The sequence below is a fragment of the Mustelus asterias genome, unplaced genomic scaffold (assembly GCF_964213995.1).
Source record: "Mustelus asterias unplaced genomic scaffold, sMusAst1.hap1.1 HAP1_SCAFFOLD_276, whole genome shotgun sequence".
Classification (NCBI taxonomy): Eukaryota; Metazoa; Chordata; class Chondrichthyes; order Carcharhiniformes; family Triakidae; genus Mustelus; species Mustelus asterias.
In genome coordinates this window covers 243,338-387,516 of record NW_027590241.1, presented here as the reverse complement: position 1 = coordinate 387,516, position 144,179 = coordinate 243,338, and positions in this window count along the sequence as shown.

Below are 144,179 nucleotides of genomic sequence, written 5' to 3'. Positions count from 1 at the left end.
CACGTTGGTTCAGAATGTTGTGGAGGTACACGATTGCTACCCAGGCTGGACATCGCTCAACATATTGTGCAACACGCCAAAACCAGGGGTTGTTCACCAGCCCGTACGTACTGGTTAACATAAAATACATGAAAATGTTCTTTAAACAGCTCAGCACCGTCACTGTTCCCAGAACCACAGCCGCCGATTTCTCACTGCAATATTTTCTTTTCAGCTTGGGGCAGCAAATGGCCACAAATCGATCAAAGGTGAAAGTGACAGTGAACCAGACAGAACAGTCAGTGGCTTCATAAAGCAGGACGGCATGGATATTACACAAGGGGATGGACTTCAGGAGTAAAAATTGTTCCCCATAAACTATTGCAATGTGTCTCAATATCAGGCGAAGACAACGACCAGTCGATCTCCTGGTGACATGGCCGCCATATACCAAGTGATGCATTTGGACAGACCGCAGTTCCTGCTCTTCAGCGTCATAATTGTGAGAATGTTCACAAGAAGGCAAAGAAATAAAGAATAAACTCATACAACAAGCTGGAGAATAAACCATCAATTTCACTGAGGTGCTGTTGACAAAGACACGCAAATCACACACACACACACACACACGCATGCACACACGTACAAATTCTCCGAGAGACACAGGAACAGAAACACACATACACACACAACCTCTCCGAGAGATATGGGAACGCACGCCCACACACACGAACTCTGGTAGAGACACAGGAACATGCACATACACAGACACACAAACTTTTCTAAAGACAGAGGAAAACAAAGCCCCACACACAAACTCTGCGAGAGACTCAGGAACACATACACCTTGACACAAACTCTCCTCATGACGCAAGAACAAACGCCCCACACACAAATACTTGTCGAGGCACAGGAACACAAACACACACACGCACACCTCTCTTAAGGACGCAGGAACACATGCACACATACAAACAAACAAACTCTCCTGGAGACAGAGGAACGGAACCCAAACACAAACTCTCCGAGAGACGCAGAAACACACACATAAACTCTCTGAGAGACAAAGAACATAGAACATAGCAAAACTACAGCACAAAACAGGCCGTTCGGCCCCCAAGTTGCGCCGGTCATGTCCCTGCACACCTCAGCTTATATACAGGCTTAGCTGTAGCCCTCAATCCTATTAAGTCCAATTTACTCATCCAGACGTCTCCTAAAAGACCCTATCGTGTTTGCCTCCACCACAACTGACGGCAGCCGATTCCACTCACCCACCACCCTCTGACTGAAAAACTTACCCCTGACATCTCCCCTGTACCTACTCTCCAGCACCTTCAACCTGTGTCCTCTTGTAGCAACCATTTCAGCCCTGGGAAAAAGCCTCCGAGAATCCACCCGATCGATACCTCTCAACATCTTGTACACCTCTATCAGGTCACCTCACATCCTTCGTCTTTCCAAGGAGAAAAGTCCGAGCTCCCTCAACCTATCCTCATACGGAATGCCGCCCAATCCAGGCAACATCCTTGTAAATCTTCTCTGCACCCTTTGAATAATTTGCGCATCCCTCCCGTAATGAGGCGATCGGAACTGAGCACAGTACTTTAAGTGGGGTCGGACGACGGTCTTAAAAGCTGCATCATTATCTCCCAACCCCTGTACTCAATACCTCGAATGATGAAGTTCAGCACCCCATACGCCTTCTCAACCACCTCCGCGACTTGCATGGCCGATTTAAGAGTCCTATGGACCCGGACCCCAAGGTCCTTCTGATCCTCTGCACTGCTAAGAGTCTTACCCTTCATATTGTATTCCTTCATCCCGTTTGAACTGCCAAAATAAACACTACACATTTATCCGGGTTGAAGTCCATATGCCACTTCTCCGCCCAGTCTTGCATCCGATTTATGTCAGCTGCAGCTTCTGACATCCCTCCAAGCTATCCACAACACCACCAACTTTCGTGTCGTCGGCAAACTTACCAACCCAAATCCTTCACTTCCTCAGCCAGGTCATTTATGAAAATGACAAACAGCAAGGGTCCCAGAACAGATCCCTGAGGCACTCCACTCGTGAACGAAATCCAAACAGAAAAACACCCATCAACAACCACTCTCTGCCTTCTGAGGGCAAGCCAGTTCTGGATCCAAAAGGTACCAGCCTCTTGGATCCCATGCCCTCTCACTTTCTCGAGAAGTCTCTCATGGGGGACCTTGTCGAACGGCTTCCTGAAGTCCATGTAAACCACATCTACTGCTTTTCCTTCGTCAATGTGTTTAGTCACATTTTCAAAGAACTCCACCAGGCTCGTAATGCACGATTTGCCTTTGACAAAGCCGTGCTCACTACTTTTCAGCATACCAAGCTTCTTTAAATGTTCATAAATCCTGTCCCTCAGGATCTTCTCCATCAACTTACCAACCACTGAGTTTGAACTCACCGGTCGGTAATTTCCTGGGCTATCCCTTTTCCCTTTCTTGAATATAGGAACCACATCCGCAGTCCTCCAATCCTCCGGAGCCTCTCCCGTCTCCATCGACGACGCAAAGATCATTGCCAGAGGCTCTGCAATCTCTTCCCTCGCCTCCCACAGTAATCTGGGGTACATCCAATTCGGTCCCGGCGACTTATCTATCTTGCTGCTATTCAAAATTTCGAACGCATCCTCCTTTTTACTGTCCACATACATCCCATTCGGTCCCGGCGACTTATCTATCTTGCTGCTATTCAATATTTCGAACGCATCCTCCTTTTTACTGTCCACATACTGAATCTTTTCAGACCGCTGGAATCCTGTCGTACAACCACCCAGGTATTTTTCCACCATGAATACAGAGGTAAAGTATTCATTAAACACCTCTGCTATTTCTTCCGGTTCTGTACAGACTTTCTCACCTTCACACTTTATACGTCCTATTCCTTCACATCTCATCCTTTTACTCTTCACATATTTATAGAACGCCTAAGGGATCTCCTTAATCTTATCTGCCAAGGCCTTCTCGTGTCCCCTTCTGGCTCTCCTAATTTCCTTCTTAAGTCCCTTCCTACAAGCCATATACTCTTCGAGATCCCTATCCAAGCCTCGCTCCCTGAACCTAATGTACTCGTTCCTTTTCTTTTTGATAGCTCATCTATTTTATTCACTACACTCCTGGCGTTAAAATAGACACATCTCAAACATTTGGTCTGAGCTCTCCCCTTCTCCATCACCCGTCGATTCTCCTTCTTACACTGTCTACAATCCCTCTGTACTTGCGGGCTAACCTCCTGGCTCTCAGTCACCTCATCTCGATTCCGTCCCCCCATATGACACAAACAGACAGTAACATACTCTGCTGGCGACAAAGGGAGTCAAACGTACATCCAAAGCTTCCTGGAGACAGAAGACCGCAAACCCACGCACAAAAACTCTCCGGAATGCACAAGAATACAAGCGCTCATGGGAGGAGAAGGCCTAGTTGTATTATCGCTCGGCTATTAATCCAGAAACCAAGATGGTATTCTGGGGGCCTGAGTTCTAATCCCCCCACAGCAGATGGTGGAGTTTGAATTCAATGTCAGTATCTGGAAATGGGAGTCTCCTGATCACGATGAAAACATTGCCGAATGTCAGAAAAACTCATCTGGTTCACTAATGTCCCTTTGTGCCGTCCTTAACTGGTCTAGCCTACATGTGACTCCAAAGCCACGGCAATGTGGTTGACTCTAAACTTCCCTCTGAAACTGCCGAGCAAGTCACTCAGTTGCACCAATCTTTACAATGACTCCACAAAGAAATGAAACCAGACAGACCACCTGGCTTCGGGCTAGGCACTGGAATAGACAACGGCAAAACAAACAGCTCTGCCGACCCTGGAACATCATCCTTGCTAACATCAGGGGCTAGCGCAAAAATTGGGAGAGCCGTCTCGCAGACTATTCAACCACTGCCTGACATAATCATTCTCATAGAATCATACCTTACAGATTCCATCCCCAGACACCAACTTTACCGCCCCTCGATACGTCCTGTCCCATCGGCAAGAGAGACCGAGCAGAGGTGGAGGCACAGTGGCGCCCAGTGGGGAGGGAATTGCCCTAGGAATCCTTAACATCGACTCTGGACCCCATGAAGTCTCATGCCATCAGTTAAACATGGGCAAGGAAACCGCTCACTGGTTACCAAGTACCGTCCTCCTTCGGCTGATGAATCAGTACTCCACTGTTGAACAACACTTGGAGGACGCACTGAGGGTGGCAAGCCGTAGAATTTACTCTGGGTGGGGGATTTTAATGTCTATTACCAAGAGCGGCAGCAGCACTAGTGATCGAGCTAGGCGAGTCCGAAAGGATCTTACTGCTAGACTGGGTCTGCAGCAGGTGATGAATTAACCAACAATAGGAAACACCATTCTTGACCTCATGCTTTCCAATGTGCCGGCTGCAGATGCATCTGTCCGTGACGTATCGCTAAGAGTGACAAACACAGATCTTGTAGAGAAGAATTCCCGCCTTCACATTGAGAATGACCTGTGGTGTGTTGTGTGGCGCAATCTGTTCTGAATGTTTCAGACTGCAAACAGATTTAGCAACTCAAGACTGGGCATACATGAGGCATTGTGGGCCACCAACAACGGCGGAATTGCACGCCAGCACAATTTGCAACCTCATGGCATAACCCCCACTCAGCCATTACAATCATGCCAGGGGGGTCAACAGTGGTTCAATGGACAGTGCAGGAGGGCATGCCAGGAGCAGCACCAGGCATACCTAAAAATGAGGTGTCAACCTGCTGAAGCCACTAAACAGAACTACTTGCATGCCAAATGGCAAAACAGCAAGTGATAGACAGAGCTCAGTGATCTCACAACCAACGGAGCAGATGTAAGCTCTGCAGTCCTTCCATATCCAGTCGAGAATGGTGGTGGACAACTAAGGCTCCACAAATATACCTATCCAGAATGATAAAGGAGCACAGAAATTCACTGCACATATAAGGCTGAAGTATTCACAGTAATCTTCAGCCAGAAGTGCTGATGGAATGATCCAACTCCAACTCCTTGAGTGATCCCCATGATCTCCGATGCCAGTCTCCAGCGAATTCGATTTACTACACGTGATATCAAGAAAAAATGGAAGAAACTGGATACTGAAAAGGCAATGGGCCCTGATAACATTCTGGCAATAGTACTGAAGACTTGTGCTTCAGAACTTGCCGCGCCCCTGGCCAAGTTCTTCCAGTACAGTTACAACACTGGCATCTACCCAACAATGTGGACAATTGCTCACGCATGTCCTCTACACAAAAAAGGCAGGACAAATCCAACCCGGCCACTTTCCGCCCAATCAGTCTACACTTGATCATCAGTAAAAATGATGGAAGGTGTAATCGATGGTGCTTTCAAGCCGCATCAGCTCAGCAATAACCTGCTCAGTTATGCCCAGTTGGGGTTTTGTTAGTGTCACCCAGCTCTTGACCTCATTGCAGCCTTTGCTTCAAACAAGGTAAGAATAGATGAATTCCAGTGGTGAGGTGAGACTGACAGCCCTTGGAATCAAGGTCGGCCGAGTGTGGCATCAAGGAGCCCTAGCAAATCTGGATCCAATAGGTATCAGGGGCGAAATTCTCCGATGATTTGAGTCATACCAGACACATCTGAAGATGTTTGTGGTTGTGGATTGTCAGTGAGCTCAGTTCCAAGACATTCTTCAGGAGTCCCTCATGGTAGTGCCCCAGTTCCAACAATCATCAGCTGCTTCATCAATGACCTTTCTTCCATCATAAGATAAGAAATGGGAATGTTCGCCGATGATTGCGCAATTTGAGGCACCATTCGTGACTCCTCAGATACTGAAAGAGTCCATGTTCAAATTCAACAAGATCTGGACAAGATCCAAGCTTGGGCTGACAATTGGCAAATGACATTTACGTCAAACAACTGTCAGGCAATGATCATCTCCAATAAGAGACCTCTAACAACCGCCCTTTGGCATTCAATTGAGTAACCATCACTGAATCCCCACAGTCAACATCCTTGGGGTTACCATTGACCAGGACGTCAACTGGATGCACCATATAAGTCATGATGTGGAGATGCCGGCATTGGACTCATTACAGGAAGGACGTGGAAAAGATTGAAAGGGTGCAGAGGCGATTTACAAGTAAGTGGCCAGGATGGAGTGGCATGCCTTATGAAGATAGGCTGAGGGAGCTCGGTCTTTTCTCCTTGGAGAAACGTAGGATGAGAGGAGATCTAATAGAGGTATATAAGATGTTGAGAGGCATAGATCGGGTGGACTCTCAGAGCCTATTTCCCAAGGTGGAAATGGCAGCTACGAGAGGACAGAGGTTTAAGGTGCTAGGGGGTAGGTACAGGGAAAATGTTAGAGGGAACTTTTTCACACAGAGGGTGGTGGGTGAATGGAATCGGCTGCCGTCAGTGGTGGTGGAGGCAAACTCAATAGGTTCTTTCAAGAAACTCCTGGATGAATACATGGGACTTAATAATATGAAGGGTTATAGACAGGCCGAAAAGGTGGGGATATGTTCGGCACAACTTGTGGGGCCGAAGGGCCTTTTTGTGCTGTAGATTTCTATGTTTCTATGTTTCTATGAAACACAGTAAGAGTTTTAACAACACCAGGTTAAAGTCCAACATGTTTATTTGGTAGCAAATACCATTCGCTTTCGGAGCGCTGCTCCTTCGTCAGTTGGAGTGGATATCTGCTCTCAAACAAGGCACAGAGACACAAAATCAAGTTACAGAATACTGATTAGAATGCGATTCCAACAGCCAATCAGGTCTTAAAGAGACAGATAATGTGAGTTGAAGGAGCATTCAGCACAGGTTAAAGAGATGTCTATCCACATCTACAAGGCACAAGTCAGGAGTGTGATGGAAGACTCCACATTTGCCTGGATAGGTGGGGCTCCTCAAACAACACGCCAAAAGCTTCACACCATCCAGAACAATGCAGCCCGCATGATTGCCACCACATCTACAAACATTAATTCCCTCCACCACCGACGCTCAGTAGCAGCAGTGAACACGATCCACAAGATGCACTGCAGCAATTCACCAAAGATCCTTAGACAGCACGTTCCAAACCCACGACCACTTCCATCAAGAAGGACAAGGGCAGCAGATACATGGAACGTCACCATCTGCAAGTTCCCCTCCAAGCCACTCACCATTCTAACTTGGCAATATGTCGTCGATCCTTCGCAGTCGCTGGGTCAAAATGCTGGAATTCCCTCCCTAACGGTATTGTGGGTCAACCCACAGAACATGGATTGCAGCGATTCAAAAAGGCAGCTCACCATCACCTTGTCAAGTGCAATAAACGCTGGCCTGCCATTGATGCCTATGTCGCACGAATGAAGAAAACAAAACGCACAAACTGTCCTAGCGAAACAGGACAACACTAAAACACACGCGTGCTCAAAATCTCCCAGAGACACATGGAAACAAACACATGCACACAAACTCTACTCAAGACAGAAAACCACAAACCTATACAGACAGCGCTCCTTTAGACACAGGAACACAAACTTACAGACACAAACTGTTCTTGAGAGGCAGGAATACAAAGACACACACACACACACCCTCATACACAATCTCTCCTAGAGAAACAGGAACACAAGCACACACACTCTTCGAGAGACACAGGAACACACACCCTCATACACAATCTCTCCTAGAGAAACAGGAACACAAGCACACGCACACATTCTTCATGAGGCAAAGGAACACACACAAAATCTCCTAGATACACAGCATTACAAACATACACAAACGGAAACCGACAAAGGCAAAAAAAATGAAAAATTCTCCGAGACAAATACACTGCCAGCGATTCTCCGAGCCTCCCCACTACTTTAGCAGCACAGCTGGCTGAGAGACTCAAGCGGAGGATGTCTAGCGGGCACCCCGCTGGGCGCTGTAACCTCCGTGAGTCTCTGGCAGCCGGATATCCAGTGCGGGCAGCTCCAAGGCAGAGAACGGCGTGAAGCTTCATAAATTATTTAAAGAGCGAGTATCACATACTTGAATACAAAAGCCTGAGTTCACATTACAAATGACTCAAGAACAGCTTCTTCTCTGCTGCCGTCAGATTTTTGAATGGGTCTACCTTGCATTACGTTGATCTTTCTCTGCACCCGAGCTGTGACTCTAACACTACATTCTGCATTTTCCCGTTTCCTTCTCTATGAACGGTATGCTCTGTCTGTATACCGTGCAAGAAAGAATACATTTGATTGTATGCTAATACATGTGACAATCAGAAATCAAACCAAAATCAAAAAATGTAATGAGAGGGCCCGGGACTGAAGTATCCGGGCCTTGGAGCCCCTCCGCCACGCCCACATTCCCTCCGCCCAGGCAGAAGTATTTCACTTCACGAGGATTTACTGTTGCTCCACACTTGGGCGGGTCAGTGATGCGGGTTGCAGAGCTGGCCAGCGATCCAATTTGCTTGCAGTTCTCGGTCAGCAATGCGGGCCACTGCGCATGCGTCAAACTTGGCTCGACAGATCGCTCTTCAGCACCGTGTTGCAGGCCTGTCGCTGGTGGGGCGGGGGGGTAGTTGGGGGGGGTGGGGGGTAGTTGGGGGGGCGGGCAGCTGGTGTGATGCCATACATGCGTGTGACCGTTGCAGAGTACAAAGTGTGAGAAATCCTTCTTGAAATGCCTGCCAAAAGAAACAATGCAATTTAACACAACAGTAGTTTTAATCCAAATTCCACACTTTGGGCCACATTTTACCAACTGATTTCACACGTTTTCCACCGGGAAACCTTGGTAAAGTCGGGAGTGAGGCGAGCAGCGCGATCCGCGACTGCCTCTGCGCCCATTCCCCCTTTACGAAGCGCCCAAAATGGCCGCGATCTGGACTGCGCCTGAAACGGGCGCGATGTCAATTTAAATGCATTTGCAAGCATCTAAGTTGTATAATGACTGGTCGTCCAACCATTCCAGCATTTTCACCTTTACCATAGCATTCAGCCGTCCAGATTCAGCGCAAAACAGACATGGTCCGCAGCGGTTTGTTCTGGGCGCTCATGCTTAAGAGGAGGTACGTTCAGAGCTTCCAGCGGCTCTCCAAATCAAATCGGTGGTGGGGGGTGGGGAGTGGTGGGGGGGGGGGGGCTGGGGGGAGGGGGGGGAGGCGGGCCGGTTCGTTCTCTGGACAGTTGGGGGGGGGGCGCGGGAGAATAGAGAGGCGGAACAGGTGGCTCTCTGGTGGGGGGAGAGGAGGAGGGAGAAGGGCCAGATTTTTCTCTGATGGGGGCGGGGAGGGGGAGGGCCAGAAAAATATCTGCGGGGTGGGGGGGTGGGGGAAGCAGGGGGGAACAGGGCGAATTGTTCTCTGTTGGGAGTGAGGAGGAGGGAGGTGAACCAGGAGGTTCTGTGGCGGGGGAGGAGGTGGAAGGAGGTGGGAGATGGGCAAGATTATTCTCTGGTGGGGAGGGGATAGGAGGGAGGAGGACCAGATTGTTCTCTGGCGGTGAGGGTAGGACGAGGGTCAGATTGTTCTCTGTTAGGTTGGGCGGGGGGGGCGAGGGGGGGATGGAAAGGGGGAGGAAGGCCAGATAGATCTCTGCAGAGATGGGGGAGGAGGACGGCCAGATTGTTCTCTGGTGGGGTGGATGGGGTCCGCCGCCACTCTGCGTGAGATCGGTGGGGGCCTGAGTCGAGCAGGGGATCGCAATCTGTCTGGAAAGCGGGCCGGGCGTGGCGGGCTGGGGGCGGGAGCTGCTGATTGGGTGGATAAGGGAGACTTTTATGTTGTGGGGGTGGGGCAATGTATATGGGAGCCAACAGTCCTTCCGCTTTATGCGGACCGGAGTGAAGTGGCAGGGGACCGTTTTTTCAATTTTTTCTCAGTTGGAACCGCCGATCGGAGCAGTAGTGATTCGGGCGAGATGAGCTTTCTGCAGCACGATTCAGAATCCATATTTTTTTTCAGGCAGAGTGCGTATGACAACAGATTTACAAGTCCGATCTGGAACACTCCCCGGATCACATAGAATCAAAATGGTAAACTCGGGCCCTTAGTTTTTTTTGGGAGAATCGCCCCATTCACTTATACACACAAATATTCATGCACACCTGCACACACAGAAAAACATAAACAAAAACACAACCATGTGAAGAGACACATGCAGAGACAATACTTTCTGAAGCCATACACAAATACACACACGTTCGGGCACACACACACACAAATGCAATTAATCACAAACACACAAACAGACACACGCGGGACGACACTCACACACACACACTCAGAAACAAATTCGCACCCAACGACACTCACACACATAGACTGAAAGCAAACCGTCACACAAAGGGATACAAATAGTCACAGCCGCACACAACCACACAGACCCGCAGACGGAACCACACCCAGACACATATTCACATAGCCACAAACACACACACACCTACTGAAACACACACACTAGTATAATAGCCAAGTCAGAAATTTCAAACTGATTACTGAGGTCCGGCTGGATCATAAATTTGCAATTTGAATTTGGCTAGGGTAAGCATGTGATGTTAGATGTTTCATTTCATGTATGATTCATCTGACCCGCAAGGAACTTTGATCAAACAATTTTTATTTGAAGTACAATTATCACATCGCAGGAACGTTTACCAATTACAAACAAGAAAAAAACAGCCATGATAATGTAGAAACATTAACAACATTATGAAATGTTCCAAACAAACCTTCAAAAATGCAAACCCCAGTCAAAGGTTTAACAACTAAAAAAGTATTTCCACGTGATGATGGAACTTAGTCCTTTGTTTGGAGAATTGGAACTCGGCGTTCACAGCCTTGCAACCTTCAACAGCCCTCGAGGGAGGGGTCTATTAATAACATCTATTAACGACATGGGTAGGAAGAGTAACGAGGTCATGCAACAGCAGTTTAGGGAATTAGGTATTTCTTTTCATACTTTAGGGAATTAGGTAGAAAGCTAAAAAGCAGGACCTCTCGGGCTGCGATCTCAGAATTGCGCCCTGCGTCACGTCCCAGCGAGGCGAGAAATAGGAAGACAGTGCAGCTCAACATGTGGCTAAACAGCTGGTGTAGGACGGAGGGTTTCAGAAATCTGGGCCATTGGGATATCTTCCGGTGCAGGTGGGACCTGAACAAAAAGGGCAGGTTGCATCTAAACTGGAAGGGCATAAATATTATGGCTTGGAGGTTTGCTAGTGTCACACGGGAGAATTATAACTAGATTGGCAGCGGTGTGGGAACCAAAGCAAATCTGAACTAACTGTAGGGGAACTAGACAGTCGTGTCAGAAAGACTCAGAGAAAGAGCAGGCAGGCTGTGGTTGCTAGTCAAAGGTGGTCTGGGAGACTGAAGTGCATTTCTTTCGATGCGATGGTGTAAAAGGTAAGGCCGATGAACTTAGAGCTTGGATTAGTACTTGGAACTCTGATGTTTTTGCTATTACAGAGACTTGATTAAGGGAAGTAGAGTATTGGTAGCTTAGCGTGCCAGGATACAGATGTTTCAGGCGGGGTACAGCGGGATGTAAAAGGCGTTGGGTAGTTGCACTACTGGTTAAGGAGAGTATTACAGCTGTACTGAGGGAGGACACATCAGAGGGCTCATACAGCGAGGCAATATGGGCCGAGCTTAGGTATAGGCAGGGTTTGGTCACAATGTTGGGGCTTTACTAAAAGCAGCCCAACAGCCAGCGGGAGATAGAGGAACAGATATGTTTGCAGATTTTGCACGTTTTACAGGTAACAGAGTTTTTGAACGTAACAGGGTGGGAAATTTTAACTTCGCAATATTGACTCGAACTCACTTAGTGCTCGGGGGATGAATGGAGCAGAGATCGTAGGGAGAATTCTGGAACGGATTCTTGAAGATAGTCCAACTAGGGAAGGGGCCTGAGTGTACCTGGTGTTGGGGAATGAGCCCGGCCAGGTGGTGGACATTGCAGTAGGGGAGAAGTTGGGGGAAAGTGACCGGAATTCAATCAGTTTCAAGGTTCTGATGGATAAAGATAAGAGTTGTCCACAAGTGAAAGCGCTAAAGTTTGGTAAGGCTAATTAGAACAATATTAGGCAGGAGCCGAAGAAGGTAGATTGGAGCAGATGTTTGAGTGCAAAATATCAGCTTGCACGTGGGAGGCTTTCAAGTGCAAATTCATAGGAATTCAGAGCCTTCACATTTCTGCAAGAATGAAGGGTAAGTATGGCAAGTTTCAGGAACATTGGATAACGAGAGACATTGTGAGCCAAGTCAAAGAGAAAAAAGACGCATTTGTCAAGTCTTTGAGTCTAGGAACACACGAATAAAGAGTGCCATACAAAGAAGGTAGCAAGAAATTTAAGCAAAGAATAAGGAAGGCTAAAAGGGTCACAAAATGCCAGTGGCCAGCATGATTAAGGAAACGCCCAAGGCTTTCTATACATATATAAAGAGCAAGAGGTTAGCCAGGGACAGTGTTGGCCGACTCAAGGACAGGGGAGGGAATCTATGCGTGGATGCAGTGGAAATGGGTGAGGTATTAAATGAGCACTTTCCATCAGTATTCACCAAAGAGAAGGGCTTTGTGGATGATGAGTCTGGTGAAGGGTGTGTAGATAGTTTGAGTCATGTTGAGATCAAAATGGTGGAGCTATTGGGGGTCTTGAGAAACATTACTGTAGACAATTCCCCAAGTCCTGATGGAATATTCCCCAAAGGGAGGAAATTGCTGGGCCTTGAGAGAAATCTTTGTATTGTCACTCACGACAGGTGAGGTCCCAGATGATTGGAGAATAGCCAATGCTGTTTCTTTGTTTAAGGAGAGGAGCAAAGATAATCCAGGTAATTACGGGCTGGTGAGCCTTACGTCAGTGGTGGGGAAATTATTGGAGAGTGTTTTCGAGACAGTGTTAACACTCACTTGGAAATAAGTGAGAGGCAACATGGTTTTGTGAAGGGGAGGTGATGTCTCACTAACTTGATCGTGTTGTTCGAGGATGCGATGAAGATGATTGATGAAGGTAGGCCAGTGGAAACTTTGTTAAATTAAATGAAAAAAAGGCGACCACATCCTTCTAATCACACCTGGACAATGGTTGCACATATTTAAATAGAACCCCACCTGGCTTTTGACTTAGACGCTCTGGCTCTTCCTCAACGCCTGCGTCAATAATCCCAAACTATACGTTTCCCTTTACCACCGCCTTTTTATTGGACGCACAATTTTTCATTGTTAGTTCCCGAATTTCATATGGACTCTCTTTTTCCCTTTTTTTTTGGTTTTCCCTTTCTTTTGGCGCCGTGTGGGCGGCATGGTGACACAGTGGACATGATTGATGCCTCACAGCATCAGGGATCCAGGTTCGATTCCTGGTTTTGGTGACTATCTGTCGGGAGTTTGAATATTCTAACACTGTTGCGTGGGTTTCCTCCACGTGCTCCGCTATCCTCCCACAATCCAACGATATGCAGGTAAGGAAAATTGGCTATGCTAAATAATCCCTCATACCCAAACAAGCGCCAGAGTGTGGCGACTAGAGGATTTTCACAGTAACTTCATTGCTGTGTTAATGTACGAATGTTTGTGACTAATAAGTAAGCTTTACTTTACTTTTTAGGGCTATCCTTAGCCTGCAATTTATAATCAGTTGCCATTTCCGTCGCTGTCTTCGCTGTTTTAGCCTTCTCTTCTTCCAATTGAGTTCTCACGACATCCGGAAGGGAATTTGTAAATTCCTCCAAAATAATAATTTCTCCAAAAAGCCTCAAACGTCTGGTTTATTTTCAAACCCCTGATCCACCTGTCAAAATTACTTTGTTTGATCGTTTCAAATTCTATTCATGTTTGACCAGGTTCTTATCTTAGATTCCTAGCCCGTTGTCTGTCGACTACTGGTACGAGTTAATACGCAACCACGATGGCTTTTTTCACCTGCAGCATAATTCCCAGATGTCGCTTCTGACAGTGACGTAAATACCTCACAAGCTCTACCTACTAACTTGTTTTTTCAGTCAGCAATAATGGCATGGACTGTGACCATTTCATTTGTTTAGCTACTTTCTAAAATCAAATAAAAAAGGGTTCTACATCCTTCTCAGGAAACCTTGGCGACGCTTGCACGGGTTAAAATAAATCACCACCAGGCCATTCACGACGACGCTCTTACCGTTTCTCACCATCCTCATTACTATACTGAACCTGTACTTTTCACTTTACCTCTGGAAATTTAAACGGACGTTCACTTTTTATTACCAGGGTCCGAAGTCCAGCTTTTCTCTCTTTTTTTCTCTTTCCCCGCGCTCTTTATATGTTTGTTCCAAATTGGCTATCTGCTCTCTTTCTTTCCACCTTATCTGTAATTCAAGCAGATTCATTCATTTTCCTCGCTGAAGTTCAGACGTTTCAATTGTTTTGCTTGCTGCTACTCCCATCCAATACGAATGTCTTGTGCTTAAACAAATGAGACTCTAAAGGGATGCGGGAGGAGTTGGCGAAGGCAGACTGAGAGCAACAACATTATGGTGGGACAATTGAGAAACAGTGGAGGACTATCAAAGCGATCTTTCACTGTGCTCAACAAAAGTATATACGAGTGAGAAGGAAGGACTGTAGAAAAAGAGATCATCAGCCATGGCTATCAAGGAAATAAAGGAGCTATCAAATTGAAAGAAAATGGTTACAAAGTGGCAAAGACTATTGGGAACCCAGAGGATTGGGATATCTTTAAAGGTCAGAGGAAAGCCACGAATAAAAGCTATAAGGAAAGGTAAGATGGACTATGGGACGATACTAGCTCAGAATATAAAAACAGATAGCAAACGTTTCTACAAATGTATCAAACAAAAGAGAGTGGCGAAGGTTAACATTGGTCCTTTAGAGGACGAGAAGGAGCATGTAATAACTGGAAATGACAAAATGGCTGAGGCATTGAACAAGTATTTTATGTCGGTCTTCACAGTGGAAGACACAAATAACATGCCAAAAATTGATGACAGGAATTCTATGGCAGGTGAGGGCATAGAAACTATCATTAAAACGAAAGAGGTAGTGTTGGGCAAGTTAATGGGGCGAAAGGTAGACAAGTCTCCTGGTCCTGATGGAATACAGCACAGGGTACTAAAAGAAATGGCGGGAGAAATAGCAAATGCACTACTGGTTATTCCCCAAAATTCGCTGGACTCTGGGGCGGTTCCCGCAGATTGGAAAACAGCAAATGTGACGCCACTGTATAAAAAAGGAGTAGGCAAAAGGCGGTTAACTATAGGCCGGTTATCTTAACTTCTGTAGTGGGGAAAATGCTTGAATCTATCATGAAGGAAGAAATAGCGAGACATCTGGATGTAAATTGTCCCTTCGGTTAAATGCAGCATGAGTTCATGAAGGGAAGGTCATAGATCACAGAACATAGAAAAAATACAACACAAACAGGCCCATCGGCCCACAAGTTCCGTCGATCAGGTCCCTACCCACCTAGGCTTCTATATAGGCTAACCTATAACCCTCAATCCTATTAAGTCTCATGAACTCATCCAGAAGTCTCTTGAAAGAACCTATCGAGTTTGCCTTCACCACCACTGACGGCAGCCGACTCCACTCACCCACCACCCTCTGAGTGAACAACTTCCCCCTGACATCTCCTCAGCACCTACTCCCCAGCACCTTAAATCTGTGTCCTCTCGTAGCGGCCATTTCAACCCTGGACAAAGCCTCCGAGAATCCACTCGTTCTGTACCTCTCATCATCTTGTAGACCACTATCAGTTTACCTCTTATCCTTCGTCTCTCCAAGGAGAAAAGACCGAGCTCCCTCAACCTATCCTCATTAGGCATGCCAACCAATCCAGGCAACATCCTTGTCAATCTTCTCTGCACCCTTTCAATAATTTCCACATTCCTCCTGTAATGAGGCGACCAGAACTGAGCACAGTACTCCAAGTGGGGTCTGACGAGGGTCTTATGAAGCTGCAACATTATCTCCCAACTCCTAAACTCAATCCCTCGATTGATGAAGGCCAGCACACCATAAGCCTTCTTAACGACGTCCTCTAACTGCGAGGCCGATTTAAGAGACCTATGGACCCGGGCCCCAAAGTTCTTCCGATCTTCTACACTGCTAGGAGTATTACCCTTGGTATTATATTCCTTCATCCAATTTGACCTGCCAAAATGGACCATTACACATTTATCCGGGTTTAAGTCCATCTGCCACTTCTCCGCCCAGTCTTGAATCCTATTTATGTCACGCTGAAGCTTCTGACATCCCTCCAAACTATCCACAACACCACCAACCTTCGTGTCGTCGGCAAACTTACCTACCCATCCCTCCACTTCCTCATCCAGGTTCTTTATGAAAATGACAAACAGCAAGGGTCCCAGAACAGATCCCTGGGTCACTCCACTGGTGACCGACCTCCATTGAGAAAAAGACCCATCTGCAATCACTCTCTACCTTCTGCAGGCAATTCCGTCCTGGACCCATAAGGCAACAGCCCCTTGAAACCCATGCCCTCTCTCTTTTTCGAGAAGTCCTGCAACTAGAACCTGATCGAACGCCTTGCCGGTGTCCATGTAAACCATATCTACCGCTTTTCCTTCGCCAATGTGTTTAGCCACATTTTCAAAGAACCCCTCCAGGCTCGGAAGGCACGATTTTCCTTTGACAAAGCCGTGCCCTTTGCGCATACTAAATATCTCTAAATGTTCATAAATCCTGAGCCTCAGGATATTTTCCATCAATGTACCCGCCACTGAGGTTTGACGCACCGTTCTGTAATTTCCTGGGCTACCCTATTCCCTTTCTTGAATATAGGAACCACATCCGCAATCCACCAATCCTCCAGAACCTCTTTCGTCTCCATCGACGATGCAAAGGTCATCGCCAGAGGCTCTGCAATCTCTTCCCTCGCCTCCCACAGTAACCTGGAGTACATCCTATCCGGTCCTTGATGCTATTCAAATTTGCCAATACATCCGCTTTCTTAAAGTCCACATACTCAATCCTTTCAGTTCCCCGCAATCCTGTAGTACAACCACCCAGGTATTTTTCCATCGTGAATACCGACGTAACTAATTCATTCAGCACCTCTGCTATTTCTTCTGGTTCTGTACAGACTTTCTCATCTTCACCTTTTATGGGTCCTATTCCTTCACATTTCATTCTGTTACTCTGCACATATTTATAGAACGCCTGAGGGTTCTCCTTAATCTAACCTGCCATGTCCTTCTCGTGACCCCTTCTGGCTCTCCAGATTTATTTCTTAATTCCCTTCCTACAAGCCATATACTCATTTAGATCCCTATCTGTCGTCTAGCACCCTGAACATTGTGTACACTTTCCTTTTCTTTTTGACACGGTTCAGCGCAGCTTTCGTGCACCACAGTTCCCATAACCTACCAAAACGTCCCGGTCTCATCGGAACGTTGTCATGCAGAACTCCAGACAAACATTCCTTGTAAATCTGCCACCTTACTTCGGTACTTTGCCTCGAGAATAACTCCTTCCAATTTACGCCTCTAATCTCCTGCCTGATGGCTTCATATTTCCCCTTACTCCAGATAAACACTTTCCGAGCTTGCCTGATTCTATCTCTTTCCAATGCTAGCATAAAGAAGATAGAGTTATGATCACTATCCCCAATATGCTCCCCCACTGAGAGATCCGACACCTGACCAGGCTCAATAGCCAGTACCAGATCGAGTACCGCCTCTCCTCTTGTAGGCTTATTAACATGCTGTTTCAGGAAACCCTCCTGAACACACCTAACAAACTCCTCCCCAACCATCCCCCTTACCCTCGGGATATTCCAAACAATGTTTGGGAAATTAAACTCTCCCATCACGACAACCCTGTAATTAGTACATCTCTCCAAGATTTGTTTCCCCATCTGCTCCTCAACATCCCTGTTACTGTTGGGTGGCCTTTTGAAAACACCCAGCAAACTTATCGAGCCCTTCCCGCTCTGAACTTCCACCCACAGAGACTCCGCAGACAATACCTCCACAGCGCCTACCTTCTCCTCAGCTGTCACACTATCCCTGATCAGCAGTGCCATTTCCGCCCCGCCCCCCGCCACCTCTTTTGCCTCCTTCTCTGTCCTTTCTGAAACATCTGAAACCCGGCACCTGAAGTATCCAGTCCTGTCCCTGTCCCCAAGTCTCCGTCATGGCCACCACATCACACTTCCAAGCATCGATCCACACTCTGAGCTCATCCACTGTATTCACTAAACTCCTGGCGTTAAAATTGACACACCTCAAACTTTTGGCCTGAGTTCTCCCCTCCTCCATCACCTGTCTATTCTCCCTTACCCCATCTGCGCTCCTTCTCCATTTGCGGGCTACCCTCCTCGCTCCCAGTCCCTCGTCTCGATCCGCTCCCCCCAACCTCTCTAGTTTAAAGTCTCCCCAGTAGCCTTAGCCAGACTTCCTGCCAGAATGGTGGTCGCCCTGGGATTCAAATGCCACCCGTCTATTTTGTACAGGTCACACCTGCCTCTAAAGAGGTCCCAATAATCCAGGAACCTAAATCCCTGCCCCGTGCACCAGTCCCTCAGCCACGCATTCATCCTGCACCTCTCTCCATTCCTGCTCTCACTTTCCCGTGGCACGGGGGCCGAATGGCCTCTTTCTGTACTGTAGGGTTTCTATGATTTCTATGATTTCAGTCAGCATTCCTGAGATTACTACCTTTGCTTTCCTCCTTCTCAATTGCCTACTTAACTCCCTATATTCCCTTTTCATGACCCCTTCCCTCTTCCTCCCTATGTCAGTGGTACCAATATGTACTACGACCTCTGGCTCCGGTCCCTCCCACCTCAGAATTTCTGGGACGCGACCAGAGACATCCTGCATCCCGACACCAGGGAGGCAGACTACCATTGGAGACTCCCGTCTGCCTCTGTAAAAACGTCTGTTCGACCCACTTACTGTTGAGTCCCTGATTAATAATGCCTTCCCCCTCCTTTCCTTAGCCCTCTGAGTTACAGGGCCGGACTCTGCTCCAGAGACCCGGTCACTGCTGCTTCCCCCAGTTGGGCTGTCCCCCCCAGCAGTACTCAGACATGAGTACTTATTGTGAAGGGGCACATCCACCGTGGTGCTCTCTGTCAACCGAACTTTCCCCTTCCTGGCCGTTACTCACTTGTCTGCCTCTCGGGGCCCTGGTGTGACCACCTGCTGATAGCTCCTTTCTATCACATCCTCATTTTCCCTAACCAGCCGAAGCTCCTCGAGCTTCAGTTTCCAGTTCTCTAACACGGTCCATTAGGAAGCGCAGCTCGACACACCCATCGCACATATGGACGTCTGGGAGGCCAAGAGCCTCCTGGACCTCCCACATTCTGCATTGGGAACAACAGACTGGCCTCACACTCATTATTTCCCTTCTTCCTTCAAGGCACTCAGAGAAATGTACTTAAGAATTAAACGTACCCCGCCTCGACATTTCCACCCAAGCCTTTCGAGACAAAGCTCTTTCAGCTCTCACTCTGCTCTCTGCTCACTCAAGCCCTTAGAGCCAAAGCCCTTTCAGCTCTCACTCTGCTCCCTGCTCACTCAATCCCTCCGAGCCAAAGCCCTTTCAGGTATTACTCTGCTCCCTGCTCACTCCTCTACCCACGCTCAACGCTGCCCGCTGTGTAGTGCGACCTGCTCTTCATGCTCCAATCGAACAATGAGCTCAACCCCTCCAGGCAAGGTACTATTATTTTAAACAACTCAAACTCCCAGAATCCCCTTCTGCTGTATCTTCTGACAATCCTCGGCACTATTAGCAACTCTGCCATTCTCCATGTAATCCGCAAACGTTTTAATCAGATCCCTCATATTTTCCTCCAGATGATTTATATATACGACAAACAACAGAGGTCCCAGGACTGATCCCTGAGGCACCCCACTAGATGCAGACGTCCATTCTGAAAAACACGCTCCCACCACTGATCACTGCCTTCTATAACTATTCCAGTTCTGTATCCATCTAACTTGCCCACCCCAAATACCATGTGATTTTAGATTTTCTGGCAGTCTGCCATGTGGGATCTTGTCAAACGTCTTCCGAAAGTACTTATAAACTAGATCCACAGACCTTCCCTCATCAATTAAAGAAAATAGAAAACAGAACATGGAAAAACTACAGCAGAAACAGGCCCTTCGGCCCACAAGTTGTGCCGGTCATGTCCCTACCCACCTCGGCTTATATATAGGCTTACCTATAACCCTCAATCATATTAAGTCCCATGTACTCATCCAGAAGTCTCTTAAATACCCTTTCGAGTTTGCCTCCACCACTACTGATGGCAGCGGATTCCACTCACCCACCACACTCTGATTGAAAAAAAAACTTATCACTGACATCTCCCTGTACCTACTCCCCAGCACGATAAACCTGTGTCCGCTCGTAGCAACAATTTCAGCCTCCGGGAACCGACCCGATCTATACCTTTCAACGTCTTGTACACCTCCATCAGGTCAACTCTCATCCTTCGTCTCTCCAAGGAAAACAGACCGAGCTTCCTCAACCTATCCTCATAAGGCATTCCACCCAATCCAGGCAACATCTTTGTAAATCTTCTATGCACTCTTTCAATATTTTCCACATACGTCCTGTAATGATGCGCCAACAACTGAGCACAGTACTCTAAGTGAGGTCTGAAGAGGGTCTTAAAACGCTGCAACATTATCTCCCGACTCCTACACTCAATCCCTCGATTGATGAAGGCCAGCACACCATCCGCCTTCTTAACCACCTCCTCTACCTGCGAGGCCGATTTAAGAGTCCTATGGTCCCGGACCAAAGGTCCTTCTGATCCTCCGCACTGCCAAAAGTCTTACCCTTGATATTATACTCCTTGATCCCATTTGACCTGCTCAAATGGACCACTGCACATTTACCCGTGTTGAGGTCCATCTGCAACTTCTCTGCCCAGTCTTTCATCCTATCTATGTCACGCTGCATCTTGTGACATCCCTCCAAACTATCCACAGCACCACCAACCTTCGTGTCGTCAGCAAATTTAACAACCCATCCCTCCACTTCCTCATTCAGGACATTTATGAAAATGACAAACAGATCGGGTCCCAGAACAGATCCCTCGGGTACTCCACTTATGACCGACCTCCATTCAGAAAAAGACCCATCTACAATCACTCTCTGCCTTTTGCATGCAAGCCAGTTCTGGATCCACAAGGCAACAGCCCCTTTGATCCGATGCCATCTCACTTTCTCGATAAGCCTTGCATGGGGGACCTTGTCGAACGCCTTGCTGAAGTCCATGTAAACCACATTTACCGTTTTTCCTTCGTCAATGTGTTTAGTCACATTTTCAAAGAACTCTACCAGGCTCGAAAGGCACGATTTGCCTTTGACAAAGCCGTGCTGACTACTTTTGAGCATACTAAACTTCTCTAAATGTTCATAAATCCTGTCCACTGAGGTTAGACTCACCGGTCGGTAATTTCCTGGGCTATCCCTATTCCCTTTCTTGAATACAGGAACCACATCCGAAATCCTCCAATCCTCCGGAACCTCACCCCTCTCCATCGACAACGCAAAGATTCGTCGCCAGAGGCTCTGCAGTCTCTTCCATCGCCTCCCACAGTAACCTGGGGTTCATCCCACACGGTCCAGGCGACTTATCTATCATGATGCTATTCAAAATTCCCAACACATCCTCTTTCTTAATGTCCACATACTCAATCGTTTTAGTCCGCTGCAATCCTGTAGTACAACCACCCAGGTTTTTTTTCCAACGTGAATACAGAGGTAAAGTATTCATTCAGCACCTCTGCTATTTCTTCCGGTTCTGTCCAGACTTTCTCACCTTCACACATTATAGGTCCTATTCCTTTACGTCTCATTCTTTTACTCTTCACATATTTAGCGAACGCCTTACGGTTCTCCTTAATCTTACCTGCCAAGGCCTTCTCGTGACCCCTTCTGGCTCTCCTAATGTCCTTCCTAAGTCCCTTCCTCCAAGCCGTATTCTCATTTAGATCCCTATCACGCCGAGCTTTCTGAACCTTTTGTAAGCTTTCCTTTTCTTTTTGAATCGGTTCAGCGCAGCTTTCGTGCACCACGGTTCCCACAACGTACCAAAACCTCTGTGTCTCATCGGAACGTTGTCATGCAGGACTCCAGACAAACGTTCCTTGAAGATCTGCCACCTTACTTCGGTACTTTCCCTCGAGAATACCTCCTTCGAACGTACGCCTCTAATCACCTGGCTGATGGCTTCATGTTTCCCCTTACTCCATATGAACACTTTCCGAGCTTGACTGATCATATCTCTTTCCAATGCTAGCGTAAGGGAGATAGAGTTATGATCTTGGTCAACTCTTCAAAAAACTCATTCAAATTGGTGAGACATGACCTTCCCGCACAAAATCATGTTGCCTGTCACTTACTAGTACATTTTCTTCCTAATGTTCATATATGCCCCTCAGTATCTTCTGCAAAATCTGCCCCACCTCAGGCAGAGTGGCTTATACTTTCCTGTAAGATGTCACACAACAACAGGGTAAAATCAAGCAGGTTCATTTGGTATCACAAGCTTTCGGAGCGCTGCTCCATCATCAGGTGAGTGGGGTGAGTGGAGTGGAGTCAGCTGATGAAGGTGCAGCTCTCCAAAAACTCGTGATGCCAATTAAAGCTGTAAGACTTTGACCTGGTGTTTTGGGACTTCTTACTGTGCCTTCCTCATATCAACGCCGCCATCTCCACGTCACGTTTTTTTTTTCCTGGATTACCCCTGCTTCCTTTCTTAAACAAGGGAACAACATGCTTGCCTTCATCGGTCGGGGCATTGAGTATAAAAATTGGCGGGTCATGCTGCAAACTACAGAACCTTAGTTAGGCCTCATTTCGAATACTGGGTACAATTCTGGTTGCCACACGACAAGAAGAATGTGGATATTTGGGAGAGGATGCAGAAGAGGTTTCCCAGGATGTTGCTGGTCTGGAGGCTGTTAGCCATGAGGATAATTTGGATGAACTCAGTTTGTTCTCACTGGAATGTCGGAGGTTGAGGGGGCGACCAGATAGAGATTTACAATGTTATGCGTGTCGTGGACAGAGTGGAAAGTCAGATGCTCATTCCAAGGGTAGAAAAGACTTATACTCGGGGACATGTGTTTAAGATGCGTGGGGAAATGTTTAGAGGAGATGTGTGAGGCAAAATGTTTGCACAGAGGGTGGTGAATCTCTGGAACGCACTGCCTGGGCAGGTCGTGGGAACAGCTATGATGAAGGCATCTGAGGGGCATCCCAAATACATGAATAGGATGGGAATGAAAAGATACACACTCCGTAAGTGCATACGGTTTTAGTTTTGGCAGGCACCATGATTGGTGCAGGCTTGGAGGACTGAAGTGCCTGTTCCTGTCTTGGACTGTTATTTGTCGTCTTTTCTTATGAATAGCGGAACATGCACGCAGGGCCGATGCTCCTAATTGTATGTTTCGATTGGATCATCAGGCTTCTTAATGGGTCAACTTTCACAGAACAACAATGTCTCAATCGTCAATGAGACGTGCTGGTATTTACAGTATAAGATCATAATTCTCCACCCACCCAACCTTAAGCCTGGCCTCATGCTCTGGTGAACAGGTTCAAACCCCTTGACAGGAACTGTTTGAATTCAAATTCAATTGACAAAAATGCAACTGAAAATAAATTAGTCTCACTAATGCTGACCATGAAACCGTTTTCGATTGTTGTAAAAGCCATCCTGTTCCCTCGGGTCCTTTTGTTATGGTTCAGGTTAAACACTTCAATGTACATTTTGGAGACTGCCTGAACCGTACGTTTTGCATCCTGAATTTGACCCGGATGAACATGATAAGTTTCACTTCAGGTATGATTCAACAACCGACCAGAGAGCTTTTATCGCTGGGATAGGTAGGAGATATAGGGAGGATGTCCGAGGTAGATTCTCTACTCAGAGCGTGGTTGGGGTGTGGAATGGACTGCCTGCTGTGATAGTGGAGTCAGACACTTTAGGAACATTTAAGCGGTTATTGGATAGGCACATGGAGCACACCAGGATGATAGGGAGTGGGATAGCTTGATCTTGGTTTCAGATAAAGCTCGGCACAACATCGTGGGCCGAAGGGCCTGTTCTCTGCTGTACTGTTCTATGTTCGATGTTAAGTTTGTTAAGAATAGAGTAAACATCTATAGATAGAAAATTAGCAATACCTTTTGTCAATTACAAACAAAAGCAACAGAAAGAAAACAACCAGAATGATGAATCAACACTTAATTGAATATTAAACCTGATGGAATTAAGCAGAATCATTCATCGTCAAAACCTTGTTCACTGGCTTCAAACTGCAACGATTAAAATCTCACTTGCATGGAATTGAGTTGTTTTGAGGACCGCACTTTCCTTCTGGAAGGGGAAACGTTGCCTTGAGAGAACCATGATGTGGAGATTCCGACGAAGGACTTGGGTGGGCACAGTAAGAAGTCTCAGAACACCAGGTTTAAAGGCCAACAGGATTATTTGGAATGAGGAGCTTTCAGAGCGCTGCTACTTCATCAGGTGAGTGATGAAGGAGCAACGCTCCGAAAGCTCGAGATTCCAAATAAACCTGTTGGTCTTTGAACCCCGTGTTGTCAGACATCTTACTGTGCCAGCCCCCGTATTTCACATCCCGGAAATAACTAAACCATCTGCTTCGGAGCCTTACAGAGGCCAAAGCTGAGGCCAGCCCCAAGCGAAATTCAGAACCACGAGCCTCTCAGACTGGTTGCCACACGTAACCTGAAAAATGAACCATTCACCAGTTTCTTCTGATTCCTGCCATTGCGTCACTTTAAAGAACAGTGCTGGGGAACTAACCTGCTATTTTGATAATTAACCTTGGTAAAATTGGGAAAATACTGCATTCTTCACTGTCTTCACCATTCACATTGGGTACAAAAATTACGGCAAAATACACTCTTGCCAAACAGTATGTCCCACTCTGAGTTCCCTCAATACAATTGTAATATTTTTGATTTTACAAGACACATTCCATGTGAGGGTAAAACACAAAATCCTCTCAAAGGACATTACAGAATTTCTATCCAGCATACAATCGGTTGGTACATCCCAAATCTAAACCACTCATTGAGTACTACTGAGTTTCTTGCTGAACTCTCTGCTGATATAGAACATAGAACAGTGCATCACAGGAACAGTTCCTTTGATCTGCGATGTTGTGTCGAACATGACACCAAGTTAAAGGAATCCCTTCTTCCACTCCTTGGCCCATAACCCTCTGGTCCTTGCATATTCACGTTCTCATGTAAAAGGCCCTTAAACGCACCGATCGTATCGGCCTCCTCCACCACGCCTGGCAGCATAATCCAGACACCTACCACTCTCTGTGTAAAATATCTTGCCGTTCAAGTCTCTTTAGTGGCAGGTGTGACCTGTACACACAAAACGGGTGGCACTTGAATCCCAGCGGGACCAATATCCTGGCGGGAAGGTTGGCTAAGGCTACTGGGGAGAGTTTAAACTAGATAGGTTAGGGGGAGGGGATCGAGACGAGGTGACTGGGAGCGAGGAAGTTAGTTGGCAAACAGAGAAGGGTTATAGACAGTGCAAGAGGGAGGATGGACGGGGGATAGAGAAGGGGAGAACTCAGACCAAAGGATTGAGATGTGTTTACTTTAATGCCAGGAGCATAGTGAATAAAGGGGATGAGCTCAGAGCGTGGATCGATGACTGGAAGTGTGATGTGGTGGCCAGTACTGAGACTTGGATGTCTCAGGGACAGGACTGGATACTCCAGGTGCCGGGATTCAGATGTTTCAGGAAAGAAAGTTAGGGAGGCAAAAGAGGGGGTGGAGTGGCACATCTGATCTGGGATAGTGTCAGAGCTGTAGAAAAGGTGTATGCTGTGGAGGGATAGTCTACAGATTCTCTGTGGGTGGAAGTTCGCAGTGGGAAGGGGTCGATCACTTTGCTGGGAGTTTTCTATAGGCCGCCCAATAGTGACAGGGAGGTGGAGAAGCGGACAGGGAAACAGATCCTGGAGAGATGCAATAATAGCAGAGTTGTTGTGATGGGAGACTTTAATTTCACTAACATAGATTGGAATATCCCTAGAGTAAGGGGATTTGATGGGGAAAAGTGCGTTAGGCGTGTTCAGGTGGGTTTCCTAACACTGCATGCGGACAAGCCGACAAGAGGTGAGGCTGTACTTGATCTGATACTGACCAATGAACCTGGACAGGTGACAGATCTCTCAGCAGGAGAGCATCATGGGGATAGCGATCATAACTCTATCTCCTTTATGCTTGCATTGGGAAAAGAGAGGATGAGGCAAGCTAGGAAAGCGTTTATATGGAGTAAGGGGAAATATGAAGACGTAAGGCAGCAAATTAGAGGAGTAAATTGGAAGAAGGTATTCTCGGGGAAATGTACGGAAGAGACGTGGCAGTTTTTCAAGGAATGTCTGTCTAGGGTTCTACAGGACAACGTTCCGAGCAGACAGGGCGGTGTTGGTATTTTAAAGGAACAGTGGTGTCCGAAAGCTGTGCGGGACCAAGTCGAGAGGAAATGGAAAGCGTACAAAATATTCAGAGAGCTTGGCGAACATGGGTATCTAAATGAGTATACGGCTTGCAGGAAGGGACTAAAGAAGGAAATTAGGAGAGCCAGAAGGGGTCACGAGAAGGTCTTGGCAGGTAGGATTAAGGAAAACCCGAAGGCGTTCGATAAATATGTGAAGAGTAAAAGAATGAGACGTGAAGGAAGAGGGCCTATAAAAGGTGAAGGTGGGAAAGTGTGTACGGAACCAGTTGAAATGGCAAAGATGCTTAATGAGTATTTTGCCTCGGTTTTCACAGAGGAGAAGGACCTGGGTGGTTGTACTGCGGGGCTTGCCGTGGACTGAAAAGATTGAGTCTGTGGACTTTAAAAAAAGAGGTTGTGCTGGAATCCTTGAATGGCATCAAGATAGATAAGTCGCGGGTCCGGATGGGATGTACCCCAGGTTACTGTGGGAGGCGAGGGAAGAGATTGCAGAGCCTCTGGCGATGATCGTTGCGTCTTCGATGGAGACGGGAGAGGTGCTGGAGGATTGGAGGATTGCGGATGTTGTTCCTATTTTCTTGAAGGGGAATACGGATAGCCCAGGAAATAACCGACCGGTGAGTCTAACCAGTTGTTGGTAAGCTGATGGAGAACATCCTGAGGGAAAAGATTTATGAGCATTTAGAGAGATTTAGTCTGCTCAAGAATACTCAGCATGGCTTTGTCAAAGGGAGATCGTGCCTTTCGAGCCTGGTGGAGTTCTTCAAAAATGTGACTAAACACATTGACGAAGGGAAAGCGGTAGATGTGGTTTATATGGATTGTAGCAAGGCGTTCGTTAAGGTCCCCCATGCAAGGCTTCTAGAAAAAGAGAGAGGGCATGGGATCCAAGGGGCTGCTGCCTTGTGGAAACAGAACTGGCTTGCCCAAAGGAGGCAGCGAGTGGGTATAAATGGGTCCTTTTCTAAATGGAGGTCGGTCACCAGGGGTGTGCTCCAGGGATCTGTTCTGGGATCCTTGCTGATTGTCATTTTCATAAATGACCTGGATGAGGAAGCGGAGGGAGCGGTTGGTACGTTTGCCGACGGCACGAAGGTTGTTGGGGTTGTGGATAGTCTCGAGGGATGTCAGAAGTTACAGAGGGACATAGATAGGATGCACGACTGGGCGGAGAAGTGGCAGATGGACTTCAAACCAGAAAAATGCGTGGTCGTCCATTTTGGCTGGTCAAATGGGATGACGGAGTACAATATAAATGAAAAGACTCTTAGTCCTGTCGAGGATCAAAAGGACATTGGGTTCCGCGTCGAGAAGGACTCTAAAATCGGCCCCGCAGGTGTAGGAAGTGGTTAAGAAGGCGTATGGTGTGCTGGCCGTTGATCAATCGAGGGATTGAGTTCAGGAGTCCGGGGATAATGATGCAGCTATATAAGACCCTCGTCAGACCTCACTTAGAGTACTGTGCTCAGTTCTGGTCGCCTCATTACAGGACGGATGTGGAAAAGATTGAAAGGGTGCAGAGGAGATTTACAAGGATGTTGCCTGAATTGAGTGGCATGCCTTATGAGGATAGGCTGAGGGAGCTCGGTCTTTCCTCCGAGGAGAGACGTATGATGAGAGAAGACTTAATAGAGGTCTATAAGATGTTTGAGAAGCATAGATCGGGCGGACTCTCAGAGGTTTTTTTTTCAGGGTGGAAATGGCTGCTACGAGAGGTTTAAGGTGCTGGGGGGTAAGGACAGGGGAAATGTTCGGGGGAAGTTTTTCATACAGAGGGTGGTGGGCGAGTGGAATCGGCTGTCGTCAGTGGTGGTGGAGGCAAACTCAATAGGGTACTTTAAGAGACTCCTGGATGAGTACATGGGAATTAATAGGATAGAGGGTTATAGGTAGGCCTAGAAGGTAGGGATATGTTCGGCACAACTTGTGGGGCCGAAGGGCCTGTTTTGTGCTGTAGTTGTTCTATGTTTCTATGATTCTATATGGGGCAGCTGCTGTGTTGAAGCTCGCTGCAGCAACACAGAACTGACAGATGTCTCTCTCAGACCAGGCAGCTCACTGCTGGCTGAAATTGCGCAATGCAACCGCATAGGTTTGGTATGTGGTCGGTAAACCAGCAAGCGCTGTGAGAGCTGCAAGTGATCGGGCCACTGTTGAGGGTCGTCTGCCGGTTATCGAGGTTTAACAGCTCAAAATGAAGCGCTTTGGCCCAATATATCTGAAGTGGTCCTCAAATACCTATCCAATTGGATCACATTTTCCAGCACTCATCCACAGCCTTTTATGCTCTGGCGTTTGAATTGCTGATCTAAATGCATATTGTGTTTGTTCCCGCTCCTACCATCCTTTCGGGCCGTGAGTTGCAGATCCCAGCACCCTGGGGATGGAAACAGTTTTCCTCAAATCCACACAAAAATCTGCCCTTTACATTCAATGCATGCCCCCCTGGTTAGTGATACCTCTACAAAAGGCAAAACGTTTCTTCCTATCTATGTGCCACATACTCTTGTACATATCACCCAGGTCCCTCCGACCTGAAAACATTCCCCACCCACCACTCCCCCTCCAGCCGACTCTGATCTAAGGTATAAAAACCCAGCCTAACCAGTCTCTACTCATAGCTGAAACACTCCAGCCCAGGCAACATCCTGGTGAATCTCCTCTCCACCGTCTCCAGTGCAATTACATCCTTCCTGTAGTGTGATGACCAGAGCTGCACACAGTTCTCTTGCTCTGGCCTAACCAGCATTTTATGCAATTCCATAATAACCTCCCAGCTCTTATATTCTATGCTGCGGCTGCTAAAGGCAAGTATCCTACGTGTAATCTTAACCACCTCACCTACCTGTCCTACTGCCTTCAGGGATACTCATATATGCTGCCCATATTCATTCTGGTCCTCTGTACTTCCTCACGCTCTACTGTTCATTGTGCATTTCTTTGCCCTGTTCGCCCTCCCAAAATGCCTCGCCTCGCATTTTTCAGGTTCAAATTCCATTTGCCCATTGGAACCGCCTTTCAGTTTCCTCGGCACGGTGGCACAGTGTTTAGATTCATAGAATCCTACAGTGCAGAAAGAGGCCCGTCGGCCCATCAAGTCTTCGCCAAACACAATCTCATCCAGGCCCTACCACCAAAGCCCGACATATTTTACCCGCTACGCCCTCTAACCTACGCATCTCAGGACACTGAAGGGCAATTTTAGCACGACCAATCAACCTAACCCGCACATCTTTGGACAATGGGAGGAAACCGGAGCACCGAGAGGGAACCCACGCAGACACGAGGAGAATGTGCAAACAGCACACAGACAGTGACCCGAGCCGGGATTCTAACCCAGGTCCCTGGAGCTGTGAAGCAGCAATGTTAACCACTGTGCTACCGTGTCGCCCCACTGCAGCCCCACAGCACCAGGGATGTGTGTTCGATTCCTGGCATGGGTCACTGTCGGCATGCATTTTGCACATTTTCCCCGTGTCTGCGTGGGTTTCCTCCAGGTGCCCCAGTTTCCACCCACATTCCAAAGATGTGTGGGTTAGGTGGATTGGCCAGGCTAAATAGCCCTTAGTGTCATGGAGACACGCCAGAGTAAATGATTGGGTTATGGGGACAGGGCCTGGGTGGGATTGTGGTTGTTGCAGTCTCGAAGGGCCTCCTTCTGCACTGTAGGATTCTATGATTCCGGTAATCAAAAGCATTCCTCCACAATATTTACCATACCACCATTCATTTATCATCTGCGAACTTACTGATCATACCTCACACATTGATGTGCAGACCATAAATGTGCACTAAAAACAGTAAGGGACCCAGCATCCATCCCTGTGGATCCCGACTGGACACAGGCTTGCAGTAACAAAAGCAACCTTCGAACATCACCCTCTGCCTCCTGCCACTCAGCCAATTTTGGATGTAACTAACAAATTGCGCTGGATCCATAGAACATAGAACATAGAACAGTACAGCACAGAACAGGCCCTTCGGCCCACGATGTTGCGCCGAGCTTGATCTGAAACCAGGATCATGCGATCCCACTCCCTAACATCCTGGTTTGCTCCATGTGCCTATCCAATAACCGCTTAAATATTCCTCAAGTGTCTGACTCCACTATCACTGCAGGCAGTGCATTCCACACCCCAACCACTCTCTGAGTAAAGGACCTACCTCCGACATCCTTCCTATTTCTCCCACCATGAACCCTATAGTTATGCCCCTTTGCAATAGCTCCATCCACCCGAAGAAATAGTCTTTGAACGTTCACTCTAACTATCCCCTTCATCATTTTATAGACCTCTATTAAGTCTCCCCTCAAACTCCTCCGCTCCAGAGAGAACAGCCCTAGCTCCCTCAACCTTTCCTCATAAGACCGACCCTCCAAACCAGGCAGCATCCTGGTAAATCTCCTTTTCACACTTTCCAGCTCTTCCACATCCTTCCTATAGTGAGGTGACCAGAACGGCACACAATGTTCCAAGTGTGGTCTCACCAAGGTACTGTACAGTTTCCGCATAACCCCACGGCTCTTAAACTCCAACCCCCTGTTAATAAAAGCTAACACACTATAGGCCTTCTTGACAGCTCTATCCACTTGAGTGGCAACCTTCAGATATCTGTGGATATGGACCCCAAGATCTCTCTATTTCTCCAGAGTCTTCAGTAACCTACCTTTGACCCTGTAATCCACATTTAAATTTGTCCTAACAAAATGAATCAAATCACATTCATCAGGGTTAAACTCCATCTGCCATTTTCAGCCCAGCGTTGCATCCTATCTATGTCTCTTTGCTGTCCACAACATCCATCCACCTCATCCACTGCTCCACCAACCTTAGTGTTATCAGCACATTTATTGATCCACCCTTCAGCCCCCTCCTCGAAGTCATAAATAAAAATCACAAATAGCAGAGGACCAAGCACTGATCCCTGTGGCACTCCGCTAGCAACCTGCCTCCAGTCCGAACATTTTCCATCCAGCAGCACCCTCTGTCTTCGATCAGATAGCCAGTTACCTATCCAATCGGCCAACTTACCCTCTATCCCACATCTCCTTACTTTCATCATACGCCGACCATGAGGGACCTTATCAAACGCCTTACTAAAGTCCATGTATATGACATCAACTGCCCTATCTTCAACACACTTAGTTACCTCCTCAAAAAATTCTATCAAATTTCTGAGGCACGAATTGCCCTTCATGAATCCGTGATGACTATCCTGGATTAATCCACATATTTCTAAATGGTCGTAAATCCCATCCCTAAGGACCTTTTCCATCAATTTACCAACCACCTAAGTAAGACTAACCGGCCTATAATTGCCAGGGTCATTTCTATTCACTTTTTTAAACAGAGGAACAACATTCGCCACCCTCCAGTCCTCTGGCACCACCCCCGTGGACAGCGAAGACCCAAAGATCAAAGCCAAAGGCTCTGCAATCTCATCCCTTGCCTCCCAAAGAATCCTCGGATATATTTCATTAGGCCCTGGGGACTAATCGACCTTCAGTTTATTCAAAATTGCTAGTACATCCTCCCTCCGAACATTTGCTTCCTCCAGCCTCTTAGCCTGTAAAACCTTCTCTTCCTGAAAAACATGCCCTTCTCCTTGGTGAACACTGAAGAAAAGTATTCATTCATCACCTCTCCTATCTCGACTGACTCCATACACAAGTTCCCACTATTGTCCTTGACCGGCCCTAACCTCACCCTGGTCATTTCTTTTTCCGCACAAAAGAGTAAAACGCCTTGGGGTTTTCCTTGATCCGGCCCGCGAAGGACTTCTCATGCCCCCTCCTGGCTCTCCGAAGCCCGTTTTTCAGCTCATTCCTTGCTAACTTATAACGCTCTATCGAGTCATCTGAACCTTGTTTCCTCACCCCTACATAAGCCTCCCTCTTCCTTTTTGCAAGACATTCCACCTCTTTTGTGTACCATGGTTCCCTCACTCGGCCAACCCCTCCCTGCCTGGCAGTGAAAAACCTATCAAGGACACAGAGTATTTGTTCCTTGAAAAAGTTCCACTTTTCATTCGTGCATTTCCCAGACAGTTTCGGACAATTCCGGACTACAACTTCCTTTTCCCACCCCCTGACACATTATTTTAAACACTCCTGAAGAGCCCTGGCAAATTTCCCTCCCAGAATATTGGTGCCCCTCTGGTTCAGTTGCACCCCGTCCTGTTTGTACAGGTCCCACCTTCCCCAGAATGTGTTCCAATTATCCACGTAGCTGAAACCCTCCCTCTTCCACCATCCCTGCAACCACATGTTTCACTGCACTCTCTCCCTGTTCCTCAAAACACTCTCACGTGGCACTGGCAACGTACCAGAGATGACTACATGTTTTGTCTTGGCTCTCAGCTTCTAGCCCAGCTCCCTAAATTCCTGTTTTAAATCCCCGTCACATCTCTCTCCTATGTCGTTGGTACCATTGTGTACCACGACGTGTGAATGTTCCCCCTCATCCTTAAGAATCCGGAAAACATGGTCCGAGACGTCACAGACCCTGGCATCGGGTAGGCAGCATACATAGAACATAGAAAGCCACAGCACAAACAGGCCCTTCGGCCCACAAGTTGCGCTGATCACATCCCCACCTCTAGGCCTATCTATAGCCCTCAATCCCATTAAATCCCATGTACTCATCCAGAAGTCTCTTAAAAGACCCCAAAGAGTTTGCCTCCACCACCACCGACGTCAGCCGATTCCACTCACCCACCACCCTCTGAGTGAAAAACTTACCCCTGACAGCTCCTCTGTACCTACCCCCCCCCAGCACCTTAAACCTGTGTCCTCTCGTAGCAACCATTTCAGCCCTTGGAAATAGCACCTGAGAGTCTACCCTATCCAGACCTCTCAACATCTTGTAAACCTCTATCAGGTCACCTCTCATCCTTCGTCTCTCCAGGGAGAAGAGACCAAGCTCCCTCAACCTATCCTCATAAGGCATGCCCCCCAATCCAGGCAACATCCTTGTAAATCTCCTCTGCACCCTTTCAATGGCTTCAACATCTTTCCTGTAATGAGGTGACCAGAACTGCGCGCAGTACTCCAAGTGGGGTCTAACCAGGGTCCTATAAAGCTGCAGCATTATCTCCCGACTCCTAAATTCAATCCCTCGATTAATGAAGGCTAGTACGCCGTACCCCTTCTTGACCGCATCCTCCACCTGCGAGGCCGATTTAAGAGTCCTATGGACCCGGACCCCAAGGTCCTTCTGATCCTCTACACTGCTAAGAATGGTACCCTTCATATTATACTGCTGCTTCATCCCATTGGATCTGCCAAAATGGATCACTACACACTTATCCGGGTTGAAGTCCATCTGCCACTTCTCCGCCCAGTCTTGCATTCTATCTATGTCTCGCTGCAACTTCTGACATCCCTCCAAACTATCCACAACACCACCTACCTTGGTGTCGTCAGCAAACTTACCAACCCATCCCTCCACTTCCTCATCCAGGTCATTTATGAAAATGACAAACAGCAAGGGTCCCAGAACAGATCCCTGGGGCACTCCACTGGTCACTGACCTCCATGCAGACAAAGACCCCTCCACAGCCACTCTCTGCCTTCTGCAGGCAAGCCAGTTCTGGATCCACAAGGCAACAGCCCCTTGGATCCCATGCCCTCTCACTTTCTCAAGAAGTCTTGCATGGGGGACCTTATCGAACGCATTGCTGAAGTCCATATAGACCACATCCACCGCTCTTCCTTCGTCAATGTGTTTGGTCACATTTTCAAAGAACTCAACCAGGCTCGTAAGGCACGACCTGCCCTTGACAAAGCCGTGCTGACTACTTTTGATCATACTAAACTTCTCTAGATGATCATAAATCCTGTCTCTCAGGATCCTCTCCATCAACTTACCAACCACTGAGGTTAGACTCACCGGTCGGTAATTTCCCGGGCTGTCCCTGTTCCCTTTCTTGAATATAGGGACCACATCTGCAATCCTCCAATCCTCCGGAACCTCTCCCGTCTCCATCGACGATGCAAAGATCATCGCCAAAGGCTCCGCAATCTCCTCCCTCGCCTCCCACAGTAACCTGGGGTACATCCCATCCGGTCCCGGCGACTTACCAACCTTGATGCCATTCAATAGTTCCAACACATCCTCTTTCTTTATGTCCACATGCTCGATCCTTTCTGTCCACCGCAAACCAGCAGTACAACCACCCAGATCCCTTTCCACCGTGAATACCGAGGTAAAGTATTCATTAAGCCCCTCCGCCATTTCTAACGGTTCCGCACAAACTTTTCCCCCTTCACCTTTTAAGGGTCCTATGCCTTCACATCTCATCCTTTTACTCTTGACATATTTGTAGAAAGCCTTGGGATTCTCCTCAGTCTTACCCGCCAAGGTCTTCTCATGACCCCTTCTCGCTCTCCTAATTTCCTTCTTAAGCTCCTTCCTCCATCCCGTATACTCCTCTAAATCCTTAACACCTCCTAGCTCTCTGAACCTTCTGTACGCCTCTCTTTTCTTTTTCACCAGGTTCATCACAACCTTCGTGCACCACGGTTCCCGTACCCTACCAACACCCCCCTGTCTCATCGGAACGTTGTCATGCAGAGCTCCAGCCAAACATTCCTTGAAAATCCTCCACTTTCCTTCGGTACTTTTCCCCAAGAATGCCTCCTTCCAATTTACCCGTCTAATTTCCTCCCTGATGACACTGTATTTCCCTTTACTCCAGAGAAACACTTTCCTAGCCTGCCTGATCCTATCTCTTTCCAATGCTATCGTGAAGGAGATAGAATTATGATCGCTATCCCCAAGATGCTCACCCACCGAGAGGTCCTCCACCTGTCCAGGTTCATTAGCCAGCACCAGATCAAGGTATCCGTGAGTCTCTTTTGCTGCCACAGAACCTCCTATCTATCCATCTATCTAACGACTCCCCTATAACTATTACCCTGCCGCTCTCCCCCTTACCCTCCCGATCCACAGGGACGGACTCAGTGCTGGATATCCGCTCACTGCGGCTCACCACTGACATGTCGTCCCCCTCAACTGTATCCAAAGCGGAACACTTGTTGCTCAGGGGAACGACCACTGCACTGAGTGCTTCCTCCCAGCCCCTCTGACTGTCACCCATCTATTTTCCTTTCCTGGAGTAACTATATCCATGAAGCTTCTGTCTATGGCCACCTCTGCCTCCCGAATGATCCTAAGTTCAACCCACTGGAGCAAGCTGAGAGGGGTGATTGAAAAGCAGCAGTGCTGGTAAGAGATTAATTGGATTAATTGAATTGTTTATTTATTTAATTAGTCAGCTAGTGTGTGTATTTTTTTGGCCTTTACTTTAACAGCAGTTTTTCAAGTTTAAGTGAAAACTAGAAGTGGGCAGCAAAGGAGTCTGGGAAGGGTTTTTATTTTAACTTTAAAAGTCAGTTACCTGGGTGGTTCCCCCTCAGTAGTAGTTTTTTTTTTTCTCTCGGGCCCCTAGCCCTATAAATTGGTGCAGAGGAGATACCCGATCCTCTACACTGGTAGAGGATCCCACCCTTCCATCCTCCTCTAACCTAATTATAAGTGTGGGGAAGTTTTTTGTTTTCTTTTTTTCTTGCTGGTAATGGCTTCAGGGATGGCAGTTCAGGCAGTATGCTGCATCTCCTGTGGGATGTATGTGGTGAGGAAATCCAGTAGTGTTTCAGGAGATTTTAGTTGTAAGAAGTGCATTAGATTGCAGCTTCTGGAGGAGCGTGTAAAGGAGCTGGAGGGGGAGGTAGAGGAACTCCGCATAATTCGGGAGGCGGAGGTGGAAGTTGATAGGAGTTATAGAGAAATAGTAACTCCTAGAAATGAGGCTTGGGTCAATGCCAGGAGGAGGGGTAAGAAGCAATCGGGAAGACAATCCCCTGGGGCGGTTCCCCTCCATAATAGGTTTTCGGTGCTGGAGGCTACAGTTGAGGAGGAATCAACTGAGCATAGAGAGCAGATCTCTGGGGGTGAGCCGAGTGAGAAAGCTCAGGTGGTTAGGGGCTGTAAAAGACTGGGCCTTGTGATTGGGGACTCCACAATTAAGGGGACAGATAGGAGGGTCGGAACTAAAGGTAGGGACTCAGGGTTGGTGTGTTGCCTACCAGGGGCTGGGGTCCGGGATGTGTCTGACAGGGTATTCAGGACTCTTAGGGGGGAGGGAGATAAACCACAAGTTATTGTACATGTGGGGACACACGACATAGGGAGGATAGGGGAAGGGGATATTAGGCAGGGATTTATGGAGTTGGGGTGGAAACTAAAGGCCAAGACTGACAGAGTGGTTATCTCTGGACTCTTGCCTGTACCACGGGATAGTTTAGAGAGGAATAGGGAGAGGGAAGGTTTGAATTCATGGCTGAGGGGATGGTGCAGGAGGGAGGGGTTCAGGTACTTAAGCAATTGGGGCTCGTACTGGGGAAGGTGTGACCTCTATGAGAAGGATGGTCTACACCTTAATCAGAAGGGGACCAATATCCTGGGGGGTAAATTTGCTAAGGCCATGCAGGGAGGTTTAAACTGATTCGGGGGGGGGGGAGGGATCCTGAGTAGTGGGGCTGAAAGTGAGGGATGCATGGATGGGGACTGCAATGCACGGCATTGCAGAGGTGGGGTGGAGCAGGGTTTGAAATGTGTACACTTCAATGCCAGGAGTATTCGCAATAAAGTGGGTGAACTTGCAGCGTGGATCAGTACCTGGGACTTCGATGTTGTGGCTATTTCAGAGACATGGATAGAGCAGGGGCAGGAATGGATGCTGCAGGTCCCGGGGTTCAAATGTTTTAGTCGAAGTAGGGAAGGAGGTAGAAGAGGGGGAGGGGTAGCATTATTGGTCAGAGATTGTATCACAGTGTCAGAGAGGAGGTTTGATGAGGACTTATCTGTTGAGGTAGTATGGGCGGAGATTAGAAATAGGAGAGGAGAGGTCACCCTGTTGGGAGTCTTTTATAGACCTCCTAAAAGTTCTAGAGAGGTTGAGGAAAGGATTGCGGAGTCAATCCTGCTTAGGAGTGAAAGTAATAGGGCAATTGTTATGGGGGATTTTAACTTGACTAATATTGACTGGAATTGTTATAGCTCTAGCTCGTTAGAGGGGTCAGTTTTTGTTCAAAGCGTGCAGGAAGGTTTTTTGACTCAGTATGTAGACAGGCCAACTAGAGGTGAGGCTATATTGGATCTGGTGCTGGGAAATGAGCCAGACCAGGTGCTAGACTTGGAAGTTGGTGTGCATTTTGGTGATAGTGACCACAATTCGGTTACGTTCACCTTAGTGATGGAAAGGGATAGGCATGAACCTCGGGCCAGTGGTTTTAGCTGGGGGAAGGGTAATTATGAGGCTATTAGGAGAGAATTAGGAAACATAGGTTGGACTAGGAGATTACAGGGACTGGGAACTTCCGACATGTGGAGTTTTTTCAAGGAGCAGCTACTGCGAGTCTGTGATAGGTATGTCCCTGTCAGGCAAGGAGGAATTGGTAGGGCTAGGGAACCGTGGTGCACCAAAAAAGTTTCTTTGTTGGTTAAAAAGAAAAAGGAGGCTTATGTTCGGATGAGACGTGAGCACTCGGGTAGTGCACTAGAAAGCTTTAGATTGGCTAAGAGGGAGTTGAAGAGCGAGCTTAGAAGGGCTAAAAGGGGACATGAGAAGACTTTGGCGGATAGGGTTAAAGTGAATCCTAAGGCGCTCTATAGGTATGTCAAGAACAGAAGGTTGGTTAGGGCAAGTTTAGGGCCAGTTATAGATGGCAGAGGGAAGTTATGTGTGGAACCGGAGGAGATTGGTGAAGCATTGAACCAATATTTCTCTTCGGTGTTCACGCAAGGGGACATGAATATAGCTGAGGAGGACACTGGGTTGCAAGGGAGTAGAATAGACAGTATTACAGTTGATAAGGAGGATGTGCAGGATATTCTGGAGGGTCTGAAAATAGATAAATCCCCTGGTCCGGATGGGATTTATCCAAGGATTCTCTGGGAGGCAAGAGAAGTGATTGCAGAGCCTCTGGCTCTGATCTTCAGGTCGTCGTTGGCCTCTGGTATAGTACCAGAAGATTGGAGGTTAGCGAATGTTGTCCCATTGTTTAAGAAGGGGAACAGAGACTTCCCCGGGAATTATAGACCGGTGAGTCTCACTTCTGTTGTCGGCAAGATGTTGGAAAAAATTATAAGGGATAGGATTTATAGTTATTTGGAGAGTAATGAATTGATAGGTGATAGTCAGCATGGTTTTGTGGCAGGTAGGTCGTGCCTTACTAACCTTATTGAGTTTTTTGAGAAAGTGACCAAGGAGGTGGATGGGGGCAAGGCAGTGGACGTGGTATATATGGATTTTAGTAAGGCGTTTGATAAGGTTCACCATGGTAGGCTTCTGCAGAAAATGCAGATGTATGGGATTGGGGGTGATCTAGGAAATTGGATCAGGAATTGGCTAGCGGATAGGAAACAGAGGGTGGTGGTTGATAGTAAATATTCATCATGGAGTGCGGTTACAAGTGGTGTACCTCAGGGATCTGTTTTGGGGCCACTGCTGTTTGTAATATTTATTAATGATCTGGATGAGGGTATAGTTGGGTGGATTAGCAAATTTGCTGATGACACCAAAGTCGGTGGTGTGGTAGACAGTGAGGAAGGGTGTCGTAGTTTGCAGGAAGACTTAGACAGGTTGCAAAGTTGGGCCGAGAGGTGGCGGATGGAGTTTAATGCGGAGAAGTGTGAGGTAATTCACTTTGGTAGGAATAACAGATGTGTTGAGTATAGGGCTAACGGGAGGACTTTGAATAGTGTGGAGGAGCAGAGGGATCTAGGTGTATGTGTGCATAGATCCCTGAAAGTTGGGAATCAAGTAGATAAGGTTGTTAAGAAGGCATATGGTGTCTTGGCGTTTATTGGTAGGGGGATTGAATTTAGGAGTCGTAGCGTTATGTTGCAACTGTACACAACTCTGGTGCGGCCGCACTTGGAGTACTGTGTGCAGTTCTGGTCCCCACATTACAGGAAGGATGTGGAGGCTTTGGAGAGGGTGCAGAGGAGGTTTACCAGGATGTTGCCTGGTATGGAGGGGAGATCCTATGAGGAGAGGCTGAGGGATTTGGGATTGTTTTCGCTGGAAAGGCGGCGGCTAAGAGGGGATCTTATTGAAACATATAAGATGATTAGAGGTTTAGATAGGGTGGATAGTGATAGCCTTTTTCCTCTGATGGAGAAATCCAGCACGAGGGGGCATGGCTTTAAATTGAGGGGGGGTAGTTATAGAACCGATGTCAGGGGTAGGTTCTTTACCCAGAGGGTGGTGAGGGATTGGAATGCCCTGCCAGCATCAGTAGTAAATGCGCCTAGTTTGGGGGCGTTTAAGAGATCCGTAGATAGGTTCATGGACGAAAAGAAATTGGTTTAGGTTGGAGGGTCACAGTTTTTTTTTTAACTGGTCGGTGCAACATCGTGGGCCGAAGGGCCTGTTCTGCGCTGTAATGTTCTATGTTCTAACTTCACCTCCAGTTCCCGAACACGGTTTTGGAGGAGCTGCAGATGGGTGCACTTCCGACAGTTGTAATCAGCAGGGACACTGACGGCGTCCCTCACCTGAAACATACTGCAAGAGGAACATTGCACTGCCTTCACACCCATGCCCTCTCGATACCTTGCCAATACCACTCGCAGATAGAGTTGCTCCAATGGAACAATGAGCTATCCCCCCGCCCCCCACCCCAACTTGTCCTCGGAATCCACACGGACTGAATTTAAGATTTGCAATTGAAGGGACAATCCTCTATTGCAGGCTTGTGCAGTCTCCGATGTGGAGTTTGTCAAAAGCTTTTCTGCAGTCCATTTAGACTCCATCGGCTGCATTTCCTTCATCTACTCATGTCCGCACCTCCTCAATATATTCAAGCATATTGTTAGACATGATCTTCCCCTGATAAAGCCATGCTGACCATCGTTCATAAATCCTTACCTCTCAAATTGGAGATTAATTCTATCCTTCAGACTGTTTTCCAATCATGTCCCTCCCACGGATATGGTGATGATGGCGTCCTGGGCGTGATCTTAGTTGTCTCCAGGGCAAGTTGTAGGATGGCACTATGGCACAGCGGTTAGCACTGCTGCCTCACAGCATCAGGGAACCCGGTTCAGTCCCTGGGATTCCATTATCACTCTTGAAGCTTTTTATTTACTTTGAAACCAGCTCTATTCTCACATATTGCCTGTTGGGATTTCTCCTGTTACATGAACGTGTGGTGTTTCTCTGGAAAGGATCCACTTTGAGCAAGTCCTGTTTCTCGAAGCTGCCCAATGTCCACATTGAAACATATTAATTAATTCTGGATCACAGCAGTGCACATCACCACCGTGCATAAGTCCATTGGTAAGGCCAGCGCATATCGTGGGAATGTTCCAAATTGAGATGTGAGAGACTGATTTGATTAGAATTGAATTGATTTATTATTTTCAGCTGTATTATTATTCAGTAAAAAGTGTTTCTTGATAGGTACACAAGCATACCGTACATAGAGAAGGAATGCAGAATGTCATGTTGTAGTCAAACCTCGGGTGTAGAAAAAGATAATCTTAATGCGATGGAGGTCAATTCAAACGTCTGATGGCAGCAGAGAAGAAGCTGTTCATGATTGCACAATGGTTAGCACTGCTGTCTCAATCTCCAGGAACGTGAATTCGATTCCACCTTGGATCACTGTCTGTGTGGAACACGCACATTCTCCCGGAGTCTGCGTGGATGTCCTTCGGATGCTAGGGTTTCCACCCACAGTCCAAAGATGTGAAGGTTAGGTTGATTGGCCATGCTAAATTGCTGCTTAGTGTCCCGGCATGTGTATGTTAGAGGGATTAGCAGCGTAATTATGTGGGATTTCCGAGATAGAGACTGGGTGACATTGTTGTCGGTGCAGACTCGATGGGATGAATGGCCGCCCTCTGCGCTTGAGGGTTGCTATGAATCTTTGGGTCAATTGGTACATGCCCTCAGACTTTTTTTTATCTTTTTTCCCGATGCACGAAGGTGGAAAAGTTTATGTCCGAGGTGCGTGGGGTCCTTAATACGGTGGCTGCTTTTCCGAGGCAGCGGAAAGTGGAGACATTGTCAACGGTGGAAGGCTGGTTTGACTGTTGGACTGGGCTTCATTCACAGACCTTTGTCGTTTTGTCCAGGGAGATGGTGTCTGTGGACCTGTTGGGGAGGTAGTTGAACTGTAGTGGATCCAGGCAATCTGGGAGGCTGGAATTGATTCATGCCATGACTATCCTTTTGCTGCATTTCATAATATTGAAAGTCAGTGCCACAGGACGATAGTCATTAAGGCAGGCTGCTTGGCGTATCTTTGGTACCGGCCTTGGTTTGCGTTTTTCTTGCCCGGTGCATAGATTAGCCACCTTTCTGCCGAGAGAGGACTCACTGAGCTCCAGTGGTCCAGAAGGCCATAGTGGGAAAGCAGCAAACGCACTGGGCACGCTAGATGGTAGCTATTCACTGAATCCTGAAGGTTTCTCCCACTGTTGAAAGCAAACACTGGTCTTTGTATTCTGTGCCAATCGAGTGTGAAATTATTGTTTCTTCCTGTCTGGTGCTAACGGTGGCCACAATGTTATGCTCTCCTCTCCTGGGTACAGTCCTGGGTAAATATAATAGAGATTCTGAACTGTCGATGCATCAGGATCTCCCTCTGTCAATTGTTGGTATTGTACAGAGGAAAGGGCTGTTTGGTACCAGCTGTGTTGCAGCGGTTGTCAGTAAGCTGTCTGAGAGACGACAGATAACCACCTACAGGACCCCACTCAGGATTTTCTCTCAGGGTTTACTCCCTCAACCTTCTTACCCTCCAAATCCCCACAAGTTCGAGGGGCTATTTAACTGTAGCTAAGGGAGGGAAAATGTTGTGGACTCCCTGGAAAACTCTCTCCCAAATATATATCATTTTGTCGCTACCATGGAGCAGCACGGTGACACAGTGGTTTCCAATGCTGACTCACAGCATCAGGGACCTGGTTTCAATTCCAGGCTTGGGTCACTGTCTGTGTGGAGTTTGGACCTTCTCCCCGTGTCTTTGTGGGTTTCCTCCGGATGCTCCTCTTTCCTCTCACAGGCGAAGAGACGTGCTGAATTAAAAAGAAACAGAGAGATTTAAATGATCCTCTTTGTGTGTATATTATTTTTATTTCAAACCATCCTCAGTCTAAATGGTAATTTCTTTCCCTGAATCGTGTCTAATTTTATTCTTTATTTTCTTCCTGACAGTGAACATAATCACAATTGCGACACTGACGAGCAGAAACTTTTGTCTTTCCAAATTTGGCACTCGTTACCTGGTGGCCATGTCAGTGGGGGATCTGCTGGCCGTTATCCTCGACCTGATATTGAGACACATTCCCATTCTTTATCGGGAACAGTTTTATTTCCTGCTATTGCTCCCCGTCTGTAACATCCACGCCGTCCTGCTTTATACAGCCACTGACTGTTCTGTCTGGTTCACCGTCACTTTCACCTTTGATCGATGTGTGGCCATTTGCTGCCTCAAACTGAAAAGTAAATATTGCAGTGAGAAATCGGCAGCTCTGGTTCTGGGAACAGTGACGGTGCTGAGCTGTTTCAAGAACATTTTCTGGCATTTTATGTTATCAAATTGATATCAGCAGGAGAACCTCCCCTTTTTTGTGATGTCACAATGAACGTTATGTAGTCTCCGGTCTGGGGAACAATTCTAACCCCGACTGTCCCGTTCGTCCTGATTCTGCTGCTCAACGCTTTCACCGTCAGACACATTTTCGTGAGCAGCGAGCCCGCAGGAGACTCCGGGCTTACAGCAGCGGGGAAAATCCCAGAGATCCAGAGATGGAGAGTCGAAGGAAATCTATAATTTTACTGTTTGTCATCTCAGCCAATTTCATTCTTTATTGGTCAATATTCATGATTTATTCAATATGGAATCGGATGGATTATTTGGGCTATCAGTCGGTATCGTTAAATTATTTTGTTCTGGAATTGGGCTGCATGCTGCAACTCAGAAGTTGCTGCACACACACTGCCATTTATGCTGTGACACAGACTCACTTCAGACCGCAGCTAAAAAATCTACTGTATTATCCCCGAACTGCACTTCTTCAACTCATTAAACCCTGAGGAGAAACTACAACAAGACCCCTGACTCTTCCTATTGGACATTCAAACTATAAATAACAAACAGCCTCACAGAGACAGAAAGAGTGACACATAGAGAAAGAGGGCAGTGATAGCAACAGTGAGAGTGATAGAGTGAGAGAGATTGACAGAGAGAGGAAAGGGCACAAAGACATGAAGAGCAACAGAGTTTGAAATAGTTTCCAACAGTTACAGGGGAACAAAGAGAGACCGAGAGAGAGACAGAAAGAAAAGACTGAGACAGAGAAAGATTCTCAAAGAGCGAGAAAGACAGGGGTAGAATGAGGGGATAAAGGCGAGAGAGATGGACAGGTAATGAGAAAGAGAGACAGAACAAGACAGACGGTAGGATGTCATAAGATAGGGAGATGGAGACGAAGTGAGAAAGGGAGACAGAAAGAGAGACAGAAAGGGAAATCGTCAGAAGCAGAGAGAAACAGAGATACAGAGACAGAGAGCGGGAGCGAATGGGAAAGAGTGAGACTGAACGAATACAGTGGACACGGCAAGAATAAAAGACAGAGCGAAGTAGAGAAGAGAGGGAGAGAGAGAGAGAGAGAAAGAGACAGACAACGCAGTAACGGGAAACAGAGACGGAAGGGAAAGGGAGATTGAGACAAAGCGGGAGAAGGAGAGTGAGACTGAGGCAGAGGAAGAGGGTAGAGAGGGGGAGACAGAGGAGACAGAAGGAGACAGAGAGAAGCAGAGAGAGGGACAGAGATAGATAGAGAGAGAGAGAGACAGAGACAGAGAAACATAGAAAGAGACCGAGAGAGAGAGAAGTACAGAAAGGGACAGAGAGACCAATTTAATAACTTTAATGATAACCATCAGGTGGGGTTATTGGAATATGAGCTCCCTGATTGAGGCAGTTAATGCTGTCCAATCCGGGAGCCCTGCAGACAGATATAATATGGTGTGTCTAGGTTAGCGGAACTCAGGGTGTGTACACTCAGGGTGTGGATGTGATGGACTGGTGGTTTTATCACTTGACTATAATACAGAAACTCAGCTAATCCCGACACGACAGATGGTGGAATTAGAATGAATATATCTGGAATTTCAGAATCTGCTGCGAACCATAAAACCATTGTGGACTTTCGGAAAAACACGTCTGGTTCACCAATGTCCCAGGGAATGAAGTCTGTCGTCCTTACGTGGTCAGAACTAAATGTGACTCCAAGGTCATAGCAATGTGGTTGACACTTAATTGCCCTCTGAACATGGGCAACTCGGGTTGGGCAATAAATGCGGGCCGGCCAGTGACACCCAAGTCCCAAGAGTGAATAAAAATACTTGGGACTGGGAAATTTTAAACAAACGGTAAACTGTTTCTCACAGCTGCATAAATACGCAATCCCTCGGATCGAGGACTTCAACTCAAAGCTGGCAGGATGGTTATTGTTTCCGATTATGAACTTATTGACGTACACTAACACTAACAGCTCGATGAGGATTCCCAGTGATATTCAACAATTCATACTCAGACGATGTTTAACATCTATGAAATATCAAATGTAGGCTTGCATTAACACTGCAATGAAGTTACAGTGAAAATTGCCGAGTCCTCACACTCTGGTGCATGTTGGGGTCCACTGAGGGAGATTTTAACATGGCCAATGATTCTAACCAGCTCGTCCATCAGACTTTGGGGGTAACCAGAGGAAAGCCACACAGATACAGCGAGAATGTGCAGACTCGGCACATACAGTGACCCAAGCCAAGAATTGAACCCAGGTCTCTGGCGTTATGAGGCAGTTGTGCGAACCACTGTGACACCTCGGGAAAAGAACACGCCCACCACCCTCTGTAGGAAAAGAAATTCCAGAAGAACCTGCATGGCGGGGCAGCCAATAACATCGGCCCATATCCAGCTGTGGCTTTATTATTGTCTGCCGACCATTATCAATTGGAACATCCTCCAGGAGGTCAAGTCGTTAAGGCAGATGCCTTCAGCTGGCGATGATTAACAGACATTTGTCGGACCCCCAGTGGAAATCATGAACTTTTTCGAAACACTCCAAGTTACTGCCAATAATATTCGGCTGTGGAGGCAAAATTACCCATTCCCAAATAAATTGAAGCAGCTAGTGCTGTTGGGGAAAACGAAAAGGCCGTTACAGCCTGAATTGCACCCATATTGGAGTGGCAGACAGCAGCTGACTGTGGAAGATGGCACACTCCTATGGGGCTCAAGAATATCATCCTGAGCCAGGTCCACCATCCCATCCTGGCTGAACTTTACCATGGCCACGCAAGAGTGGCAAACTGACGATCCTCCAAGTTGCCATGTCTGGTGGCCAGGTATGGATACAGATATTTGCTCGTGGGTCAGTGTTGGCAATATCAACAAAGGCTCAACTATCACCAGTCAGCACTCTCACACTTGGGAATGGCCAGGACGCCCGTAGACATGGCTGCACATGGACAGTGCCAGATCGTTCATGGGGTCAATGTTCCTGGTAATGGGAGATGCTGATTCAAAATGGATGGCCGTACACAGGGTGAGTTAATCAAACACAAGGACAACAGTGGATAAACTGCACGGCTCCTTCTTGACATCCGGGATCCCGGAGGTTAAGGTTTCTGAAAATGGACCGCCCTTGATCACCCAGGAATTTGGGCAGTACATGAAGTTGAACAGAATTTGACACGTGACGACACTACCATTGTTACAAAACCTGTCTGGTTCACGAAAGTCCTTTAAGGAATGAGACCTGCCGTCCTTATGTGGTCTGCCCTACATGTGACACCAGAGTCACATCAATGTTGGTGACTCTCAATACCCTCAAAGGGCAACTGGGGACTGGCAATAAATACCATCCAGCCAGGGGCGTTCATGTCCTTCGAATGATTAAACAAAGATGTTTGTGACACTTGCTCCCTGTGTGGCTGCCAGGAGGATGAGAAACTGAACAATAGCACAGGCGATCAGGGGGCCATTCAAGAGGGAGGAGAAAACGGAAATGTAGTTGTAAATGGGGACAGTTCGTCAGGGGAATAGACACTTTTCTCTGTGGCCAGAATTGAGATTCCCGAAGGGTTTTGTTGCCTGCCTTGTGCCCCGGTTCAGGACATCTCATCTGGGCTGCAGAGGAACATGGAGCTGGACGGAATATATTTCAGTTGCTGTGGACGACGTTTTTGAACTCGTTGCAGATTAAATCTGAAATTGGTGTCACAATTATTGGACCTGAATGGATTCAGTGAATTTCCAGAGTTAAAGAGGGATCTATACAAAGAACAAAGACCATTAGAGCTCAGTAACAGTCCCTTCGGCCCACCAAGCCCGCGCCGCTCCCTAGACCATTCTTTTGTATCCCTCCATGGGGCGGCACGGTGGCACAGTGGTTAGCACTGCTGCCTCACAGTTCCAGGGTCCCGGGTTCGATTCCCGGCTCGGGTCACTGTCTGTGTGGAGTTTGCACATTCTCCTCGTGTCTGCTTGGTTTCCTCCGGGTGCTCCGGTTTCCTCCCACAATCCAAAGATGTGCGGGTTAGGTTGATTGGCCAGGTTAAAAAAAATTGCCCCTTAGAGTCCTGGGATGCATAGGTTAGAGGGATTAGTGGGTAAAATATGTGGGGGTAGGGCCTGGGTGGGATTGTGGTCGGTGCAGACTCGATGGGCCGAATGGCCTCCTTCTGCACTGTAGGGTTTCTATGATTTCTATGATTTCTATGATTCCCACTCCGATCATATGGCTATCTAGATAAGTCTTAAACGTTCCCAGTGTGTCCGCCTCCACCACCTTGCCCGGCAGCGCATTCCAGGCCCCCACCACCCTCTGTGTAAAATATGTCCTTCTGATATCCGTGTTAAACCTCCCCCCCCCCCCCCACCCCGCCCCCCACCCCCGGCCCCCCGCGCCTCACCTTGAACCTATGAACCTTCGTGAAAATCACCATCGATCTGGGAAAAAGCTTCCCACCGTTCACCCTATCTATGCCTTTCATAATTTCATACACCTCTATTCGGTCACCCCTCATCCTCCGTCTTTCCAGTGAGAATTACCCCAGTTTACCCAATCTCTTCTCACAACTAAGCCCTTCCATACCAGGCAACATCCTGGTAAACCTCCTCTGCGCTCTCTCGAAAGCCTCCACGTCCTTCCGGCAGTGTGGTGACCAGAACTGGGCGCAGTTTTCCAAATGGGTCGAACCAATGTTCTATAGAACCGCAACATCAGACCCGAACTTTTATACTCTGTGCCCCGTCTTATAAATGCAAGCATGCCATATGCCTTATTCACTACCTTCCCCACCTGTGACGTCACCTTCAAGGATCTGTGGACTTGCACACCCAGGTCCCGCTACGTATCTACACCCTTTATGGTTCTGCCATTTATCGTCTAGCTCCCCCCTCCGTTAGTTCCCCAAAATGCATCACTTCGCATTTATCTGGATTGAACTCCATCTGCCATTTCTTTGCCCAAATTTCCAGCCTATCTATATCCTTCTGTAGCCTCTGACAATGTTCCTCACTATCTGCAAGTCCAGCCATTTTCATGTCGTCTGCAAACTTACTGATCACCCCAGTTACACCTTCTTCCAGATCGTTTATATAAATCACAAACAGCAGAGGTCCCAATACAGAGCCCTGCGGAACACCAATAGTCACAGGCATCCAACGGGAAAAAGACCCCTCCACTACCACCCTCTGTCTTCTGTGACCAAGCTAGTTCGCCACGCATCCTGCCATCTCCCCCTTTATCCCATGAGGTCCAACCCTTTGCACCAACCTACCATGAGGGACTTTGTCAGACGCTTTACTAAAGTCCATTTAGACGACATCCACGCTCCTTCCCTCGTCAACCATTCGAGTCACTTCTTCAAAAAACTCCACCAGGTTAGTGAGGCATGACCTCCCTCTCACAAAACCATGCTGACTATCGTCAATGAGTTTATTCCTGTCTAAATACGCATATATCCTATCTCTCAGAATCCACTCCAAAAATTTCTCTGCCACAGACGTCAAGATCACCGGCCTTTAATTACCCGGATTATCCTTCCTACCCTTCTTAAATAACGGGACAACATTAGCTATCCTCCAATCCTCTGGGACGTCACCTGTGATGTGGAGATACCGGTTTGTGGAAGAACTCCCTCAGCCTCATGCGCCTGATGAATTCCTCTGTGTCTGCTGCGAGACTGATGGGGTCTATTTTGTTGGTGGGGCAAAAATTAAGCCCTCGGCTGAGAACTTCGATTTCATCTGGTTGAAGTGTGTCGTCGGACAAGTTGACAATGGACTTCCCTGCAGTGGTACTGGTTTCTACTGTTGTACCGGGGGAGGCTTGTTTGCTGCTGGTGGTGATGCCGAGTTTCTCAAGTTTCCTGTTCATGGTGTGCATGTAGATGGTGTAGTTCCTTTGTCTCGTCTGCTTGGCAGAGTTTCGCAGCTGGTCTGCGTCCTGAGCGCAAGTTGAGAATATGGATTCGATCTTGGTTTCCAGGCTGCGGCGTTTGCTGTAGAGATGGTGTATGAGGTGGTTGAGGAGGGCGAGAAAGGTGCGACGGCAAAGTCTCTCAGCGTAGTCTGTGTTATAGGTTGACCTGAGTGGGTTCGTGATCTGTAGTCCTTTCGGTATCTTGTCTGCTTTCTTGCATCTTTGTAGAAACTTGATGTCTGTGTCGATATGCGCGATCTCAATCGCACCTCAATATGCCAAAATCTTCATGCACAGGTTCGAACAAGACTTCTTCACCGCACGGGACCTTCAACCGATGCGATACACTAGATACATCGATGACATTTTCTTCCTTTGGACTCATGGTAAACAATCACTGAAACAACTCTATGATGACATCAACAAGTTCCATCCCATCATCAGGCTCACCATAGACTACTCTCCGGAATCAGTTGCATTCTTGGACACACGCATCTCCATTAAGGACGGTCACCTCAGCACCTCACTGTACCACAAGCCCACGGATAACCTCACGATGCTCCACTTCTCCAGCTTCCACCCTAAACACGTTAAAGAAGCCATCCCCTACGGACAAGCCCTCCGTATACACAGGAAATGCTCGGTTGAGGAGGATCGCAACAGACACCTCCAGACGCTGAAAGATGCCCTCATAAGAACAGGATATGGCGCTAGACTCATTGATCAACAGTTCCAACGCGCCACAGCGAAAAACAGCACCGACCTCCTCAGAAGACAAACACGGGACACAGTGGACAGAGTACCCTTCGTTGTCCAGTACTTCCCCGGAGCGGAGAAGCTACGGCATCTCCTCCGGAGCCTTCAACATGTCATTGATGAAGACGAACATCTCGCCAAGGCCATCCCCACACCCCCACTTCTTGCCTTCAAACAACCGCACAACCTCAAACAGACTATTGTCCGCAGCCAACTACCCAGCCTTCAGGAGAACAGTGACCATGATACCACACAACCCTGCCACGGCAACCTCTGCAAGACGTGCCGGATCATCGACACAGATGCCATCATCTCACGTGAGAACACCATCCAGCAGGTACACGGTACATACTCTTGCAATTCGGCCAACGTTGTCTACCTGATACGCTGCAAGAAAGGATGTCCCGAGGCATGGTACATTGGGGAAACTATGCAGACGCTGCGACAACGGATGAATGAACACCGCTCGATAATCACCAGGCAAGACTGTTCTCTTCCTGTTGGGGAGCACTTCAGCGGTCACGGGCATTCGGCCTCTGATATTCGTGTAAGCGTTCTCCAAGGCGGCCTTCGCGACACACGACAGCGCAGAGTCGCTGAGCAGAAACTGATAGCCAAGTTCCGCACACACGAGGACGGCCTCAACCGGGATATTGGGTTCATGTCACACTATTTGTAACTCCCACAGTTGCGTTGACCTGCAGAGTTTCACTGGCTGTCTTGTCTGGAGACAATACACATCTTTTTAGCCTGTCTTGATGCTCTCTCCACTCACATTGTTTTGTTTCTTAAAGACTTGATTAGTTGTAAGTATTCGCATTCCAACCATTATTCATGTAAATTGAGTCTGTGTCTTTATAAGCTCTGTTTGTGAACAGAATTCCCACTCACCTGAAGAAGGGGCTTACAGCTCCGAAAGCTTGTGTGGCTTTTGCTACCAAATAAGCCTGTTGGACTTTAACCTGGTGTTGTTAAACTTCTTACTGACGTCACCTGTGTCCAGTGAGGAGACAAAGATTTGCGTCATTGGCACAGCGATTTCATCTCTCGTCTCCCTGAGCAGCCTTGGATAGATTCCATCAGGCCCAGCGGATGAGTCAGTCTTTATGTTCCCTAAAAATCCTAACACTTCCTCCCTTGTAATGCAGATTTTCTCTAACGGGTCAACACTCCCCTCCGAGACACTCCCAGTCAACACATCCCTCTCCTTCGTGAATACCGACGCAAAGTATTCATTTAGGATCTCCCCTACTTCTTTGGGCTTTAAGCATAATTCCCCACTTTTGTCCCTGATAGGTCCGATTTTTTCCCTGACAACCCTTGTGTTCCTAACGTATGAATACAATGGCTTGTGATTCTCCTTAATCCTGTCTGCCAAGAACATTTCGTGACCCATTTTTGCCCTTCTAATTCCTCGTTTTAGTTCTTTCCTACTTTCTTTGCATTCCTCCAGAGCTCCCTCCGTTTTTAGCTGCCTGGACCTAACGTACGCCTTTCTTTTTTTTATGACCAATCCCTTAATTTCCCCGGTTATCCACTGTTCTCGAATCCTACCCTTCCTGTCCTTCTTTTTTACAGGCACATGCCTATCCTGCAGCCCTAACAACTGTTCCTTAAAAGGCTCCCACATGCCAGGTGTGGATTTACTCTCAAACAGCCTCTCAAAAACAACAACTGCCAATTTCTGCCTAATCCCACTAAAGGTAGCCTTCCGCCAATGCAGCACCTTACCCTTGGGACACCACTCATCCATTTCCATCACTAAGCTAAAGCTAACAGAAATGTAGTCACTATTTGCCACATGTTCCACTACGGAAACTTTGAAGACCTGACCGGGCTCATTCCCCAGTACTAAGTCCAGTATCGCCCCCACTCCAGTCGGGTTAGCTACATGTTGTTCCAAAGAAACTTCCTGTACACATTTTACAAATTCCTCCCCATTCAGACTCCCAGCCCTATGTGATTACCAGCCTATACCAGGGAAATTGAAGTCTCCCACTACAACAACCCTATTATTCCGCACCTATGCATTATCTCCAGACATATCCGTTCTTCCACTTCCCTTGGGATGTTGAGTCGCCTATAGTATACCCCCAACATAGTGACTGCGCCCTTTCTGTTTCTGAGCTCCACCCACAGTGACTCGTTACACGACCCCTCTGAACTATCCTATCTCTGCACCGCTGTAATATGCCCTCGAACTAATACTGCGACTCCCCCACCTCTTTTGGCTCCTCCTCTGTCTCGCCGAAAACACTTGTACCCCGGAATATTCAGTTGCCAGTCCTGTCCCTCTTTCAACCAAGTCTCTGTCACCGCAACCACATCCAAATTCCTCGTAAGCATTAAGGCCCTAAGTTCTTCTGTCTTACCTGCTACGCTCCTTGCATTGAAGTAGATGCACTCCAGACCTCCAGGCCCAGTGAAGTCATCCTGCTTCAGAGTGCTCTTCTTCTTTGCCAGCCTTGTCCTGGCCCCAAGCTCGTCCCCAGCCTCTACACTTGTAGACATAATTTTTTGATCCCCACCCCCCTGCCATATGAGTTTAAACCCACCCGAACTGCACTTGCAAAACTCCCAGCCAGGATATTCCTGCCCTTCCAATTTAGTTGTGACCCATCCTTCTCGTACAGGTGCCCTCCTCTCTTGAAAACTTCCCACTGATCAAGGAATATGAAGCCCTCCCTTGTGGATCAGTCCTTAAGCCAAGCGTTCAATTGTACCATCTCCCTATTCCTCGCCTCACTGGCCCGAGGCCTTCGGAGCAGCCCAGAGATTGCCAGCCTGGCGTCCCTACTTTCAGTCTATTTCCTACCTACTGAATTGCTCTCGTAGGATCCCCCTGCTCTTTCTATCTACGTCATTTGCACCAACGTGTTCATTGAAATCCGTTTCTTTATCCTCCACTGTTAATATGCCTCCTATCCGCTCAGATAGATCCAGTATCCCAGCACCAGGTAGGCAGACTACCATCCTGGAGTCCTGTTCGCACCCACAGAATCGCCTATTCGTGCCTCTAACCGACGAGTCCCCCACCTCTATTACTCTCCTAATCCCTCTCTTTCCTTGCCGGACCACAGAGCCTGACTGTGTGCCAGTGTCCTGGTCACTATCGCTTACCCCTGGAGAGTCATCCTCCTCCACACGATCCAAAACAATGTACTTGTTTTGGAGGGGGACAACCACAGGTGACCACATCACTAATTGTGGTGGGGTCATCTATATATTTTTCCCAGTAGAGAGTGGAACAGCCCGGAGACAGACACTCTAACATTTGGAATTGCATCACTGAAAGGTCTCAGACAGGGCAAAGACAACACTGAGGCAACGTGGGATCTTGAGAGTTTTGTTTTAGATAACCGCAGGAATTAGATCAGTTGGAGACTTGGGCGGAGAGCAGGCAGATGGAGTTTAATCCCGACAAATGTGAGGTAATTCATTTTGGAAAGTCAAATATAGATAGGAAATACACAGTAAATGGCAGAACCCTTAACTGGATTAATCGGCAGAGGGATCTGAGTGTATAGGTACACAGGTCACTGAAAATGTAAACGCAGATGGAGAAGGTAGTCAAGAAGGCATACGGTATGTTGCAGCTTTATAGAAATTGAGTTAGGCCGCACTTGGAACATAGTGTTCAATTCTGTTCGCCAGACTACTAGGCTTTGGCGAGGGTACAGAAAAGATTTACCAGGATGTTTCCTGGTATGGAGGGGATTAGCTATGAGGAGTGGTTGGAGGAACCTTGTTATTCTCAGTGGAACGACAGAGGTTGAGGGGTGACCTGACAGAATGCTGCAAGATTATGAGAGGCATGGACAGAGGCATGGAGAATCAAAAGCTTTTTCCCAGGGTGGACAAGTCAATTACTAGGGGGCACAGGTTTAAAGTGCGTAGGGTAAGGTTTAATTCAAATTATACGAGGCAGACTTCCACAGAGGGTGGTGGGTGCCTGGAACTTGCTCCCAGGTGAAGTAGTGGAAGCTGATACGATAGTGACTTTTAAGGGGCTTCTTGTTAAATACATGAATAAGATGGGAATGTCGGGATATGGTCCCCGGAAGGTTACGGGGTTTTAGTTCAGACAGGCAGCATGGTCGGTGCAGGCTTGGAGGACCGAAAGGCCTGTCCCGGCGCTGTAATTTTCTTTGTTCTTTGACAGCACCTTTGCTGGATAAGACAGTCTCTAATATTACAAATTACTTCATGTGATCAGCATTGTCCATTCTTTGAACGGCAGCAACTCAATCTCAGTAATAAATATATTCCCCAACCTCAATCAATGTCGTCACTTGTTTGTTGATTTGAAGAAACTCGAAGACGAGTGATTTTGCAATGTCAATATCCCAGAGAGGATACCACAGGGAATATGTGCAAGTCTTTGGGAATGTATCAGCACGGAGTTAACACAGAAATTACCTGCAGAGCGAAGCAACACATTACGTCACACTGAAAATGTATCAAGAATTTCAAATGGTGAAGAAAATATACCACCTGATCCATGGAGTTATTGGTCTTCCTGGTAAGTGACTATTACCATTGTCGTTGTCTAAATCTGTGTGTGAGCTCCTTGATGTTGTTAACTTGTGACTGATCGACATGTCACAATTTTACAGACACGTGATCAGTGATAAGATAGACTGATCCCAGTGAACCTATCGTCAGCCCACGGGAAGTTGGAGCTGGAGGATTTATAGAACATAGAACATAGAAACAACTACAGCACAAACAGGTCCTTCGGCCCATACGTTGCCTCGTTCATGTCCCGACCTACCTCGGCTATATATTGGGTTACATATAACCCTCAATCCTATTAAGCCCCATGTACTCATCCAGAAGTCTCTTAAAAGACCCTATCGAGTTTGCCTCCACCACCACAGACGGCAGCCGATTCCACTCACCCACCACTCTCTGAGTGAAAAACATACCCCTGACATCTCCCCTGTTCCTACTCCCCAGCACCTTTAATCTGTGCCCTCTCGTAGCAACCATTTCAGCCCTGGAAAAAAGCCTCTGAGAATCCACCCGATCTATAACTCTCAACACCTTGTACACCTCTACCAGGTCACCTCTCATCCTTCGTCTCCCAAAGGAGAAAATACCGAGTTCCCTCAACCTATCCTCATAAGGCATGCGACCCAATCCAGGCAACATCCTTGTAATTCTTCTCTGCAACCTTTCAATAATTTCACATCCCTCCTGTAATGAGGCGACCAGAAATGGGCACAGTACTCTAAGTGGGGTTTGACGAGGGTTTTATAAAGCTGCATCATTATCTCCCGACTCCTAAACTCAATCCCTCGATTGATTAAGGCCAGCACACCATACGCCTACTTAACCAACACCAGGCTCAGACTGAAAACAGGTCCAGACCCTTACCAGTTTCAGTCCCACACCAGGTTCAGGGTTATCAAGGATTTCATAACTCAGCACTTAGAAGGCAGTGAGGAAATCAGACAACGTCAGCATGGATTTGCAGAGGGGAAATCTTGTTTGAAGAATCCATTGGAATTTGTTGAGGATCTAACTAGTCGCGTTCACTGAGGAGAACCAGTGGATGTTGTATATTTAGACTTTCAGAACGCTTTCGACTAGATCTACGTCACAGACTACGATGTAAAGTGAAAGCGCATGGGATTGTATGTAATGTTTTGAGATGAATAGAAAGCTGGTTAGCAGATCGAAAGCAAAGAGTTGGCAATGAATGGGTCATTTTCTGACTGGCAGGCAGTGACTGATGGGATACTGCAGGGATTTGTGCTGGGACCCCAACTGTTCACATTAGATATTAATTATTTGGAACAGGGAACCAAATTCACTATCTCCAAATTTGCAGATGATACAAATGTGGGTGGGAGAGTGAGCAATGAGGAACATGCGGACAACCTTCAACGTGATTGGATCAGGCTGGATCTGTGGGCATATGCATGGTTGTTGGAGTATAATGTGGATGAATGTGAGATTTCCAACTATGGTGGCAATAATAGAAAGACACTTTATTATTTAAATAGTTGTATATTGAGAGAGGTGGATACTCAGTGAGGCCTTGGTCTCCTCGTGCATCAGTTACTGAAAGTAAATGGGCAGGTGCAACAGGTAGTAAAGACAACAAATGGTATGTTGGCCTTCAGAGGGAAAGGATTGGAGCACAGGAATAGAGATGTTTGACAGCAATTCTGTAGGACATTGGTGAGGCCACACCTGGGGTATTGGGTGCAGTTTTGGTGTCCTTCTCTGAAGAAGGATGTCCTTGTTATAGAGAGAGTAAAGCAAATGTTCACCAGGCTGATTACTGGGATGGTGGAGCTGTGATGTGAGGGCAGACAAAGATGGTAATGGTTTAATTCATTAGTTTATTCGTGTGGAACGTATAATGTCGAAGTAATTTGGGCAGGGTGGATTCAGAAAGCATGTTCCCAGTGTGAATGGAGTTGAGGACTGAGGATCATAGATTGAGATATGGGGTTAAACTTTTCAACCTGAGGTGAGGAGAAATTTCTCCACCCAGATAATCTTTGGACTACACTAACACAGGAAGTAGTGGAGGCCAAAACATTTAGTGATTTCAGGAATAAATTATGTATAGCTCTTGGGGCGAAAGTGATCACGGTCTATGGGAGGAAGGGGTGATCAGGATATTCCAGTTGATGATCATCCATGATCAAAATGAATGGTAGAGCAGGCTCGAAGGGCCGAATGGCCTGCTCCTGCTTTTCCCATATTTCCATGTTTCTATGGTTGTGAAACTGGGGTGGGTCTGAACCTCGTGTGAGTCTGAACCTGGTGTGAGTCTGAACCTGTTGTAGGTCTGAACCTGGTGTGGGTCTGAACCTGGTGTTGGGTCTGAACCTGGTGTGGGTCTGAACCTGGTTTGAATCTGAACCTGGTGTTGGTCTGAAACTTGTTTGAGTCAGAACCCGGTGTGTGTCAGAACCTGGTGTGAGTCTGAACTGGTGTGAGTCTGAACCTGGTACGTGTCTGAACCTGGTGTGAGTCTGAACCTGGTGTGAGTCTTATGCTGGTATGGGTCTGAATCTGGTGTGGGTCTGAATCTGGTGTGGGTCTGAACCTGGTGTGAGTCTGAACCTGGTGTGGGTCTGAACCTGGTGTGAGTCTGAACCTCGATCATTGATCATAGATCAGAGAAGTGATCATAGAATATCACAGCGCAGTATATGCCCTTCGGCCCTCGATGTTGCGCCGAACTGTGAAACCATTCTAAAGCCCATCTAACCTACACTATTCCAATATCATCCACATGTTTATCCAATGTCCATTTAAATGACCTTAATGTTGGCGAATCTACTGTTGCAGGCAGGGCATTCCACGCCATTACTACTTTCTGAGTAAACAACCTACCTCTCGCATCTGTCCTATATCTATCACCTCTCAATTTAAAGCTCTGTCCCATCGTGCTAGGCATCTCCATCCGAGGAAGAAGGCTCTCACTGTCCACCCTATCTAATCCACTGATCATCTGATATGCCTCGATTAAATCACCTCTTAACCTTCTGATCTCAAACGAAAAGAGCCTTTTTCTTAAGAGAGAAGTCCCTCAGCCTTTCCTCATAAGACCTTCCTACCACACCAGGAAACATCCTGCTAAATCTTCTCTGCGCCCCTTCGAATGCTTCCACATCTTTCCTATAATGCGGCCACCAAGATTGCACGCAATACTCCAAGTGCGACCGCATCAGGGTTTTGTTCAGCTGCAACATGACCTCATGCCTCCGAAACTCAATCCCTCTACCAATAAAAGCAAACACACCGTACGCCTTCTTAACAACCCTATCAACCTGGGTGCCAACTTTCAGGGATCTATGCACATGGACACCGAGATCTCTCTGCTCATCCACACTACCAAGTGCCTTACCATTAGCCCAGTACTCTGTATTCCTGTTACTCCTTCCAAAGTGAATCACCTCACACATTTCCGGAATAAACTCCATTTGCCACCTCTCAGCCCAGTTCTGCAGATAATCTATATCCCTCTGTAACCTGCAACATTCTTCCACACTGTCCAAAACTCCACCGACTTTAGTGTCATCCGCAAATTTACTAATCCATCCTTCTACGCCCTCATCCAGGTCATTTATGAAAATGACAAACAGCCGTGGCCCCAAAACAGATCCTTGCGGTACACCACTAGTAACTGAACTCCAACATGTTGAAGCTGTACAAAGCTCTGGTGAGGCTGCACTTGGAGTATTGCGTACAGTTCTGGTCGCCCCATTAGAGGAAGGATGTGGAAACATTGGAAAGGGTGCAGAGGGGATTTACTAGGATGTTGCCTGGTATGTTGGGAAGGTCTTATGAGGAAAGGCTGAGGGACTTGAGGTTGTTTTCGTTCGAGAGAAGAAAGCTAAGAGCTGACTTAATAGAGGCATACAAGATGATCAGAGGATTAGACAGAGTGGATAGTGAGAACAATTTTCCTCGGATGGTGATAGCTAGCACGAGGGGGTCATCGCTTTAAATTGAGAGGTGATTGATATCGGACAGATGTCAGAGGGAGGTTCTTCACTCAGAAAATAGTAAGGGAATGGAATGCCCTGCCTGCAGCAGTCGCGGACTCGCCAACCTTAAGGGCATTTAAATTGTCATTGGATAAGCATGTGGATGATATTGGAATAGTGCAGGATAGATGGGCTTTAGATTGGTTTCACTGGTTGGTGCAACATCGAGGGCAGAAGGGCCTGAACTGCGCTGTAATATTCGATGTTCTAACATGAACATTTCCCATCAACCACCATCCTCTGTCTTCTTAGAGCGAGCCAATTTCTGATCCAAACCGCTAAATCACCCTCATTCCCATCCCTCCGTATCTTCTCCAAAACGTACCGCGGGGACCCTTATCAAACGCTCTACTGAAATCCATATACACCACATCAACTGCTTTACCCTCATCCAACTCTTTGGCCACCTTCTCAAAGAGCTCAACAAGGTTTGTGAGGCACGACCGACCCTTCACGAAACCGAATTGAGTATCCCTAATCAAATTATTCCTTTCCAGATGATTATAAATCCGATCTCTTATAATCCTTTCCAAAATTTTGCCCACAACAGAAGTCAGGCTCACTGATTTATAATTACCAGGGTTGCCTCTACTACCCTTCTTGAATAAGGGGACAACATTTTCTATCCTCCAGTCTTCTGGCACTATTCCTGTAGACAATGACGATATAGAGGCAAAAGCCAAAGGCTCTGCAACTCCTCCCTAGCCTCCCAGAGAATCCTAGGATAAATCCCATCCGGCCGAGGGGACATATCTATTTTCACACTTTCCAGAATTGCTCACACCTCCTCCTTATGAAACTCAATCCCGTTTAGTCCAATAGCCTGTATCTCAGTATTCTACTCGACAACATTGTCTTTTTCCTGGGTGAATACTGACGAAAAATAAACATTTAGCGCCCGCCCTATCTCTTCGGACTCCACGCACAACTTCCCACTACTGTCCTTGACTGAGCCTAATCTTACCCGAGTCATTCTTTTATTCCTGACATAGCGAGAGCAAGCTTTGGGGTTTTCCGTGATCCTACCTGACAAACACTTCTCATGTCCCCTCCTGGCTCTTCTTGGCTCTCTCTTTAGGTCCTTCCTGGCTAACTTGTAACCGTCAAGCGCCCTAACTGAGCCTTCACGTCTCATCTTCACGTAAGTCTCCTTCTTGCTCTTCACAAGAGCTTCAACTTCTTTAGTAAACCACGGTTCCCTCGCTCGACCACTTCCTCCATGCCGAACAGGTACATAAGTATCAAGGACACGCAGTTTCCTTCCCAATCCTATGCATCCTAAATCTCGCCCAATTGCAACATAATTTCCTTTCCCCCAGCTCTAACTCTTGCCCCGTGGTATGTAACTATCCTTTTCCATCGCTCAAGTAAACGTAACCAAATTGTGGTCACTATCACCAAAGTGCTCACCTACCTCCAAATCTAACACCTGGCCTGGTTCATTACCCAGTTACAAATCCAAGGTGGCCTCGCCTCTTGTTGGCCTATCTACATACTGTGTCAGGAAACCCTCCTGCACACATTGGACAAAAGCTGGCCCCTCTAAAGTACTCGAACTATAGCGTTTCCAGTCAATATTTGTAAAGTTCAAGTCCCCATGACAACTACTCTGTTATTTTCGCTCCTATCCAGGATCATCTTTGCAATCCTTTCCTCTATATCTCTGGCACTTTTCGGAAGCCTATAGAAAACTCCCAACAGGGTGACCTCTCCTTTCCAGTTTCTGACCTCAGCCCATACTACCTCAGTCGATGAGTCCTCATCAAGCGTCCTTTCTGCCACTGTAATACTGTCCTTGACTATAAATGCCACAACTCCCCCTCTTTTACCACCTTCCCTGATGTTACTGAAATATCTAAACCCCGGAACCTGCAACAACCATTCCTGTCCCTGCTCATTCCATGTCTCCAAAACGGCCACGACATCGAAGTGCCAGGTACCAACCCATGCTGCAAGTTCACCCACCTTATTCCGGATGCTCCTGGCGTTGAAGTAGAAACACGTCAAACCATCTTCCTGCCTGCCGGTACACTCCTGCGACCTTGGAACCTTATTCATGACCTCACTACTCTCAACCTCCTGCACACTGGAGCTACAATTCAGGTTCCCATCCCCCTGCCGAATTAGTTGAAACCATCCCATAGGCCATTAGCAAATTCCGCCCCCCCCCCACCCTCACCCCCCCCCCCCCCCCCCCGCGGATATTGGTACCCCTCTGGTTCAGGTGTAGACCATCCCGTTTGTAGAAGTCCAACCTACCCCAGAATGAGCCCCAATTATCCATTGGCCTGAATCCCTCCCTCCTCCACCATCCCTGTAGCCACGTGTTCAACTGCTCACTCTCCCTATTCCTCTCCTCGCTAGCACGTGGCCTGGGTAACAAACCAGAGATAACAACTCTGTTTGTTCTAGCTCTAAGCTAGATATTCCGCCTTACATCCCCATCCCCTTTCCTACAAATTTCTTGGGTGCCTATGTGGACCCAGGACATAGGTAGGAAAAGATAGAAAGTGCTTGCAGCAGTGTGAGTGTGAGATTGTGGGGATCAGTGTGTGTGCGTTTGCCAGTGTGACAGTGCTTGCAGCAGAGTGCGTGTGAGATTGTAAGGATCAGCGTGTGTGTGTGTGTGACAGTGTTATTGTGCTTGCAGGAGTGTGAGTGTGAGATTGTTTGGATCAGTGTGTGTTTGCCAGTGTGACAGTACCTGCAGCACTGTGAGTGTGAGATTGTGAGGATCAGTGTGTGTGCGTTTGCCAGTGTGACAGTACCTGCAGCACTGTGAGTGTGAGATTGTGGGAATCAGTGTGTGTGTGTGTTTGCCAGTGTGACAGTGCCTGAAGCAGTGTGAGTGTGATTTTGTGGAAATCAGTGTGTGTTTGCCAGTGTGATAGTGCTGGCAGCAGTGTGAGTGTGCGATTGTGTCATTGTGATTGTGAGAGGAGTCAATGTGTGAAAGAGGATGTGTAAAGGTGTGTGAGAGTGCTTGTGTGTGAGAGGGAGGAAGTGTGCATGTGTGTGGGACAGTGTGAAATAGAATGTGCGAATGCGTGTGAGTGTGTGTGAAAGTGAGTGTTTGTGTGAGAGTGAGAATGTGTGGGTATGAATGTGTGAAGGCGAGGATCGGTATGAGTGTGTGAGATTGTGAGTGTGTGAATGAGAGTGAGAGTGACATTGTGAGTGACAATGTGTGTGTGTAAGGGTGTGTGTGTGTGCATGTGTGTGATAGTGCTTGTAAAAGTGTGAGTGTGAGATTGTGGGGATCAGTGTGTGTGTGTGCCGTTGTGATTCTGACTGAATGATTCTGTGAGAGTGCATGATTGTGAAAGGGGATGTGAGAGCTTGTGTGAGAGCGTGAAGAGTGTATTTGTGTGAATCTGTGTGCGAGTGAAGGTTTGTGTGAGCGTGTATGAGTGAGTGTGAATATGTAAGAGACACTGTGTGAGTGACAGAGAATTTACGTGTATATCTATCTGTTTGAGAGAGTGAGTGAGAAAGTGTGATTCTGAGTATCACTGTGTGTGCATGAGTGTGAAAGAGGATTTGTGAAGGTGTGTGAGTGTCTCCATTGACAGATTACTACATGCTCTTACCCACTCAGTCACTCGCTCTGATACACACTCACGTACATTCTCTCACTCACACACACTCAATTACTCACACACACACACACACTCTCTCATTCTCCCTCACTCTTTCACACATAAACTTACTCACAAAATTGTATGCACAAACACACACACACATACTCACGCTCACACACATTCACATATGGGCTGGAATGTTACCACCGTTCACGCCGTGTTTTTCCCATCCCGCTGCAATGAACGGAGATTTGGCGGGGAGCCACTTCGCTGCAGCGGGAACGTGGGATGGCATTTTACTCTCCCGCCTGCCAAGAAAATTGTAGCGGGCGGGGGTAAGGGGGGGGGGGGCGGTGCGAACCAGGCAAAGGTCCATTGCCGTCGGACGGGAATTTCCGGCTTGGGGCGAGCGCGGCCGGAAACCCCCTCCCGTGTCATGAACAATGAAAAACAAACAAAGAACAACGAACAATACAGCACAAGAACAGGCCCTTAGGCCCTCCAAGCCCGCGCTGCTCCCTGGTCCAAATTAGACCATTATTTTGTATCCCTCCATTCCCACTCCGTTCATGCTGCGATCTAGATATGTCTTAAACGTTCCCAGTGTGTCCGCCTCCACCACCTTTCCCGGGAGCGCATTCCAGGCCCCCACCACCCTCTGTGTAAAATACGTCCTCCTGATAACTGTCTTAAACCTCCCGCACCCCCCTTACCTTGAACCTATGGCCCCTCGTGAACGTTACCACCAACCTGGGAAAAAGCTGCCCACCGTTCACCGTATCTATGCCTTTCATAATTTTATACACCTCTATTAGGTCACCCCTCATCCTCCGTCATTCCAGTGAGAACAACCCAAGTTTACCCAATCTCTCCTCATAACTAAGCCCCTCCATACCAGGCAACATCCTGGTAAACCTCCTCTGCACTCTCTCTAAAGCCTCCACGTCTTTCTGGTAGTGTGGCGACCAGAACAGGATTCAGCATTCCAAATGCGGCTGAATCAGCGTTCTATACAACTGCAACATCAGACCCCAACTTTTATACTTTTTGCCCCGTGTTATAAAGGCAAGCATGCCATATGCCTTATTCACTTAATTATCCACCTGTGACGTCACATTCAAGGATCTGTGGACTTGCACACCCAGGTCCCTCTGCGTATCTACATCCTTTATGGTTCTGCCATTTATCGTATAGCTCCTCCCTACATTTGTTCCAGCAAAATGCTTCACTTCGCATTCATCTGGATTGAACTCCATCTGCCATTTCTTTGCCCAAATTTCCAGCATATCTAAAACCTTCTGTTCCCTCTGACAATGTTTTTCACTATCTGTAAGTCTAGCCATTTTCGTGCCGTCCGCAAACTTACTGATCACCCCAATTACACCTTCTTCCAGATCGTTTATATAAATCACAAACAGCATAGGTCCCAATACAGAGCCCTGCGGAACACCACTAGTCACAGGCATCCAGCCAGAAAAAGACCCTTCCACTACCACCCTCTGTCTTCTGTGACCAAGTCAGTTCTCCACCCATCTTGCCTCCTCCCCCTTTATCCCATGAGATCCAACCTTTGGAACCAACCTACCATGAGGGACTTTGTCAAACGCTTTACTAAAGTCCATATAGACGACATCCACGGCCCTTCCCTCGTCAACCAATCTAGTCATTTCTTCAGAAAACTCCACCAGGTTAGTGAGACATGACCTCCCTCTCACAAATCCATGCTGACGATCGTTAATGCTTTTATTCCTTTCTGAATGTGCATTCATCCTATCTCTAAGAATCCTCTCCAACAACTTCCCGACCATAGACGTCAAGCTCACCGGCCTATAATTTCACGGGTTTTCCTTCCTACCCTGCTTAAATAACGGGAACACATTAGCTATCCTCCAATCCTCTGGGACCTCACCTGTGTCCAGTGACGAGACAAAGATTTGCGTCAGAGCCCCAGCGATTTCATCACTCGTCTCCCTGAGCAGCCTTGGATCGATTCCATCAGGCCCTGGAGATTTGTCAGTCTTTATATCTCCTCAAAAACCTAATACTTCCTCCCTTGTAAAGGAGATTTTCGCCTGCGGGTCAACACTCCCCTCCGAGACACTCCCAGTCAACACATCCCCTTCCTTTGTGAATACCGACGCAAAGTATTCATTTTGGATCTCCCTTACTTCCTTGGGTTCTAAGCATAATTCCCCACTTTTGTCCCTGAGAGTTCCGATTTTTTCCCTGACAACCCTTTTGTTCCTAATGTATGAATAAAATGCCTTGGGATTCTCCTTAATCCTGTCTGCCAATGACATTTCGTGACCCTTTTTTGCCCTTCTAATTCCTCGTTTGAGTTCTTTCCTACTTTCTTTGTATTCCTCCAGAGCTCCCTCCGTTTTTATCTGCCTGGACCTAACATACGCCTCTCTTTTCTTTTTGACCAATCCCTCAATTTCCCTGGTTATCCACGGTACTCGAATCCTCCACTTCCTATCTTTCTTTTTTACAGGCACATGCCGATCCTGCAGCACTAACAGCTGTTCCTTAAAAGACTCCCACATGCAAGATGTGGATTTCCCCTCAAACAGCCGCTCCTAATCAACAGCTGCCAATTTCTGCCTCATCCCACTAAAGTTAGCCTTCCCCCAGTCCAACACCTTACACTTGGGACACCACGCCTCCTTTTCCATCACTATCCTAAAGCTAACAGAATTATGGAACGGCCGATAAGATGTCGCCCATCCCCTTTCACACACACTCACACAATTAAACACTCACAAGCACACCTACACACACTCTCACTTGCACACGCTCACTGCCACACCGATATACACACAGTCTCACACACACTCTCACACTATTACACATACTCACAATCACACCGACACACACACACTCTCACACACACTCTCACATAATTAAACACACACTCACTTACACTCACTCACAATCAGATCGACACACTCTCACACACAATTACGCACACTCACAATCACACCTACACACACACACTTCCACACACTCACAATCACACCGACACACACACTCACACACAAACTCTCACACAATCACACACACTCATCCTTAACATCCCATACACTTGTAAACATGATCACACTCATAAATATTCTGACACACAGACACGCTTTGCACACACACACACACTATGTGCGAGTGAGGGTTTGTGTGAGCGTGTGAGAGTGAGTGAATAAGCAAGAGACACTGTGTGAGTGACAGAGAATATATGTGTATATCGGTCTGTGTGAGAGCGTGAGTTGGAAAGTCTCCAACCCAAACCTCCATTCACAAACAAGCGTGTGTGTGTTTGTGTATACAATTTTGTGAGTGAGTTTATGTGTGAGAGAGTGAGGGAGAATGAGAGGCTGTGTGTGTGAGTAATTGAGTGTATGTGAGTGAGAGAATATACGTGAGTGTGTGTCAGAGCGACTGACTGAGGGTATCAGAATATGTAGGAGTCTGGCAGTGTGTACGCACACACACCTTCACAAATCCTCTTTCCCACTCATGCACACACACAATCACACTCTTGCACATAAACGTGCCATCACATACTCTCTCACTCATTCCCTCACACACACAGATATTCTCTCACACAAACCCGCACTGACAGATACACACACACGGAGACAGAGTGTGCGTGAATGTGAGTGAGGGTCTGTGAGAGAGAGAGTGTGAATGGGAGTGAGAGGCTTTGTGAGTGAAAGTGTGTTCGTGCATGTAACAGTGCTTTCAACAGGGTGAGCCTGAGAGGATGAGAGGGGTGAGAGTGTGTGTCTGTGCACTTGTGATTCTGAGTGATTGTGTGAGTGTGTGCAAGTGTGAAAGAGGATGTGTCCATGTGTGAGAGTGTGTTGTGCATATGAATGTGGGTGAATGAGGTTTTGTGTTGGAGAGCGTGTGAATGAGAGTGAAAAGCTGTTTCAGTGTGTGCGAGTATGTGTGAGTGCAATTGATTGTGTTTGAGACACCGTGCGCGATTGTCTGTGACTCTGAGTTTGTGTGTCTGAGTGTGAGTGTATTAGTGCATGTGCGATTCTCAGAGTGATTGTGAGTTTGCATAGGTGTGTCAGGCTGTGTGAATGTGTGTGTTTGTGTGTGAGAGGGACAGTGTCTTTGAATTATTGTGAGTGAGGGTCTGTGAGTGTGTGGCAAAGTGTGACTGAGTGAGTAGAGACAGTGTGAGTGACTAGAGAATATATGTGCGAATATGCAATACTGTCTGTGTGTGAATAAGAGAGTGTGACAGCGTGGGTCTGTGTGAGTGTGAGAAAGGGAGTATGAATGAGAATGAGAGTAACTGTGTGTGTGTGTGTGTGTTTCAGTGTTTGTGCGTTTATGAGTGTGATAATACTTGCAGCACTGTGAGTGTGAGAATCAGTGTGCGTGTCTGTGTGTGTGTGTAGGTAATTCTGAGACTGTGTGTGTGTGTGTGTGTGTGTGAGACAGAAAGTGTCTGAATGAGAGTGACCTTGAATGTGTGTGCAAATGAGTGAGTGCAATTGATTGTGTGTGAATGTTTGAGCAAATGTGATTCTGAGTGAGTGATGGAGCGAGTGTGAATGCGTGTGAAAGAGGATCTGTGAATGGGAGAGGGGGAATGGGGAGGGAAGAGGGAGGAGGGGAATAGGGATGGAAGGGAAGTTTGAGAGTGTGATCGTGCTTGCAACGGTGTGTGAGATTCTTGGGATGTGTTTGTGACTGTATGTGTGAGTGTGAAAAAGGATGTGTGAATGTGTGAGTGTGTGTGAGAGTGAGTGTCAGTGGGAGACTGAGAGGAGTGTGTGAATGAGAGAGTGTGCGTGACAGTGTGTGTATGTATGAGTGTGCAGGGGAGATTCTGAGATTGAGTGATCGTGTGAGTGTGCAGAAGTGTGAAAGAGAATGTGTGAAGCTCGTGAGTGTGAGAATGTGTTGTCAGAGTGTGTGTTTGTGCCTGTGAAGGTGTATGTGAGTGTGTGAAAGAGACTGTGTGTGTGTGTATGTACAAGAGAGTAGGGGGAATGAGAGTGTGGCAGTGAATGTGAGTCTATGTGTGTGGGTAAGTGAGTGTGTGATACTGAGGGAATGTGTGTGTGTGTGTGTGTGTGTGTGTTTGAGAGTTTGATCGTGCTTGCAACAGTGTAAGAGAGATTGTTGTGATGTGTTTGTGAGTGTGCGAGTATGTGTTTGTGCAGATGTGATTCTGAAAGCGATTGTATGAGTGTGAAAGAGAGTGTGAATGTGTGTGACTGAATGTGTAAGAATGTGCAGGAGTCTGTCAGTGTGTGTGTGTGTGTGTTTGTGTGTGTGTATGTGTGTGTGTGAGTGTGTTAGTGCTTGTAACTGTGTCAGGGTGAGATTGTGAGGATGGGAGTGTGAGTGTATGTTTGTGCATGTGGGATTCTGAGAGTGATTGTGTGAGTGTGTATGAGTGTGAAGGATTACGTGTGAATGTGTGTGAGAGTGTGCGTGATTATGTGTGCGCAAGTGAGGGTCTTTGTGAGTGTGTGTGTGAGAGATTGTGTGAATGAGACCGAGAGACTGCGTGAGTGACAGAGAATATATGTGAGTATCTGTGTGTGAGAGAAATGTTGTGTGTGTATAAGAGTGTGTCAGTGTGTAGATGTGTGCACAAAAGTGTGTGTTTGTTGCGTCTTTGTGAGAGTGATAGTGCTTGCAAGTGTGAGCTTTTGAGTAAATGTGATTCTGAGTGAGTGATTGAGTGAGTGAGTGAGTGTGCATGTGTAAAGGAGGATGGGTGAACGTGTGTAAGTAAGTGAGTGTGTGTTTCTGTCAGTGTGTATACGTGTGAGTGTGTTTGTGCTTGCAATAGTGTGAGTGTGAATTTGTGAGAATGATAGGGGGAGAGGGGAGAGAGGGGGAGGAGAGGGAAAGGAAGTAAGGTGGGAGGAGGAGAGGGGGAGGAGTGGAAGGGGAAGAGGAGGGAGAGGGGGATGGGGAAAGGAGGGAGAATGAAGATGGGGAAAGGTGAAAGTGGAGAAGGGGAGAAGGAGGTAAATGGGGGAGAGTGGGAAGAGTGGCGGGAGAGAGGCGAAGTGGGAGGAGTGGAGAGGCGGAGAGGGTGGAGGGTGTGAAGGGGAGAGGGGGAAGAGAGGGAGGGGGAAAAGGGGGAGAGGGGGAAGAGAGGGAGGGTGAAAGGGGAAGTAGGGGAGAGGGAGGAGGGGTGGAGAGGCGGGAAGAGGTGGGAGAGAGGGGAGAAGGAAGAAGGAGGGACATGGGTAGAAGGAGGAAAGTGGGGTAGTGGGAGAAGAGGGAGGGGGAGACGGGCAAGAGGGAGGCAGGTGGGGAGTTGGAGGGGGGAAAGGGGGAGAGGGATGGGGAAGGAGAGGGGAGGAGACGGAGAGAGGGGTGGGGGAAGGGGAGACGGGGAGATTGGGAAAGTGGGTAAGGGGGAGAGGGAAGAGAAAAAGGGAGAGAGAGGGCGAGAAGGGGAGGGGGAGAGGCGGAAGCAGGGGAGGGTGGAAAGGGAAGGGAAGGAGGGGAGGGGGACGTGAAGGGAGAGGGGGAATGGGGAGGGAAGGGGAAGGGGGGATGGGGAAGGAAGAGGGAAGGGGAATGCGGCGGGGAGAAGGAGGGGGAATGGGGAGAGAAGAGGGAGGGGAATGGGGAGGGAAGGAGGAGGGAAGGAGGAGGCAAGGGGGAATGGGATGGGAAAAGGGAGGGAAGGAGGAGGCAAGGGGGAATGGGGAAGGAAGAGGGAGGGGGAATGGGGAGGGAAGAGAGAGAGGGAGTATTTGTGAGGGTGTTTGTGAGTGTGAGGGTGCTTGTGAGTGTGAGGGTGTTTGTGAATGTGTGTGGGACAGTGTGTGAGTAAGAGTGAGAAACTGTGACTGACAAAGAATATATGTGTATATATCTGCAAATGGCAAAAATTCGCAAAGCACTCTCACAGACACACATCTGTATACACCCACACTGTCACACTTGTACACACTAAGCTGCATTCACACAGTTTCTCACTCACTCCCTGCCACACTCACTTATTTACATATATTCTCTGTCTTTCAGATAGTCTCCGTCACTCTCATTCACACAGTCTCTCTCACACATGAGTATACGAGGCTGTGTGAATCTGTTTGTGGCTGTGAGAGGGACAGTCTTTCTGAATGTGTGTGAGAGAGCGTTAATGAGTTAGTGAGACAGTGTGAGTGATACAGAATATATGTGGGTATCTGTAATAGTGTCCGTGTGAATGTCTGTGAATGTGGGTCTGTGTCAGTGTGAGAGAGGGTGGGTGAATGAGAGTGAGAGTAACTGTGCGTGTGTATAAGGGTGTGTGTGTGTGTGTGTCTGTCTGTCTGTCTGTCTGTGTAGGTAATTCTGAGCGTGAGTGTGTGTGTGTTTGTGAGTGTGATGGTGCTTGCTACAGTGTGAGGGAGATTCTGAGAAGGTGTGTTTGTGTCAGTGTCCCTGAGTGTGAAAGAGGATGTGTGAATGTGTGTGAGCGTGAAAATGTGTTTGTGTGAGTGAGGGTTAATCTGAATACGTGTGAATAAGAGTGGGAAACTGTGCGAGTAAGAAAGAATATGGGTACATCAGAAATTGTTTCTGGTGTACGTTTGTGAAAGTGTATGTGTGTGTGTATTTGAGAGAGAGAGAGAGAGAGCGAAAACGAGAGTGTGCTGGGAATATGTGTGGATAAGTGAGTGTGTAAGGGAATGTGTGCTAGTGTGTGTGTTGCAGGAAGTGAGTTATTGTGTGTGTGTGATTGTGATTGTGCTTGCAACATTTTGAGTAACATTGTAAGGATGTGTGGATGTGTGTGAGCATGTGAGAGTTCATTGAGTTTGTGAGTGTGAAAGAGTGGTCTGTGTAAGAGACTATGAGAGTGAGAGTGAGAGGCTGTGTTAGTTGACAGTGAGTGTGACTCTGCTTGCAACAGGGTGAGACTGAGTGGATGATGGTGTGTGAGTGTGTATTTGCGCAGGTGTGATTCTGAGTGATTGAGGAAGTTTGCGCAAATGTGTAATAGGTTGTGTCCATGTGTGAGTGTGTGAGAGTTGTGTGCATATGAATGTTTGTGACTGAGGGTTTGTGTTGGAGATCGTGCGAATGAGAGTGAACGGCTGTTTCAGTGTGTGCAGTTAAGTGTGAGTGCAATTCAGTGTGTGTGACAATCTGCGACTCTGTGAGTTTGTGTCTGAGTGTGAGTGCATTTGTGCATGTGCGATTCTCAGAGTGAGTGATTGTGAGTTTGCATGGATGGTGAGGCTGTGTGAATGTGTGTGATTTTATGTGGAGAGGGACAATGTCTGTGAATTTGTTTGAGTGAGGGTCTGTGTGTGTGAGAGAGTGTGAATGAGTGCGTGAGACAGTGTGAGTGAATATATATGTGAATCTGTAATAGTGTCCGTGTGAATAAGAGTGAGTGTGTGTGTATATGGAAATGTGTGTGAACGTGAGTGCCAATGTGGGTCTCAGTGAGTGTGAGGAAGGGTACGTGAATGAGAGTCAGAGTAGAGTCAGAGTAACTGTCTCTGTGTGTGTGTGTGTATGTGTGTGTGTGTGTGTGTGTGTGTGTGTGAGTGTATAAGTGTGTGTATGTTTGCGAGTGTTATAATGCCTGTCACACTGTGAGGATGAATGTTTATGATTGTGTCTAAGTATATTTGGGCAGATGTGATTCGACCGAGTGCTATGTGAGTGTGCACGAAGATGTGTGAATGTTTGTGAGTATTCGTTTCTGTGAATGTGTGAGAGTTGACGTTGTGTTTGTGTGTGTATTTTTGTGTGTTATTCTGTGTTGGTGAGTGTGCCTGATGTGACAGAAGCTGTGTGAATGTGTGTGTGACAGTGAGTATGTGTGAATGAATGAGAGACTGGGTGATAGAGAATCTGTCTATATATCTGTGTAACTCAGAAAGTGTGAGTGGCATGTTACCTCCCCTGTAACCAATCAGCACCGTCTGCGTGATTTGTCCCATAACCGAATAGCATCGTCTGCGTGATTCCTCCCATAAGCGAATAGCAACGTCTGCGTGATTCCTCCCATACGCGAATAGCACCGTTTTCGTGATTCCTCTCATAACCGAATAGCACTGTCTGCGTGATTCCCCTCATAACCAAATAGCACCGACTGCGTGATTCCTCCCGTAACCGAGGAGCATCCTCTGCGCGATTCCTCCTGGAGCCGATGAGCACTGCCTGCGTGATTCCTCCCGTAGTCAATGAGCTCCTTCTGCGTGATTCCTCCCGTAGTCGATGAGTGCCTTGTGCGCGATTCCTCCTGTAGCAGATGAGCTATTTCTGCGCGATCCCTCCCATAGCCGATGAGCACCATCCAGGAACATAGGAACATAATAAGACGAACAGGCCATTCAGCCCCTCGAGCCCGCTCCGCCATTCAGTAAGATCATGGCTGATCTGTGGCCTGACCCCATGTACCTGCCCTCGGCCCATATCTCTCATACCCCTGCTCAATAAAAATGTGTCTATCTCAGACTGAAACCTCACAACAGAACTACCATCCAACGGCGTTTGAGGAAGAGAGTTGCAAACCTCCAACACTCTCTATGTGTAGAAGTGTTTTCGAACAACTCTCCAGAATGGCTTGGCCCCAACTTGTGGAAACAGTTTCTCCTTCTCCACCCTGTCCTTCCCTGTAAATATTTTGTAGATTTCTATTGGATTACCCCTCAAACTTATTTTGATTTTGAGAGAATAGAGGCCTAATTTGTCTAATCTCTCCGTTTAACTGAACCCCTGAAATCCAGGTATCATTCTTGTCTACCTGTGTCCATAAATTCAGAATATATCGGAGGAAAATTAGGCCATTCGGCCCATCGAGTCCGCTCGGCCATTCGACCATGGCTGATATTCTCCTCATCCCTATTTTCCTGCCTTCCCCCCATAACCCTTCAACCCATTACCAATGAACAATCTGTCTAACTCCTCCTTTAATTTACTCAATGTCCCAGAATCCATCACACTTTGGTTTAGCGAATTCCAAAGATTCATAACCCTTTGGGGGAAGTAGTTTCTCCTCAACTCTGTTTTAAATTTGCCACCCCTCATCCCATGACTATGACCGCTCGACCTAGGAAGTCCCACCAACCGAAGCATCCGCTCCACGTCTACTTTATCCATACCTATTATCATCTTGTATACCTCAATTTGATCTCCCTTCATTCTTCTGAGTTTCAGAGTATTGACCTAAACAGTTCAATCTCTCTTCGTACAACAAGGCCCTCATCTCTTGAACCAATCGAGTGAACCTCCTCTGAACTGCCTCTAATGCCACAACATCATTTCTCAAATAAGGGAACCAATACGGTGCACAATACTCCAGGTGCAGCCTCACCAGTGCCTTCCATAGTTGCAACAATACTTCGTTATCTTTATATTCTATTCCTTTAGCTATCAATACCATCATTCCAATAGCCTTATTTATTATCTGCTGTACCTGCATGCTAGCTTTCTGTGACTCACGAACGAGGGCACCCAAATCCCTCTGCACCGGAGCACCCCGAAATCTCTCCCCATTTAGATAATAAGTCGCCTTCCCACATTTCTGTCCAAAATTCATGACCTCACACTTATCCATTTTAAACTCTATCTGTCACATTTTGGCGCACTCTCGAAACCTATCAATATCCGTTTGTAAGGTTCTTATTTCTTCATTGCAACTTACTTTCCCACCGATTTTTCTGTCATTAAAATTTGGCTACAGTGTCTTCTGTCCCTGTGTCCAAGTCATTAATATAGATTGTAACTCCCTCCAGGTAGAGACATCCTTCCTAAGGTATCCTGTCCATACCTGCTCACAGTATTCTAAGTGAGATCTTACGAGGGTTTTGTAGAACTGCAGCATAACATCTGCATCCCTATACTCCCGCCCTTTAGATATGAGGGGCAGCATTGCTTTGGCCTTCTTGACTATTTCTGCTCCTGTCTGTGGCATTTTAAGGAGCTCTGCACCTGAGCCCCCCAAAAAAACTCATTGACCTGCTGCTCCGGTTCCCACCCTCCTTCCTGAATCCTGTGGTAGCTGGTGAGATCCGTCTGTGTGATGCCTCCCTCAGCCGATGCGCTGGTTCTGTGTGATGCCTCCTTCTGCCGATGAGGGAGGCATCCAAAACCGGAGGTAGGCCCAGAAGAAGCCTGGGAAGGTTTCTGGAGGGGTTAAAAAGGGCATACCTTGGAGGTTTCAGCCTCATTGTTCCACAGGAGCAGGCAGAGGGTAAGGGACTGTGTTTCTGCATTTGATTTATTTATTAATTTTTCAGTTAAATTTGTGCTAAAAATCGGAGGGCTTTTTTTTCCAAAACCGGAAGTAGGCCCAGGAGAAGTCTGGGAAGATTTTTGGAGGGTTTAAAATCAAGCAGCTCTTTTGAGCGGGCAGCGTCGGGAGCACGCAGGGGAGTGAGCAGGGAGGAGAGTTTGAACTGTAAGGGCTTTGTCTCACAGGGCTTCGGGGGAAAGGGTGAAGCGGGGTCGGTTTTTCTTTTCCATTTCTATGAAGGAAAAGGGTAGCTATGAGTGATAGGCCAGTTTGTTGCTTTCGGTGTGGGATGTGTGAGTTCCTGGAAACACCTAGCCGCCCGGAGGTTCACATTTGCGCCAGTTGCATGGAACTGCAGCTCCTGAGGGACCACGTCAGCGAACTGGAGCAGCGGCTTGATGACCTTAGTCTAGTCAGGGAGAATCAGAGACAAATAAGCATGAGTTATAGGCAAGTAGTTACACCTGGGCCTCAGGGGTAAGACACGTGGGTCACAGTTAGGAGGAGTAAAGGTCATAAGGGTAACGTACCAGATAGTATCCCAGTGGCTGTCTTTCATAATAGGAATGGCTCAGCGACAGGTGTGAGAGGGGAGGGGAGTGAGCAATTAGCGTTGGGGTCACCTGTGGTTGTCCCCCTCCAAAACAAGTATATTGTTTTGGATAGTGTGGAGGAGGATGACTCTTCAGGTGTAAGCCACAGTGACCAGTTCAGCGGCACACGGTCAGGCTCTGTTGCCCGGGAAGGAATGAGAGTGATGAGGAGAGCAATAGTGGTGGGGGACGCATCGGTTAGAGGCACGGACAGGCGATTCTGTGGGTGCGAACAGGACTCCAGGATGGTAGTCTGCCTATCTGGTGCTGGGGTACTGGATGTCTCCGAGCAGATAGGAGGCATATTAAAAGGGAAGGATAAAGAAACGGATCTCAATGTACACATTGGTGCAAATGACGTTGATATGAAGAACAGGGGAATCCTGTGAGAGCACTTCACGGAGTTGGGAAATAGGCTAAAAGGTATGGCCTACAGGGTGGCAATCTCTGTGCTGCTCCCAATGCCTAGGGCCAGTGAGGCTACGAATAGGGAGATAGTACAATTGAACGCTTGGCTAAAGGACTGGTCCACAAGGGAGGGCTTCATATTCCTTGATCAGTGGGAAGTTTTAAAGACGGGAGGGCACCTGTACATGAAGGACGGGTCACAACTAAATTGGAAGGGCACGAATATCCTGGCTGGGAGTTTTGCAAGTGCAGTTCGGGTGGGTTTAAACTAATGTGGCAGGGGGGGGTGGGGATCAAACATTTTTGTCTACAAGTGTAGAGGCTGGGGACGAGCTTGGGGCCAGGACAAGGCTTGCAGAGAAGAAGAGCACTCTGGGGGACGAAGACCTCACTGGGCCTGGAGATCTGGAGTGCATATACTTCAATGCAAGGAGCGTTGCAGGTAAGACAGACGAACTTAGGGCCTTTTTGCTTACGAGGAATTTGGATGTGGTTGTGGTGACAGATACTTGGTTGAAAGAGGGACAGGACTGGCAACTGAATATTCCGGGGTGCAAGTGTTTCAGGCGAGACAGAGGAGGGGCCTAAAGAGGTGGCGGATTAGCAGTATTAGTTAGAGAGCATATTACAGCGGTGCAGAGGGGGGACAATTCAGAGGGGTCGTGTAACGAGTCACTGTGGCTGGAGCTCAGAAACAGGAAGTGCGCAGTCACTCTGTTGGGCGTATACTACAGGCCCCCCCAGGAGCCCAAGGGAAGTGGAAGAACGGATATGTCCAGAAATAATGGATAGGTGCAGGAAGAACAGGGTTGATGTAGTGGGAGACTTCAATTTCCCTGATATAGACTGCAAAACGCGTAGGGCTGGGAGGTTGAATGGGGAGGAATTTGTAAAATGCGTACAGGAAGGTTCTTTCGAACAATATGGAGATAGCCCGTTTAGAGAGGGGGCTATACTGGACCTCGTACTGGGTAATGAGCCCGGTCAGGTCTTCAAAGTTTCGGGTGGGGAGCATGTGGCAAATAGTGACCACACTTCTGTCAGCATTAGGATAGTGATGGAAAAGGATGAGTCATGTCCCACAGGGTAAGGTGTTAGATTGGGGGAAGGCTAACTTTAGTGGGATTAGGCAGAAATTGGCAGCTGTTGATTGGGAGAGGTTGTTTGAGGGTAAATCCATATCTGGCATGTGGGAGTCTTTTAAGGAACAGTTGTTAGGGCTGCAGGATAGGCATGTGCCTGTAAAAAAGGATAGGAAGGGTAGGATTCGATAACCGTGGATAGGCCGTGAAAATGAGGGATTGGTCAAAAAGAAAAGAGAGGCGTACGTTAGATCCAGGCAGCGAAAAACGGAGGGAGCTCTGGAGGAATTCAACGAAAGTAAGAAAGAAATCAAACGAGGAATTAGAAGGGGAAAATCTGTCACGAAATGTCCTTGGCAGACAGGATTAAGGAGCATGTTAGGATCAAAAGGGTTGTCAGGGAAAAAAATCGGACCTCTCAGGGACAAAAGTGGGGAATTATGCTTTGAGCCCAAAGAAGAAGGGGAGATCGTAAATGCATACTTTGCGTCGGAATTCTCAAAGGAGAGGGATATGTTGACTGTGAGTGTCTCGGAGGGGAGTGTTGACCCGTTAGTGAAAATTTCCATGACAAGGGAGGAAGTGTCAGGTTTAGGGAATATAAAGACTGACAAATCCCCAGGGCCTGATGGAATCTATCCAAGGCTGCTCAGGGACACGAGAGATGAAATCGCTCGGCCTCTGACGCCAATCTTTTTCTCGTCACTGGACACAGGTGTGGTCCCAGAGGATTGGAGGATAGCTAATTTGGTCCCGTTATTTAAGAAGGGTAGGAAGGATAACCCGGGAAATTAAAGGCTTCCCAGGTCAGTGGTGACGTTCACGAGGGGTCACAGGTTCAAGGGGAGGGTGGGGGGGGGAAGGTTTAATACGGATATCAGAAGGACATATTTTACACAGAGGGTGGGGGGGTCTTCGAATGCGCTGCCGGGCAAGGTGGTGCAGGCGGACACACTAGAAACGTTTAAGACTTATCTCGATAGCCACATGAACGGAGTGGGAATGGAGGGATACAAAAGAATGGTCTTTTTAGACCAGGGAGTGACGCGGGCTTGGAGGGCCGAAGGGCCTGTTCCTGTGCTGTATTTTCTTTGTTCATGTTGTGCTGGTTCTGTGTGATGTCTTCCTCAGCCGATGATCGAGACATAGTCATAGAGATTTACAGCATCGAAACAGGCCCTTCGGCACAACTTGTCCATGCCGCACCTATTTTTCTTTTAAAACGCCTAAACTAATCCCAATTGCCCTCATTTGGCCCACATCCCTCTGTACCAATGGTACCCATGTAACTGTCTAAATGCTTTTTAAAAGATAAAATGTGCCCACGAAATCTGGCAGCTTGTTCCAGACACTCACCACCCTCTGTGTGAAAAAACTCCCCGTCTGGACATTTTTGTATCACGTTAAACCTATGCCCTCTAGTTTTAGACTGAACTGCCTTTGGGAAAAGATATTGACGATCGAAATTGTCTATGCCCCTCATTATTTTATAGACCTCAATAAGGTCTCCCCTCAGCCTCCTACGCTCCAGAAAAAAAAGTTCCAGTCTATTCAGCCTCTCCTTATAACTCAATCCATCAAGTCGCGAATGCATCTTGGTAAATCTTTTCTGCACTCTTTCGAGTTTAATAATATCGTTTCTATAATAGGGTGACCAGAATTGCACACAGTATTCCAAGTGTGGCCTCACCAATGTCTTGTACAACTTCAACAAGACGTCCCAACTCCTGTATTCAATGTTCTGACCGATGAAACCAAGCATGCCTAATGCCTTCTTCACCACTCTGTCCACCTGTGACTCCACTTTCAAGGATCTATGAACATGTACCCCTGATTCTGTGTGATGCCCCACTCAGCCGATGAGTTGGTTCTGTGTGATGCCTCCCTCAGCCGATCAGCTAATTTTGCGTGATGCCTCCCTCAGTCGATGACCTGTTTCTGTGTGATGCCTCACTCAGCTGATGAGCTGGTTCTGCGTCATGCCTTCCTCAGTCGATCTGCTGATTCTGTGTGATGTCTCCCTCAGCCGATGAGCTAATTTTGCGTGATGCCTCACTCAGCCGATGAGCTGGTTCTGTGCGATGCCTCCCACAGCCGATGAGGTGGTTCTGTTTGCTGCCTCTCGCTGCCGATGAGCTAGTTATGTGTTATGTTTCCCTCAGCCGATGTCCTGGTTCTGTGTGATGCCTCCCATAGATGATCAGCTGGTGCTGTGTAATGCCTCACTCAGCCGATGAGCGAGTTCTGTGTGATGCGTCACTCAGCCGATGAGCTGGCTCTGTGTGATGCCTCCCATAGACGATCAGCTGGTGCTGTGTGATGCCTCACTCAGCCGATGAGCTGGTTGTGTGTGATGCTTCCCACAGCCGATGAGCTAGATCTGTGTGATGCGTCACGCAGCCGATGAGCTGGTTCTGTGTGTTGCCTCCCGCATCCGATGAATTGGTTCTGTGTGATGCCTGTTTCAGCCGATGATCTGGTACTGCGTGTTGCTTCCCTCAGCCGATGAGCTGGTTCTGTGTGATGCCTACCTCAGCCGATGAGCTGGTTCTGTGTGATGCCTCGCTCAGCCAATGAGCTGATTCTGCGTGATGCCTCCCTCAGCCGATCAGCTAATTCTGCGTCATGCCTCCCTCAGCTGATGATCTGTTAATGTCTGATGCCTCACTCAACCGATCAGCTCGTTATGTGCGATGCCTCCCACAGCCGATGAGGTCGTTCTGTTTGATGCCTCCCAATGCCGATGAGCTAGTTGTGTGTTATGTTTCCCTCAGCCGATGTCCTGGTTCTGTGTGATGCCTCCTATAGACGACCAGCTGGTGCTGTGTGATGCCTCATTCAGCCGATGAGCTGGCTCAATGTGATGCCTCCCACAGCCGATGAGCTAGTTCTGTGTGATGCGTCACTCAGCGGATGAGCTGGTTCTGATTGTTGCCTGCCACAGCCGATGAGCTGGTTCTGTGCGATGCCTCCCACAGTTGATGAACTGGTTCTGTGTGATGCCTCCCACAGCCGATCAGCTGGTTCTGTGTGATCCCTCCCTCAGCCGATGAATTGTTTCTGTGTGATGCCTGCTTCAGCCAATGATCTGGTCCTGTGTGTTGCCTCCCTCAACCGATGAGCTGGTTCTGTGTGATGCCTCCCTCAGCCGATGTGCTGGTTCTGTGTGATGCCTCCCATAGACGATCAGCTGGTGCTGTGTGATGCCTCACTCAGCCGATGAGCTGGTTCTGTGTGATACCTCCCTCAGCCGATGTGCTGGTTCTGTGTGATGTCTCCCTCAGCCGATGACCTGGATCTGTGTGGTGCCTCCCACTGCCGATGAGCTGGTTCTGTGTGATGCCTTCCACGGCCAATGAGCTGGTGCTGTGTGATGCCTCCCACAGTCGATGTGCTGGTTCTGTGTGATGTCTCCCTCCGCCGATGACCTGGATCTGCGTGGTGCCTCCCACTGCCGATGAGCTGGTTCTGTGTGATGCCTCCCACAGCCAATGAGCTGGTTCTGTGTGATGCCTCCCACAGCCGATGACCTCATTCTGTCTGATGCCTGCCACAGCCGATGAGCTGTGTCTGTGTGATGCCTCACTCAGCCGATGAGCTGGTTCTATGTGATATCTACCTCAGCCGATGAATTGGTTCTGTGTGATGCCTGCCTCAGCCGATCAGCTGGCTCTGTTTGTTGCCTCCCTTAGCCGATGAGCTGGTGCTGTGTGATGCCTCCCTCAGCCAATCTGCTGGTTCTGTGTGATGCCTCACCCAGCCGATGAGCTGATTCTGTGTGATGCCTTATTCTGCCGATGAGATAGTTCTGTGTAATGTCTCCCTCAGCCGATGAATTGTTTCTGTGTGATGCCTGCTTCAGCCAATGATCTGGTTCTGTGTGTTGCCTCCTTCAACCGATGAGCTGGTTCTCTGTGATGCCTCCCATAGACGATCAGCTGGTGCTGTGTGATGCCTCACTCAGCCGATGAGCTGGTTCTGTGTGATACCTCCCTCAGCTGATGTGCTGGTTCTGTGTGATGTCTCCCTCAGCCGATGGCCTGGATCTGTGTGGTGCCTCCCACTGCCGATGAGCTGGTTCTGTGTAATGCCTCCCACAGCCGATAAGCTGGTTCTGTGTGATGCGTCACTCAGCCAATGAGCTGGTTCTGTGTGATGCCTGCCACTGCCGATGAGCTGGTTCTTTGTGATGCCTCCCACAGCCAATGAGCTGGTGCTGTGTGATGCCTCCCACAGCCGATGAGCTGGTTTTGCGTGATGCCTCCAGTAGCCGATGAATTTGTTCTGTGTGATGCCTGCCTCAGCCAATGAGCTGGTTCTGTGTGTTGCCTCCCTCAGCCGATGAGCTGGTTCTGTGTGATGCCTCCCACAGCCGATGACCTGGTTCTGTGTGATGCCTGCCACAGCCGATGAGCTGTTTCTGTGTGACGCCTCCTTCAGCCGATGTGCTGATTCTTTGTGATGCCTCCCTCAGCCGATGAGCTGTTTCTGTGTGATGCCTCACTCAGCCGATGAGCTGGATCTATGTGATATCTCCCTCAGCTGATGAACTGGTTCTGTGTGATGCCTCCCTCAGCCGATCAGCTGGTTATGTGTGATGCCTCCCTCAGCAGATGAGCTGGTTCCTTGTGATGCCTCCCATAGCCGAAGAGCTGGCTCATTGTGATGCCTCCCTCAGCCAATCTGCTGGTTCTCTGTGATACCTCGCTCAGCCAATGAGCTGGTTCTTTGTGATGCCTCACCCAGCCGATGAGCTGATTCTGTGTGATGCCTCACTCTGCCGATGAGCTGATTCGGTGTTATGGCTCTCACAGCCCCATGTGCTGGTTCTGTATGATGCTTCCCTCAGCTGATGAGCTAGTTCTGTGTGATGCCTCCCCCAGCCGATGAGCTGGATCTATGTGATGCCTCACTCAGCCGATGAGCTGGTTCATTGTGATACCTCACCCAGCCGATGAGCTCATTCTGTGTGATGCCGCAGTCAGCCGATGAGTTGAAGCCTCCCTCAGCCGATGAGCTGGTTCTCTGTGATGTCTCCCTCAGCCGATGAGATGGTTCTGTGTGAAGCCTCCCACTTCCGATGAGCTGGTTCTGTGTGATGCCTCCCACAGCCGATGAACTGGTTCTGTGTGATGCCTCCGTCAGCTGCCTTTCCCTCTGTTATTCCCGACCTCAGCCCGAGACAGGCTCCGCCTACCGACCCGGCACAGACCATCCTTTGATGAGACCTGGGTCCCGCCCCCAGAAAACTGCGCGGGAGCTCGTCCCTGATACCGGGTTTTCCCGCCTCCTCATTGCCGGATGAAGTCACAGAGCCGCAACCTGATTATGACACAAACCCGCCCACTGATGATGGCTGGGCCCGACCTACTGGTGACTGCAGGCTACGCCTCCCTGATGACTCCACAGAGCACGTGATGCCACAGTGATCCCGGCAGGGGCGGGGCTGAGGCCCCAACGAAGTTTCTGCACTGCGCAAAGGAACGACCATACATGGACTGCCACATGCCCCTTGTCCTCCTTCAATACGCAGGCGCGGCATGCCATTCCAGCTGAGGTGAGAAATAGAAAGAAGTATATTTCCAGTGTTGCAAACATTAATGGCAGCACAAAATATTAGATTGGTTTTACAGTTCAGCAAAGGATCTGTAGCAATAATTCAAAGGGGAAGAATTGTACAATAAGAGAAAAGAATCAAGCTATCAACTATAAAACAGACAGTAAAAGCTTCAACACGTATATTAAACAGGAAGAGAGTAAATAAAAGCAATGTGTGTTAGAGGGAGAGAGTGGGGAATTCATCATGGGAAACAAGGGCATTGGAAAGGTTCTGAAAAAGTGTTTCCGATCAACCGGCACAGTAGAAAAAACAAAAAATCACAAGATAGTTAAAAGAAATGGAAGTGAGCAACTTAAAGTAAACCCCATCACAAAACCGTCGATTTGATGGGAACTCGACAGCTAATGGGGTCCCTACCTTTTCCTGCGCCCCCTATCTTCAGGCAGATGAACTCGAAATCCTCACGGGAACAGCGCATGCACACACCCCTGTCTGGCACTCGACATTGCGCATGCGGCTTCAAACACAGTGATTCCCGCTCTGCGCATGCGGCTCCAGCACGGTATTTAGGAGAGTGAGGTGTGACTTAAGAACATAAGAAATAGGAGCAGGAGTAGGCCATCTAGCCCCTCGAGCCTGCCCCGCCATTCAATAAGATCATGGCTGATCTGACGTGGATCAGTACCACTTACCCGCCTGATCCCCATAACCCTTAATTCCCTTACCGATCAGGAATCCATCCATCCGCGCTTTAAACATATTCAGCGAGGTAGCCTCCACCACCTCAGTGGGCAGAGAATTCCAGAGATTCACCACCCTCTGGGAGAAGAAGTTACTCCTCAACTCTGTCTTAAACCGACCCCCCTTTGTTTTGAGGCTGTGTCCTCTAGTTTTAACTTCCTTACTAAGTGGAAAGAATCTCTCCGCCTCCACCCTATCCAGCCCCCGCATTATCTTATAAGTCTCCATAAGATCCCCCCTCATTCTTCTAAACTCCAACGAGTACAAACCCAATCTCCTCAGCCTCTCCTCATAATCCAAACCCCTCATCTCCGGTATCAACCTGGTGAACCTTCTCTGCACTCCCTCCAATGCCAATATATCCTTCCTCATATAAGGGGACCAATACTGCACACAGTATTCCAGCTGCGGCCTCACAATGCCCTGTACAGGTGCATCAAGACATCCCTGCTTTTATATTCTATTCCCCTCGCAATATAGGCCAACATCCCATTTGCCTTCTTGATCACCTGTTGTACCTGCTGACTGGGCTTTTGCGTCTCATGCAGAAGGACCCCCAGGTCCCTTTGCACGGTAGCATGTTTTAAGTTGTTTCCATTGAGACAGTAATCCCATTTGTTATTATTTCCTCCAAAGTGTATAACTTCGCATTTCTCAACGTTATACTCCATTTGCCATATCCTCGCCCACTCACTCAGCCTGTCCAAATCTTTCTGCAGATCTTCTCCGTCCTCCACACGATTCACTTTTCCACTTATCTTTGTGTCGTCTGCAAACTTCGTTACCCTACACTCCGTCCCCTCCTCCAGATCATCTATATAAATGGTAAACAGTTGCGGCCCGAGTACCGATCCCTGCGGCACGCCACTAATTACCTTCCTCCAACCGGAAAAACACCCATTTATTTCGACTCTTTGCTTCCTGTCGGATAGCCAGTCCCCAATCCACTTTAACACACTACCCCCAACTCCGTGTGCCCTAATCTTCTTCAGCAGCCTTTTATGGGGCACCTTATCAAGCGCCTTTTGGAAATCCAAAAACACCGCATCCACCGGTTCTCCTCCATCAACCGCCCTAGTCACATCTTCATAAAAATCCAACATGTTCGTCAAGCACGACTTTCCCCTCATGAATCCATGCTGCGTCTGATTGATCGAACCATTTCTATCCAGATGCCCTGCTATCTCCTCTTTAATAATGGATTCCAGCATTTTCCCTACTACAGACGTTAAGCTGACCGGCCTATAGTTACCCGCCTTTTGTCTCCTTCCTTTTTTAAACAGCGGCGTAACATTCGCCGTTTTCCAATCAACCAGCACTACCCCAGAATGCAACGAGTTTTGATAAATAATCACTAACGCATCCACTATTACCTCTGACATTTCTTTCAATATCCTGGGATGCATTCCATCCGAACCCGGGGACTTGTCCACCTTCAGTCCCATTCGTCTACCCAGCACTGCCTCTCTGGTAACATTAATCGTATTAAGTATTTCTCCTGCTGCCAACCCTCTATCGTTATGCGACTGAACGTTATACGATCCTGTTCGTAACAAGGTCGCCGTGGAAAGGATGTTTTCCTCTTGTGGGTGAGGCCGGAACCAGGGGGCACTGTTTGAAACTTAGGGGATGACCCTTCGGTGGAACCTTCGTCATCTGAACTCCAAATATTGGCTCTATTCTCTCCCCACAGATACTGTCAGACATGCTGAGATTTTCCAGCATTTTCAGTTTGTGTTTCGGATTCCAGCATCCACAGTAATTTCCTTTTATCTTCATTAATATATTATAACTTTGACCCAGCTTATTTTTTGATGCCGTGGTTTATTTGTTAAAAGCCCTTGCCTCGTAAAGAAGAGTTTCTGAGAACTCAGTGGTGCCTTGATCTGTGTTCCATACTGGACGTTGTGTTTATCCACTGAATGAGTGAGGAACAGGAATACCCTCTTTGCACCGGTCTCTTTGAAATCATTCAATTCCCAACAAGGAAAAATTAACTCAAGATGGTTCGTCTTTCCGTTCAAAGTCTCTTCATCCAAAGGCTTGTGAACGGTATGAATTCGGGACACGGGAGAATTGTGAATTCCCGCTGTTCATAATGAAGACAGAGATGGAGATTTCTCAGTGCTCTCCCAGCACAAACGGAAAATTCAGATGGAAGGTGAGCCATGAACAGAGTGAATGTTGGAGAATCCATGCGGATGATTTTTTAAAATCCATACTTAAAGTTACAAGGACAATGCGGCAGAGTGGACCGGTCAAACCCTTAATCATCTCTGTGCTTGCTGCAAAAATTAATTCCAATTGAATTCAATTCATGGTCCCACAAGAGGGACAAACAAGCTTCAAGCTGCCAAGAAAATACATGGCACCAGATATTGTGCGAGACCTGAGCCTAAAGGCCATGAAGCTCAGTAGATGCTACTCCTGCTCCTAATTCTGATATTCGCACAGACACTGGGCAGAGCAACAAACAGGATTATTTTGACCTGGGAGCGCAAGGAGAACAAATCTTCCTGCGGCATTCCACTTTTCATTGGTTAATTAGGAGCGCAATCTGCATAATTCTTGGTGCTATTGTGTTGAGCAAAGACCAATAATGAGTGACTTATTGTGCTAACGGGACAAGATCGAATTAATGTTCAGCGCACATTTGTTCCACGCATTTATCTTCATATACAAATTATAACGTTGGTTCAAATTTTCCAATGATGCCGTGGCTTCGTTGGTTAAAGTACCTGCCGAGCGCACAGGAGATCCTGAGTTCAACTCTCAGTGTTGCCTTTATCTATTTTGCATTTTTGAAACAAAAGCACTCTTTCTCTTAGAACCTACAACTTTACCGTCATACAGTTCTATAGCAGGAAAGAAAAGCCCCGGTCTGCGCCGGCTTTCAAGCACCTATTAAAATGGATGAATGTTGCTGCTGGCGACTCTTGGAATTGTCAATTGCGTGTGAGGAATTTGTTAAAGGACATCTGTTCATCTATTTTGAAACACATCTCAAAGAACTGCGTTCAGGGTGGAAGAAAAGCAACGCATGAACAGGAATTGAAACCAGGACCCCCACATTAAACGTCTGATGCTCTTCCAACTGAGCTATCCAGGCTTCAGACCAAATGCCCTTTTTCTCAGTTGACCTATCCGCTCTCTCACAGTGCTCTCGAGCAGATAAGATTGAGGGGGGCTTGATTTTTTCAAAGTGCTACAAGTTAACAGCACAAACATGTCTCATAAACAAAAGTTTCAAAGTTCAAATTTCCGTGGTGCGTTTTTATACATTTCAAGTTGTTACTTTTAAACTAAATCACCATTGCTCTGAGGACCAGCTGTTTCAAAATCCTACAATTTTACTGCACAAAACGTGCCCTTTCGATCCATCGTGTCTGCTCCAGCCATCAATAACATATCCTGTCAAACGTTTAACTCTTTTCCTCTCTCCACAGATGCTGCCGGACCTCCTGCGTTTATTCAGCATTTTCTGTTTTTATTACAAGTTTCCAGCATCCGCAGTATTTTACTTTTATTTGCTCTGGTTCCATTTTCCAGCACTTAGTCCGCAGCCTTGTACGCTCTGTTGTTTTCAGAGCTCATCTCAATGCCTCTTCATTTATGAGAAAATCATTTCACGCACTGAGTAGTTGGGGTCTGGATTGCGATGCCTGGAATGTGGTGGGGGCACAAGTCATTGAAGAAGGTCTGTGCTGACCCTCGAAAAGAGAATCCCACCCAGACTCTGCCATCCAACCCATCACAACGCATTTCACCATGGCTCCTCCACCAAAATTATGCATCTTTGGACACTAAGGGCCATTCGGCACGGCCAATCCACCTAACCTCCACATCTTTGGAGTGTGAGAGGAAACTGGAGCACGCGGACAAAACCTACGCAGACACGGATAGAACGTGCAGCCTCCACACAGACAATCACTCAGTACTGGGAGTGAACCCGGGTCTCTGGTACTGTGAGGCAGCAGTGCTAAAAGCATGAGACCACATAGAACATAGAACATAGAAAGTCACAGCACAAACAGGCCCTTCGGCCCACAAGTTGCGCCGATCACATCCCCACCTCTAGGCCTATCTATAGCCCTCAATCCCATTAAATCCCATGTACTCATCCAGAAGTCTCTTAAAAGACCCCAACGAGTTTGCCTCCACCACCACCGACGTCAGCCGATTCCACTCACCCACCACCCTCTGAGTGAAAAACTTACCCCTGACATCCCCCCTGTACCTACCCCCCAGCACCTTAAACCTGTGTCCTCTCGTAGCAACCATTTCAGCCCTTGGAAATAGCCTCTGAGAGTCCACCCTATCCAGACCCCTCAACATCTTGTAAACCTCTATCAGGTCACCTCTCATCCTTCGTCTCTCCAGGGAGAAGAGACCAAGCTCCCTCAACCTATCCTCATAAGGCATGCCCCCCAATCCAGGCAACATCCTTGTAAATCTCCTCTGCACCCTTTCAATGGCTTCAACATCTTTCCTGTAATGAGGTGACCAGAACTGCGCGCAGTACTCCAAGTGGGGTCTAACCAGGGTCCTATAAAGCTGCAGCATTATCTCCCGACTCCTAAACTCAATCCCTCGATTAATGAAGGCTAGTACGCCATACGCCTTCTTGACCGCATCCTCCACCTGCGAGGCCGATTTAAGAGTCCTATGGACCCGGACCCCAAGGTCCTTCTGATCCTCTACACTGCTAAGAATGGTACCCTTCATTTTATACTGCTGCTCCATCCCATTGGATCTGCCAAAATGGATCACTACACACTTATCCGGGTTGAAGTCCATCTGCCACTTCTCCGCCCAGTCTTGCATTCTATCTATGTCTCGCTGCAACTTCTGACATCCCTCCAAACTATCCACAACACCACCTACCTTGGTGTCGTCAGCAAACTTACCAACCCATCCCTCCACTTCCTCATCCAGGTCATTTATGAAAATGACAAACAGCAAGGGTCCCAGAACAGATCCCTGGGGCACTCCACTGGTCACTGACCTCCATGCAGAGAAAGACCCCTCCACAGCCACTCTCTGCCTTCTGCAGGCAAGCCAGTTCTGGATCCACAAGGCAACAGCCCCTTGGATCCCATGCCCTCTCACTTTCTCAAGAAGTCTTGCATGGGGGACCTTATCGAACGCTTTGCTGAAGTCCATATAGACCACATCCACCGCTCTTCCTTCGTCAATGTGCTTGGTCACATTTTCAAAGAACTCAACCAGGCTCGTAAGGCACGACCTGCCCCTGACAAAGCCGTGCTGACTACTTTTGATCATACTAAACTTCTCTAGATGATCATAAATCCTGTCTCTCAGGATCCTCTCCATCAACTTACCAACCACTGAGGTTAGACTCACCGGTCGGTAATTTCCCGGGCTGTCCCTGTTCCCTTTCTTGAATATAGGGACCACATCCGCAATCCTCCAATCCTCCGGAACCTCTCCCGTCTCCATCGACGATGCAAAGATCATCGCCAAAGGCTCCGCAATCTCCTCCCTCGCCTCCCACAGTAACCTGGGGTACATCCCATCCGGTCCCGGCGACATACCAACCTTGATGCCATTCAATAGTTCCAACACATCCTCTTTCTTTATGTCCACATGCTCGATCCTTTCTGTCCTCCGCAATCCAGCAGTACAACCACCCAGATCCCTTTCCACCGTGAATACCGAGGTAAAGTATTCATTAAGCACCTCCGCCATTTCTAACGGTTCCGCACAAACTTTTCCCCCTTCACCTTTTAAGGGTCCTATGCCTTCACATCTCATCCTTTTACTCTTGACATATTTGTAGAAAGCCTTGGGATTCTCCTTAATCTTACCCGCCAAGGTCTTCTCATGACCCCTTCTCGCTCTCCTAATTTCCTTCTTAAGCTCCTTCCTACATCGCGTATACTCCTCTAAATCATTAACACCTCCTAGCTCTCTGAACCTTCTGTACGCCTCTCTTTTCTTATTTACCAGGTTCATCACAACCTTCGTGCACCACGGTTCCCGTACCCTACCAACACCCCCCTGTCTCATCGGAACGTTGTCATGCAGAGCTCCAGACAAACATTCCTTGAAAATCCTCCACTTTCCTTCGGTACTTTTCCCCAAGAATGCCTCCTTCCAATTTACCCGTCTAATTTCCTCCCTGATGACACTGTATTTCCCTTTACTCCAGAGAAACACTTTCCTAGCCTGCCTGACCCTATCTCTTTCCAATGCTATCGTGAAGGAGATAGAATTATGATCGCTATCCCCAAGATGTTCACCCACCGAGAGATCCTCCACCTGTCCAGGTTCATTAGCCAGCACCAGATCAAGAACAGCCTCTCCTCTAGTAGGCTTATCCACATACTGTGTCAGGAAACTCTCCTGGACACACCTAACAAACTCCTCTCCATCCAAACCCCTAGCCCTTGGGATATTCCAATCTATGTTTGGGAAATTAAAATCTCCCATCACGACAACTCTGTTATTCCTACATCTCTCCAGGATCTGTTTCCCCATCTGCTCCTCAACATCTCTGTTACTATTGGGCGGCCTATAGAAAACACCCAGCAAAGTTACCGACCCCTTCCTATTCCTAACCTCCACCCACAGAGATTCCGTAGTCAGTCCCTCCACGGCGTCCACCTTCTCTACAGCCGTGACACTATCCCTGATCAACAGTGCCACTCCCCCCCCTCTCTTGCCTCCCTCCCTGTCCTTCCTGAAACATCTAAAACCTGGCACCTGAAGCACCCAGTCCTGTCCCTGAGACATCCAAGTCTCCGTAATGGCCACCACATCACAATTCGAAGCAGCAATCCACGCTCCAAGCTCATCCACTTTATTCACTACACTCCTGGCATTAAAATAGACACATCTCAGACCTTCAGCCTGAGCACTTCCCTTCTCCCTCACTCGTCTAACCTCCCTCTTACCCTGTCTACATTCCTTATCTATTTGCGAGCTAACCTCCTCGCTCTCAGTCCCCTCATTTCGATTCCCTCCCCCCAACCTTTCTAGTTTAAAGTCTCTCCAGTAGCTGTATGTAGCTTCGGCTTGGAACAAGATGTGGAGATGCCAGCGTTGGACTGGGGTGAACACAGTAAGATTTTAAACAACACCAGATTAAAGTCCAACAGGTTTATTTGGTAGCAAATACCATTAGCTTTCGGAGCGCTGATCCTTCGTCAGATGGAGTGGAAATGTGCTCTCAAACAGGGCACAGAGACACAAAATCAAGTTACAGAATACTGAATAGAATACGAATCCCTACAGCAAACCATATCTTAAAGATAAAGACAATGAGGGTGGAAGGAGCATTAAGCACAGGTTAAAGAGATGTGTTTTGTCTCCAGACAGGATAGCCCGCAAGTCCAGGAGGCAAGCTGTTGGGGTTACTGATAATGTGACATAAATCCAACATCCCTGTTTAGGCCGTCCTCATGTGTGCGGAACTTGGGTATCAGTTTCTGCTCAGCGACTCTGCGCTGTCGTGTGTCGTGAAGGCCGCCTTGGAGAACGCTTAACTGAAGATCAGAGGCTGAATGCCCGCGACTGCTGAAGTGCTCCCCCACAGGAAGAGAGCAGCCTTGCCTGGTGATTGTCGAGCGGTGTTCACGCGACGACAACGGATGAATGAACACCGCTCGACAATCACCAGGCAAGACTGTTCTCTTCCTGTGGGGGAGCACTTCAGCAGTCACGGGCATTCAGCCTCTGATCTTCAGGTCATCGTTCTCCAAGGCGGCCTTCACGACACACGAAAGCGCAGAGTCGCTGAGCAGAAACTGATAGACAAGTTCCGTACACATGAGGACGGCCTAAACCGGGATTTTGGATTTATGTCACATTATCAGTAACCCCCACAGCTTGCCTCCTGGACTCGCGGGCTATCCTGTCTGGAGACAATACGCATCTCTTTAACCTGTGCTTAATGCTCCCTCCACCCACATTGTCTGTGTCTTTAAGATCTGGTTGGCTGTCGGGATTCGCATTCTAATCAGTATTCTGTAACTTGATGTTGTGTCTCTGTGCCCTGTTTGAGAGAACATTTCCACTCCATCTGATGAAGGAGCAGCGCTCGGAAAGCTGGTGGTTTTTGCTACCAAATAAAGCTGTTGGACTTGAACCTGGTGTTGTTAAAACTCTTACTGTATAGGAACAAAACAGCATTGGTTTTACTGGGGCTGTAATGCAGCAACTTCGGTGTATAAAGCGGACGTGATAACTACTACACACTGGAACCACACATGTGCTAAAGTGCTGGAGGCAAGTCAAAGATGGTTTACAAGATTGATACCTGGAATCAGCGGGTTGTCCTATGAAGGTAGACTGAACAGACTGGGCTTGTTTCTGCTCGAGTTTCGGGAATTGAGGAGTGAATCATAAAACCATAGAATCCCGACAGTGCAGAAGGAGGCCATTCGGTCCATCGAGTCTGCACCCATGGCAATACCACACAGGACTTTTTCTCATAACTCCACATATTTATCCTGCTCATCCCCCTGTCACGAGGGTCAATTTAGCATGGTCAATCCACTTAACCCGCACATCTTTAGACTTGATGAATGTTTATGAGATTCTGAACGGTCTTTAATTTGATTTAATGTGTTATTGTCACATGTAAGGGTCATTAAGTATGTTGCACCGTGAAAGTATTGTTTTTTGCGCGCTATACAGACAAAGCTTCCCTTTCGTAGAGAAGGAAAGGAGAGAGTGCAGAATGTAGTGTTCCAGTCATAGCTAGGGTGTAGAGGAAGATCAACTTAATGTGGTCTTGTGCCTAGATGACTGTTCCTCAGCCCCGTCGCTATCCAAGACGTAACTTTGTGTTCCCTCCCCACAGATGCTGTCAGACCTGCTGCGATTTTCATTTTTCCTTTTTGTGTCAGATTCCAGAATCTGCAGTAAGCTGCTTATATCATTACACACAAATTATAAATCAACGCGCCTATCAAATAAACAGGAGATCCTGAATTGGAATCTCAGTACTGCCTTGATCTCCCTTCCTTACTGGAGTTTATTATTTATTCCCCAAACGCACGAAACAGGAATTCTCAATATATTCCCGCCTTTTGGAAATCATTGAATTTCCAAGCCAAAAAAACATTGCTTATTTGTGACAAAATGAAGTGAACAGGGTCAGACATTCCGTTCAACACCTGTTCACTCAGAGGCTTGTGCATCATCTGAATTCTGGACACGGGAGAACTGTGCATTCTCACTCTTTATTTTCAAGGCAGAGCTGGAGATTTCTCGCAGCTCTGTCAGCACACATGGATAATTGAGAGAGAAGATGAGCCATGCACAGTGAATGTTGGAGAAGTCATGAAGATCAAGAAGTCTATTGAATTTTACTCCACCCTAATGTTACAAAGCAAGTGTACAGAGTGGACTGGGCAAATCCTTATTCCATCTCCTTGCTTGTTCCAAAACCTAATTCAAATTCAAATTTAATCCATTTCATGGTCCCCAGAAGAGAGAAAAACAAGATCCAAGCTGACAAGATAAGGCATTGCACCTGATCTTGGGCTTGATCTGACGCTTGATCTGAGCCAGAAGGCCATGAAGCTCAGTAGATCCCCCTCCTCAACATATGTCTGATATTCTCAAAGACACTCAGGACAGCAGCAAACAGGAAGCGTAGTGAGAACATGTCCCTGTCTACGTCAACTGGGACAAAGTAGAAATGGTCGAAAGCTTCAGGTTTTTGGTGTCCAGGACAACAACAACCTGGCCTGGTCCCCACATGCCGACACTACAATTAAGAAAGCCCACCAACGCCTCTACTTTCCCAGAAGACTGAGGACATTTGGCATGTCAGCTATGACTGTCAACAACTTTTTCAGATGCACCATCGAATGCATTATTTCTGTTTGTATCACAGCTTGGTATGGCTCCTGCTCCTCCCAACACCGCCAGAAACTACAAAAGGTAGTGAATGTAGCATAATCCAGCACGCAAATCAGCCTCCCATCCATTTACTCTGTCTACACTTGCCTCTACCTCGGCAAAGCAGCCAGCATAATTAAGGACCCATGGACCCCACGGACCCCGGATATTATATCTTCCACCTTCTTCCATCAGGAAAAAGATACAAAAACCTGAGGTCATGTACCAACCGACTCAAGAACAGCTTGTCTCGAGCTGCCATCAAACTTTTGAATGGACCTACCTTGCATTGACTTGATCTTTCTCTATGATCACACTAGCTACGACTGTAACATTACATTCTCCACCCTCTCCTTTCCTTCTCTATGGACGGTATGCTTTGTCTGTATAACATGCAAGAAACAATACTTTTCACTGTATATCAATATATGTGACAATATTAAATCAAATCAAATCCAATCAAAGGTGTGCTTTGACCTGGGAGTAGAAGGTGCTCAAATGCATCAGCAGCATCCCACGTTTTAATTGGTTAATTTGGAAGCAATCGCAATCATACTTGTTTCTATGGAGTTGAGCACAAACCAATGATGAGTGAATTATTGATGTGCAAACGGGGCTCAATGTGAAAAAAACCTCATCCCCGAGTCTGAAAAATTAGAATCACGGGACCAACCAAGATGCAACTCAGGAAGGCATGTTTTAAATAATGAAAATGTATTTGACCTTTCTGAACAAATGATGGATTGGACTGCAGCGAGAAGGGAAAATGGCATGGTGGTGGTCAGGAAGATTGCTGGGTGTAGATCTCTTCACCACACCTAAACACGCTGAGCCACGCCGGATTGGGAACATGGCCATTGGACCTTCAGTTGGAAAGACTGATGCTTCACTGACTGAGTTATCCGGCCACCGTGGAACACAATTCACACAGCAACCTTCAATTTCTCACAACAGACTTGGATTGGAGTGGATTTGATTTATTATTGTCAAATGTAGTAGTATATCGTGAAAAATATTGTTTCTTGTTCGCTGTGCGGACAAAGCATATTGTTCATGGAGAAGGAAAGGATAGAGTACATACTCCTTATCTTGTTCTATTTCCTCGCTGACAAATCCACCCTCTACACAATGTTTCCATCAGTCCCTCACTTTGGATTCTCCTCATAAATCTACACATTGAAATGACCGACTCCCTCTTTCCCAGTGGCGTGTGATGTGATAACTGGTTCCAGCACGCCTCGCCACCCACAACCCATCCGCAATCCTTCACCTCCCGCCCTTCCCTGCCGCCTCGCCGGTTTCTGCATTGACCTCTCATGTTTTTAACGATAAGATTAATTAAGGAGCGAGATGAATTTTCACAAAATGAAAGCGTCAAGTTACAATCTGCCTCTGATGGAATTCACAGAATCACAGAAGTGTTATGTTGCAGAAGGTGGCCATTCAGGCCATCACATCTACACTAGCTCTCCAAACGAGCATTATGACCTAGTGCTATTCCCCTCCCCTTTCCCCCAACCCCTGCACATTGTTTCATTTCAAATCATCAGCTATTGCCCCCTTGAACCTGCCTCCACCTCACTTCCCGGCAGCACATTCCAGACCCCAACACTCTCTGTGTAAAATATGCTTTTGTTTTCACGAATGAAGGAGCATTTGGATGAGCTTTGGAAAGATCACAGCGTACAAGACTGCCGCCCAAATGTTGGGAAATGGGATGAGAATTGATCGAAGCAACATACTGCAGATGCTGGGAATCTGAAATAAATACACTGAATGCACTCCACTGTTCCAGGAGCGTCTGTGGAGAGAGAAAGAGAGTTAACGTTCTGACTGCATTGACAGGTGCTTGATGGCTGCCGCAGGTATGATGGGATAAGGTGCTATTTTTGTGCTCTACAACTGTAGGAGTCTAAAACTGCTCTTCCACCCAATTCACATTCCTGTTTTCAATTTGGATGGCATCGCACTCTCCCACCGCCAACAGGAAGTAATTTTAGAGAATCATCGAATCATCGAGTAGTACAGCACAGAATGAGGCCCTTCAGCCCATCGGCACTCTCGATTGCTCCTTTCGTGCTGGGGCTTAGTTGGTTAAGCAGCCGTTTAGTAAATAGGTAATCCTGAGTTTGAATCTCAGAGCTGCCCTGATGCTTGTCACTTATTGTGTTTATTCACTAAATATGTAAAGAATAGTCATTCCCAGTCTGCTCTCAACTGTTAGACATCATTGAATTGCCAGCAAGCAAAAAATAACCTCTCCATGGCCAGGAGGATCAAATGCTGGTCAGGCAGATGGGTTACTTCCCTATATTAGTGGTAATGTTATCTCTGTTCCTCCACGGAGGCTCCCGGAACCCCTGAGTTTATTCAGCATTTCCTGTTTCTGTTTTAGATTTGCACCGTCCGCAGTATTATTTTTTATCCACTCTCATCACGTTTTCCAGCACTTACTCCGCAGCCTTGAATGCTATGACCTTTCAAAAGCTCAACTAAATGCTTCACCATTTGACAGGGCAAGCTTTTTGACACAGCCAGTGGTTGGTTTCTGGAATGCGCTGCCTGGAAGTGTGATGGAGACAGGTTCAATCCAGGCATTTGTGGCTGAATGCGATTATGAAGTGTTCCCAATGCATTGAGGCTCTGCATGTTAAGTTGGACCATGTTGATTTTTTGCAGTCACATTTCAATTACAAATATACCTTTATTGGAAGAGAATTCACTTTAATTGCTGTTTCTAACACCGTTGGTGAATATGTTTGAACACAATGAATACAACAGTATCGCTAAGACTCATCCTCAATTCCACCCACACCTTGTCACTACCGGTCAGGATCTTATAATCTTCAATCAAGTCACCCCTCACTCTTCTAAATTCCAGTGGAAACAAGCCCAATCTGTCCGCCCTTTCCTATTAAGAAAACCTGCCAATTCCAGATATCAATCTGTAGACTGATCCAGAACTGCCTCCAATGCTCTGACACCGGTCGTTAACTGATTCAGTGGTGTAGTGGTGATCACAATATGTATAACACGCAGAAAGTCCTGGGATCGATCCCAATGGAACCAATGCTATTTTGTTCCGATACCCCAATTTACCGCTGATTAATTTCACAGAATCACAAAATTGCTGTGATGCAGAAGGTGTCCATTCGGTCCATCATGTTTGCACTGCTCTCCAACAGGAATTAGGAACAGAGGTCGGCAAATTCAGCCCTTAGAGCCTGCTCCGCCATTCAATCAGATCATGGCTGATCTCTCCCTGGTCTTAAATCCACCTCCCGACCTGTTCCCTATGTCCTTCTTTCCCTTTTTATGAAATTGGATATAGTTTACCTCCCTCTTGAAATGTTTCAGACTCCACTGTGCTATGGGGCTGCGATTCACTACCCTCTGTGAGAAGTAATTCTTCCCCTTTTCAGTTTCTAATCTACTACCTCGCTACCTATACCTGTGACCGCTTGTTCGAGATTGCCCCATAAGAGGAAACATTTGGTCGGCATTTACTTTATCAATCCCTTATAAAATTTTATATCCCTCGATCAGATCCCCTCTCAATCTTCTAACCTCCAGTGAGTACAATTCCAAACTCTTTAATCTCTCCCGATACGTCAATCCTTTCATCCCCGGAAACAATCTGGTGAACCTCCTCTGAACTTCCTCCAATGCCGCAAGATCCTTCCTCAAATAAGGAGGCCACGATTGAACACAATGCTCCACATGTGGTGTCATTAACACTCTCTGCAATTACAACAATACTTCTCTACTTTTATACTCCAGTCCTTCTACAATAAATAACAACATGCCATTTTTTAAATTTGGTGCTTCACCTGCATATCGCCTTTCTTCGACTCATGGACAGAGACACCGAGTTCCCTCTGCCCAGATGCTTTATAAATCTGCTTTTTATTTATGTAATAATTTGCCTTTCTATTTTTTCTGCCAAAATGGATAACTTCAAGCTTGTCCACAATAAACTCCATCTGCCAAATTTTGGTAGATTCTCCCAGCCTATCTTTATCCATCTGCAGAATCCTTGTATCCTCTTCTCTGCCTGCTTTCCCATCTGTTTTAGTATCATCCACAAATGTTGTGATGTTACACTCTGTCCCTGCTTGCAGATCATTTTTACAGAATGTTATCAAGAGTTATTGCCATTCCCCTGCCATTTCCTCCTGACTCTGCACACTCTAGATGAGGGACAGCAGAATTAGGGGATGTGAGGAAAAACATTTCTACCCAGAGTGTGGTGACAGCCTGGAATGCGCAGACTTGGAGGGTGCTGGAGGTGCGTTGCCTCACTGTCTTTGTATGAGCACTTGGCACGTCGTAATATTCAAGGCTATGGGTCAAGTACTGGTAAATGGTATTAGGTGAGAGGTCACGTGTTTCCCATTTGTCGGTACAGACTCGATGGGCCAAAGGGTGTCTCCTGCTCTCCGTGATGTTACTTTTTTTGATTCTCCTCTCGCTGTGGCCGAACTAGTGTTTTATACAGCTCCAAAATAACCTCTGTGCTCTTATATCCCACGCCACGGGCAAGAACGATAAGCATCCCATAAAACTTCTGAACCACCAGATCAACCTGTCCTGCTACTTTCAGGGATCTGCGGACATGAACCCCAAGTCTCTCGGCTCCGCTGCACTTCTTTACATCCTACCGTTCAAATGACAAGTCAATGCGAAACAGTAGCGAGTTCAAGGCAGGAATAAAGCTTACTCACTGGAGCTCTGATAGTTCAGTCGGTAGAGTGTCTGGCTTTTAATCTGAGGGTCATGGTTTCAAGTCCCTCTTTGGGCCAAGATGGAGTCAATATCTTTACCTGTTGCTCAAACTGTTAACGTTGACTTTTCTCCCACCCTGATCACAATTGCTTGAGATGCTCTTCAAGACAGATCCACAGATGTCCATCTTTGCCATGATTTTTTAGATTTAGTAAGTAGTCTCACAACACCAGGTTAAAGTCCAACAGATTTATTTGGTATCACGAGCTTTCGGATCGCTGCTCGTTTAGCAGGTGAGCGGGGATGATGGAGGAGCAGCGCTCGGAAAGCTCGTGATTCCAAACAAAGCTGTTGGACTTTAACCTGGTGTTGAGACTTCTTACTGTGCCCACCTTAGTCAAACCTCTGGCATCTCCACTTCGTAGCTTCAATAATCTATATTTTCATAAATTGTTTTCTCTATTTCGAGACAGCCATCTGTGAAAAATAAATTAATCTTCATTTTGCTCTTCATTGGTCGATATGTTCCCATTGCTCAGGACGGGCTGAAATAGTCTCCCAAGTTGAACAGTTTTAACACTGTAGATATCTCCATCTGTCCACTCTTCACTTCAACATACTGAAGACAATAGAAGCAATCACTCTCCTAATTAACCTATTAAAAGCAGAAAGTTGCTGGTGAATCTACCCTCCTTGTACTCCCAGGTCAATATAATCCTGTCTATTGCTGTGGTGAGTGTTTGTAAGAATATCAGAAATAGGAGCATGAGTAGCATCGACTGTTAGTAAATACAAATGATAGTTTAGTGAAAATAGAGCGAATGTATGGAGTCAGAGAACTAGAATCCAGCCTCGAAACGTTGGTCTACTCTCTCTCCAGAGACGCTGTCAGACCTGCTCTGATTTTCCCGCATTTTTGCATTTTGTTTCAGATTGCAGCATCCACAGTGTTTTGCATTTATTTTTATATACAAATTATAATGCTGTTTAGCCACCTCAGGTGGTGCTGTGGCTTAGTTGGTTAAAGTGCCTGCCTTGTAATCAGGAAATCCTGAGTTCAAATCTCAGTGGGCCTTTCAGTTTTAAACAATATCACTCTTGCTCTGAGAACCACAACTTTAGTGTCATACAGTTCGATAGCAGGAAAAGACGACCAGAGGCCCACTTTGTCCGCTCCAGCCATGAAGCACCTATTACAAAGGATGGATATTGCTGCTGGCGAGTCTTGAAATTGTCAATTACATGTGATGAATTTGTTAAAGGACATATGTTCATCTATTTTGAAGCACATCTCAAACAATTGCGTTCAGGGTGGAAGAAAATCAGCACCCGAATAGGGACTTGAACGCTGGACCCTCAGGTTAATTTGGAGACCCGGTGCAAACATGATGGGCCGAATGGCCCCGTTCTGAGTGCAAACCAGACGTGATAACCACCACACTACGGAACCAAATGACTACTGACAGCTTTGTAGAAGTGAGTTGCCTCACATCCTTTAAAAAGCACCTGGATGAGCACTTGGAATGTCACAACATTACGGTCTATAGGCCTAGTGCTGGATTTTATACTCTTGCTGTGGCCCAATCTGCGTTTTATACAACTCAATCAGACAACTTTGCTCTTGTATTCTATGTCTCAGCTGATAAAGGAAAGTGCCACATATAACTAGTTAACAAACCAATCTATCTGTCCTGCTGCCTTCAGGGATATATGGACATGAACCCCGTGTCCATCGATCCTTTCGTCTGTATGGGATCCTCCCGTTCAAATGACAAGTCACTCTGAAAGAGCAGCTAATTCAAGGCAGAAATCAGGTAAGGAGCCAGAGCCCAGATAGGTCAGTGCCTTTTACTGTGAGGCTCCAGCATTCAGATCCCTGTTCAGTGAAGTATCTTCAACTACTGTCAAAACTGTGAATGGCGCGTTTCCTTCCACCTGGAATGATTAAAAGATGCACATCTTTGCTCTGACTTCGTAGCTTCAACAATTTCATTTTGAAAATGTTGTTCTCTATTTCCAGGCAGCCATCTGTGAATAAGAATTGACATTGTTCCTTAGCTCTTCATTGGGGCGAAATCTTGGTGAGATCAAATCTTGAATACTGTGTGCAGTTTTGATAAGTTTATTTATGGGAACATTGAGTCGGAGGTCGCCCATTTAGGACAGAGATTAATAGGAATTACTTCTCTGGGATGCTGGTGAACCTTAGGAACTGTTCATCCCAGAGGGATGTAGAGTCTGGGTCGTTGAGTATTTTGAAGGATGAGATAGACAGAATTATAATCAGTCAGTGATAATGCCTGGAAAGAATTGAGGATTATCACATCAGATCTCACATTATCTTATTGAATGGTGAAGTAGGCTCGATGGGCCAAATGGCCTACTTCTGCTCCTACATCTTATGGTTGATTCGACCAATCAGCCCGTCAAGCCTGTTCTGCCATTCAATATGATCCTGGCTGTTCGGGCACTTCAATACTTTTGACACTCATTATTCCCATAAGCCTTACGTTATTGTTAATGAGAAACATATCTACCTATTTCTGAAAATGAGATTGCACAGCTCTCTGGGCGATAGGAATGAAACAATATTGGTTGAGGGAATCAGGAGGGAGAGGGAACGAGGAGGGTGGGGGTAAAAGAGTGAAGGAGGAGGGTGGGGAGAAGGATTGAGGAGAGTGGGGGGGAGGGAGTGCGGAAGGTGGGGGAGCGACGAAACTGGGGGAGGAGAAGGGGAGGGGAGAAGGGGGGTTAAAAAGGGGAGAAGGAAAAATTGATGGGAGGAGAAGGAGTGATTGGGAGAGGGGGAATAGGGAGTGAAGAGGGAATGGGAAAGGGAAGATGGAATGGGAGAGTGGGAATGTGGAGGGATGAAGAGAAGGGGATGGGAATGGGAGGGGTTAATGAGTAAAAGGGGAAATGGAGAGGGGCAGAGTAATGGGCAGGGGAACGCAGTGCCGGCGGTGGGGGGGGGGGGGCAGGGTTGGGGCGGTCGGGTAATGGGGAATGGAAGCGTAATTGTGTGGGTGGGAGCAGTAAGATGGGCATTGGGAATGGAAGAGTGGCTCAGTGAGGTTTAATAGGGACGGGAGGGTTAGAGCAGAAGACAGTTGGGATGATTTAATGAGGCGTTGATAATAATAATTGATCAGATTCCTGATTGTGTAACCAGCACAGTTGTCAATGTGAGCAGTGAGAATGGGAAATTCCCATGTAAACAGGTAACGCTGTAGTTACTGACTGTGACCAACAGGCAGCATCTTATCCTCACTGTGTCCTAACCCACTGGATCCTCAGCATTTACCGCTGTTGAATACACTTCTGGGCCCAGTAACAGTGAGACGACTAACACAGACATCTTCCGATGATTTCTTTCCAGACTGCTGGATTGAGCCTCGGAGCTGGGATGAGTAGTTCACCTCAGGTGAGTGGAAACAGCTTCACTAAATGAGAATAGTCTCCCCTACATTGTTGCTTTCTGATGCTTTCCAGATGCGGGTTTATCATGCTGTTGACTGAGGTATCTTCTTGTGCACAAATTAGACATTGTGGGCCCGATTCTCCCATTGTGACGCGCATGTTTTTTGGCAGGTCGGGTTGGGAGATGTGCGTGTCGGCATTTCGTGGGATCCCCACAAGCATCTCCCTGCCGGAAAAACATAGTGCCGCTGGGAACGCGCAGAATACCAGCCTACCGCTGATTTGCATTACTTACCATATTTTAGCATGTCGTTATCGGATTTCGCATGGCACTCATAGAATCCTACCGTGCAGAAAGAGGCCATTCGGCCCATCGGGTCTGCACCAACCCAAGTCCTACCCAGGCCCAATCCCCATATCCCTCCATATTTATCCGCTAACCCCTCGAACCTATGAATCCCGGGACACTAAGGGGCAATTTAGAATGGCCAATCAACCTAGCCCGCACATCTTTGGACTGTGGGAAGAGACCGGAGCACCCGTAGGAATCCCACCCAGACACAGGGAGAATTTGCAAATTCCACACAGACAGTGACCCGAGCCGGGAATCGGACCCAAGCCTGGAATCGAACCCAAGCCGGGAATCGAACCCGAGTTGGGAATCGAACCCGGGTCCCTGGCGCTGTGAAGCAGCAATGCTACCCTGCCGCCCCCACTTACGCAATCTCCACCCACTTCTGCGTCTCCCACCTCTTTTGCGTTATGTCACTTTGGCAGGAATCAGAGTAGGTATATAAAAGTCTCAACTTGGCGTGGCAGCATTGAGTTGGCGTGAGGAGGTAAGTGCAACGAATGAATCGTGGGGGTGTTGCAGGGAGGCCCTGGAGATGCCTCGTGGGCTTCCTCCTGCTGTCTTCAGCTGTTGGCCCTTTCAGAGTCCCTGAAGGAGTTCTGCTCAACTTCCCCTTCAGGGCAGCGCTGTAGCTCAGTGCGGGAGGGTCCCTGAAGGATTCCTGCTCAGCCTTCCCCTTGAGGGCAGCGCTGTAGCTCAGTGGGGGAGGGCCTCTGAAGGAGGCTGCTCAGTCTTCCCCTCCAGATCACTGTGCAGTGGCGTTGTCTTGCTGCGGGGTATAGTCAGGGTCTCGACTGAGTGTTGGTGTTCCGGGGTGGGGGAGGAGTGGACTATGTGCTGACTGAGGCCTCACCAGATGAAGCAGCTGCTGCTCCAGGTCGGGCTGCAGAGGTTCTGACATGGACTGCATGGAATCTGCTGTCACTGGGCACACATCTGGTGCTACTTTGCAGTCTGTCCCTGCCCTGTGACACGGACCAGCAACACACGCCTGTCACAGATGCTGCCGGTGCTCACATAGCAATGGCTCAAGGGTGCGCATTGCCCACGGCGACACACCAACCTACATAATCTGTGGCAGCATTTGTCATGATGGGAATCTCAATCAACCCTAATAGGGTCATGCATGGCACCATGGATTATGTGGGGTTGCCAGCTCCCACAAGTGGGGGGACTGCCCCAAGTGAGGGATTGGGCTGGTGCTGGGTCTATGCAGCCAATGATAATAATCCGTTATTCTATGCTCTTTCCAAAACCCACTGTGGGATGGATGGATCTCGGTTTGCTCGATGTGGAGCTGGCTGTGTTGGTGGCAGCAGGGGCGAAGGAGGAGGAGGAGGGAGGTGGCTGAGGAGATGGCGGGCGTGGAGAGGCCACCGCAGGAGCAGCCACGAGCAGTCCCTCAGGATGGAGGGAAAGGGGCTGCCGCTGACGTCCAGGAGGTGGGTGAGCAAACTCCGGAGGGGGTGCACAGAAGACAGAGGGTGCTGATGGCAAGGAGGTACAGGCCCCACAATTCCTTTGAGGCCCTTTCGGAAGAGATGTGCCGTTGCCGGCTGCGCCTGTCCAAGACAATGTTGTCTCACATTTGCGAGGTGCTCTCACACCTGGTACCTCTGGGGAGGGGTGACCAACAGCTCCCTGTGGACGTGAAGGTGACGGCAGCCCTCAATTTCTATAGCTCTGTATCATTTCAGGCTCCGAGTGGCGACCGAGCTTGGATCTCCCAGGCCTTCGTGCACAGATGTGTGCGGCAGGTCACAGATGCACTGTGTGCCCGGGCAGGGCAGTACATAAATTTTGATGTGGGTCATTCACAGCAGGAGTTCCGGGCTCTCGGCTTCACATCCATCGCCGGGTTCCCGAATGTGCAGGGAGCAGTGGATGGGACACAACACCGCCCAGCAGCGGGGAGACCTGGAGCAGGAACAGGGGGATGGGGAGGAGGTCGAGGGGGAGGAGGAGGAGCAGGAGGACGGGGAGCAGCAAGGGGGTGAGGTGGCCATCCCACCATATGAAGAGCGAGAGGAAAGAGGGCGGGCGGCAATGGCAGGTGTCTGACAGGGAAGGACAGCGGGAGCCTGAATTGCAGCCCGCTTCACCTCGCTGGTGCTGTGCAGTGAGGGGGCTGCAACCACGACACACCCACCGCACCCCAGGAGCACGTGCAGCCGCTACTGCTCCTCCAAACCGTCCTGGGCCCTCAAACTACCACATCGCCCATCCCTCGACTCTCTCATCCCATCATCCTGTCCCCCAGAAACATGCAAACCTGTTAATGGGCCTGGGCTGGCAATGGTTGTGAGTCTTGGTTGAAGGCTGGAGGATGATAACGACTCTCTGTTGTGCACACTGGGATCCTGCCCCTGGTGCCACTCAAGTCTGACTCCTACCTGTTCTCCGAATGCACGCTGCCAGTCTGGCCCACGTAGCTGTAAGTGTTGGGGACACATGTTTGTTGGGAATCAGATGTGGGGGGGCGGTCTGGTGGATGTTGGGAAAGGTAGGGCAGGCACTCTGTAACATGTGGCTGAGACTCGCAAGGCTCAACAACAGCACCTCTGTTGCGTGGGAATGGGGAGTACTCAGCTCTGTGCCGGGGCGGGGCCGGGCAGGGCGGGGTGGGAGGGGGGGGAGAATCAGAGACACATCAGGCACAACTGTGAGTTGCAAATCAACGTTTATTGTGCTCGTAACATTAGTGACAATTAAACCCTGACGACTGGTGAACTCTTAGTGAACTACAACTTTCTAACTTCGTGCGGTCTACTGCTTCTTCTAAATGCTACCCCATAATGCACATCGGAGTTGGAGGTGTCCAGCTGTGGTGCACACACTGTTGCCCTTGGCAGACGTCCTTTGGGTGCCGAGAACTGGCGGGCCCTGGCTGACTTACGGATGGCACTGTTTCTGTGCCACCCTGTTCATCTCGCTGGCCCTGAGATGTCCCGGTGTGAGGAAGAGGCGGGGGGGGGGGGTGAAATCAGAAGCTGTTAGGGATCTCCTGGCAGGAAGGATCCAGCATGGGCTTGAGCCCTTCCTCCTCCTTTGGGGTGCCCAGAGGTCCCGGGGCACTCCATGTGACGCCAGGATAGTTGGAATGAGCTCCAGACGCTCCGGCGTCACCTGGCTCTGCAAGTCTTGGAGGTTCAGATGTGTCTGCCCCATGGTCGGTGATCCCTCAGACCTGGCCCTCTGAGACCGGGCCAAGCTCCGGAGCCCATCTGCTACAGCATTCTGTGCGTGAGCCAGGCTCTGGAACTCCTCAACAGTAGCCTTCTGAGCCACGGCTAAGTTTTCGAGGCTCGCAGCCACGGCCTGAAGTGTCTCCTACATGCCCTCGACACCCATGGCCATAGAACGCTGCGCCTCCTGGATGCCTGCAACCATCTCGCCCGTGGCCTGCTGTGTCTCCAGGATGGCTGGACCCTGTCACCAATGAGGACAGACGCCTGAGTCAGACTTTCCACTTCAGTCGCCACCCTTGCAGTGTTGGCCTGCGTATCACGATGTGTCGGCACCACCTCCTGCAGCAGCGCTCTGTTGGACTCCCCGGAACAGCCTTGCAGTCGCAGCATGGTTTCTGACAGCCCTTCCACAACTCCCTGGGTTTCCTGATGCATCTCCACCAGTCTTGGGAGGAACAAACCACGAGGCCTGGCAGCTGGCTTGGGGTCAGCTGAACTCTGGTCTCCGGCAGACCTCTGTGAGCCCGAACCTACGGATGTGCCGCCTCCTTCCGAAATGCATCAGTGTCTGTGAAGTGCTCACCAGTTCGTGACCCAGAAGCCTCAACATTAAAGGTACCCACCATGGTGATAGTCTCTGTGTTGGCGGGTTGTGTGGTACATGTTGGTGTCGCTTCAGTGGTGCTGCCTTCGGAGAATTTCTCAGTGCCTCCTTCCGAGGTGTCATCCAGGGAGTCGTGGGGAGTTTGCTCCAGAGCAATAGAGGCAGCGGCAACACCCGAAGGGCCGGGCTCTTCTGGGTCCAGAGCTGCAATAAAGAACACACATTAGGGGAAGGGAGGTAAAACATTCTGTTCCTCGAGAAGGGGTACTTGTTGCCTGCCCTTCAGGTGCCTCAGCAGGGTTGGACATCTGTGCCAAACATGTGCGGGGTTCCCAGTGGGATGCTCACTCACCCTTGCTGCTCGAAGAAGGTGGTACAGTTTTTTTTCAGACACTGCCGGCCAGAGCACGGTGTCAGGCTCCTGGCATTCAACGCTTCTGCCACCACTTCCCACAATGCCATGGCAGACGCACCCCTTGGGTGAGTGCCGTGGACGGGGAAGTTCCGCTCACGCCTCTCCTCCAAGGCATCCAGCAGGTGCTCCTGGTCGGCCTCTGTGAATCTGGGAGCTGGTTTACATACATACATACATCTTTGTGGTGTGGCTGGCTGTGTGTCCATTCCTGCAGGTTACATACAGCTCTGGTTTATTAGGGAGTGAGTGCGGTCAGTCAGTGGAGTGGGGGGACTGTGCGTGTGGCCAGTCAGGGGAGTGCGGGTGCAGTGAGTGCGGCCAGTCAGGGGAGTGCGGGTGCAGTGAGTGTGGTCAGTCAGGGGAGTGCGGGTGCAGTAAGTGTGGCCAGTTGGCAACAAATCCTTGTGAGGAATTTTGAAAGCTGCTTTCAATTGAGTGTCATTTATCCTTCGAGGTGCCGATTGGCTGCCATTCAATAAGCTGCTGTGTCCAGAGGGGGGCGGGGGTGCAATATCCAAGGCTCCTAATCGATAAACTGCTGTGTCCGGGGACACACATACACACGTGCACACTCAGGGCCCCTAATCCATAAGCTGCTCTGTCCACGACGGGGCAATACTCAGAGTTCCTAATAGAGAAGCTGCTGATTCTGTGGGGGGGCGGGGGGGGGCAATACTTACGGCTCCTAATTGATCACCTGCTGTGTCCGGAGGGATGCAATACTCAGAGCTCCGAATCGATAAGCTGTTGTGTCCGGGCTGCAATACTCCGGGCTCCTTATCGAAAAAGTGTGTGTTCGGGTGGGGGCGCGGCGGTGGTGGGGGAGATGGGGGGAGCGGGGGGCAGGGAGGGGCCACGGGGTGCAACATTCAGGGCTCCTAATCGATAAGCTGCTGTGTCCAGGAGGGCTGCAATACTCAGGGCTCCTAATCGATAAGCTGCTGTGTCCGGGGGGATAAAATACTCAGGACTCCGAATCGATAAGCTGCTCAGTCCAGGACGGGTGCAATACTCACGGCTCCGAATCAGTAAGCTGCTGAGTTCGGAGGTGGGGTGCAATACTCAGGGATCATAATTAATATGCGCTGTGTCCGGGGATGGGGGAGGCTTCGCAAGAGACAGGAAGAAAGACTCAGTGTTTATTCCTGAGCTGTGAGCTCACCCTGATGCCACACCAGTTCCCCCGGCTGCCTCCTATCACCGGGTGTCTCTCTTTCCTGTAGGTAGTAAAATATAAGCCGGAAGTGCCACTGGGACAGCTTCACAAGAGGGAGAGAGAGAGAGAGCGAGTGACACACAGAGAGAGAGAGAGAGAGGGACCACTGTTTATTCCAGGCCAGTCGACCCCGTTGTGTGAGCAGGTTCGAAGTTCTCGGCCCATTTACTGTTCTGTACCCTGGAATTATGTTCTAGCTTTTTAGTGACTCAACCAAGATCATCATAGAAATCATAGAAACCCTACAGTACAGAAAGAGTCCATTCGGCCCATCGAGTCTGCACCGACCACTATCCCACCCAGGCTCTACCCCATATCCCTACATATTTTACCCACTAATCCCTATAATCTATGCATCCCAGGACACGGGCAATTTTAACATGGCCAATCAATCTAACCCGCACATCTTTGGACTGTGGGAGGAAACCGGAGCACCCGGAGGAAACCCACGCAGACACGAGCAGAATGTGCAACCTCCACACAGACCGTGACCCAAGCAGGGAATCGAACCCAGGTCCCTGGAGCTGTGAAGCAGCAGTGCTAACCACTGTGCTACCGTGCCGGCCGCTGAGAGAGAGAGAGAGAGAGACTGGTCAAAGTTAATTTAAAAATAATTCATTCAAGAATATCTCCAAACTCAGTTAATAAAACACAGACATTACAATACAATGCTATGGAAAGAAAACTAACGGCACAATGTAAATTCTCAGCGTTACACGTTTTACACAAAACAAGAAGAATCCAAGACCCTTCCTCAACCTCTACCTAATTGGGGGATTTCTGAAGGCTGAGAGAATAAACTCACCACTCCTCGGATCGGTTTAAAAGCGAAAGTCCTTGATGCTGGATCGTCCTTGTTCTTTCCTCTGCCACAAAGTAATCGTCTGGCTGGGCACCTGAATTCTCTCCTTTCCGACGTCACACAACTCTCCTGCGCTGTTCTTCACATAACCCCTTGCCGAGTTAACTGCTGAAAGGTCAGCATCCTCTCCTCTTGTTCTCTTTTGGCCCCAGTTCGATATTAATTAAAAGGCCGTTCGCTTAATCAAATTCGCTGACTCCTCCCATCGGTCAGTTTCAAACCAATGGGGTGCAATGTGCTTACAGGATGAAACTGATTTGATTAGTTTCAATGACAAAGAGCCGAAACTGTTTTAGGATGTATCTGATGGGCTGCTAAGTGTTCCAAGGTGGTTTCCTGGAACTGCTTAATGTTAATATAAAAGAAAGAACAAAGAGAAAAGAAAATTTCAGCATGGGAACAGGCCCTTCGGCCATCCAAGCCTGCACATACCATGCTGCCTGACTGAACTAAAGCCCACGACCCTTCCGGGGACCATATCCCTCTATTCCATCCCACTGACGTAATTGTCATGATGCCGCTTAAACGTCACCATCGTATCTGCTTCCCCTGGCCCCTAGCAGCCAGTTCCAAGCACCCACCACCCTCTGTGTAAAACATCATGCCTCATACATCTCATTTAAACCTTGCGCCTCTCACCTTAAACCTACACCTCTCATAATTGACTTCCATCCTTGGAAAAAGCTTCTGACTATCCACTCTGTCCATTCCCCTCATAATCTTGTAATAATCACCCCTCAACCTCCGTAGTTCCAGTGAGAACAAACAAAGTTTCTACAACCTCTCTTCATAGCTATCGCCCCCCATATCAGTTAACATCCTGGTAAATATTTTCTGTACCCACTTTAAAGTCTCCATATCCATCTGGTCGTGTGGCGACCAGAATTGAACACTATATTCCAAGTGCGGCCTAAATAAGTATCTGTACAGCTGCAACGTGACTTGCCAATTTTGGAACTTAATGCCCCGACCGATGAAGGCAAGCATGTGTCTTTAAATGCCCTGTATGTGAGCAGAACTCCTGCTTACCTGATGAAGGGGCAGCGCTAAGAAAGCTAGTTGCTTGTGCTACCAAATAAACCTGTTGGACTTTAACGCGGTGTTGTGAGAATTCTTACTGTGTTTACCCAACGCCGACATCTCCACATCATGACCTCCCCTGTAGCCGGTGAGGATACAAAGATTTATCTCAAAGTCCCTACAATTTCCTCCATGTCTCTCTCAGTATTCTGGGGTATGTCCCCACAGGCCCTGAGCACTTGTCGATCTTAATGTTTCTCAAGAACCCCAATAGCTCCACTTATTTGATCTCAACATGACTCAAACTATCGACACACCCCTTCCCAGACTCAACAGCCACCAATTCCTCGTTGGTGAATACTGACGCCAAGTGGAAAATGATGAGTGGTGTCCCAAGGGGAAGGTGTTGGATTGGGGGAAGGCTAACTTTAGTGGGATTAGGCAGAAATTGGCAGCTCTTGATTGGGAGTGGCTGTTTGAGTGTAAATCCACATCTGGCATGCGGGAGTCTTTTAAGGTACAGTTGTTCGGGCGACAGGACAGGCATGTGCCTGTAAAAATGATGGATAGAAAGGGTAGGATAATGAGAACCGTGGATAAACAGGGAAATTGAGGGACTGGTCAAAAAGAAAAGAGAGGCGTATGTTAGGTCCAGGCAGCTAAAAACAGAGGGTGCTCTGGAGGAGTGCAAAGAAAGTAGGAAATAACTCAGTCGGGGAATTAGAAGGGCAAAAAGGGGGCACGAAATGGCCTTGGCAGACAGGATTAAGGAGAATCCCAAGGCATTTTATTCATACGTTAGGAACAAAAGGATTGTCAGGGAAAAAACACAGACCTCTCAGGGACAGAAGTGGGGAATTATGCTTAGAGCCCAAAGAAGTTGGGGAGATCCAAAATGAATACTTTGCGTCGGTATTCACAAAGGAGAGGGATGTGTTGACTGGGAGTCTCTCGGAGGGGAGTGTTGAACCGTTGGAGAAAATCTCCATTACAAGGGAGGAAGTGTTAGGTTTGTTAGAGAATATAAAGACTGACAAATCCCCAGGGCCTGATGGAATCTATCCAAGGCTGCTCACGGAGACGAGAGATGAAATCGCTGGGCCGCTGACGCAAATCTTTGTCTCGTCACTGGACACAGGTGAGGTCCCAGAGGATTGGAGGATAGCTGATGTGGTCCCGTTATATAAGAAGGGTAGGAAGGATAACGCGGGTAGTTATAGGCCGGTGAGCTTGACGTCCGTGGTGGGGAAGTTGTTGGTGAAGAATCTTAGAGATGGGATATATGCGCATTTAGAAAGGAATAAACTCATCAACGATAGTCAGCATGGTTTTGTGAGAGGGAGGTGATGCCTCACTAACCTGGTGGAGTTTTTTGAAGAAGTGACTAGAATGGTTGACGAGGGAAGGGCCGTGGATGTCGTCTATATGGACTTTAGTAAAGCGTTTGACAAAGTCCCTCATAGTCGGCTGGTGCAAAAGGTTGGATCTCATGGGATAAAGGGGGAGGTGGCTAGATGGGTGGAGAACTGGCTTGGTCACAGAAGACAGAGGGTGGTAGTGGAAGGGTCTTTTTCCGGCTGGAGTCGTGTGACTAGTGGTGTTCCGCAGGGCTCTGTATTGGGACCTGTGCTGTTTGTGATTCATATAAACGATCTGGAAGAAGGTGTAACTGGGGTGATCAGTAAGTTTGCGGACGACACAAAATTGGCAGGACTTGCAGAAAGTGAGGAGCATTGTCAGAAGCTATAGAAGGATATAGATAGGCTGGAAATTTGGGCAAATAAATGGCAGATGGAGTTCAATCCTGATGAATGCGAAGTGATGCATTTTGGTAGAAATAATTTAGGGAGGAGCTATACGATAAATGGCAGAACCATGAAGGGTGTAGCTACGCACAGGGACCTGGGTGTGCAAGTCCACAGATCCTTGAAGGTGACGTCACAGGTGGAGAAAGTGGTGAAGAAGGCATATGGCATGCATGCCTTTATAGGACGGGGCATAGAGTATAAAAGTTGGGGTCTGATGTTGCAGATGTACAGAATGTTGGTTCGGCCGCACTTGGAATACTGCTTCCAGTTCTAGTCGCCACACTACCAGAGGGACGTGGAGGCTTTGCAGAGAGTACAGAAAACGTTTACCAGGATGTTGCCTGGGATGGGAGGTCTTAGCTATGAGGAGAGATTGGGTATGCTGGGGATGTTCTGCCTGGAAAGACGGAGGATGAGGGGCGACCTAATAGAGGTGTTTAAAATTATGAAGGGCAAAGATAGGGTGATCACTGGGAAGCTTTTTCCCAGGTCGGAGGTGACGAACACAAGGGGTCACAGCTTCAAGGTGAGGGGGCCAAGGTTCAACACAGATGCCATATGAACGTATTTTACACAGAGGGTGGTGGGGGCATGGAATGCACTGCCAAGCAAGGTGATTGAGGCGGACACGCTGGGATCGTTTAAGACTTATCTCGATAGCCACATGAACAGACTGGGAATAGAGGGATACAAACGAATGGTCCAGTTGGACACATGAGCGGCGCAGGCTTGGAGGACCGAAGGGCCTATTCCTGTGCTGTATCGTTCTTTGTTCTTTATATAAAAAGCCTTGGCATTTTCCTCAATCCTGCTGAGCAATGACTTTTCGTGACCCCTTTTGGCCCTCCTTACTCCTTGCTTCACCTTACTTCTACTTTCCTTGTATTCCACACTTGCTTCGTGTGTTCCCAGCCTTCTCGCCTTGACAAATGCGTCCTTTTTATTTTTGAGTAGGCTCACAATATCTCTCGTTATGCGTTTCCCGGAACTTGCCATACTTATCCTTCATTCTTACGGGAACATGACGGTCCTGAATCCCTATCAACTTACACTTGAAAGTCTCCCACATGCCAGATGTTGATTTGCCCGCAAACATCTGCCCACAATCTGCATTCTTCAGTCCCTGCCTAATATTGTTGGAATTAGCCTTCCCCCAATTTAGCACCTTGACTTGGGGACGACTCTCATCTTCATCCATCAGTCCCTTAAAGCTAACTGAATTGTGATCACTGTTCAATAATTGCTCCGCTACTGAAACGTTGACCTCCTGGCTGGGATCATTCCCCAATACCAGGTCCAGTATGGCCCCTTCCTTATTTGGACTATCTACATACAGTTTCAAGAAGCCCTCCTGGATGCTCCTTACAAACTCTGGCCATTCATACACCAAGCACAAAGTGAGTCCCAGTCAATATAGGGGAAGTTAAAATCTCCCACCACAACAAACCTGTGACTTTTACACCTTGGCAAAATCTGCCTGCATCTCCTCTATCTTCCGCTGGCTGTTGGGAGGCCAAGTGTAAGCCCCCAACACTATGACTGCACCCTTCCTGTTTTCCGATCTATACCCGTATTGCTTCACTGCTTGTGCCCTCCGATGTGTCCTCCTTCAGTCCAGCTGTGATATTCTGCTGAACCAGAAGTACAACTCCCCGACCCCTTTTACATCCCCGTCTATCCCACCTGAAACATCTGTAACCTGGAACGTTAAGCTGCCAATCCTGTCCTTATTACCGGACCTGGCAGTAAGGGACACAAGACTCAGCAATACATCTCCAACCAATTCCCTAAACTCAGTGCTTCACTCTCTGCAGCCTGCACTCTGTGGAGCTCCCTGAGTGGGCAGATTTCACAGGCCTCAGTTCGGTAGATTATATTTGCTTATGTCCAACTCATGAACCTGTTTGAAGTTATTGCACCCCCTCCTCCTCTAGATCTGAGTAACCGCCGAGAGCTGACCGCCTTGGAAGCCTTTTTTGGAGTTCCAATGCTGGGTCCGGTTCCTCCTGCTAAGCCTCGGAAGTGAGTGGGGTTCAAGAGACCGGAGCTCGCTTCTTCCACCATGAGAGTTATAGCCCGAGTTCCCTTTTTCGGACGACCATGTCATCGAGAGGGCTAAACCTACTGTGTCCATTTCAGACTCCGAGGTTCCCATTGGTGGAGATGGAGAGCAGTAGCCGGAGTGCCTGGAATTCTTTCCAAAGTTCCAGGTTTTCTCAGGATTGATTTTTCAGGCACAGCATGGGACTTCACGGCTTGTAGATGATTCAAGCATTCGAACAGGATGGTATCTGTGAACAGGACATAATGGGAATCTGGCCCTGTTCCGGATTCGAATGTGCCTCATAACCATGCGGATCCATTGCCATGATTCTTTACCAATAACCTATCAACGGCCTTTAAGTGCCTCACCAGACTGGTAGGTTCGGCATTGGGCACCTTGAGGTCTTGCCAACCTCCTGCCCTCGGCAAGATCAGACTCAACCCTGGGCAGAGTTATCTTCCAATGAGCATCCCTGCTGGGGCTGTTGCAGTTGTTGAAGGGAATGAGGTAGGGAGGAGGTGTCGTCCTGTAATTGAAGATGAGTCTGGATGGTTTGGTGTCGAAGGAGTCTGTGGGATCGTTATGTGCACCTGCTTTTACTGTTTGGGCCGCTCTTTCTGCCAGGCCGTTGGATGATGAGTAATATGACACTGTCCTCCTAACGTGTCAAATTCTGTTCAACTTCATCGAATGCACAAATTCCTGACTGATGAAGAGTGGTCCATTTTCAGAAACCAAAACCTGCGGGATCCCGGGTGTCAAGAAAGAGGCATGAAGTTTCTCCACTCTTGTGCTTGTGTTTGATTAACATTGCTGAGTACGGCCATTCATTTTGAATCAACATCTACCATTACGAGGAACATTGACACCATGAACGGACCAGCACTGTCCAGGTGCAGCTACATCTACGGCCGTCCCAGCCATTCCCAAGTCTGAAGAGTAGTGACTGGTGATAGTTCTGCCCTTGTTGATATTGCCAACACTGACCCGCGAGCAACCTGGTCACCAGACATAGCAACTTGGAGGATCTTCAGTTTGCCACTCCTGGGTGGCCATGGTACAGTTCACCATGGGATGGTGAACGTGGCTCAGGATGGCACTCTTGAACCCCACAGGAATGTGTCATCTTCCACAGTCAGCTGCTCTCTGCCGCTCCAATATGGGTGTAATTCAGGCTGTAACGGTCTTTTGGTTTCCCCCATCAGCTCTTGCGACTTCGATTCATTCAGGACTGGGTAATTTTGCATCCACAGCCCAATATTATTGGCTGCCACTGGGAGAATTTCAAAAAAGTTATTGATTACCGTCTCTTCCATTGGGGGTACGACAAGTGTCTGCTAATCGTAGCCAACTCAAGTCATCTGCCTTAACGACTCGGCCTCCTAGAGGGTGCTCCAATCGATAATGGTCGGCGGACACGAATAAAGCCGACAGCTGGATATGGGCCGATGTTATGGGCTGCACTGCCATGCAAAGAACAAAGAACAAAGAACAGTACAGCACAGGAAACATGCGCTTCGGCCCTTCAAGCCTGTGCCGCTCCTTGGTCCAACTAGACCAATCGTTTGTATCCCTCCATTCCCAGGCTGCCCATGTGACTATCCAGGTAAGTCTTAAACGATGTCAGCGTGCCTGCCTCCACCACCCGACTTGGCAGCGCATTCCAGGCCCCCACAACCCTCTGTGTAAAAAACATCCGTCTAATATCTGAGTTATACTTCGCCCCTCTCACCTTGAGCCCGTGACCCCTCGTGAACGTCACTTCTGACCTGGGAAAAAGCTTCCCACCGTTCACACTATCTATCCCCTTCATAATCTTGTACAACTCTATTAGATCTCCCCTCATTCTCCGTCTTTCCAGGGAGAACAACCCGAGTTTACCAAATCTATCCTCATAGCTAAGACCCTCCATACCAGGCAACATCCTGGTAAACCATTTCTGCACTCTCTCTAACGCCTCCACGTCCTTCTGGTAGTCCGGCGTCCAGAACAGGACGCAGTACTCCAAATGTGGCCTAACCAGCGTTCTATACAGCTGCATCATCAGACTCCAGCTTTTATACTCTATACCCCGTCCTATAAAGGCAAGCATACCATATGCCTTCTTCACCACCTTCTCCACCTGTGTTGCCACCTTCAAGGATTTGTGGACTTGCACACCTAGGTCCCTCTGTGTTTCTATACTCCTGATGACTCTGCCATTTATTGTATAACTCCTCCCTACATTATTTCTTCCAAATGCATCACTTCGCATTTATTCGGATTAAACTCCATCTGCCACCTCTCCGCCCAATTTTCCAGCCTATCTATATCCTGCTGTTTTGCCCGACAATGCTCTTCGCTATCCGCAAGTCCAGCTATCTTCGCGTCATCCACAAACTTGCTGATTACACCAGTTACACCTTCTTCCAAATCATTTATATATATCACAAATAGCAGAGGTCCCAGTACAGAGCACTGCGGAACACAACTGGTCACAGACATCCAGCTGGAAAAAGACCCTTCGACCACTACCCTCTGTCTCCTATGGCCAAGCCAGTTCTTTACCCATCTAGCCACTTCTCCTTGTATCCCATGAGCCTTAACATTCTTAACCAGACTGCCATGTGGGACTTTGTCAGATGCCTTACTGAAATCCATATAGACGACATCCACGGCCCTTCCTTCATCAACCGTTTTTGTCACTTCCTCAAAAAACTCCACCAATTTTGTAAGGCACGACCTCCCTCTTACAAAACCATGCTGTCTGTCACTAATGAGATTGTTCCGTTCTAAATGAACATACATCCTGTTTCTAAGATTCCTCTCCAACAACTTCCCTACCACGGACGTCAAGCTCACCGGCCTATAATTACCTGGGTTATCCCTGCTACCCTTCTTAACCAACGGGACCACATTCGCAATCCTACAATCCTCAGGGACCTCACCCGTGTCCAAAGAAGCGACAAAGATTTCCGTCAGAGGCCCAGCAATTTCATCTCTCGTCTCCCTGAGCAGTCGAGGATAGATGCCATCAGGCCCTGGGGCTTTGTCAGTTTTAATGTTCCCTAAAAAACCTAACACTTCCTCTCTTGTAAAGGAGATTTTCTCTAACGGGTCAACACCTCCTTCCGAGACACTCCCGGTTAACACGCCCCTCTCCTTCGTGAATACCGATGCAAAGTATTCATTTAGGATCTCCCCTATTCCCTTGGGTTCTAAGCATAATTCCCCTCCTTTGTCCCTGAGGGATCCGATTTTCTCCCTGACAACTCTTTTGTTCCTAACGTATGAATAGAATGCCTTAGGATTCTCCTTAATCCTGCCTGCCAGACGCGGACTTACCCTCGAACATCCTCTCCCAATCAACATCCACCAATTCCTGCCTAATCCGGCGATAGTTTGCCTTCCCCCAATTTAGCACCCTGCCCGGAGGACAGCACTCATCCTTGTCCATTACTATCCTAAAGTTAACAGAGTTCTGGTCACTATTTGCCACATGTTCCCCGACCGAAACTTTGACGACCTGACCGGGCACATTTCCCAGAACGAGGTCCAGTACAGCCCCCTCTCTAGTCGGGCTATCTACATACTGCTCCAAAGAACCTTCCAGTACGCATTTTACAAATTCCTCCCCGTCCGGACCCCCAGCTCTCAGCACTTTCCAGTCTGTGCCAGGGAAATTAAAGTCCCCCACTACAACAACCCTATTTTTTCTGCACCTATCCAGAATCTCCTGACATATCCTCTCCTCCACTTCCCCTGGGCTGTTGGATGGACTGTCGTACACCCCCAGCATAGTGACTGCACCCTTCCTGTTTCTGAGTTCCACCCATAGCGACTCAGTACATGACCCCTCTACGTTGTCTACCCTCTGCACCGCGGTAATATGCTCCTTAACTAATATCGCTACTCCCCCACCTTTTTTAGCCCCTCCTCTGTCTCGCCTAAACCACTTGTACCCCGGAATATTCAGCTGCCAGTCCTGTCCTTCTTTTAACCAAGTTTCCGTCACCGCAAACACATCCAAATTCCGCATAAGCATTAAGGCCCTAAGTTCGTCTGTTTTACCCGTTTCGCTCCTCGCATTGAAGCAGATGCACTCCAGACCTCCAGGCCCACTCAGGTCATCCTCCTCCAGAGTGCTCCTCTTCTTAGCTAGCCTTGCCCTGGCCCCCAGCTCATCCCCAGCCTCAGTATTTACTGACCAACTGCTCTTTTCCCCACCCCCCTGCCACACTATTTTAAATCCTGCCGAAACACTCTAGCAAAACTCCCAGCCAGGATATTTGCTCCCTTCCAGTTAAGGTGTAACCCATCCTTTCTGTACAGTTGCCATCCTGACTTGAAGATTTCCCAGTTATCTATGAATTTAAAACCCTCCCTCTTGCACCGGTCCTTTAGCCACGCGTTCAACTGTAGAATCTCCCTGTTCCGAGCCACACTTGCACTAGACACCGGGAGCAGTCCAGAGATTGCTACCTTGGAGGTCTTACTTTTTAGCCGAGCACTCAACTCCCTGAATTTCTCTCGTATGACCCCCCTGCTCTTCCTACCTACATCAATTTCACCAATGTGTACAATCACATCCGTTTGATTACCTTCCTTTTAAAATTTACTTCCTACCCTCTCGGAGACATCCAGTACCCCGGCACCAGGGAGGCAGACTACCGTCCTGGATTCTCGTTCACTCCCACAGAACCGCCTGTCCATGCACCTAACCATTGCGTCCCCCACAAATATCGCTCTCCTAAACCCCTTCTTTCCCTTCCGGACCCCGAGCCTGTTTCCGTGTAGGCGATCTGGTCCTCGTGGCTTAACCCTGGAGGGTCATCCCCCTCCACAGAATCCTAAACAATATACCTATTTTGGAGGGGGACAACCACAGGGGATCCCTCCACAGACTGCTCACTCCCTTCCCTTCTCCCATCTGTTGCCCATCCCTTCCTTTTATGGGAGACTGACACTGGGATACTTTCTGGCACATCACCCTACTGACTATTACCCCTCCTAACTGTGACCCACGTGTTTTCCTTCCGAGACCGTTGTGTCACTACCTGACTATAACTTTTATCTATTAATCTCTCATTTTCCCGAACTAAACTGAGTTCATCGAGCCTCAGCTCCAGCTCCCTTACACGATCCTTCAGGAGTTGCAGTTGCACGCATCTGGCACAGATATGGACTTCCGGGAGGCAAGTTGTCTCCAGGAGCTCCCACATCCCACACCGAATGCAGTACACTGGCCTCCCACTCATACCAGCCATGTCCTTTTTAGTTTTTGGGAGATAAAACAAAAAAGGGGGTGTGACAGAAGAAAAACAAACAACATGCAGGCAATTCTGGAATTTATTTGCCCAAACTATCAGCGTATTCGAAGTGTCATAGTGGTTTGCACTGCTGCCTCATAACGCCAGAGACCTGCGTTCAATTCCTGGCTTGGGTCATTGTCTGTGCGCATTCTGCACATTCTCGCCGTATCTGCATGATTTTCCTCTGGTTGCTCTGGTTTCCTCCCACAGTCTGAAAGACCTTCGAGTTAGGAGCATTGGCCATGCTAAGTTCTCCCTCAGTGTACCCGAACAGAGACCAGTGTGTGGCGACTAGCCGATTTTCGCAGTAACTTCATTGCAATGTTAATGTAAGACTACATTTGACACTTTATAAATGTTAAACTTCCTCTGTGTATGAATTGTTAAATATCGCTGGGAATCCTCATCTTGCTGTTAGTCGAAGTGCACATGAATAAGCTCATAATTGGAAAAAAAAATCCTCCAGCCGACTTTGAGGTTAAGTCCTCGATCAGGGGGATTGGGTATTTATCAAGCTGTGAGAAACAGTTTACCGTATGTTTAAAATGTCCCAGTACAAAGTATTTTTATTCACTTTTGTGACTGGGTGTCGCTGGCTGGCCAGCATTTATTGCCCATCCCTAGTTGCCCTTGATCAGAGGGCAATTAAGTGTCAACCACTTGGAGACACATTAGTCCTGACCACATAAGGACGACAGATTTCCTTCCCTGGGACATTGGTGAACCAGATGTGTTTTTCTGAAAATCGACAATGCTTTTATGGTCACCAGCTGATTCTGAATTCCAGATATATTCATTCAAATTCCACCATCTCCCGTGACGGGCTTGGAACTCGGTTGCACAGAACATTAGCTGAGTTTCTGCATTAATAGTCTAGTGATAAAACCACCAGTCTATCACATCCACACCCTGAGTGTACGTACCCTGAGTTCCGGTAACCGAGACACACCATATTATGTACATCTGCAGGGCTCCCGGATTGGAGAGCATTAAATGCGTCAATCAGGGAGCTCATATTGCAAAACGTCCACCTGATGGTTATCGTTAAACTCATTATGTATGTCTCTCTCTGTCTCTTTCTGTCTTTCTGTGCATCCCTCTCTCTGTATTTCTCTCTCTCTCTGTGTGTCTCTCTCTCTGCCTGTTTCTCAGTGTCTCTTACTGTCTCTCTGCATCTCCCTCATTCACCTTCTCTCTACACTCTTACTCTGTGTCTCCTCCCCGCTCTCAGTCTCACTCTCTTTCTCCCTCTCCTTCTCTGTCCCCCTTTTCTTATTTATCTGTCTTTCTCTCTCTCTACATCGCTCTGTCTTTTTCTCTTGCTGTGTCCTTTGTAATCATTCAGTCTCACTGTTTCAAATTCACTGACGCTCTCTGTCTCTGTATCTGTTTCTCTCTGCCTCCCTTTCTGTCTCCCTTTCCGTCTTAGTCTCCCTCTCTCATTACATCCTCCCATCTGTCTTCCTCTGTCTCCCTTTCTCATTCCCTGTCCATGTCCAACCCCATTTCCCCCAATCTCTATCCCTGTTTTTCTCACTCTGTGAGAGTCCCTTTTTGTCTCTGTACTTTCTCTCTGTCTGTCTCTCTCTCAGACTCTCTGTTTCTTCCCATGTGTCTGTTAGAAACTCTTTCAAAATCTGTCACGCTCCATGTATTATTGCCCTTCCCTCTCTCTGTCAATCTCTGTCTCTCTATCACTCTCACTGTTGCTCTCACTGACCCCTCTCTCTCTCTCTTTAGCTATCACTCTTTCTGTCTCTGTGAGGCTGTTATTTATTTACAGTTTGAATGTCCAATACGAAAAGTCAGGGGTCTTGTAGTTGTAGTTTCCTCTCAGGGTCTAATGAGTTGAAGAATTGCAGTAAGCGGATACTTCAGCAGATTTTTCAGCTGCTGTCTGAAGTGAGTCTGTGTCACAGCATAAATAGCAGTGTTTGTCCAGCAACTTGTCAGTTGCAGCATGAAGCCCAATTCCAGAACAAAATAATCTAACCATACCGACTGATAGCCCAAATTATACATCTGACACCATATAGAATAAACCATGAATGTCGACCATAACAGGATGAAATTGGCTGAGATAACAAAAAGTAAAATGATGGATTTCCTGCGGCTCTCCATCTCAGGGTCACTGGGATTCTTCCCACTGCTGTGAGTCCGGAGTCTCCTGCGGGCTCTGCTGCTCACTGAAATGTTTCTGACGGTGAACGCATTGAGCAGCAGAATCAGGACGAATGGGACACATGGGGTTAGAATGTGGTGGAGGAACTCGATTGTTGTCCAGACCGGAGATTCCATAACATCCCTGGTGAACTCACAAAACCACGGGATGTTCAGCAGCCGATATGTATTAAATAACATAAAATACCAGAAAATGTTCTTTAAACAGCTCAGCACCGTCACTGTTCCCAGAACCACAGCCGCCGATTTCTCACTGCAATATTTGCTTTTCAGCTTCGGGCAGCAAATGGCCACACATCGATCAAAGGTGAAAGTGACGGTGAACCAGACAGAACAGTCAGTGGCTGCATAAAGCAGGACGGCGTGGATGTTACACACGGGGAGCGATGACAGGAAATGAAACTGTATCCAATAAACAATGGGAATGTGTCTCAATATCAGGTCGAGGATAATGACCAGCAGGTCCCCCACTGACATGGCCGCCAGGTAAATAGTGACACATTTGGACAGACCACAGTTTCTGCTCGTCAGTGTCACAATTGTGATTATGTTCACTGTCAGGAAGGAAATAAAGAATAAAGTTAGATATGATTCAGGGGAAGAAGTCACCGTTTAGACTGCGGATGGGTTTAAATTAAAAAGAATGTCCACACATAAAATCACTGAAATCTTTTTTTTCCAACGCGCCTTTCGCTGTGTGAGAGGAAAGAGGAGCATCCGGAGGAAACCCACACAGACACGGGGAGAAGGTTCAAACTCCACACAGTGACCTAAGCCTGGAATTGAACCCAGGTCCCTGATGCCGTTAGTCAGCAGTGCTAACCACTGTACCACCGTGCTGCTCCATGGTTGCGATACAAGGGTATACATTTGGGAGCTAGCTTTCTGGGGAGTGCACAACATTGTCCCTCATTCAGCCACATCTAAATAACCCCTCTACCTTGTGGGGGATTTGGAGGGTAAGAAGGCTGCCGGAGTAAACCTTGACAGAAAATCCAGACTGGAGTCCTGTAGATGGTAATCTGTCGTTTCTCAGACAGTTTACTGACAACACCTGCAACAGAGCTGGTATCAAACAGTGCTGGTTTGACCCGTGCCTTTGGACAATACTGACAGTTGGCAGAGGGAGATCCTGATGCTTTGACAGCACAGAATCTCTATTATATTTACACAGAACTGTACCCTGGAGAGAAGACCACAGCATTGTGGCCACTGTTAGCACAGCAGAGGAAGAAATAGTAATCTCACACTCGATTGGCACAGAACACAACTACCAGTGTTTGCTCTCAAGAGTGGCAGAATGCTTTAGGTTTCAGCGAATAGCTATCGTCCATAAAACTCAGTGCAATTGCTGCTGTCCCACTATCGTCTACTGGACCAGTGCAGCTCCATGAGTCCTCGCTCGGCAGGAAGGTTGCTAATCTATGCACCACGTAAAAACTCAAACAAAGGCCAGTACCAAAGTAAAAGCCAAGCAGCCTGCCTTAATGACTATCGTCCAGTGACTCTGATATCCAATATTATGAAATGCATCAAAAGGTTAGTCATGGCATGAATCAGTTCCGGCTTCCCAGATTGCCTGGATCCACTACAGTTCACCTACATCCACCAAAGGTCCACAAATGCCATCTCCCTGGCCCGACAGTGAACACTGGAACACAGACTCGTGTTTATCGACTACAGCTCAGCCTGCTACACCATTAGTGCTTGGAAACCCATGTCCAAAGTCCGTGAACTGGGGCTTGGCTCCTGCCTCTGCAATTGGACCCTGAACTTCCTTATCCGTAGACAGCAAAATTAAGGAGAGTCAACAACATATCCTTCACACTCATCCTCAAAAGCGGTGGCCCGTAAGGCTGCGTGCTCAGCCCCTTACTATACTCCTTATACGCTGGTGACGGTGTGGCCAAATTCCCCTCCAACTCGATTTCCAAGTTTGCTGATGACACCTGTTTTGGTCGGACCTCAAACAACGATGAGACCGAGAACAAGGAAGAGACAGAGAATCTGGTGAACTGGTGAACTTTCTACATCAATGGTATTAAGTTGAAATGGTCGAGAGCTTCAAGTTTTAATGTCCAGATCACGAACAATCATTCCTGGTTCCTCCATGATGACCCTATAATTAAAAAAGCCTATGAACGCCTCTACTTTCTCAGAGGTTTACAGACATTTGGAATGCCAGCTGCGACTCTCACCGACTTTTACAGATGCACCATAAATAACATTCCAAAATGGTATGGCTCCTGCTCTGTCCAAGACAGCAAGAAACTTCAAAGCTTGGTGAATGCAGACGAGTCCATCACTCAAACCAACCTCCCACTCATTGACTCTGTCTACACTTCCCGTTGCCTCGCAAAAGCAACCAGCCTAATTCAGGAATAGTGCACCACAGACAAAATCTCTTCCCACTTGTTCCTTCAGAGAAAAAGATAAAAAATGTGTGAGGACATTTCCGAACCGACTCAGAATCATAGAAACACGACAGTGCAGAAGGGGGCCATTTGACCCATCGAGTTGACAACGACAACAATCCCACCCAGGCCCTATCCCCGAAGTCCCACACATGTACTGTGCTAATCCCCCAAACATACATGTCCCACGACGCTACTCGGCAGTTAGCATGGCCAATCAACCTAATCTGCACATTGTGGACTGTGGGTGAAAACCGGGGCATCCGGAGCAAACCCATGCACACACGGATAGTATGTGCAAATTCAACACAGACCGTGATTCAAGCCAGGAATCGAACTCAGGTCCCGGTGAGACAGCAGCGCTAACCATTGTGCCATCATGTTGCCGACTCAAGAACAGCTTCTTCTCTGCTGCCATCAGACGTTTGAATGGACCCACATCACATTAAGATGATCTTTTACAACATCCTAGCTATGACTGCAACATTACATTCTGCACTCTCTCCAACTCTATGTACAGTATGCTTTGTCTGTATGGCACTCACGCAACAACACTTTTCACTGTATATTCAATGTTATGAAATGCATCAAAAGGTTAGTCATGGCATGAATCAAATCCGGCCTCCCAGATTGCCTGGATACACTGCAGTTCACCTACCTCCCCAACAGGTCCACAGGCGCCATCTCCCTGGCCCAACACTGAACTCTGTAACACTGTAACCTTGAACATAGAGAAGGAGAGAGTGCAGAATTTAATGTTGTAATCATAGCTCGGGTGTGATAAAAGATCATAATGTGATGTGGGTCCATTAAAATGTCTGATGGCAGCAGAGAAGAAGGTGTTCTTGAGTCGGCAGCATGGTGGTACAATGGTTAGCACTGCTGTCTCACAGGGACCTGAGGTCGATTCCCGGCTTGGATCACATATTTATTATATGTGAAAATAATGAACCAAATCAATTCAAGTCAAACCAAATCAGTCTTTCACATCTCAAGCTGAAACATTAGCACGATGTGCCCTGGCCTTACCAATGAACTTATGCAGGTTGATGATGTGCACAGGACGGCTGTGAGCGAGATTGAATTTACAAGGCTCAATGTGGACATTGGGGAGCTGCTAAAAAGTGGACTATTTCCAGAGGAACACCACACGTTCTTGTAACAGGGGAAATCCCAACAGGCAATATGTGGGAATGGTGCTGGTTTAAACATTTTTTAAAAAGCTTCACACGTTATGATGGAATCCCAGGAATTGAAATGGGATCCCTGATGCTGTGAGGCAGCAGTTCTAACCCCTGTGCCATACTGCCATCCTGCAAGGTGCCCTGGAGACATGCAAGATCACGCCCTGGACACCATCATCACCATATCCGTGGCAGGGAAACGAATGGAAAACAATCTGAGGGACAGAATTAATCTCCACTTCAAGATGAAAGGATTTATGAACAATACTCAGCATGGCTTTGCCAGGGGGAGATCATATCTAACAATTTGCTGAAATATATTGAGGAGGTGACTGGATGAATAGATGAGGGTAGTGCAGTCGATGTGGTCTATATGGACTTCAGAAAACCTTTTTACAAATTCTGCTTGGGAGACTGAACAGGAAAGCAATATCCGATTGGAAACAGGGCAATTTGGTAAATTACATTCAAAATTGGCTGAGTGGCAGCAGGGAGCGTTTGATGGTCGAAGGGTGCTTTTGTGGCTGCAAGCCTGTGACCAGTGGGGGTTCCACAGGGAACGATGCTGGATCCCTTGCTGTTTGTAGTGTCCATTGATGATCTGGACATGAATGTGTGAGGTATGATCAGTTTGCAGATGATTCAAAAATTGATGGTATGGCAAATATTGAGGACAAAAGCCTTAGATTACAGGAATCATAGAATCGTACAGTGCAGAAGGAGGCAATTCGGCCCATTTAGTCTGCACTGAGAACAATCCCACCCAGGCGATATCCCCAGAACCCCATACATTTACCCAAGCGATTCTCCCTGACACTAAGTCCAGTATATCCTGGCCAATCCAACTAACCCTCAAGTCTTCAGACTGTGGGAGGAAACTGGACCACGCGGAGGCAACCCATGCAGACACGGGGAGAATGTGCAAACTCCACACAGATGTGGTCCAAGCCAGAAATCGAACACGCGTCCCTGGCGCTGTGGGGTAGCAGTGCAAGGCACTGTGCCACCGTGCTGAGGAAATTGAAAGGCGGGTCAAATGGGCAAATGTAATTAACACCTGAAAGATGGGAGGCAATGCATTTGGGACAACTATCAGGGCAAGGAAATGCACCATTTCCAGTCGAGCGTGAGGAAGTGTAGAATACCAGAATTAATTTGGGGTGCATATATGCAGATCCCTAAAAGCAGCAAGACAGGTCGATGAGGTGGTTAAGACGACATGTAGGATACTTGCCTTTAGAAGCAGCAGCATAGAATATAAGAGCCGGGAGGTTATGATGCAAGTGTATTAAACGCTGGTTAGACCAGAGCAAGAGTACTGTGTGCGGCTCTGCTCATCACACTACAGGAAGGATGTAATTGCACTGGAGACGGTCGATAGGAGATTCACCAGAATGCTGCCTGGGCTGGAGAGTTTCAGCTATGAAGAGAGGCTGGTTAGGCTGGATTTTTTAACTTAGAGCAGAGACGGCTGGAGGTGGAGCGGGTGTAGTGGGTGGTGGTGGGGAATGCTTTCAACACAGCAGCTGCCCCCAGATAGTCCGGGGGCCGCAGCTCTTCGATATAGGCCCAGCCCCCTCCTCACCAACCGGTCCAATCACCCCCCGTTTCCCCACACCAATTGCATGCAGAGTGACAGCAAGACCCCCTCCCTACCCCACTGTGCATGCAGAGAGGCAGTGAGAGCCCTTCCCTACCCCACTGTGCATGCAGAGTGGCAGCGAGGGCCCCCTCCCTACCCCATTCTGCATGCAGAGTGGAAGCGAGGGCCCCCTCCCTACCCTTACTGTGCATGCAGAGAGGCAGCGAGACCCCCTCCCTACACCACTGTGCATGCAGAGAGGCAGCGAGGCCCGCTCCCTAGCCCACTGTGCATGCAGGGTCAGCGAGACCACCTCCCTGCCCCACTGTGCATGCAGAGAGGCAGCGAAGCCCCACTCCCAACCCCACTGTGCATGCAGAGAGGCAGCGAGGCCCCACTCCCTACACCACTGTGCATGGAGAGAGGGAGCGAGGCCCCCCTCCCTACCCCAATGTGCATGCATAGAGGCAGCGAGACACCCGCCTTACCCCACTGTCCATGCAGAGAGGCAGTGAGGCCACCCCTCCCTACCCCACTGTGCATGCAGAATGCTGCGGGGCCCCCCTCCCTGCCCCTCTGTACATGTATAGAGGCAGCGAGACCCCCTCCCTACACCACTCTTCATGCAGAGAGGAGGTCATGCCTCCCTCACTACTCCACTGTGCATGCAGAGAGGCAGCGAGGACCCCTCCCTAATCCACTGTGCATGCAGAGATGCAGTGATGCCTCCCTCCCTACCCCCACCAATCAAGTGCAGAGTGGCAGCGGGGACCATTCCACCACACAGATAGCGGGCAGAGTGGTTACGGGGCCCTCTACCGCCCAAGAACTACATTCAGAATAGGCCCCACTACCTACAGGCTCCTCTCCTGTGGACCCCACCACATCATGCCCCCTCCCTGGTACTGCCCGGTGGGCATTGCCCAAGGGGCACTGACCTTTGCCTTCGACCTTGGCTGGTGTCCTCAATGGCCTTCGGCTCTATCAGCGAGGTCATCACGACTCGTCCGCGTTAATGTGGACCAGCTGTTTTCCTGACCGGACGCAACCTCTACCGGTGAGGCTGCAAAGGCAACTATGTCGGGCGAATACAGTCCAGGTTCGCTAAATCTATTTAAATTTGTTTTAAAATAAATTTCAATAATTGATTCAGCCTCGTGCCAGAAATGGGCAGGAGACTGAATCCGCTGCATATCCGTTGCCGGTGAAGGTTGCAAGAGGCGAGAATTCGGGCGTGGACCAGAGTTCAAGGCTGTCACGCGGATTTACTGCTCAACTGTCATCACTTGACAGGGAGTAGTTGCAGAGAGGCATGCCTCCTTGGGTTAGGGATGGTGTAGTTGTAAACCCGCCACCCCACCCCACCCCCCCCCCCCACCTCCCCTTGTGTGTGTGTGTGTGTGTTTATGCTGTCTGTACCAATATGCGTGTGTGTGTGTGAGAACAAGATGGAAAATTTTCAGATTGGAGACCAGTTACCAGCGGTGTACCACAGGCATCAGTGCTGGGTCATCTACTATTTGTGATTTTTATCAATGACTTGGAGGAGGGGGCTGAAGGGTGGGTCAGTACATTTGCTGACGACACCAAGATTGGTGGAGCAGTGGATGAGGTGGAAGGCTGTTGCAGGCTGCAAATAGACAGTGATAGGATGCAGAGCTGGGCCGAGAAATAGCAGATGGAGTTCAAATCTGTTCAGTGCGAGGTGATTAATTTTGGCAGCACACATTTGAATGCGGATTACAGGGTCAACGGCAGGGATCTGGGGAATGTAGTGGAACAGAGAGATCTTGGAGTTCATATCCACAGATCTCTGAATGTTGCCACTCAAGTGGATTGAGCCGTGAAGAAGGCCGATCGTGTGTTATCATTTATTAACAGGGGGTTTGAGTTTAAGAGCCGTGGGGTTGTGCTGCAACTGTACAGGACCGTGGTGAGACCGCATTTGGAATATTGTGTGCAGTTCTGGTCAACTGACTATACGAAGGATGTGGAAGCATTGGAGAGAGTGCAGAGGAGATTTACCAGGATGCTGCCTGGTTTGGAGGGTAGGCCTCATGAGGAAAGGTTGAGGGAGCTAGGGCTTTTCTCTTTAGATCGGAGGAGGATGAGAGGCGACTTAATAGAGGTTTACAAGATGATGTGGGGGAAAAGATATATTGGACGTTCAGAGACTATTTCCTCGGGTGGATGGAGCTGTTACTAGGGGGCATAACTATAATGTTTATGCTGGGAGATATAGGAGGGATGTCCGAGGTAGATTATTTACTCAGAGAGTGATCGGGGTGTGGAATGGACTGCCTGCTGTGATAGTGGAGTCGGAAACTTTAGGAACTTTCAAGCGGTTATTGGATAGGCACATGGAGCACACCAGAATGATGGGGAGTGGGATAGCTTGATCTTGGTTTCGGACAAAGCTCGGCACAACATCGAGGGCCGAAGGGCCTGTATTGTGCTTTACTGTTCTATGTCTATGTCTAAGAGAGCACCGTACGAGTGTTCCTAAGTATGCGTTGTACTATTCTTCAATTTTTGTGTGAGTAGGAGTAAGTGTTAAAATCTGATTGCTCCTATCAGGAAATGTATGTATTAATGTATGTGCGTTTGGGTTTGTCTGTGTGTTTGGGTTCCTGTTACCCTAGGAGAGCTTTTGGTGGCACAGGGGATAGCAATGTTGCCTCACAGCACCTGAGATCCTGGTTCAATTCCAGGCTTGGCCCCTGTCTGTGCAGATTCTGCACGTTCTCCCTGTTTCTGCATGGGTTTCCTCGGTGTTCCCGTTTCCTCCCACACCCTGAAAACTCTGCTGGTTAAGCGCATTGGCCACACTTAATTCTCCATCAGTGTACAGGCGGTGCAGTGTGTTGACTTGGGGATTTTCACAGTTACTTCATTGCAATGTTAATGTTCTCATATTTGTGACAGTAATGCATAAACTTTAGAAAACATGTTCTTTCTCTGTGAGATCTTGCTGTGCACACATGACAAATAAAATGGATTATGTGGTCTGCTGACTGGGTGGGTGATTAGCAGTGAACTGGTGTTATCTGTAGAGGATAAAAATGATTCTGTCTCAAACTTTTAATTACGAAGGAACAGTGTTCGAGGTCACATGTCTATGGAAAGTCACAGCACACAGAAGTCATCCCAGCCCATAGACCCTGAGACAATTGTCAGTGGCTGAAAGAATTAATAACTGGGTACAGATATTCACCAGAAACAACAAGAGCAGCAAACCGAGTACAGTAAATGACAAGAAAATCAATATAGCCATACAGCCTTTCTAGAATTAGAAACTGGACACAGTGGACGGGACTTTAAAGCTTCACTCTTCCCAAAGCTGCAAAATCCCACCCGTGTTCAACAGAACTTCCCATGCTCCGCCACTCGCCTGCTCCGATTCCCGTGGCGGTCGGGCCGGAACAATTCCACCGAGAGACTTACCTGGAACACCAACAATAGCTAGGAGGGGATAGTAAAAGCATTGAATCGCGTGCAGTAGACATCGAATCCGATAAGCTGATGTCATCCACCAAGCTTCTCCAGTAAACCAATAAATCCAATAGAATAAACTCCTGCCCTTAATTGGAACATTCCAATCCATTGTTCCCAGATTCTTATCCATTGTTGAAACATTCCAATCCATTGTTCCCAGATTCTTATCCATTGTTGGAAGATTCCAATCCATTGTTTCCAGATTCTGATCCATTATTGGAACATTCCGGTGCATTGTACTCAGATTCTGATCCATTATTGGAAGATTCCAATCCATTGTTCCCAGATTCTGATGTCTCCTCTCCCTCCCTCTCTCTCCACAGCCGCTGATCTTTGTTAGTGTCGGAGTTGAACGGAATCCCTTCTTAATAGAAGAGGGAAAACCCTCCAGGCATACGAATCGGATCCGTGGAGACTCACATCAATTACAATCACTTAACAAACAGCTTCACTGAACCCTATTCAATCCAACGCTTTTTAGACCCAAAGTAGAACAGTTACAGCCTTGATTGGGTGTTGAGGGTCAGAGAGGTATGGAAAGTTGGAAATAATGTAGGGCCAGACCGTGAAACTTTCAGTTTTCATTCTATATAACAGATGACCCTCTGTTAGCGTTCATTTCCAGAGGGATAGAATACAAAAGCAGGGGTGTTCTGCTGAGGATTTATAAGACTCTGGTCAGGCCACAATCAGAATATTGTCAGCAATTTTGGGCCACGCATCTAAGGAAAGATGTGCTGGTCTTGGAGATGGTCCAGAGGAGGTTCAAAAGAAGGATCCGGGGAATGAAAGGCTTAATGCACGAGGAGTGTCTGAGGACTTTGGGTCTGTACACGAAGGAGTTTGGAAGGATGAGGACGGGGATATCATTGAAACGTACAGAATAATGAAAGGCCTGAATACAGTGTACTTGGGGAAGGTGTTTCCATTCGAAGGAGAGATTCGGACACGAAGGCACAGCCTCAGAGGAAAGGGACGACCCTTTCGAACTGTGATGTGGAGATGCTGGCGTTACACTGGCGTGGGCACAGTAAGAAGTCCAACAACACCAGATGAAGGAGCAGCGTTCCGAAAGCTCGTGATTCCACATAAACCTCTGGGACTTTGACCTGCTGTTGTGAGACTTCTTACTTTAGAAATGTGATGAGGAGGAATTTCTTCAGCCGGCAGGGGGTCCGGGCGAATCTGTGGAATTCATTGCCACACAAGCCTGTGGAGGCCAGGCAATTGTGTGCATATAATAAAGTGATCGACAAGGTCTTGACTGGCAAAGGGAAAAAGATGGAGAATGGGTCTGAGAAAATTGTCATACATAATTGAATGATGGAACAGGCTCCATGGGCCAAATGGCCTAATTCTGTTCGTATATCTTATTGTCTTATGGTTATCATGGTTGTGGGATTTAGATGAATTTAACATTCATCTGGATTGTAATAGATTGCGAAATCCAAGCTGTAGCCGATCTTATGTACAGCCTATTTACAGAAAAACCTTAGTAAGGGACTTCACACAGATCAATCTCTCAGCATTACCTACAGTACAGTCTTAGCTCGAGTCATCAGGACCATCTCTCAGTGTTATGTACAGTGCAATCTGAGCAAGAGACTTCACATAGAACTATCTCTCAGTGTCACGCACAGAACAACCTGATCAAGAGGCTTCACATCAAACTTTCTCAGCATTTTCTATTGTTAGGTTGTGAGGAGGCAATGGTGAGTTGAGGAGAGTGTGGGACAAGGAGACCGGGAGACCTAAACAGAGTCAGCAGCACCTTGAGGAGATTGTGAGAGCAGGACAGTGGAACACCGGGACAGACAAGCAGGTCCTTGAGGAGAGTGTGAGAGGGGGAATTGGGATACTGGGACAGACAAACAGCACCTTGAGGAGAGTGTGACAGGGAGACACTGGGCCACCGGGACAGACAAGCTTCACCTTGTGGAGAGCGTGAGAGGGGGACACTGGGACACCGGGACAGACAAGCAGCACCTTGAGGAGAGTGTGACAGGGGGAACACTGGTAGACCGGGACAGACAAGCAGCACCTTGTGGAGAGTGTGAGAGGGGGACACCGGGACAGACAGTCAGCACCTTGAGGAGAGTGTGAGACGGGGACACTGGGACACCGGGACAGAGCATCAGCACCTTGTGGAGAGTTCGAGAGGACACTGGGACACAGGGACAGACAAGCAGCACCTTGAGGAGAGTGTGAGATGGGGACATAGCGGATTCGGGCAACTGGTAGAGTTGTGCAGCACTGGGACCGAGACCATTTATATATGTCCTGTGGTGCTGAGGATTCTCGTCAATGTGTGAACGCTTGAACAAATGCATAAACCCATGACATCACACTGCAAGTCTCCCCATCACAACGTGTATCACGGTGAAATCAGACATCACAACAGCTTTGTAAACATTTCAGTTTGAGTCAGGAGGCTGACTAATCAGTTGATGTGAAGGAAGCGAAGCTGCACTGACTGGCTGATCTACCGCGGAGTCAATGTGGGTGATTGGAAGATCTGAATAAGTGAATGGAACGTTGCCAATGCGAACATCAGGTAGATTCAATGGGACATTGAAAGGTTGTCTCACTTTAATTTCAGTTTTCTACATGACCCAACAAATTCAGTTAAACTGCTGCAAGAGGAAATAGTTGTGTTTTATTGTCTCCAGTAAATTTTTCATGTCATTGCTCTTAGATAGTCGGGCACCCAGAGCCTCGTATTCTGATGGTTATTCAGCGCACTCTCCGGACGTTGTTTGGACCTGACTGACCATCTCGCTTCCATTGTAGTGTAATGCTCATGCCTTGTTCTGTATTGGACTCAGCTTCCTGACATCCTCTCCTATAGGATTGGCTGGGAGATTTCTAGAGCTTGGCAGAAATGTTCAATGTTTGCTAGATTCACTCAAGTTCTAGTTAGATATCTGTCCGCTGCTCACTGAATCTACACAATGGAGCTCAATGAAAATGATTCATCTTCCACAGCTTTTCTCTCTGTTGAACTTGTTGTGAATCCACGTCTCCAACAACACATATATTCCAGCAAGAATTTGGTTCAGCTTCTCCCAACAGCACTGAATGGCTCCTCTGCCTCTGGTACCAAGCCAGCACCAATGGATAATGATCATTGTTAGCTGGCACCACTGATTATCCCGAGTATTCTGCCCTACAGTGCTCAAAATCCCAGAAACCACAAACTCTGATTCAAAGGATATAGAAGCAATTGTAAACATTGTTTACCCAGCAGGAGGACATGGAGAAGGCAATCAATCCCAAAACCATTGCCCTACGTGCCATGTCCACTGGGTTGTATCCATATGGAAAGTTTTTATTTTAGCTGTTACGAACATATGGATTAGGAGGAGAAGTGGGCCATTCGAGCCCTCGAGCCTGTTCCGCAGCCAATCAGAAAGATCATGGCCGATCTGACTGTGCCTCATCTCTGCCGACCTTTGAGTACCACTGACTCCCTTGTTAGTCAGGAATCTATCTACCTCTGCCTTCAAAATGTTCATTGACCCTGTTCTCCACCACTTTCTTGGGAAGAGAGTTCCGAACATTTCACAACCCTTTGAGAGAAAAATAATATTCTCACGCTGATTGCGACCCGAGTGAAACCCAAGGGTTTTGGCCATCAAGCCAAGGCCCTTGTTTGGTTGTTATTTCATGATACTACAGAGCAAGTCTCGCTCTAACACTGAGCATCACCTTGAGATTAAACATCACAGTAGGTTCATCAACACAACCAGTTCCAGTGGAACTCACAGACTCGTACTAACGGCCTGAACTACCGAGGAGTGAAGGTGGGCGGTTAAGCAGAACTGAATAGGTTTACTTTTTGAGCGGGCGCGACCAATGGGAATGGCTTCAACCAGTCGAATGACCAGAAAACTGAGGCCATTGACTTTTTTGTCTCGGAGTCATTACCTTGTAATGTAATTTGTTGACATGCTAATGCGCAATGTGCTCATTATAACAGACCCAGTAATAATGATGTAGAGTAGGGTGGATTATTCGAAGTTGTGTTTGCTAATATATCTTCATATTGTTGCTCATCGTCCGGGTTCTAAAACATGGGTAATGATGGTCACACAGCCCAACTCTCAGGTATGTCTCTCACTGACTGGCTGCTACCTGTCCTTGAATTTGGTGCTCACTCCGTGCTGTGTAAATGTTTGCAGCTGTATTACTGGCGTCAGTTTGAAGTGTGGGCAGTAGTGCCTGCCTTTCCTGTGCCTCACAGTAAAGTTTCAGGAAGGCATTTACCACCTTCTCCACTCTCCCCTCCACTTGTACACAATAAATCAGAGCAGAAGTGGTTCACCAACTATTGCCCTTCTCTTGGGCAGCAACTTATTGAAAAGTCTTGATCCAAACAACATATAAAGTGCAGTTTGAATTGGAATCGGTCCATGTAAACCTTTCCATTGGCAGCAATCAATTCTCCAGCCAATCATTAAACCCCAGCCTCAGTCCAGGTGAGGGCAGCAGAGTGGCGAAGATGATTGGCGGTTGCAGCTAACATGTACACAGGTGCAGTCACTGCGACCATAAGGTGGTTTGTGGAGGAGCTGTGTGAAGGGAGAGTTAAACCCCAAACACTAGTTCAGTGCTTCCCTCCCGATCTCCTCCTCTAACATAAAAATAGACGTCGGGAGGGCCACAAGCAAACGAAAGGTGAGTTGAGTTTTTTAAAATCCTTTTTCCTGTATAAGGTCAGTATGGCAGCTGGGGCAGTGGTATGCTCCTCTTGCCAGATGTCGGAAATTAGGGAGCAACCTTGTCTCCCTGACAATTTTGTCTGCAGGAAGTGTGTCAAGTTGCCGCTCCTCACAGGCCACATTGTTCGGTTGGAGCGGCATGTGGATGCACTGCGGAGCATACAGGAGGCAGAGTGTGAGATGGACACTAGCGTCATGGACGTTGTCACACCACAGGTTCAGTCAGGTAGTGCCCTAGGGATCCGTGCTCTGTCCACTATTATTTGTCATTTATATTGATGATTTGGATGAAAATTTAGTGGGCATAGTTAGCAAGTTGTCGGTGACACCAAGATTGGTGGCACAGTGGACAGTGAAGAAGGTTATCTGAGATTGCAACAGGTTCTTGATCAATTGGGCCAGTGGGCTGACGAATGGCAGATGGAGTTTAATTCAGATAAATGCAAGGTGATGCATTTTGGTAGATCAAACCAGGTCAAGACTTACTCAGTTAATGTTATGGTTTTGGGGCGAATTATGAAACGTAGCGATCTAGGCGTACATGTTCATGGCTCCTTGAATGTGGAGTCAGAGTTGGGCAGAGTGGTGAAGAAGGTATTAGACATGCTTGGTTTCTTTGGTCAGAACATTGAATACCGGAGTCGTGGCATCTTGTTGAAGTTGTTCAAGACATTGGTAAGGCCACACTTGGAATACTGTGTACAGTTCTGGTCACCCTATTATAGAAAGGATATTATTAAACTAGAAGGAGTGCAGAAAAGATTTACTAGGATGCGACTGGGACTTGGTGGTTTGAGGTATAAGGAGAGGCTGGACAGATGGGGATTTTTTTCTCTGGAGAGCGGAGGCTCAGCGGTGAACTTATAGAGGGCTATAAAATAATGATGGGCATAGATCAGGTACATAGTCAATACCTTTTCCCAAATTTAGGGGTGTATTTCGGTTTAAGATCAGAGGGGAGAGGGACCAAAGGGTCCATAGGGCCATTTTTTTTCACACAGAGGATTTTGAGTGTCTGGAACAAGCTGCCAGAGGGCAGTGGAGGGGGATACAATTTTGTCTTTTAAAAAGCGTTTCGACAGTGACATGTGTAAGATGTGTATATAGCGATATTGTTCAAACACGGGCAATCTGCCCTAACTTCGGAGTTGAAAAAGGGGCAGCATGGACACGTTGGGCCGAAGGGCCTGTTTCCATGCTGTAAACCTCTATGACTCTATGAAATAAATAAAGGAATAAATTAAGACATTAGCCTTCATTTTTTTCTTTATTTCAAACTGTAATCAAACTCAGAGACAAAGATAAATTCAAGACATTTTAGACTTAGATTTAAACAGGTTTAACATTTTCTCAGCTCCTTTGAAGTAAAACCAAAGTGTAAAGCACTGCAGTTCTCACCCGCAATAAATCCTCACCAAGAACAAAGAAATGGCTTTAAACAACTTCGGTTCTCAATCTAATGCAACAACAACCATCTACATTTAACAAACAAACAGACCACACAAACACACTGAAATACAAAAACTACTCAAATTATCAGCTCAACATCAGGTTTTCTCGAATCTTTTTTTTTTGAATGAACCAATTAATTTGCAATATTTCCCTGCTAAAGTGAGAGGGCATAGTTCATTTCTCTCTCCATTCTGTGACATCACATTGCTCACTAGCACCCTTTTTTAAAAGCAAAGGGCCCCTTGGGGTTCTTTGCATTTCTAATGAAGGTTTGAGCTCCTTGTCTCCAATAATGGGGTTCATGGGCAAAGCATTTATTAGTAATACAAGGCTATCCATAAGGCTGCATTCGGAAGTGCATACGGTCGTAGCATTCTTTAAGACATTCATTTCTTCCCAATCAACAACATCTCCTGACAATTCTGTGCCCTCCTTGCGACGAATAGTCACAGGATTCTTCGGTCCAGGGGCAAATTCGAAGGGTGCTGAGGGAATTGGCTGCCCCCTGGAAAAGGAGGTGGAGTCAACACCACGTCCAAACGGACATTCTCTTCCAGATAGAATCAACAACCCACTCCATAATCACCATCTCCCTCAGACTGAACTGATCCCAAATACAGACATCATCCCTATCTGCATTGGCAACTGAAATTTTAATTTATTAATCTCCTGATGGCACTTGGAGTAATGAGAACCTCCATTCACTTCACGAACTTGATATACTTTCTCAAGTTGAATTTTAAACTGACTCATATACAAGCTATTTACATAGAAATCATATAAATCATAACTTACCTCACTCTTTTGTTCCTGCTTTCCTACTTATCCACATAACTGCACATTTTCTTCTTTCACAACTAATTCACTCATAATTTCTAACTCATCTTTTAACTCAATTTTCTCTGATTTCTCACTCCGCAACTCTTCTAAAAAACTAGCAATCATGATAACTTTACTCAGTTATAACAAATGTTTTCTTTGATCTCTGTTTCTCTCATTGCAACCACTTGGACTCACGGGCCCCAGACCTGATGAAACTTACTGCAGCATTCTGGCCACTTTGGGATTTTCTCACTTCTCTCGGCTTAGTCCCAGGGGCATGAGATGTGCCAGGATGGGCGTGGCTACTGCTAATTTACCAATCAGTCCCACCAGGTCAGTTTCTATTGAGAGCGCGATGAACACCCTGCCCCACCCTCGCTACTCCAAGAGTTAGGTTTTAACCTTGCCTCAGGGTCAACAATAGAGTTGACCCTTCACCTTAACTAACTTCAAAATCTCACTTCTAGTTCAACTAAGGAAGAAAAACAAGTGCTTAACCCAGGAACAATGCTCACACTAAAGGATTAGTTCCTGCTCCCCCTGCTTTGGGCTCATGAAGGATCAAGAACGAAGACCAGTCCATCACGCAAAACAGCCTTCCATCCATTGACTCTGTCTACCATTCCCATTGCCTCAGAAAACAGCCAGCATAATCAAGGACCCTACGCACATTCTCTCTGCCACCATCTTCTACTGGGAAAAAGACACAAAAGTCTGAGGTCACGTACTTAGCAACTCAAGAACAGGTTCTTCCCAGCTGCCATCAGACTTTTGAATGGACCTACCTCGCATTAAGTTGATCTTTCTGTACACCCTAGCTGTGACTGTAACACTACATTCTGCAATCTCTATGTACTGTATGATTTGTTTGTATAGCGCGCAAGAAACAATACTTTTCACTGTATACTATTGCATGTGACAATAATAAATTAAATCAAGTCAAATAAATCAAATCAAAGATGTGCTGATTGGGTGGATTGGCCGTGCTAACTTCTCCCTCAGTGCATCTGAACAGGCGCCGGAGTGTGGTGACGAGGGGATTTTCACAGTAACTTCATTGCAGTGTTAATGTAAGCCTAACATGTGACCTAGAAACAAACTAGTTTTGTTCTTTCCTGCCTCGTTAATTTTATTTTCCTATGTTTGCACCATTCGTCTTAATATCCACGGCTCAGAATGTGTATCTTCCGTTGCATCAAAATCCTCACAAACTTTCCTTCACCCTTCTGAAGCGTGTGCCATGAACCTTCATTTCCTTCACAGGTCACGGTCACCCAATCACACACATCAGGGACCCATGTTTGATGTCTTGCTTGGGTCACTGTTTGTACGGAGTGTGCACCTTCCCCCCGTTTCTGTGTTGGTCTCCTCCGGTTGCCTCTCACAATCCAAAAGATGTGCTGGTTAGGTTCATTGTCCTCCTTGTCAAATGTAGATGTCACTCTTCTCCCTGACTAACCTCACTGAAAAACGGGCCGTTGTTTCGTCCCAATTAATTCAATATCTGGTTCACTTGTAATCACGTTGGAAATTAAAGGTCCGATTTCTGAGGAGCAGCACCGATTTCTAATCAAAAGCCCAAAAGCCGAAATTGCTCTTCAGCTGCCAATTTGACACGCCCTCTAGATATTTTCGATTAATGTAACAAAGGCAGGAGTTGACTTTTAATTTTTTTAATAATCTGCTTTTATTTTACATTTCAGGTACCAACTCAACCTCAAAGAGCTGCAAGACTTTAACTCGTTTCCTGGATGTTATTTCTGAACTGAACATGGACTCAGACAATTGGACTGAAAACAGATACTACCAGGCTTTATGAACAGCTGTCCAGGTCCGTTCGTGATGTAAAATCTATCATCTAATTACTTCTAATGTTGTTCAGGACACACTTCTGCGATACTGGATCTCCAGAGTTGTCCCTACAGACAGAAGACAGCACGTGCATTTTATATTCAAATTCTTTCAACTTTTCCAGAAGGTTTTCTGACATCCCGCCAATGGTGTAACCGGAAACTGATCACATGACTCGAACAACTTATAACCTAAATACAACCTACAAAATTCGGTACCATCATGTTTCGTTCATTTAAAACAACTTTCCATATTTGGTCAAAACATGAAGCTTCAAATCTCAGTTCCGAGATCAGGTCATGGCGCATGGAATATTAAGTCTGTCTGGAATTATACTTCTCCTGGACTTTCATCCATCAGTGGGTCAAAATGACCGACCTGCTGGGTTTACCCTTGCCAGTCGTTTGAACAAGCGTTGATTTTAACCAAATTGCCTGCCCTATGGCACCACCCTTGAGTTCATAAAGACTAACTCATTACGGCCTGTGCTTATGCAATTTCTGCTCCCTCATCCCTTGGTATCCTTGGTTGTATCTTTTGTAAGTTTATGGGCCAACAGCCTATTCAATACTTCAATAATATTAAGAAGGATGTTTACTAACAAACCCTGAAAATTACTGAATTTCATTACCTTTCTCCATGTTCTGGGCAGCATTTTTTTGTTGGCAAAAACAGATGTAAATTATTTACTTTATCTGCCATGTCCGCTGTAAATGTGAGTTTGTTTCCTGAACACACTTTTAGAGAGGAAAACAACTGGAGAGATAGGGTTTAGAAGCCAATGGGGGAACTGTTCATTGCGGGTTCCAATATGTTTCAGTCTAGAAGGATAGAATAACTGCAAAGATGCAAAATTAATGTTATGGACATGTAAGTATATTAAGCATCGATTGATATCCACAAGTACGGAAAAACAGCTAAAGCTACGTTGCCCCTTGGAGTTTGTATCACTATCCACCTGCAAATTTACTATAGGTCATCCGAAGGTTTTACATGCATTTTTCCCACTGCATATTTTTCCATTTGAAAATCTCTGCTCATCTATTTCCACCCATTAGAATGACTGCACTTTCTCTTGACTCAGTGCCAATCTGTCCCTGATGCTAACATGAATCACAACAGCGACGGCAGGAATCATTCTGGCAGAAGTCAGCACAGTCACCTTGATTTGATTTGATTTGATTTATTATTGTCACATGCATTGTTAAACAGTGAAAAGTATTGTTTCTTGTGCACTATACAGACAAAGCATGACGTCCATAGAAATGGAAAGAAGGGAGTGCAGAGTGTAGTGTTACAGTCACAGCTAGAGTGTAGATAACGAGTAACTTATTTCGAGTTTCAAAAATCTGATCGGAGCAGGGGAAAGCTCTTTTTTCCCGACGGGAGAAGGTGGAAGAGAGTATATCCAGGTTGTGTGGGGTCCTTCATTATGGTGGCTGATTTTCCGAGGCAGCGGAAAGTGTAGACAGAATCATTGGATGGGAGGCTGGTTTGCTATTGTGGCCATCAACATGACTTCAGGGTGGTATGTTGTCTCCGTGGTGCTAGGGTTCGGGACTTCACTTCATGGCTGCACGACATTCTGAAGGGGGAGGCTGTTAAAACATAGGTCATGCTACATGTTGGTAGCAATGAGGTAGGAAGAAAGAGGGATGAGGTCCTGCATCAAGAATTCAGGGAGTTAGACAGTAGAATGAAAAGTAAGATCTCTCGGGTTATAATCTCGGGATTACTCCCAGTTGCCACGTGCTAGCGAGCAGATAAATATAAGGGTATTCCAGGTCAATGTGTGACTTAAAATCTGTTGCAAGATGGAGCACTTTAAATTACTGGATCACTGGGGATATTTTTGGGGAATGTGGCATCTGTGCAATCGGGACAGTCTGCATCTTAACCAGTAAGGGACTCACATCCTGTGCGACATCGTGCTAGTGCTGTTGGGAGGAGTTTAAGCTAATTTGGCAGTGAGAGGAGCAAAAGCCTAGAAGCAGAATGAGGGCAGATAATCATATAGTAGAACTAACAAGTCAGAGGGCATGCAGCTGTATTAAGTTTTAAAAGAGTATGGCCAGGCTGGATGGCTGGTAATTTAACGCCAGAAGTATTGCCAGTAAAACGCATGAGTTGAGGTCAAAGATTGACTGTGGGTGTGTGATATATTAGCCATCTCAGAGACATGACTGAAGGAAGGGCACGATTGACAACTCAACATTCGGGCTATGGAATCTTCAGTTGACACAGAGGAGGAGGTAAAAGAGGAAGGGCATTGCATTATAAGTTAAGGAGTCAGTTACTGCCGTAAGGAGAAATGATATCATGGATGGAAGAGCAAATAAAGCTTTTTGGCTGGAGCTTAGAAAAAATATAACATGGGCAGCAACATTGTTATTTGTTTACTATACATCCCCAGATTGGCAGAGCGATATCAAAAAGCAATTATTTACTCACTTTGTGGTGGTGTGCAAAATCAATAAAAGGAGTTTGTATTAGGTTACTTCAACTTTCCCAATATTAACTGGGATATACACAGTGTCCAGGGCCTAGATGGAGTAGATTTCCTGAAATGCGAGCAAGAGAATTTGTTAGATCATGCAGATGGTCCAAAAAATGAAGGAGATGTATTCGAACAAGTTCTGGGGAGTGAAGCCAGACACGTGTTGGAGCTGGTGGGGGATCATTTTAGTGATAGCAATCACAACATGGTAATAATTAAATTTGTTATGGAGAAGGAAATCCAAAAGCTGCAATAGAAAAGTTTTCGATTGGTCGAGAGCGGATTGTAGTAAAATAAGATAGGATCTTGCCAAGGTAGAGTGGGGACAGCTGCAGACGGGAACATCTAAAGAAGAACGTTGGGGACAAGGTATTGGAGGCTTTGGCTGACTAAGAAATGAATAAATCTCCAGGTCCAGATGAAATGTGCCCTAGACTGCTGTGGAAGGCACGGGAGAGATTGCAGGGGCTCTGGCCCAACTTTCAATTACTCTCTGGCCATGGGGGAGATGCCAGACGGCTGCTAGACAGCTAATGTGCTTCCGCAATTTAAGAAGGGTTGTCGACATGAACCAGGGGACTGCAGATCACGGACTCTCACGTCAGTGGTAGGGAAACTATTTGAGAACCTTTTGAAGGAGAGCATATATCTCCAATGGAACAGCACAGCTTGATCAGGGATAATCATCCTGGCTTCTTCAGAGGGAGGTCATGCTTAAATATTTGATTGAATTTTTTGAGGAGCTTACCAGGCGTGTCGAGGAGGGCAGTGCAGTCGATCTGGTTTATGTGGATTTCAGCAAATCAATTGGCAAGTTACACATGGGAACTTGTTTAGAAAGGCAATTCACATGGGTACAGATAATTTGATAATTTGGCTCAGTTGTAGGAGACAGTGTGTTTTGACAGAGGCTGCTTAAGTGACTGGAAGCCAGTGTCCCGTATCACAGGAAGCTGTGTTGGGTCCCTATTATTCATCATTTATATAAATGAATAGATGGCTATGTGGGTATAGGATTAGCAAGTTTGCGGATGACACAAATAATGCCGGGGTGTTTAACGGTGAGGCAGCGTGCCTTGGGCGACAAGAATATATAGATGGAATGGTCAAATGGGAGCGTAAATGGTAGTTAGAACTTAATCTTGAAAAGTGTGAATTGATGCACTTTGGAAGTAGTAATTTTACAAGGTCGAACTCAATGAATGGTAGGACACTAGGGACTTGGTGTGTTTGTCCACAGATCCCGAAAGGTAGAAAAGGCATTTTAGTAGGGAGTTAAAAAATGCTTTTGGAATACTTACCTTTATCAGTCGAGGCATTGATTACAAAAGCAGGGAGGCCATGTTGGAGTTGTATATAACTTCGGATTTGGCCACAGCTAGACTACACTGTACAATTCTCGTGCACATCATACAAAGGATGTGATTACACAGGACAGGGTGCAGAGGAGATTCACCAGGATGCTGCCTGGGATGGAACATTTAAGTTATGAAGTGAGGTTGCATAGGCGTGGGCTGTTTATGTTGGAGCAGAGAAGGCTGAGGGACGACCGAATCAAGGAGTACAAGAGTATGAGGGATATGGACAGAGTGGATGAAAAAAAAACAGCTGTTCCCCTCAGCTGAATGGTCAGCTACGAGGGACATCGGTTCAAAGTGAGGGACAACATGTTTAGAAGAGATGTGAAGAGAAATGTTTTTACCCAGAGCGTGGTGACAGGCGGCATTGCACTGCCTCGGAGATGCTCGAGGCTGATTGCCTAAAATCCTGCAAAGAGTATCCAGATGAGTACTTGGCACATCATAACATTCAGGGCTTTGGGCCAAGTGCTGGCAGATGTGTTTTTAGCTGGGATTTCAGGTGCTTCTAATGTGCAGATTCGATTGGCCAAAGGGCCTCTTCTGCGCTTTATGATTCTGTGTCTCTGAAGAAGGGGTTTCCTAACCAGGTAATAAGATTTATAGCCAGAATGCACTACATACTAAGGAGTTAAATGATGTTTTAAAAGAATATAACGCGAACAGTTCACACATATATGGGTGCAGTAAGATAATCAAAGCAAGTAGTTATGATTTTAAAACAGAAAAGCTGATATTTTAAATGAATTTTGAATGTATTTTTAACTTTAGCCAAGCAAAGTTACCAAAAAGGAATGGTGGTAAATGTCGATAGTTTTAAACCAGACGTCTGGGAACTCTACTGGTCAGCAGTATTAATATCAGGAGGAATTCCGACGAGGGTACATACTTGCAACATTATGAATAAGGACATTCAGTGTCCAGACATAAGGATAGATATGCCTCTGGACCGTTGACCACATGTGTATTCTGCTTGGCAGCGAGGCGCTGGGAATGTCCAACTTTCACCCTACGATAACGTCCCTGTTACGAAGTAACAGGGAAGTAGCTGGAGCCAAGTGAGCATTCGGATTTGTTCGACGAATAAGATGCCACCATGTTATTTATAACAATGTGGTTGGCTTAGGAACTTGATGGAGATTTGCAATTGATGTATGAATATTAAATGAAATTGATTTCAAGCTAATGAAAGGAGGAATTATTGATTATAAGAAACTATAATTGATCTGTGTTTGACTACGTCAGATATTTTGGAGAGGTACTTTTGTTCTAGTCCCAGAGTTACTTGATCCTTTGAGGGTCGCCGGACAGCTGTACACTTGTTTGCTTCATGTTTTGTACTTAAATAAATATATTATGTCTGTGCACAGAAATATTTGCCTCACGAGTCTTGAATTGTCTAAGTTAGGAAATAATTGGCCACGTATAATTGCTCCACAATAGTATTTTCTGGCGACGAGCAACGGGGAAGAGCCATCAGATCCCAGCGACGAGACGTGCCTGCGAGAGAGTGTGTATCTTTCAATTACCACCCATGTTAGTTAGAGAGAGATGGGCGTCAAGTTGTCGGATCCATAAGTAGATCTATCAGCACAGTCATTTATGTGAGGTACGCAGTACCGCTGGTTAAAGAAATCACACTTAATGTGGGGGCAGGAGAAATGTGCCGGCCCATTTAGTGGAGCCTTTTAAGTAGCGCACAAAAAAAAGGAGGTGTAAATTTGTGGGGCACGCATAATCCAGGGGACAGAATTTTGTCACCGTCTGACAGCGGAGTTAACAGCCGCACGCCCATAATGTAAGAGTATAGGGAGAATGTAGTGAAGGCAGTAAACTAGCCTGGTGGAGAAGGGAAGTGAAGTATTGTTATTTTTTGTAGGGAAGAAGGTCGAGTGAGAATCCCCATTGTAAGAGAAGTTAAAAGGAAAGTTGTACTTTCGGCAAACGCCACGAGTTAAACTTAGTAAACTTTAGTAAAGCGTTTGATAAAGTCCGTCATGGTAGGTTGGTGCAAAAGGTTGGATCTCATGGGATAAAGGGGGAGGTGGCTGGATGGCTGGAGAACTAGCTTGGTCACAGAAGACAGAGGATGGTAGTGGACGGGTCTTTTTTCCGGCTGGATGCCTGTGACTAGTGGTGTTCCGCAGGGCTCTGTATTGGGACCTCTGCTGTTTGTGATTTATATACACGATCTGGAAGAAGGTGTAACTGGGGTGATCAGTAAGTTTGCGGACGACACGAAAATGGCTGGACTTGCAGATAGCGAGGAAGAGAAGGATATAGATAGGCTGGAAATTTGGGCAAAAAAATGGCAGATGGAGTGCAATCCAGATCAATGCGAAGTGATGCATTTTAGTAGCACTAACGTAGCGGGGAGCTGTGCGATAAATGGCAGAACCATAAAGGGTGTAGATACGCAGAGGGACCTGGGTGTGCATGTCCACAGATCCTTGAAGGTGACGTCACAGGTGGAGAAGGTAGTGAATAAGGCATATGGCATGCTTGACTTTATAGGACGGGTCATAGAGTATAAAAGTTGGGGTCTGATGTTGCATTTGTATAGAACGTTGGTTCGGCCGCATTTGGTGTACTGCGCCCAGTTCTGGTCGCCACACTACCAGAAGGACGTGGAGGCTTTAGAGAGAGTGCAGAGGAGGTTTACCAGGATGTTGTCTGGTATGAAAGGACTTGATTATGAGGAGAGATTGGGTAAACTGAGGTTGTTCTCACTGGAAAGACGGAGGATGAGGGGTGACCTAATAGAGGTGTATAAAATTGTGAAACGCAAACGTAGGGTGTACGGTGGGCGGCTTTTTCCCAGATCGGTGGTGACGTTCACGAGGGGTCATCGGTTCAAGATGAGGGGGGGGGGGTGGGGAGGTTTAACACGGATATCAGAAGGACGTATTTTACACAGAGGTTGGTGGGGGCCTGGAATGCGCTGCCGGGCAAGGTGGTGGAGGCGGACACACTGGGAACGTTTAAGACTTATCTCGATAGCCACATGAACGGAGTGGGAATGGAGGGATACAAAATAATGCTCTAGTTTGGACCAGGGAGCGGCGCGGGCTTGGAGGGCCGAAGGGCCTGTTCCTATGCTGTATTGTTCTTTGTTCGGATTTCCAGAGAAGATGTCTGTGGAATTGGGGTAGATGGAAAGAAACAGACAGAAGCAGATGGAATCCAAAGGCTTGCAGAGAGGGAGAGGGAGAGAAAGAGACTGCAGAAGTCTAAAGAGCACCCTCCTGTGGGTTTGTAATTATAGCTGAAGGTATTGATCAAGCTTCGGGGAAAGAAGATACCTGAATTATAACGGAAATCAGCAAATTAATTCGGAAGAAGGATATAACCCTGATTCTTCCGAATCTGAACAGAAAACATGGTGGAACAGACAAATTAAGCACAAACCAGAAATGGCACGCGTCGTTCTTGCCGCCATGCTGAGGACCCACATTCAAAAGGAGGCAGCTAACATACTGTCAGTCCCCGTAAAATCTGCCCAATAGAATCTTCAAAAAGGAGCCCGCAGGGGAGAGAGGAATAGTTCTGTTGTATCTCCCAATCGCTGGGGAATCAAGTGAGGAAGATGAATTTAGGGAATGCCGATTGGAAACGGCAAATCGGAGAAATAGGCATTCCCTAGCGGGACTAATTATGAACTGATACAGAGGAGACATCTTCATCTGTCACAGCTCAACCTGTGATCTCAGCTTCTCTACCGCTTGGCCTCCCACACCTTCTATTCTCTCAATGGAGTGCATCCTTTCCCCTTGTTTTTGTGGCTATGACTAATCTTTCATTCCCTCACACCACAAAGAACAAAGAACAAAGAACAATACAGCACAGGAACAGGCCCTTCGGCCCTCCAAGCCCGCGCCGCTCCCCGGTCCAGGATTGAATCCTGAATCCAGGATCCCCGCCCAATTTTCCAGCCTATCTACATACCAATATCCTATCCACCGAGCTGTCCCTCACAGCTACGATGCTTTGTTCATTACAACCTATTAACTTACCCCCACCCCCCCCATTCCAGACCATGTGATCTCCAGGGAGAGGCGAAAACCCAGAGTGAAAAACCCCAGGGCCAATATGGGGAAAAAAAATCTGGGAAATTCCTCTCCGACCCCCTGAGGCGATCGAAACGAGTCCAGGAGATCACAATGGCCCCGATCGGAAAATGCTTCCCAACCCTAGTCATTTCCACTTCCACGAACACCATATGAATTCCCTGCCCCCGAGACAGGTTCCCAACTATCCGCAGTCTCACTCTGTACTGGCACCCGCAAGATGATCATAGAATGAAGCCTTGAAACGAGAAACCAGGAACAATT